Genomic DNA, 141,823 nt, shown 5'->3' on the forward strand with positions numbered 1-141,823 from the left:
CTCTTTGGCTCAGGCTTGGCAGGAGAACGAAGTTGTCGTGGGGGAAGAGAAACTTGTGTGGGAAGTTGGGCCTCGAGTTCCAGTGGAGTATACACTTGTCCTTGCACACAGAGAGCTACACCAGGTCACACTCAGCCACAATTTTAGCCACAGAATTTGAGCCATCAATAGGCCGTCAATAGGCCTTGGCTCTCCCCCTTACCTCTCTGCTTCTTCTGCTGTCTCCCTCCATCTCCAGCTTGGCGCCCCTGGGTAATGCCTCCCCCCCACCCCCATAGTTTCCAGATGGGGACAGGGATTTTGGACACATTGCCATAAGATAATGAAACAAGTGGGTTAATTTGCACCACAATATATTTTTAATTCATACAAGTAGGTGTCATGTATGAGCATCCGTTTCCTCATCCACAAAAAGGGAATAGTAATAGTAATCCTTTCCTGCCTTCCTCACTGGGCATTGAGAGATTCAAAAGAGGGGCACCTGGGTGGCACAGTTGGTTCAGCGTCTGACTCTGACCTTGGCTCAGATCATGATCTCACAGTTCGTGAGTTCGAGCCCCGCATCGGGCTCTGTGCTGACAGTGTGGAGCTTGCTTTGGATTCTGTCTCTCCTTCTCTCTGCCCCATCCCCTCTTGTGCATTCTCTCTCTCTCTCTCTCTCTCTCTCTCTCATAAATAAATAAATTAAAAAAAAAAAGAGACTCAAAAGAGAACATGCTCTACAATCTCTTGGTACCGTCGACGCCCGGGGCCCTGGAGCCAGACTCACATCTACTTGAAGAAAAGAAACAACTCTAGTTGCTCTTGGGCAAGGACATAAGTAGGGAAGGTGAATCACAAGGATCTGAAGGACCATTGCTGGCAGTTAGATGTCCATTCCTTTTCACCACGGAAGAGGACACAGGAGGTCTTTGCAGATGTGTCTGGACTGTAGGGACCACTTGGGCAGGCCCCAGGGAGGTGTGATAGAGCATTCTTGGCATGAGTCCACCACGGGTGCAAACATAGGATTCAGAGTTCTCTGTGTGCATTGAGATGTTTAAGTCCTGCACTCTGGAGTTAGAATACCCAGGTAAAGATCCCAGCTCTATCACTTCCTGGCCAATGTAACTCTGGGCAGCTTAATTAACCTCTCTGTCTCAGCTTCCTCATCTATATAATGGGGTAGTAACGACCTCCAAGGGACACACCATGAGGACCAGAATTAATAAACATGTGGCCCAAAAGCCATAGCTGGCCTTCAGCTCGGTTTGCTCTGCCTATCCTGTAAATAGGTAATTGATGCAGTTACTGCAAAAGCCAAAATATACTGAACAGCATCTAGGGAAAAAGTCTTCGTATCATCCCTGCCCGGTTCCTTGAGGCAACTACTATTTCCAATTTTTTGTATATCTTTTTAGGACTTGTCCATACAGGTACAAACGTGTGCGTACGTGTATGTGTGTGTCTCTTCTTCTCTCAATAAATGGTCCCTTATGCATTGTTCCATGCCTAACTTTTTCACTCACTTCCCCTTGGAGATCTTTCCATATCTTTATATATAAAGATTCACTTCATTCTTGGTCAAGGCTGTCTAATATTCCATTGAATAGATGTGTCGTAAGTCATTTAACTAGGCTTCTAATAGTGAACGTTTAGGTAACTTCTAATCTGCAAACAAACCTGCAATGACTGACTATCTTTACACATTGGTCATTTGCCTTATACACCATCTGCCTGCTTAGGTTTTGTGAGTTTGCTTTGTTTTTTCAATTTTTGATAGTTTTCATAGGCGCCTGGGTGGCTCAGTCAGTTAAGCATCCAACTTCAGCTCAGGTCCTGATCTTGCGGTCTGTGAGTTCGACCCCTGCGTCGGGCTCTGTGCGGACAGCTCGGAGCCTGGAGCCTGCTTCGGATTCTGTGTCTCCCTCTCCCTGCTCCTCCCCTGCTCGCGCTCTGTCTCTCTCTCTCTCCCTCTCTCAAAAATAAATAAACATTGGGGCGCCTGGGTGGCGCAGTCGGTTAAGCGTCCGACTTCAGCCAGGTCACGATCTCGCGGTCCGGGAGTTCGAGCCCCACGTCAGGCTCTGGGCTGATGGCTCAGAGCCTGGAGCCTGTTTCCGATTCTGTGTCTCCCTCTCTCTCTGTCCCTCCCCCGTTCATGCTCTGTCTCTCTCTGTCCCAAAAATAAATAAAACGTTGAAAAAAAAATTTAAAAAAAAATAAATAAACATTAAATTTTAAATTTTGGATAGTTTTCAATGAATTTCAAATAAAAACTAAGACTCATGGGTATTCTTAAAAAATCAGACCATTGACATCACCGGCCCCCACTTCTGCATGACAGTCACATCCATTAGAGAGGCCTTGCCCTCTCCAGCTGCCCCAGAACCCCCCACCCCTATTGGTCTTTCCAACCATTTCTGCCCTCACCGGCATTTGTGTTTAAGAACCCCAAGTAAGACTTAGGAGACATTGGATGTAAATAGTGTTTTGTCTAGTAGCCAAGGAGTCCTAGTGTTACTCTTTCATAAAGAGGGGGACCACTCATCTACAGTCTTTGGAATGGGCTTGTTTTAGGGGCACAGGTTCTTATAAAATGTAGTGGTCCTAGCCGTCCACACAGGAAGAGGAGCTATGCTCAGAGACCCCCCCTGCTGACACAGGCTTCCCACACTCTGGAAGGAGGAAGGGATTCCCTCCCACACATCCTGCCCCATTTAATGAGATGAAGACTAACCCACCAAGAGACCCGTGCTGGTCAATACAGTAGCCATCCGCTGCAAGTAAGCGGAATAATTAAATCAAATTTGATTAAATTTAACTTTAAATAAATAAAAGAAAAAATCAGTTCCTCTGTCACATCTGCCACTCTCTGAGTGCTCAATTGCCACATGTGGCTAGTGGTCACCAGATTGAACAGCGCAGATATAAAACCTTTGCACGATCACAGATAGTTCTATGGGATAGCACTGCTCTAGACTGAACCTACATGGAGGCAGGACTGGGTATCTCTCGTCCGCCACTGGAATCCCCATGCCAAGCGCAGAGCTGACACAGAGGAGGCATGCAGCTGTGGTTGTTGAATTAGTGACTGAGGAATGAATGAATCGACCAACCAACCGCCCACGGGACACACAACCACAGGCTCCCCCACAGTGACCAACTGAGGCAGGCTTTTGATGGGAGACTGAGGATGGGCTAGGTCAGAGGGAACTCAATATAACGCTGGAGGCTGGCTGCCTCCAGGAAGCCCAGCAGGGTCCCCCCAGGGCGGAGGCCTAGAAAGCAAACAGTCACCCACAGATGGTTGTTGGAGTCAGAAACCTGTGTTCTGAACATTGCTGCTGTCACTTGTTGTGAGGTCTCCCTCCTTAGAATCTGAATAAAGGCCTCTTTTAAAATATCCCAGTGTCTGTGAATCAGAACTAGGGAAACCTCACTGACCCCTGGGGGTCAGGGCAGAGCAAGTGGGGCTCTTCCAGTAGATAGATGGAGCGCCTGAGATCTTGCTGGTGACAGGGGAACTCCTCTACCAAGGCAGAAGTTGTCCCAGGGGCTGTGGCCACCTGTTCCTGCCTCAAGCGTGTGTACATGCTGAGAGAGAGAGGAGAGAGATGAGGGGGCTGAGAATCTGGGTAAGAGGGCATGAGAGGGCGCTGCATATCTGCACACCTGTGTGTTTGAAAGATGTGTGCCCCTGAATCTTCTGTGCATCTGTATGCATTGGGGTGCATGTGTATATATTGGGGATATGTATTGGGGGGTATGTGTATGCATTGGGGGACTGTGCAGTATGAGGGGAAATATGTGTATGGAGAGATTGGCTACATGAGTGTGGTTGGGGTCAGTGTTGGGGAGTGTATTGAGGGTTGTGTGTGTTGGGGGCTGTGTGGGGTACATGTGGCATAGGGCTGTGAGTGTGTGTGTGTGTGTGTGTGTGTGTGTGTGTAGTGTGTAGCAGACTAGTGTGTGGCCCTGCTTCATTTCCTTAGACTTCCTGGATATGGGCCAGAGTTGGCCCCTGAATCGATCTGGGGAAGCCCTCCTCTGTCAGGGAGGGGAGGCTCAAGCTGTTCTGTTAGGGACTGCCCGGCTTGCTTCTGGGATGGGGATGCTGGCTGGGGAGAAAGCAAAGGCCCAAAGACACAGAGAGAAAGAGATGAAAAAGAGGAGAGACCTGATGGGGCACTGGAGACCAGGTGAGGGGTTGGGGGTGAAGAGGGAAAGTGAGAGCCAGTGGGAGCAAGCTAGTAGGGAGGGAAAGAGACCCAGTAGATCAGAGGCCAGAGGGAGAGCTGAGAAGAGGGAAGAGAGTGGGAGAGACCGGAGAGAAAGAGAGATTAATGGGGAGTGGGGAGAAAAGAGAGAGCGGTGGGAGCAAGTGGAGGCAGCGGATCAAAGGCCAGAGTCGGGGACCACGTCCCGGGCCGGGGTGGGGTGGTGGGGTGGGGAGGGCGGTTGGGGAAGGAGAGGCGAGGGGAGGGGGCCGGCGGGGGAATTGCCAGGCGGGCGCTCGGGCGCTCCGAGCCGCGCGGCTCCCCGGGGAGACGGCAGACACTTTGCGGAGATGTTACTCCGGAGTTGGAGACGATGATAAATATGATAATTTGTATAAAATCTGAATGGGTCTTGTTTTCAGGGAGAATGCCTCGGATGATGAATGGGCCCGGCTCTCAGATAGATGGCTGATAAAAAGTGTATTGGATTGTTGAGAGCGATTTTAATTCTCATTCTGTACCTGCAGATGCCGCGGCCGCCGCGCCCGGCCTCCTCCTCCCTCCTGCCCACGGCGCAGGGCGGCCGGCGGCCCGGCCGGCCTCGGCGGCTCAGGAGGCTTCTGAAATGACTCTAATTACAGAGTTATTAATTTTAAGAGGAGGGTGAGCGGGGGGTTTATGATTATTAATCGAGCGCCGGCGCGCGGCGGGCGGGGCCGGGCGGGCGAGCGCTCGGAGCGCGGAGGACGCACCAGGCCCCGGGGCAGCTCTAAGCCCCGCAGGCTCCTCGGCCACCGCCGCCCGGCGGGCTTCGGACACGGGCCGGGAGAGGCCGAGTCCTCCCGTGCGCGCTCCGCACCCCTCACCCCTAGCCTTGATCCGACCGGGCGGTCCAACCTCTCGGCCTGGCCGGCTCCCCTCTGCGCACCCGAGGGTCTGGCTCTGCGCCACGGAGACCGGTGGGCCCGCAGCCCCGGGCCGAGAGGCGCGGCTCTGCCCGAGGAGGCTCACCTCCCAGCTCTCAGCGTCCACAGGTGCGGAGCAGTCACCATGAACCCCGAACCTGTGACCCAGGCAGTTCGGGTTCCTTCAAAGACATATGACAATGACATTGAAGGGTGGTCCCTGTGTGTGTGCCAGAAGCCAAGTCAGCGCTCCAGTGTGTGCAGAAGGGATGAGCCTTCCCACTTCTCAGATGAGGAAACTAAAACTTGGAGACTAACTTGTCCTTGGGAAAGGATGTATTTACTTCAGGGATGCTGAGGGCAGAGCCTCCCCCCTCCCCCCTCCTTTCAGCCCCCACCCCCAGCCCCCATGCCACCAAGCACACAACAACTTTACCTGAAGAAGACCTGGGGTAGGGGACAGGAAGGGAGCAGCGGGAGAGAGTCCTCTCTCATTTACATCCATCCAGTCACCCTCGCTAAGTGCTGGTTCTGAGCGATTGGACTCTTGCCTAACACCCTGTCGGTCTTGGAGGAAGGTTCTCAAGAGACAAGGCTGCAAACTGGAAAGCAGACACCTATAAGTCCATAAAGGGTTGTGTTCTGTGGGCCTGGCACTTTGGGACTAATATCTTCCTGGCTACAGTGACCATTTTTAAAGAACTCACAGGTAAGGAATTGGTTAAATTCCCATTAAAAAAAAAAAAAAAGAAGAAGAAGAAGAAGAAGAACCTCTCCAATGTAGGCCCAGACCTCTCCTCTCATACTCGCACACACACTCATTTCTGCCTCACTCTTCCTGGATGGGTTAAGAGTGTAAATAGTTTCCACAGGCTTGGAAAATTCCAGAACTTCAACTTCTATCTTTTGGCGGACATAACTCCTGCTCACAGCAGGGAAAAGAACGACCTCTGTGGGCCTAGAGGCGGGAGGAACTGTAGGTAGTTGCAGCACATAGCGGGAAAGGCAGCTCTCTGGCCACAGGGAAGTCAGTTCTGAGGACAGCCACAGTGCCTGGTATGTGAACCCAGAGGAGCCAGTGGAGAGGATGGGCCCCTGAGTGGGGTCCTCTGTGCTTCCCTGCAGTTCCCAAGGGCACGGTGGTCAAACTCCTGGGGATCTGTGTGGGACAACCCAGGTCAGGCCTGGGAGGGGCAGGCATTGAGATCAATCCAGGCAACTCTTGGCTGTGGCTGCTGTTGAGGCTCAGGATCCACCCAGGTCTGATCAAAGCCTGAGTCCAGCCAGAGAGGAGCTGCAGGTCTGGAAGCTGGAAAAGCCTGAGGGCTCTTAGAGAGGGACAAGGCCAGGCTAGAGAAGTCAGAGTCTCCCAATACACGGGACAGCTCTTAGGGTAGGGCTCCCAGCTCCCTGAAGGGCTAAGCTGAGCGAGGGCTTGGTGGCCCTGCAGTTTCACAGACTTGTCTGGCCTGGTCCCAGGAGCCAGCTCTGAGTTTTGGATTCAGAGGCGCTAGGCAGAGATGAGAAAAGAGCATGGAGGTGGTGAAAGGGGACTGGCGTGAGAATCTGCAAGAAAGAGGGAAGAAGGACTCTTGAGTCCCACCAAATGGATGCCCTGAAGAAATCCTCTCAGACCCATTCAACCCCTGAGCCACAGCCAGTGTCCCTCCTCCCCCTGACTTCTCTCTGGGCATTAAGAATATCTACTACAGCACATGCTTAAGAACGTAGGTCATGGAAGCAACATCTGGGTACAGATCCTACTTTTGCTACCTCCTTGCTCTGTGATTGTGGACACGTTACTAATATGCTCTGTGCCTCCGTTTCCACATCGTTAAAGTGGGGTTCATAATAATGGATGTGGATGAACAGAATTAATATGTGTAAAGCACTTAAAATGATGCCTGACATACAGTAAGCCTTCAGGCATGTTAGTTGTTTTTACTGTCATTATTAACTTTGCTCTAGTGGGGCACCTGGCCTTCCCTCTGGATTGACATCTTCTCCGGAGTGTCTCTATCTCACTGCTCTTTGTACCCCCTGACACTTCGTGCCTGCACAGGAGAAAATGCGCAATCAGTGCCTGCAGAGGTCTAGGTCTGGGATGGGCATGGGGAATGACCTAATGTGGTCAGACATTATTGTTGGGGCTTAATATACACCCCTTATTTAATACCACCCAACAATTCCACAAGGCAAATACCCTCACTCCCCTTTTACAGATGTGGACACATAGGCACAATGAGTTCAAGGTCACATAACTGGCCTGTTTTAGAACTGAGAAAGAGGAGATCTACCTCAGGACTGCCTGGCCCCATTTTTCACTCTTGGATGCCACCCTCTCTGTCTTGGGGTTAGTGAGAAGTTACCTTCTTCTGTAGGGCACCTTGTTCTATGAGGCTGCCTGGTAAGGTCATGAGATGAGGAGACAAGTGTTGCCTCCAGACAAGATGCCTGGATTTTGGCTTCTGTAACAATTACAGGGGGGGGGGGGGGAAGCTTTATGAGAGGAAGGGGATGGTGAGTGAGGGGAGGGGTCAGAGTTGAGACTGAAGTTATCCAGAGACTTAGACAGATCTTAATTTATCATCTCACCCCACAACACACACACACACACACACACACACACACACACACACATACACACACACACACACACACACACACACACACACACACAATCTGTGCCCAAGTACTCACCACTCTGCTTCCATTTCTCACCTCTCTTCTCTGTCTCCCTCAGACTATTTTGTTTTGAGGCCTTCCATCTTCTTTTGCTGAGAAGACTGTTTGTCCAGTCTCTGCCGCTCCCTGTCTACCTCCCGCCCACACCTGCACAGTGGTCTTTCCTCCCAAATCAGATCTTTTTCCTTCCCTGCTTAAAATCCTTCAATGGCATCCCATGGCCCAAAGGAGAGGAAAAAAAAAAAAAAACTCCTTAGCAAAAGTGTTCCTTGATCTAGACCCCCTCTACCTCCCAGTCTTATTTCCCTAGCCTTACCTTTGACCCCAGTATTGGCTTCCCAGAACCCTTCGCCAGGCCCCAGCTAGGTGGGTTTTTGCCCTCTCTCCGTGCCTTTGCCCCGATATCTTTCTGCTTGGGAATATTCCAACCAGCTATGACCTACATCTTGTAGACACCTAATCATCTTGCAAGACCCCATCCCCGTTATGAGGCATTCTCTGACATCCTCTGTGTCTTAGTCACCCTTCTGCCCCTCATCTCGACACTTTCTGGAGTTTCTTGGCAAAGCTCTCTCTTTGCCACCAGATAATGTCCTCCTTGAAAATGGGGGCTGTGTCCAATTTACCTCTGTAGTCCTGGCGTCCATCACTGAGCAGACCAAAGTGGACTGACCAACTGACTGATGCCCTCTGAGCTGGTTTTGCTTGGTCACTGCCTCCCGACTTACCTAGCCCAAAGGGTTCTGATCTAGGTTTTGTCCTGTCTCCATACAAAAGTAGGAATGGACTGAACTGTCAATCTTCTTCCTGAAGGTCTTTTCATCCAACTCCTCTCTAGTCCAGCTCTATAGCTGCACCGGGCCTGCCAGAGAAGGCAGGAGAAAGGGGCAGGAGCGGGGAGGAGGAGTGGACTGGACTGGACCACATCTACCCGGAAATCCCAGGGGTTGGAAAATTTCCGGGCGCTAGTCACTCCAGGGGCGAAGCCTTCCTCGCCTCACCCTGGGTCCCACAGGCACAGAGGCCACCGGCGGCCCTGTCGGGGTCTCAGTCTCTAGCCCGACGTCCCGGGGGAGCCATAGCACAGGTCTCACTCGCAATGAGTGAGACCGGGGAGGGAGCGCCTTTTGTCCGTGCAGTGACCTCGTCAGACCGGAGGGGAGACGCCCCCTAACCTCCTTGCTCCTTCCTTTCCCTCCGGCCCACATTTCCACTTTTCATCCCTCGCTGCTTCTCTTCTGCACCTCTCCCCACCCTTCCCCACTTCTTCCTCCTCTTCTTTCCTCTCCCCCTCCCCACTCTCTGCCCCGGGAGGATCGGTGCGGGGCCTGGCCCCTAGAGCGAGAGGAATCTGCGCGGCGCCTCTCGGTCGCCGCGGGGAGGCGGTTCGGGAAATGCGCCCTCCACTGGCGCCGGGGCGCGGTTCTCGCCACGTTACTTTTTTCCTCCAAGCAGAGCAGGGTGCGCGGGCCTGGGAGCGAGGGCTCTGCGAGAGGGGGCGGGGGTGGCGAGTTCTCCGAGGCTCTGCCCAAGAACGGGCCCCGGGGGTCCTAGCTGCGGGGACGCCCAGGGGTCTGAGCTAAGCGACCGAAGCCAGCCCGCCCCGCGTCCCCGTCTCCTTTGCACCAGGGCAGGAAGTCCTAGGCGTCCCACGCGCGCCCAAGAGAGCGTTGTGCCTTTTCATCTCCCCATCCCCTCCTCCGCCACGGATCTGGGGTGACGTCCCCACACACAAACACCATGCCTTCCGGGAGCAGATGCTCCTGAGTGCCCAGAGCCCTGGAACTTCAACTTGGAGTCCGATTCTGCACGCGACCCAGTCTAGAGCCCCGAGTGCGAAGGCTGCGCTGCCCACCGGGGCCTCTGGGGTCTGCGGCCCTGGCGCGAAATTCCTGGCCGCCGCGAGGCGCGTTCTCACTGCCTAGCCTCTCGCAGGGGAGTTTTTGTAGATAAAAGCGTTTGCTCTTTTGGGTTTCTTTTATTTTATTCTTTTGTCCCCATCTTCTTAATCTCCCCCCCCCCCGCCCTCCTTTCTTCTTTAACTTCTCTTTCCCCTCGTTTCCCCATTCTTTTCGTTCGCCTTTATTTCTGCCTCTCTCTGTCCGTCTTTCTCTGTATCTCCCTTGTTTATTTTGGCCCCTTCTCTGCCTCTGGGTCCCTGACTTTCTTTGGGTCTCCCTTCCCGGACCCTTCTGTGTCCCTACGCTAGGGTCGCGCCATCTCTCTGCCTCTTTTTTTCTTTTTCTTTTCTTTTTTTTCCCCCTGACTCCGCTCCTCTTTCTCACTTTTTCGTTCTCCCGGCGGCCCCAGTCTGGTGAGCTCGGGTCCGGCTCCCCCGCCGCCGCCGCCGCCGCCGCCGCCACCGCCGCCTCCGCAGTGATTTATTCGCCTCACCCGGCGGAATCAGGTGCTGAACCGAGCCCCGGAAAGAGGGAACAGATTTCTCCCAGGAAGGGTTTTGTGAACTAAACGATGCTAATTACGGGGTGGGGGACGCGCTGCCGGAGGTGGGGAGGCGCGCCAGGCCGAGCGCGCAGGGCGGAGGGGAGAGGCCAGGGCCGGGACCAGGCCCTCCCAGGCCGCCTCCCCGGCCTCCTCCCCTGCGGCTCTCGCCCTGGCTTTCGCCTTTCCCTGGGAACTTTCCTGTCTGAGTTAACTATTAACTGTTGGCGAGAGGCAATTTTCTTCGGAATTCAGCGATTTCCTTTCCGCGGTGGAGGCAGATTAACATGCAAATGGGAGATGCTCGGCTTGAGTCTGCGCGCGGGCGAGGATGCCTCTGTCCCTCCAAACGGTGTCCTTCGCGACCGCGGAAAACTACAGCCCGCCCCCCGCCCCGTGCCGACGCACGAAGCCGTGACCAAGCCGGCGCCCGGCCGGTGCCCGGAGCGAAGGTGGAAAAAGCCGAACGCTCGTGCTTGGGGGCGGGGTTGAGAGGGCAGCTTTACCTGGGCAAGCCCGGGGCACCTCCGAGGAGCCCGCGACCGACACAGCCTGCTCCCTACTCGGAGCCCCGGAATGCGGGGACGCTCGTGGAGGCGTTGGCAAACTTTCCCTCCTCCAGAACCCTAGCACTGTGCCTCACTTCCTCCCCCTTCGCCACTGCCGAGCACCCCAACACACACGCTCACACACCCTGCTCGGGCTCGTGACCGCCGCAAACTTTGTCAAACTTGAGCCACCGGGCACAAACTCCTCGCCTTTTCCTCCTTTCCTCTTTTGCCCCGGCCGCTCTTCCTGGTGCAGGCCGGGAGGGGTTCCCGGCTTCCAGACAGGGAGGGATGGCCGTGCTGTGAGGGTGGTGGCCTGGCCTCGCCGGCTTGTTAGCCCCTGCCACCCTCCAGGCCGCCGGACCCCCAACGCGTTCCACCGCGGAAGGCGCTGTTGGGTGCCGCGGGAAGGCTCGGCAGGGCCCTGGCCGCCAGCCCCGCCGCCTTCGGGCCGGGCCTTCCCGGGGCGCCCGGCCGGCCCCCCACTACCGCATCGGGCGGCGCTGGGGCGCGGAGCCCCGGTTCAGGGCGGCCAGGCCCTCGCCGGCCGCCCCCACCCCTGCGTTCCCAGTCCCCGCAGGTCGTTTCCCCACAGCCCACGCCCGGGGTTAGCTCTCTCCCGCCCGACTCGCCAGCTCCGTCTCAGGCGGGGCTGCCTCTGTCTCTCTGTCTCTCCCTGTCTCTCTGTCTCTGTCTCTCTTGTTTGTTTCAACGCGCGGACACTGATTGCGCCTTATGAAGTTCTAACTGGTTTTGTGTCAGGAAGATCTTTCTCGCTGCTACCCAGCCTGGCGTGACGGATTAAACATCAACTAGTTAAATAAAAATTAATATCAACTGCCTCCTAACTTCTAATGTCATGTTGTTTATAACTAATGAACTGATTAGGGGATAAACACATCACGAAGACATTCGGCTCTCCTGCCTGGGCTCCGCCGCCGCCCGGTGCCCACTCCCCAGTGCAGCCTGCAGGTTACCAGGCCAGAAGGAGGGCGGGGGCCGGAGGGGCTGCGAGTTCCCCGGGGGCTCGCTCCTCTGACTGCCTTGGTCTTCTTTCCCGCTCTTTCTCTGTGTCTTTCTCTTTCCCTTCCTCTGCACGGTTCCTTTTCTCAGTCTCTCCTCTTTTCCTTTTCTTGCCTTCTTTCTTCCGTCTTCCTCCCTTTCATTCTTCTCTGTCTTCCGCTTCTGAACTGCAAAGACCAGTGCATCAGACTGCCCCGGTTGTGTCTGTCTGTCTGTCTCTGACTGTCTGGGCCCCCAACCTCCCTTTCTCTGTGGGAATCTCTACCTCTCTCTTCCTCCCGGCTCCCCCTTCATTTGGATTCATTTCTCTCCCAGCACAGAGTGTAATGATTAAAAGCGTCCTTGTGACCGCCCTGCTACAAAGCTGGAGGCTTCAAGCTCTCCTTTAGTGCCTGGTGAGACACTGACAACCCCTCCTCAGCTATTTAGGGGAAAGAGGAGAGAGCCAGAATAGGTGGGGTCTGGTTTTTTTTTTTTTTTTCTCCTCTATTTAATCTGGAATGGGAGGGAGAAAAAGAAATGTGATTTTTAAAACTTTTACCTTTCTTCTCGTCCCAGAAGCAATTACTACAGGTTCGAGTGCTAAATTTAATTTTCGAGGAAAGAAAAACTGCTCTGGTCTTCTTCCAAGGCCTTCAGAGCCCTCTCCACGCACACCCATCTCACCAGCCAGACCCAGCCTGATCTGAACAGCCTCCTGCAGGGCCCTTTCCCTAAAGCTACTTAAACCAGATCACAATTGTCATCATGACAACAATAAGTCAGGAGAGCAAGTAATCACAGACCTGGCCTCAGTGGTTTTTTTTTTTTTTTTTTCCTAAGAAGCCACAACGTTTAAACTTGGTTTGCCCTGGACCGCGGGGTCGGACAAGACAATAACAACAGAAAAAGCTTTTAAAACCAATTTAGCACACGTGAAAATGTAATTCTAATGAAGAATCAATAGACTGGTGGTTCATTTTTCCTGGGACTCCTTGGAGGACCTGAGAGAGACTTTCAATCAATGGGGCGGGCAATGAGCAAAAGGGCCCAAGAGACGGTGTGGGACAGGGGTGAGGGCTGGAAGACAAAGGGAAGCAGAGCCTGAGGGAGGAGGCTGGAAGGAGGCTGAGGTACAAAAGCTGGGCCCTTTGACTGGCATCACTTTGCAGGCTTCCGGAGTCCCCAAGGCTCCCAGAGTATCAGAGCCAAGAACTAAGAAAGCTCTTTCCTCCTCTTGGCCCTCTGGTCTGCGACAGGCTACTTAGCACAATGGCCTCTGCTGCCTTCCCCTGGGCTTAGGCCCCAGCCCTGGCACTGTCCCAACCCTGGGCCCTGTGTTCAGGTAACTGTGACGAGCTGGCTCCGGAGCAGGCAGGGACACCGATCCAAGTGTGTTCTCCCCAGTTCAAAACACCCGGTTCCCCAGTGGGTGCCTCCCTGTTATGTGTGTATCTGGAACGCTGGGCTCTGTATTCCTGTCTCTGATAATGCAGAAGCAAGAGAAACAAATGTGTGTGTGGTCGCGCCTACATTTTATAAATCACTTCCACCCAAGTTATCTCTTGAGAGCCCTGGGAGAAGTGCAAGGGTTATTAGCACTGTTTTAAAGAGGCAACAAAGGCACAAAGAACTATGCAGGGAAGGTGTGACTCAGCAGGCCGTGGCCCTTGTGTATGACTGGGTGCGGCTCTGAGTAGGTGACTGGGTAAGAGGCTGTGTGTGTGAATATCTCATGTGTGTGTAAAAGAGTGACCACATGAGTGTGATTGGTGTATGTGTGACACTAGGGTTTCATCTATGCATATTGCTCTCCCATCCTTGCTCTTGGTAATGTTGTTCTGTGTATAACAACAAAAACAAAAAGCAAAACAACAAAAAAAAAGTGGGTTTTTTTTGCATCCAGTTTTTGTGCTCTCAGCTAATCACTGTTTTAATCTTTTAAAAAGAAGACAGAGAAGACACACTGGCAAAGTCTGATGTTTAAAATCACAAACGTTGGCCAGGATAATTTGGCCATGACTTTCCTAAAAAGGGTAGACATTCTTGTTCCTGTAGGAAGATTTTTAAAAGTGGAGGAGCCATGATACAGGTTTGCCTCTGCCCCACCCCCCAGCTTCCTGTCCCTGGTTGCACAATCTGTCTGGAGAAACTTTTGTTGAAGTGGAAGGGACTTACAGAGGAGAATTCCAGTTCCTAACCTAAGCGGGCTAGTCGGCCTTATGGACCTGAGCCCTGCCCTTTGCCTTGGTGCCCTGCTGCCCCGGGGCCTGGAGGTGTGTGTACAGGAGATGAGGCCAGCCGGAGACCCCTGCCTGCACACAGGGGCTTACCCAGCACTTTCCCTGTCAGCCTCTCGGGCGTTACTCAGCACATAGGAGCAAGGCTGAGTGAGAGTGGGAGGCCCAAGGTGGGCAAGTTTCTGGGCACATAAAACAGGGTAAATAAGAAAGGGGTACATGGGGGTAGAAAGAGGAACAGACTGCTTGAGAGGTGTGTAATCGTGTAATAAGTATAAGAGAGTGCATATGTGAAAAGTGGTGGAGGAGGGGTCTGAATGAGAATTTGTGATAACGTGTGAGGTGTAAACTCCAGATGTGGGAGGGTATGATGTGGACAAAGCTAAAGTGAGCCTTTGATCATGGCTGAAAGCATGGGTGCTTAGAGATGGTGTCAACCTGAGGGTCCAAGAGACTTGGGGTAAGAGGACCAGAATATTTTGGAATGGTGTGGCTCAAGTCGGTGGCTATTTGAGTGTGGCAGGAGTTTGGGAGGGCTCTGGTCATTCTCCCTTCCTCCCTTTCCTGAGACCCTGATCACCTCCTTAAGGGCACAGAAGCCAAGACGTTTTCCTTTTATTCTAAGTTAAAGGAAGGAGGAGGAGGAGGAAGAAGGGGAAAAGAGGAAGGAAGAGGAGGGGGAGGAGAGGGAAGAAGAGGAGGAGGGGGGAGGAAGGGAAAGGGATGGAGAGAGAGAGGAAGGGGAGGACTAAGAGGAGGAGAGGGAGGAAGAAGAGGAGAGGGAAGAAGAGGAGAACTAGGAGGAGGAAGAAGAGGAAGAGGAGGGGGAGGAAAAGGACAAGGAGGAGGAGGGGGAGGAAGAGGAGGAGGGGAATTAGGAGGAGGAGGAAAATGAAGAGGAAGAGGAAGGAGGAGGAGGAGGAGAAGGAGGGAGGAGGAAGAGGAGGAAAATGAAGAGGAAGAGGAAGAAGGAGGAGGAGGAGGAGGAGGAGGAGGAGGAACAGGAGAGCTTGTGAGGAATTTAGTGAGCAGTTCCATAATATACGGATGACAGGGACCTTCAGGGAGCAACTATGTGTTCCGACAAAGTTGGGATGCCTTCGTAGGGATCTTGGAAACCGAGGCTGAGACAGGGGTGGGGGGTGGGCGGCAGGCTGTGGAGCCCAGTGGTCGGGGAAGCAGGATGGGGCGAGGCTGAGAGTTGAGGGGAGGGAGCCGCACGAAGTTGGGGAGTGCACGAGTGAGGACGCCCCCGCGTGCGAGGCCGCGCGGCTGCCGGGGAGAGTGTGACAGTGAAGAAGAGGGGGTGGGGTGAGAGGGTGTGCCGGCGGCTAGGCTGGTGGGGATTCGGTCTCCGGGCGCCCGCGGCGGCGCGGGCGGCGGCTTGCGGACGGCTGGCTCCGGGCCTGGGCGCGTGTGCGCGCGTGTGCGCGGGGCGGAGAGCCGGGGGCTCCTCCGCGCGGGGCTGTGCCTCGGCGCGGCCGGCTGTGTGAACGCGGGCGCCGGCGGACTCACCGCCCAGGCGGCGGGCAGCCTGGGTTATCTGAGCCGCTCGGTCTTGGGTGGCTGCGCCCAGATCTCGGGGAGGCGGCGGCACGGGCGAGACGCGCTGTCGGGGCCGCGGCGCCGCGGAGGAGCGAGACCCGGGCCCGGACGGCAGCGGCGGCGCGCAGAGCATGGACCAGCGCACGGGCCGGGCAGGTAAGAGCCAGGAGGAGCGGCCCGTCTGCGCCACAGGCGAGGGGCGGGGGTGGGGGCGGCGGCGTGAGAAAGATGGGGCGGCCCAGCCCAGCCGAGGACGAACCCCACTCTTATTTTCTGTGCTTGCGGGGGGGGGGCACCGTAATCGCTGGGGACTGGGGCTCTGCGACCTCTCCCCACCCGTGGGACCTCCTGGGTACCTCCCTCCGGGTGTCCTCTAAATCTGCTAAAAACTTTCCATCCAGAAAACGTGAGTTTTACAACTTCTCTTGGTCTCTTTACAGAACCGGGCTTTTCCATTCTGTTGTGCCCTTATGACTTTATCTTTCCACTTTCCAGTGTATAAATATTTTGCATAACTTCCTCCAAGTTGGGTGCACAAGGAAGGTCTTAGTTTCTAGTGGGAATGGAGCCTGGGTGTGTGTACATATGTGTTAGTGGATGGGGACATGCTGTGTGCACATGTCTCTGTGCACGTGTGTGAGGGTCCTGTGTCTTTGAATATAAACCAAAGTGTAAGCTCTGGTGTAGACGTGCCCAACATTTGGAAAGAAGACTCTGCACCCCCCCCCCCCCCAAATAAACAACTCAAGGGAGGCCTGGGGCAAGGGAAGGAATGGCAGCCCCCCCCACACACACACAGGTGGGGATTAAAATCTGACCCAAAGGGCTAAGGGAGTGGAGAGCTGTTCCTTTTTTTTTTTTTCCTTCACCCCCCCCCCAGGTCTGCCAGCTCAGTTCTGTCTGCCCACCAGGGGCCCTAGAATAGTGTGGGTGTGGAAGCCAGGGACCCAGATTTAGTCTTGGATTGGTGGGGAGGGAGAAGGTTGGATCAGTTTCCAAGAGTTTTCCAAATAATTCCACAGAGGTCAAGGACCAACCAACTCCAGCCCCTCTTCCCTCCCCTCACTCCTTATCTTTCCCAAATCTCTCCCCCTTGAACCAGCCCCCACCAGCTCAGGTTCTAGCTTTTTCAGCTGATAATCCAGTTTCCTCCCTCAGCACTGGTCCTCATCTAAGCTTCTTGGCCCAGTCCCTGGACTGCCTCCATTCCCCCTTAGGAGCCTGGTACCCACTGGGGGACCTGGGCCCCCAGGAGGGTCAACTGTGGTCTCCTGGGCTTTGAGGGCCCTGGGCCACCCCTCCGCACCAGAGGTTTAAGTAGGGAGATCAATAGCAAACAGTTGTAATGATCTAATTAATTATGGCAAAATTAAAAGCAAGTACAAAATCAATCTCTGATGGTGTTGAAGATGGAATTCAATTGAGAACCCATCTGTGCATCCCCTCGACCGTATAAATATGCAGCCCAAGGACAGACCTAATGGCTGGGCCTTACTGGAAACCTCTCTCCCCCTTTCTTCCTCCCCAGTATGGGGCTTCTCCCTCACCCACTGCCTCTATTTTGCCTCCTACCACCTCCTGCCCCGACCCCTCCTTCTTTCCCAGCCTTTGCTCAGGCTACCGACACTCCCACTTTTCCATTTTCCTGCTCCAAAGGAGGCTCTCCCTGCCTTGCAGGCCGGAGGTGCGTGGATCTGGTTCCTGGCCCCAGCAAGTCTTCCCGCGGGTTCAGACAGGCCCTCTCCACGGCGCCTCGGAAAAGAAAAGGCAGAGCGGTGGTGTGGGGGGGGGGCATCCTTGAGCGCCTGGCCAGGCCATCACCCCAAGTTTCTGGGCGCGTGGGACACTCCAGAACGGACCAGGGCGCTTACCCTGGGGCGCCTGCGCCTACCTGCGCCAGGCCTGGTAGCCGCTCTCCTGGCACGGGTGGCAGAGGGGCCGGGCAGACCAGCTGTGCACTGCACTCCCTTTCCCTTCCCTCCTTTGCCCCGCTTTGGCCGGTGCAGGGGGTTGCACTGCCGCCGGCCAAGGCTTGGGGAAGGGTGGGGAGGAGCTGTGGAGCTGGGCAGGAGGTAGGGCTGTATTTGAGAGAAGGAACCCCCCTTTCCCCTTGAGGTGGCCCCACGGAGCCTCGGAGTCTTCCACCCACGGAGCCGCTTTCTCTCTCTCTTTCTCTTTTCACCGCCCCCTCCCGTTCCTCTGCCTTAATTTCTTCCTTAGGCACGCCTGGCCGACAGGGCTCCCTGGGGGCTCCGCGTCCCCCAGACGGCCCTGGCGCCCTCTTTGGCCTCATCCAGCTAGTTCAAAATGACAATGACACAGGCGCGCACGAGCGAGCGTGCCTGGTTGCCGCCCTGGCGCAACCGCCGCAGCCGGGTGTGCGAAGGATGCGGGTTTTATTTAGTCTCGCTGAGCCAGATCCCCAACAGCGAAAACCACCAGGAAAAGGCGAGGTATGGGGAAAGGAGAGATAATCAGTAACAAGGTTAATTGTGGTCTTTGGCCATCGTCGCCTATACCCCTAGAATCATAAAAATAAGACGTTTATTTGATATCCGCTGGCCTGTCCTAGCTGGTCCTCTGCCTCTCCCTCCTGGGGCTCTGAGCCCGCTCCCTGGCCCACACTGAGTTCCCAGGTTTCTTTCTGCCCTCCGGGACCCCTCCCGCTCCCTGGCCCTGCCGCAGGGGCCTCAGAGCCTGGGGGAGACACAGCCCGATGCCTCCCCGCCCTCTTTTGCCAGGCCTCCTCACCCCGTTATTAATTGCTGTGTTGACCTGCAGGATTGATTGGCGGCCCCGCAGGAAGAGGCTGAGAAGGCCTTGGCCTCCGAGCAGCCTCGGCTGAGGGCAGAGAGAGGAGGGGGAGGTGTTGGATATGGGTCCTAAGCTCCTATCTCGGCCCCGCCTGGGACACAGCTGTTTGCCCAGACACCCTTCTCCACCCCCTCACACACACACACCTTCCACGCACCCTCACAACACACACGCTCACACGATCCCCTCACCAAGAGATGCTCAGCCCCCAAGGAGACCCATCAGAAATTCTCCTTAATTGATTTAGAAATGGAAAGAGGCTCCCTCCCTCCATTAGTCAGTTTCTTCAATATGTTCGTTAGCCGCGGGTCTAGACCTCACGGCCGGTCCAGACATGGCGGAGCGAACTACTGGGACCCGGGCTTTTTTCTGTCCAAGATTTACTTTGCATCTTTTTTTTTTTTTCTTCCCTAGGAACAGTTACAGAAAGTTAAATAATCCTGGATGCCGTGACCCTTAGTGTCTCAAACCAAAGCACTTTTTCCAGAAAGAGCCCTTGTCCTGGCTCCTGAGGGATTCTGTGCAGCCCTTTTGTTTCAAGTTCGGGGAGTGGACGGCTCTGGACCTCGGAGGGTGGAGGGCGCAGGCTTGCAGCCGCCTGGGGTGGGGGGGTCTAACCCTGCAGCAGCGGAGACCCTCCCTCCCCACCCCCACCCCACCCCACCCCACCCCACCCCTGCCTACCTAAACCTCTGTGCGCGCGCGCGCGCGCGCACACACACACACACACACACACACGCGCGCGCACGCGCACACACATACACACACACACTCTTCCACGCCCCCCCCCCTCAGCCACAGCAACACCCCTCGCCCCGAACCCAGGCCACAGGCCCGCGGGCCAGGCACCCAAGCGGGAGTGAGCCCCCGGACGTCCCGGCTCTGGGCTGGGGTGGGCGGAGGCGGCAGGAGTAGACAAACCTCAGCCCGTCCCCAGAGATAGCCCTGTGTCTGGGTTCTCTCCCTGTCTCAGCCAGCCCCTCTCTCCCCGGTTTTCCCCTCTCCCCTCCGCTCCGATCCTTTGTCTCCAGCCACTCCGCGGCGCCAAGCAGCTTGTCCCCCGTCTTGGCGGCCCTGCCCTTCGCTTCCCTGTTTCGTTGGCGGGTCTCCCCCTGCCTTACCCGCTCCCGGCTCTGGCGCGTTCTCCGCCTGCTCCTCACATCCACACCGCTTGCTGGGAGAGGAGGAAGGGAGGGCGGGCGCGCCGCGGATGGATCCGGCAGAGTAGATTTGGTGCTTGCTCGCAACTCCGGGAAAACTCAGCCCGCCGGGGTGCTCCCGCCCCTCTCCAACTATTCCTCAACGCTGCGGAGCCGTGCGCCCTCGCCTGCGTTTGGCCCCTTCCTTTCCTCGTGCATTGGCTGTGGCTCTTTCGCTCCCCCTGGCCTGCCCAGCATCTGCAGTTGCGCTCCCCCACCCTGCCCTGCACTGCGCTCCCTTTCGGCTGCCCCCGGCTACCGCCTGCCCCCTCTCTCCGCAGCCCTCTACGTCGCGGTGGCGGTGGCGGGTAGCGCCGGAGCGGTCCGCGGGCCCGCAGGCACTGTCTCCCTCCACCCCAGCCAGGTCAAGCTGCAGGCTCAGGGCCTGGCTCAGAAGAGGGTTAATCATTACTTCGCTACCGACACAGCCTTCACTCGCACTCTCTCACCCGGGCTTGGGGAGGAAGGGAAGAGATAGTTGGCCGGATGGGGACCTCGGCTTCGCCCAAACCAGCCTCTTCGGGCCTTCCAGAGACAGGTGTCTTCTCTGTGCCCTCAGCACCCGTTTCATGTCCATTTCCTTCCCCTCCTCTCTCCCCGCCTTCCACGCCTCCCCTTCATCAGGCCTCTCCCCCACCGTCTCATCTCCGCTCTGGCTTTGGCAGGTTGACTGAAGGTCCAGAGAGGACCAACTTTCTTTGTTTGGAACCGGACTGGACGGGATTTCCTTTCCCAGGTCTCTGAGAACGGGCCAGCCTCCTCCCAACCATTTTGGCAGACTGGCCCGAAGGGGACTGCGCCTGAGGCCACAATTAACCTGGCTGTTGGGGGAGGGGGTAAGAATTTAATGGACCCTCTAGCATCTGCGCTGACGCAGTGGGGGAGGGGGCGGTGAGGGTGCAGGAAGAAGTAGGAATGGAGTAGCAGGAAAGAGCAGAGTGATCAACATGGACAGGGTGTGGTATAGTCAATGGAAGGGAAACAAATCCTGAATGGAAGGAACACAGGAAGCCAGGCAGCAAGGAATCCTCTTGTTACCTTTATAGGATAGAAGTTGGGTGGAAAGCACCACCCCTTGCCCTGTCTAAGCAGCCCAGCTCCCCCCTCCTTCCCTCTTTGTGGAGGGGTAAGTGTTCCGGGAAGCTGGGCACTTATCCCTTAATCTACCACAGAAATGTTGGGTTTTCAAAGTGCTTTTCTATTGGCTAGCTCCAGGTAGTAGGCAAGACAGGTAATCGTCCCTATTTTACAGGTGAGAAAACTGAGGAGGCTCAAGAGGCAAAGGGACTGTGAATGTGGTGGCTGCTGCTCCTTCTCATGGGCTGTGGGGTCAGCAGCCCCTTTAGCTGTGCAGAGGTCTGTGAGTGTCTGGGGACAGGCTCTGTGCAGGTCTGAGCCGAGAGTACCCCGGCCTCTGTGGGGCCTCTTGCCCCCCACCCTCCAGCTTGTTTTCTGTTACACAGGGCCCTCTGCTCCTACCCTGCAGACCTACTGGCCCAGTTTCTCCTGTTTGACTATTTTTTTCAGCTCCCCGGTCGGGTGGGCCACCGGCGGCAGCCACCTGGCAGGCCCGTGCCGCTAAGAGGCCGCTTTGGTGGCCAAGTGGCTTGCATTGTCGTTTTCCCTCAAAGGGCCGGGCAGGTCGCTGGGACCTCTGGCGAGGAGCAGCCGGGTTAAAGGGGGAGGGGCCGGCGAGGATAAAGGCGCAGCACGTGCGCCCGGCCTCCACAGGACCAACAGACCGAGCGGGCGGGGCCGGCCGGGAGGCGGCCCCCCCCCGGGCTTCACGCGGGGAGCCCAAATATTGGGAACAAAAGCGGGAAAAGAAGAGTGAGAGCAGGAGGGAGGGAGGGAGCCAGGGAGGGAGCGAGGAAGCAGAAATTAGGGGGTCTTAGATGAAAAAAAAAAAAAAGAAAGAAAGTAGCTTTAGGGGGAATGTGCTGTGGAGTGTGAAATTGCAGCCCATGGTGCTCCATATTGTACCAGAAGCTCTTCCAAAAAAAAAAAAAACCATCCTCCAACGTGACCAGAGGGCTAGGAAGGGGGAGGGGCGGGGAGAGAATGGGGAGGAGGAAGGGAGAGGGCCGAGCCGGAGCTGGGCCGGCCGAGCTGGAGAGGGGGCCGGGTGCGTGCGCCGGCGGCCCGGGATCTGGTGGTGGAGAGCTGGCGCCCCAGGGTGCGCCGGGACCCAGAGGGCGAGTGGGCCGCGGCCGTACCGCACTTGGATTGTCAGCGAACTTTTTTCCTCTTTGCTTTTTTCTTTTTTGGTGGTGGTAGTGGTGGGACTTCCCCAACTGGGACTAATTCAGGAAAGGAGCTCGGCTGCGAAGCTACCTTCCTTTCTTCCCTCCTATGTTTCTGCTCTTCCCTTCGGACTAGTTTCCCCCCTTGGTTCTAAACAGCTTTTTCCCCCTGAACTTTAATGCGTTTAATTTGGTCCGCGCTGTGGGGAGCATTTCCTAGGGAGATACATTTAATTTCGGAATTTCTAATCCCCTCCCTCAGAGGCCCGGCCCTGGCTCCCTTTGCCGCTCCCCAGGAGGTGAAAGGAGTCGTTGGAGGAAGAGGAGCCCAGGCCAAGGGGGAGGGGCGCGGCTGGGAAGCTCCTTCGAAGCCCCCAGGCCCTCACGGCCCAGCTGCCTTTCCAAACTGCCTGAGGTCCGGGGCCTGGGCTCTGGGTCAGGGCCCTGCCTGCGGAGGAGAGGCAGCCACGCCTCTGCCTACCCACACCGGGACAGAAAGCGCAGAGCCAGGGACCGGGAAACCGGAAAAGGAGGCGAAGGGTGGAGAAGAGAGGGGGTGCAAGTGGGAGCAGCAGACAGGGTGTATATGAGCACTTCACTCCGTGCACAATCTACCCAGAAACGCATTTCGTAGCTCAGAGTGCTAGTCGTGCTTAGCTTGGCTTGGGATGCCTGTGCGCGTGTACACTTGGGGTGCAGGGTGGGGGTGGGGGAAGAACTCAACGTATCCCACACGTATCCGAGTATCCCACACCTACCCCGTCCCCCCCACCCCCCCACCCCGGGGCCTGCTCTGCCCGGGACAGTGGGAGAGTCAGGCCAGCTGCAGCTCAGCAGTCGGGAAGGAGGCAAGGGCTGGGGCACCCCGAGAGCCAGGCCGGGAAGGGAGCGGAGAAGAAGGAACGGAGATCCACAAGGAAGATTTATTGGGCAGATCAGATGCACAGAGGCGGCTAATGAAGCAAATCCCGAGATGGGTATCAGAGCAACTCCCCAAAAGTTTATTTGCCTTTAAATTTCCGCAGGGAGGCGGGCGCCTTGTTTGAAGTGTAAATGCCCCTAGGTTGGGGGGTGGAAAGGCCGCTTTGAAAACACCAGAGAGAAAAGGTTCATTTAGAGGCAGACGGGAAAAGCAACCAACCCTGACAGGTCGGAGCCCGGGTTGTGTTTGGGGTTGGGTTGTTTTCTTTTTTTCTCTTTCTTTTCCTCTTTCCTCTACTTTCTTCTTCCCTTTTCCCCTTTCTTGCTTTTTTCTCCTCTACTAGACTCTATAGAAGAAAGGGAAGAACAGGAAAGGGAGCATCAGAGGGAGAGGCGAGTGCCTGGAGAGAAATCTGTAGTCCAGCCCCGGAGCAATAGAAGAAGGCAGAGTCTTGGCTAAAAGGGTTTCTAACCATCAGGGATCGTTGCTCTTTAACTTTCTAGACCCAGGAATGGGCCGGAGCTGAGGAAGAAGCTGCCAGGGGCTGGCTTGGTGGGAGGGTGAGTGTCGAGCTGGTGTAGTGCTGTGGAAAGGGTCCCAGGAACTGGGGGTGGGGTGGGGTGGGGTGGGAGTGATTCTGGAGCCTCAGAGGCTACCTGGGAATTGGACTATCATGGAAGGGTCTTTACTCCTCAGGGGGCAGTTGGGAAAGATAGATGTGTGACTATAGCTTCCTGCACGCTTTGTGCATTAAGTCCTTGTAAGTCTCCTTTCACAAAACGTAAAATCCCTCTTGCCCAATACGTGAAAATGCCTGTTGTCTGCATCCACACTTCTTCATAGTGTGTGTAACATAGGGATATGTCTAGCTGGTTCTAGAAAAATCTGTGTGTCTTTGTGCCTAGTGTGTGTGTGGGGGGGGGGGAGGCGGGGTTCTGCCCACAGTTTTATTCCTGCAATAGTTCAGACTCCCCGGGACTTAACTTCCTGAACCAACGTAAGGAGACCTGGGGCAAAAGGTTCCCTTAGTTGTCAACTCCCCTCAGCAAGGATCCTTCCTCTGTGCCTCTCCCTACACCCCAATTCTTGGTTAATTACCTTCCTGCAGGAAGCCCAAGGCTGTACCAGGTAATACCACCTGAGAGCCCCTTTCTTCCAGGCCTGGGAGCCCTTTCCTTTAGGCTGCCCGAACTCTGTTTTCCTTTTTTCGCTCCCCACACGAAGTTAGCGCGTGTACGTGGGGTTGTGAGGCCAAAGCAAACCCGGGAGCGCCATCTGCAGGTCTCGAGAGGAAGAGACTGACCTTCGGGGCTGGACTCTGCGCCTGCAACCTCCAGCGGAAGGGAACCAGCCCCGCCGACCAAGGGGAGAGGGAGTGAGGGCTGGGAGGGAGAGGGTTGGTGGGGCGGATTTTTTTTTTCCTCCCAGGAGTTACTCCGCAGGTGGATTAAGCGGATCAGGCTCAGGAGGATCCAGGAAGGGGGGCAAATGTCAGAATTCCAAAGACTCAGCCTCTTAAGGAGTGGGAGGTTCCGAATCCTGTGGGACTGAGCCTGGCTGGATCCCGGCCCGAGGATTAAGGGCCCTGGAAAACCCGGGTGTAAGAGGCCCAGGAGGAGTCTCCTCCTGGCTGAGTGGGGCAGGTGCGGCACCCAGCCTAGCTGCCGCCTGGGCTCCAGCCAGCGGGACAGCGGCGCGAGTCTGCGGCTCTTTCGCCGGCGCCAGGGTCTGCAGTCAGGGGCCAGAGGCACCTCAAGACCGGGCAGCGGGAGCGGAGCGCGGGCTTCCCCGAGCCGCCCTTTCGCAGACCCAGGGAAGCGGGGGGAGGGAGCGAAGGAGGGAGAGAGAGTTAAAACATCAGCTGAAGTGCCAAGATGATTTATGAGACGAGGGAAAATATTTCATAAAGATCTCCCGGATATTCTGTACTTAACCAGTTAGGAGACAAAGGGCTTCTCCTGCCTGGTGCGTACGAGCGGACCGAGCGGGTGCGGACGAAGGCTGCGGAGGCCGGGCCAGAGGCTCTGGCAGGAGCGGGCCCGGGCCGAGCGCTAGCTCGGGAGCCGCCAAGCTGGCGGCGGGCGGCGCTCAGCCTCGTTCGCAGCCTCTTCTCCCCAGCCGGGGACAGCAAGCCTCGTCTCCCGCGTCCTCTGCCGCCAGCGACCGGTCGCTCTGCACTGTCTCCCTCCCCAAGCCTTTCTCCCAGGCCACCCGAGGGTCCAGAAGCCAAGTCCCGGGGCTGTCCCACCGTCCGCTGGGTCCCACTGAGGCAGGTGGGTCCTCGCCGGAGGTCTCCAGCTCCATCGGAAACGGAGCCTTCTGGGCTGCCCAGACCCCAATGGGCAGGGGGACGAGGGGAGCCCTCCGCGCAGCCGCGCGTGGGATGCAAGAGGACAAACTGCCGGGCACTTTGCCCCGGAATGAGATTGGGGGGTGCGTGGGTGGGGAGGTACCTCAGGAGGGAAAGGCGAGAGGGAAGGACCAGAGAGAGGAAGGAAGAATCAGGAAGGAACGGAAGGGAACTCAGAGCGGAGAGGAGGGGGGTTAAGACTAGGGATGCGGACCGGGCTCGGGGCCGCGTAGCCCACGCGGGCACTGGCCGGTGGATGGCAGGGCTGGGTGAGTTGGGACTGTGAGCCCGGCTGCCGAGAGCGGCGCGCTCCGCGGCACTCTGTCGTTGCCTGAATATTCATTAGACCGGCCGCTCTTTCTCCTTATCTAACGTTTATCTTATCGGCGAGTTTCGTTGCTCAGTGTAGTTTTAATCCCGGGCTCCCCTTTCCCCTCCCCCTGGCCCGCTCCCCTCCCTCTCCCTTCCTTCGCCTGCTGCTCCCTCCCTCCCTCCCTGCCGTTTCCCCCTCCCCTCCCCTCCCCTCGCCGGCACCGGAGTGACAGGCGCGGGGCCCTCCTCGCCGAAGCTCGGGGCTCCGGCGCTGGCGAATCACAGAGTGGTGGAATCTATTGCCTTTGTCTGACAAGTCATCCATCTCCCAGCGCGGGGAGGGGGAGGGGGTCTGGAGGGGGCTTTGCAGCTTTTAGAGAGACACACACCGGGAGCCGAGGCTCCAGTCTCCGGCCGAGCCTTCTCGCAGCCGCAGCCCACCTGGGGCCAGCCCGGTGCGGCCGGCGCTGCTCAGCTCCCTCCCTCCTTCCCGGCCCTTCGGCCGCGGCGGCGCGCGCCTGCCTTTTCTGGGGGCGGGGGCCCGGCTCGCGCTCTCCCCTCTCCGAGGCGCCCGCTCGGACATCCCGAGGATTGCTACTTCTCTGCCAACTTCGCCAACTCACCCGCACTTGGAGCGGCCCGGCTCCCCGCCCGGCGCCCTCGGGCCGCCCCCCCCTCGGCTCCTCGCCCTCTCCGACCGCCGCCTCTCGGATGACCGGGTTCCAGGGGAGCTGAGCGAGCCGCCTCCCCCGCCCAGCCTCAGCCCTGGCCTCAGCGGCCGCGCGCGCCATGCGCCCCCAGATCCCCCCGGCCCGGCCCGCCGCCCCGGGGCCGCTCTGCTGACCGCCCGGCCCCGCGCCCCGACGGTGGGAAGTTGCGGTCGCTGCGGTTGCCAGCTCCGACCCGCCCGGGAAGCGTCCCCGCGGGGAGCGCAGCGCGGCGCCCCCCGCCCGCCCCGCCGCTGCCGGGCGCCCGCTCACCTCCCCCACCCCCGCCTCCCCAACGTCCCTCCCTTTTCTCCTCAAGTCCTGAAGTTGAGTTTGAGAGGCGACACGGCGGCGGCGGCCGCGCTGCTCCCGCTCCTCTGCCTCCCCATGGATATGCACTGCAAAGCAGACCCCTTCTCCGCGATGCACCGTGAGTACCCGCGCCCGGCTCCTGTCCCGGCTCGGGGCTTCCCGTCCTAACCCTATCCTGTCCCGCCCCGCGTGGCCCTGGCCCCCTGCGCTCAGGTCCCACCTTGGGGACCACGCTGGCTTCTCTAGCCCTCCCCCCTTCGTTCTTCCTTTTCCCCCCATTTTCCAGTGTTTTCAAAGCCTCCAGTTTCTCTCTTCTGCCTTATGTTCCTGGTACTTCTCCCTCTACCAGCCTTCCTACCTTCCCTGGTGCCCATCACCTGTCTTCCTTCCTTCCACCTGCTTCTTCTTAGGTCATCGATCCACAGCCCCTGGTCCTGGCTCCAGCCATCCTACTCCCTGGTCACCCTCTTGCCCTGGGCTGGGAGACTAATTGGCAGGCAGTTTTGAGGGGTTTGTGTTGTGGTGTTCTCTCTCTCTCTGTCTCTCTCTCTCTCTCTACCTCCCCCTCCCTCCATTCATCTCTACCTTTCTCAAACTTAGAGTGTGATTGTCCAGGAGGAGACTCCTAACATGGGCAGCTTCAGTGTCAGGACAATCAGGCAGAAGAGTGTGGGGGTGGGGTGCCCCCATCTGACCCTCAGCTCCTAGCACCTCCAGGCCGTGCCAGCCCCGGCAGGGCTTCTTGTGGTTTGTAATACTTCCTTCTTCTCCTTTTCTTTCCCACCTCCTTCCCTTCTCCTTCCCCTTCTCTTCTCCTTGAGTTGGGAGTCTGAGATTGGCAGGATGCGATGGTCATCTTTCTCCGCCTCTCCCTGGGAGATGCTCTAAAAACAAAGAGGGGTTCCAAGGAGAAATCCAAGTCAGCAAGAGATGGGAGTAGAGGAGCCTGCCAGGCGGCCCCTGGGCACAGCCAAGCTCCGCTTGCAGTTCTGGAGGCTCCTTGCCGGCCTCCCACTCCCTGGTGAAAATGCTCCAGCCAGTGACCTGGCCAGTGGGTAGTCAAAGAGAGAGAAAACGAGGGGGAAAAAACAAAAGGAAGGCAAGCAAATGCCAAAGCTGGGGAGAAAGGAAAGAGGAAAAAAAAAAAAACAAACAAACAGGGGGAAGGAAATAAAAGAAAGAAAACAGAAAGGCTGTTCCAGAAGAAAGAGAAGGGGAGAAAAATGAAAAAAAAAATAGAAAAAGAGGGAATTATTTTAATGAAATCTGAATTTATCTAATTCATGTCCTATATCTTTAGCTTGGAGAAGAATTCGGAGATTGTTTTTTGCAGGCTTTTTTTTTTTCTCTCCCAGATAAATGAATTCTAAATAGAAAACTTCTCCCCCTCTGTAGATTAATAATTAAGGATGGTTTGTAACTTTTCACAGGGAAACTTTTTTAGACCTGGCTTGGATCGGTGCTCTGGACAAGAGAGCCGAGGAGGAAGAGTTGTGTTTTTCTATAAGCATATAACTAGCGTTACAGGGGGAGCTTTAAAAAATACTCCTGGGATAAAATATATTTTCCTAAAGAATTTCTAAGCACAGCTAATCCAAGTCAGGGCCCTCTGGCCGCGGCGGATCTCCGTGAGCTGAGCCAGAAATCCTGTCTCCTTTTCGGAGTGAGTGGAACCAGGTCGACCCGCCGTCTTCGCCCAGCCCGCCGGCCTCCCTGCTCCGCCGCCTCTGCTCTCGCCCTTCTCTCTGGCTGATTCCGCGGGGGAATCTGCCGAGTCCCGGCCGCCCACTGGGTGTCACTTGGAAACCCAAAGGGGAGCAAGGCGAGCTGAAGGCGGTCGGAGGAAGGAAGAGACCGCGGAGCGAGCGAGCAAGCGGGCGGGCGGGCCAGCAAGCAGCCGGAGCCCGTGTCCGCGCCGGCGGCAGTGGCGCATTCCAGGCCCGACTCATCGGCGGCTCCTGGCCCCCTGGCCTGGACTCCTGCCGTGCCCCCTTCCCATCCCCTTCCCTTAGATTGGGGACGAGGGGCCGGGCCCGGAGCCCGGGGAGGCTGAATTATTCATCTTTAATCTGCCCGCAGCTGCCGCCTTTTCATACCGGTAACGCGAGTTCTCCCGGGGCCTAAATTATTGATGGTCGAGGTTTGGAGGGAGGGGAGGGGTGAGGAGTGGGGCCAGAGGTAGGGAGAGTCAGGGATGAGGGGCAAAAATAAGAGGTTGTGGCCTCCCCCAGCCTCCAGATCAGAAGCCTCTCCCCAGGGGTTTCGCCGGCCCTTGCTCTCAGCACCCCCAGAAGGGGACGCGAAAGAAACGAGCGGAACACAGATGTCCCCGCTTTCTCCGAAAGTCGCCTGAGGCTAGCAGGGCAGGGGCTGTAGGTTGCCGGTCAGGTCAGGCTGGCCGCTAGAACTCTGCGCTTGGATTGCTCAGGAACTGCGGCTGCGGGTTGATGGCTCTGGGTGCAGGATTTCTAGACTGCTGTAGGCCAGGGAGAACGGGGCGCCGCGCAGCGTCCTCAGGTCTGGCGTCTGGTGACCACTTGGGCTCTGAGGTTGAGGGCCCGCGCTGGAGTCGGGTTGGAGACCCTGCGCCCTTGTCCTGGGCGGGAGAGCAAACGCCCTTGCTTCGCGGTGTCCTGGGAGGCTGCCGAGGTCTAAGAGGTCAGAGGGACAGGAGCTGGCTCCGGCTGGCAGCACGGGGTGCCCCGGTGAGCCCTCAGCCTGTCTGGGCCACCTGAGCCATGTTACCTAGGCAAGGCAATGGGTCCCAAGCCTGGCACAAGGCGGCAGGCAGACAAGCCCCTGCAGCCTGCGTTCTCTGGCTGTTACCGAGCAGAGCGCCCGGCCGCTCTCCGCTGCCTCCCAGTCTCTGAGCGCAGCAGGCTCTGGGCCCCTGCCTCTTCAGCCTTCCCTCCTCCACCTGGCGTTCTTTGAACTTTAGACACTAGGGAGACCAGTGGGAAATATGGCCCCCAAATATATAAATACAGAAAACATAAAGGAAAGGGAAAATACCGGTCAAAAACCAAAATAAAATAAAAACAAAAACACAAGGAAAGAGGTAGGAAAACTCCAACTCTGATTAAAAATAGATACAAGAGGTAGGGAGCAAAAGGAGAGGGGCAGGGACTTAGCCCCTTTCTGTGCTTAGAACCCTTTTGTACTGAGTCCACCGGTCCCAGACACCCCCCCCCCCAATCATCTGCCTCCAAGCCCTAGCACGCACCAACGACTCCCCCTTGCTTGCGGCTCAGGCGGGATCCCGCTTCGCGCTGCTTCTGTTCTCTGCTCGGCCCTTCCTTTCCTCTCCTACATTCTTTCCTTCCTGCATTAATTCCCCCTCTTCCCTCTTTCCTCTCACCCTGCTTCTCCATTCCTTCCCTCACTTTCTCCCTTGCGAGGTACTGGCCTTCGAGACGCGTTCTTCCCAGCCCTCTGCCCAGCGTCGCGCTCCCGCATCTCTAACGCCCCGTGGGTTTCAATCCCCAATCCGCCGCGTGGTGTTGACCGGACCACTGTTCTTCCGGGAGTCCGGGATCATGCCCCTGCGCCCTGCCTGCTCCCTTTGCACGTCCTGGGCCGCGGACCCTGACTAATGGCCGGTCCCTGCTGTCTGTGGGGTGTTGTGTTTTTTTCTTGTCTCTCCCCAGCAGGGCACGGGGGTGTGAACCAGCTCGGGGGGGTGTTTGTGAACGGCCGGCCCCTGCCCGACGTGGTGAGGCAGCGCATCGTGGAGCTGGCCCACCAGGGTGTGCGGCCCTGCGACATATCCCGGCAGCTGCGGGTCAGCCACGGCTGTGTCAGCAAAATCCTGGGCAGGTGAGGGCCTCAGAGTTGCCCCTGGGAGACACCTTGCCTCCTTATCCCTCCGCCCTGGGTCTCCAGACCAAGGACTTGGCTAAAAGTCAAGGACGCCAGTGGGAGAGGGGCTATCCAGATACTCAGAGGTATCTAGAAAGCTGCTCCTTTCGGTGAGGGCGCTCAGGTGGTGGCCGCAGCCCCAGGAGCCAGGGCGGAGCAGGGTCACTCAAATTCCGCCCAGCTTCGGGGGTTCTTGAGGCTGCCAATTTCCAGCCTTCAGTAAGGGAAGGACTCCTCTTCTAGGAGAGTTAACGCAGACTGGGGAGGGGGGTTGGAGGAACAGGGTGGGGAACGGAAATGGGTCCCCAAGAGAAGAAAAAAATCAGCACTGGGTAGGGGAAAGGAGGGTCCTGGTTCTCAGGGGGCTCTGTGCTCAGTAGGAAAGGGCTGGAGGTGGTGCCTCCGCCAGGGTGGGCCTGGAGGCCTGGAATCGTGCTGTTCCTCCAGTTCCTTCTAAATGAAAGTCTGGGCTTTCAGACTCCCAGGGGCGCCTATTCCCGCTGGTGTGCTCACAGCCCCCCTCCCCCGTGACTGCCTTCCTGGAGGGAGTGTCCCTCTCGTCCTCCCCTTCATCCTCCAGGCTATCCCTCGCCCTAGCCATGCGCCCTCTGGAAGCTGGCTCAGCCATGCTGAGTCTTTTCCCTCCACGCTGTTGCCTCGGGTGGGAGAGTGGCTCGGCCGCTCTGGAGCCTGCAGCCTTCCTGCCCCCGCCGTACGTAGCCTGCTTCTCGCTGACCCCGCCGGCCTTCCCGGCGCAGGTACTATGAAACCGGCAGCATCAAGCCCGGAGTGATCGGAGGCTCCAAGCCCAAAGTGGCGACCCCCAAAGTGGTGGACAAGATTGCTGAATACAAGCGACAGAACCCAACTATGTTCGCCTGGGAGATCCGAGACCGGCTCCTGGCCGAGGGCATCTGCGACAATGACACGGTGCCCAGCGTCTCCTCCATCAACAGGTGAGCAAAGCCGCCCGGGGCTACGGGCTATGGGGCGGGACTCCAGCTCCCAGCTCTCGCCTACGAGCGCGTCTCCCAGCTTGCGGTCTCTGTTCTTTCTCCAGCCTCTGCCCTTGCTCCAGGATCTCAGCCCCAACGTCCTTTGGGCAGGGAGAGGGGACCTGGGAGGCAGAGAGCTAGACAGACAGACAGAGCTGTCTCCAGCTCAGGGCTGGGTATTCCCTGCCAGGCTTCTCCCGCCGGCGTCCTGGAAATGAATCCAAGTGTTTGTGGTAATTAAGACTCCAAGATTACGTGCCTCGGTATCTAGAGACAATCACAGCCCACAGCCGAAGCCTTTAAAATGACCAGTGTCTATTCATCGCTTCCAAACAGACTTCCCTTTCTAAAGGCATGCTCCCTTTCTCCAGGGGCAGCCTCCTGTTCTGGCTTCCCCACCCTCCCTGCCAACTCCCACAAAGCTTGCCTCCCAGGAGCCCAGGCCATGCTAGCCAGCTCCGCACAAATTTCCGGCCTACGAGCACCGAGTATCCAGGCCTGCAGAGCAAACGCTAACCACCAGCCAGCAGTTGGCAGGGAGTAGAGAAGCCGGACAAGGAGTGGGGCACCAGGCGAGAAGGGAGAGCTCTGGACCCCGAGGCTCAACTTTAGGGTGCTTAGGGCCAGGACTCAGTCTGCACCAGATGATAGGCTCAGGCACATGGGGACGACATAGGCGGGAGTCAGCCGCACATATAGCTGCACAAGGCAGTCTCCCAATCCCCAAGCTACTCTAGCACGCTCTCTGGCAGAACGCACGTGCACACCCCATGTACACACACCCCCGCCAGTGTGCAAACAGGCCTGTGCTGGGTACAGCACATGCAAACAGCAGTTGGATGCAAGAGCCCAGGATGGCTCCGACATCACGGAGCTGTGCAATCTGACATCAACAGAGACCCTGTACAAGTTCCAGATTGCTTGGCCGGCCTTTCAACCCCTGCCTCCCCCCCTCCCCATTTTAAGGCAGATTCCCAAATTAGAAGAGGATTTCCTACCCTTGTTATTCTTTGCACTTTTCACGGGCTCATTATCAGGACAACTAATAATTCAGATGGTGCCTTTTCCTGAAACTGGCATCACGTATTAAGGTTTTTTTTTTTAATATTTTGCAAATGATATGGAATTATCCCAAATCATCCTGAAAACAGCAGGTAAAATTAGCTGGTAGAATGTACCTTGGCTAAAGAAGATTCCCTCTGCCACACTCGTGCTGTAACGTACTGCGAGGCGACCCCAGAAATTATCCCAGTGTGTGCCATCTGTATTAAAATGGTTATTCAGTTATGAACAGGGTAACATAATACTGATCAGCTAATTATACACCCTCCGAAAACCCTCCAGCTCCCTGGGCCTGGCTCACTAGGTGTTGAAAGCATAGCGGTTTGACATTCAGACACCTTCGGAAGAAGCCCGAGAAAGACTGTGGGTGGTTTGGGAGGGGAATGTGTCTTTTGCATTTAAAAGCCAGAGGAGGCTGGGGAAGCTTTGGGGCCGGGGCAGGATTGGCGGTTAGGGAAGGGCAGGGGACAAAGCATTGTTTTCTGAGCCATCTGGAGACAGCCTCTTGGCTGTCTGCTGGTCCTGGGAGTGAGTTGGAACTGAGATCTTGCGAGGAGAGCAGCCTGCTGAAGAGCAGTGTTGTTGGGACTGGGCGCTGGTGTTCTGGGGGACGTTCCAGAGAAATGCTTGTTGTCAGTGATAGGATTTGCAAGCCTTTGGAGGAACCCAAGACACGCACAGTTAAGGCAATTTGCTTTTCTTGATGGGCACAGGGTCAGAGCTATCAAGGCAGTTATGATGGCAGCCTCCCTTGTCTACCACCCCGTCCGGCACCCACCCCTGCCTCTCCTCCAACATATACCCTTTCAGGCTGAGATGTTTTGGGAAGCTGGCTCATGCACGAGTTGGGGAATGCCCTCATCTTGAAAAGCCACAGAAGACGGGGAACGGGTGACCCCAGGATCAAGCTCAGGAGCCTTGGGGTACTCCACCAGAATTGGGGGGAGGTAAAGGAGTGAGGAGTAGAGAGCGGGTTGAGAGTGGGAAGAGAACAGCCTCAGCTTGACAGCTCTGACCGTGGCCCCGTCTGCTCAGCGTGGCGCCCCACCACCTAAGGGGCACAGAGGCTTCCTCGGGTGTGTAGAAATAGCCATCTGTGGGCAGGTGTTGCTGGAGATGGAGAGAGAGTGGGAGGAGAGGAACGGGGAAGCCACGGGCAGCATGGGCAACCAGCCCTGGGCCTGTGGTTAGACCTCCTGGCTTGCTCTGTCAACCAGGAGCAGTCAGGGTATTCTGGATTTCACTGTGGGACAGAGTCCTACCATGGTTCAAATTTCGGAGGAAGATTCTGAGGGCTTCCCAGTGTGCTGCTGAGTTGGGGCTGGAGGGATGCGTCTGGGCCCCCGTGCCCTTAACTTCATCCTTGTAGGCGCTATGCTTTAAAGAAGGAAAGGTTTATTCTGAGATTTGTTGGTCCACCCTGAAACCGGATAAAGCGGGATGTTTCTGCCAGCGTTGGTGATGTCGGGAACTTTGTGAATTCTCATCCTCTATAGGAAGAGCCTGGAGACTTTCCTCCGTGCAGAAAGTGCACTGGGGAAAGGGTGGCTCTTGAGTTTAGAGTCTTACTGTTGGTGAGGTGCCCACTCGTCTTAGGTACGTGTAACCATTGTCAGAGTGTGCCTGTGCCGGTGGTTGGCAAGAAAGGAAGTCCACACATGCTCACCCACCTGAGCCAAATTGTGAGATTTTTTTTCATTTTCTCCTCCCCAAAACAGATGCTGTCGCCGCACTTGAAATATGCTGTTATGGTTACAAACTCAATTGCTTTTCGTGCCTCTAAAATTGGTTTTGGCTTTCTCTGATCCTGTCGCGATAAAGGCTTGGACATTCAATCCGTACACTCCACTGGCAAATCCTCAGAGAAATACCTCTCTGAGTCAATGGAGTAGGTCAGGGAGGCCTCCCAAAGCCACTCCTGCCCCCGGAGACCACTGTCAAACACCCAGAGGGTTGACTGGATTGCTTAGCATGTGGAACTTTTGTGACTCATTCTTGATGCTGGGTTACTGATTGCTGACCACGGAGTTGCCAGTTCTTCAGCTCGCACGCGGCCACTGTAGAGGGTGGGTGTTTACGAACAGGTGACTTGAGGTTGAAGCCTGGTGTGGGAGATGGCCTATAGATGGGGGAAGTGATGCTACCGAAGGAGGAAGTCACCCAATTATATCGCTGAGCAATTGACGAGGCAGGAAGGATGCTCCTGATTATGTGCCAGAGTCTCCTGGTTTGGCTGTTGCTCTGGGCAGAGAGTACTGCTCCTTTGAAAGAATAGGCGCAAACTCCAGGTAGAGTCTAGGGTTACGGAGGATCCCCTGAGGGTGCCCCCTTGGAACAAGTCGATAAAAAGGCCGTTGCCCTCTTAACTTTTTCAGCCTGCCCTACACTCTTGGGATCAGGGCCTTCCCTGCTCCTAGATCTTTGGACTGGACTCTTCCAGAGTCAGTTTCTCGCTGATCACCTGCTACCCACACTCTCTCTCAGCCTGTTTGGCTCTAAGTGAGCACGTTCATTTTCCCAGCAGTGGCAACAGTGGCTTCAAGGCTGCAGTCCCAGTGCTGTTCAAGAATTCCATCCTGTGTCATTCACAGGCCTCATCAGAGGTCTGGCAGTGGGGTGACAGTCGTGGGCCAGCTGTTCATTCAAAGACTATCCAAACAAGCCAGGAGCCACTCATCCTAGCTGAGGGAATGCTGAAGACACGTAGACATGTTCAGGGCCAGAGCCTGTGTCTGTCTCTCTGAAACTTGGGTTCTACGACGTTGCACTTTTGACTCTTAGACCTGACTTGGCCAGAAGGGCAGCTTCACCTGCCCCATCTCCATAGTCGTGGAGCTGTTTCGTGGTCAGGGCTGGTGGTCTCACACCAAAGAGCTAAGGCAAGTTGGTGAGCTAAGAGGAAGACTTCTTTCCTCAGAAGAATGGGAAAAATAAGGACAGAGAACTTGCCTTCTGTGGCCTGGGACCTACCAGCCACAAAGAGCCCCAAATAGTGAACGAATATGACAGTTTCTGTCTGAGAAGCCTTGCTCACCTGTCATTCCCCGGGGAGGGCTCTCCCGCTGCTAAGGCCCCCCCGTCATTAGACAAACATGTGTAATAGGCGGCACTGCTGATCCTATTTCTTAAAACGACCTGGAGTTGTCCCCCCGAAGGGTCATTTTTGTTCCCTTAGTTATGTTAGACTTCTCGGCCAGTGGTTGTATTGGTCTGACTGTTTCTCTCGTTGGCTGGCTCAGAGTGGGCCCTCAGGCCACCAGATGGCTTCAGGTGAGAGCAGTGGCTGGTGGCCCTGAGCTCTTACCTTAGCTGGCAGCTCTGGAGAAGAGGAAGACAGGAGGGCTTGTTCCTAGTGAGAACTCCAGGTAGGTTTTGGAAGGCGATGCAAGGAAGAAAAGAGAGGGAAACTCCTAACTAACTAGCTAAATAGTGTCCCAACTATTTTGAGAACTCAATAAAACAATCACATCAAATATGAAGAGGCATAAATCTTGTGTCTGCACAGGTAACCTACTCAATTGCTTTTATTATCGCTCAGGCTGCCTCCATTTATTACCGTCCACAGCCTGGGCAAAGGAGGTTGCATAGAGGGTGGTCTCCAGTGCAATCCTACACCCTGAGAGGCAACAATCAGCCCATAGAGCCAGGGATTTCGATGGGAGCTCGGGAAGGGCCCATCTGTCTGCATGAAAACCAATCAATAACTCTGTAACCAGAGCCCTTGTCACAGGGAAATGGACAACACAACAGTTCAATACAGGGGCCACAGGGGGAATTAGCCAGTGGAGATGGGGGCCAGGCAGGAGCAGACCCTGGAGAAGGGAAACAGGGTGCCTGGAGAAGGGAAGGTTGGGGAGGGAGTGGGCTGTGGCAGGGGAGAGCAGCGGCTTTGTGTGCATATTGGCAGAATGGGTGAATTATTGTGTAGAGTAGATCCAGGGACGGAGAGGCACTGTTCGAAGTCGGTTTGGGAGGGAACAGTTGGGCTTATTCTGGCGCACGGGAGATAGTGTGGTTGTATATGTGATGGTATGTGCTTATAGACTAGAACATTACAGATTCCAGAGAAGGAGTGGCAATGGTAGTAACTGGTGCAGAAGAGGAATCGCCACCCCCGACCCCTGCCACCAAGAGCCTGCACCACGAAGAGGGGCTTGGTATGAGCCGAAATGGGATAGGGGTCCTGCTTCCCCATCTTGTGAGCAGGACTGATAAAGGAATACTGTGTGCCAGGGGCTCCACCATATGCCCCTAGCTTTGGAGATCTCTGGCTGTAGCTACTTGGCAACTTCCCCTCTTAGTTTCAGGTTTGTCCTTAGTCCCCCTTTGTTGCTACCTGGAGCTGGAGGTCCTCACAAGCAAGAGGAAACGACGTATATGTATTTCCTTTTCACTTCTGGTCCTTTAAAAGAGTGCACTACATGGGGCGCCTGGGTGGCGCAGTCGGTGAAGCGTCCGACTTCAGCCAGGTCACGATCTCGCGGTCCGTGAGTTCGAGCCCCGCGTCAGGCTCTGGGCTGATGGCTCGGAGCCTGGAGCCTGTTTCCGATTCTGTGTCTCCCTCTCTCTCTGCCCCTCCCCCGTTCGTGCTCTGTCTCTCTCTGTCCCAAAAATAAATAAACGTTGAAAAAAAAAATAAAAAAAAATAAAAGAGTGCACTACAGTGTTCTAACCTGGGCCACCACTTCTCTGAATTCCCTGCTGTTTCCCCCCACTCCCCAAGCCAGTTGTCCAGTGTTCAGACCCTTGCAAAGGAAGCAGTTACAGGTACAGCTTTGGTCAGTGCAGCTCACCAGCCATGCGGGTGAGTCTAGAAAAGAGAGAAGGGCCCGTGACAGATCTGGGGCGTGGGAAACAGTATCTCACGACAATGCCCAAGTAACAAGTGAAACAGATGGGAAATTAAATCACATTGGGTTTATCTATCTACCAGGAAGCCACGGGGTTGAATGGTTTCCTCCTGTTGAGCCTGTTGTTTTGGTGCTATCAAGGTCCAGCTTGCACATATTCACGATGGTTTCTAGGCATAGAGGTTGACATCTTCAGTGCATGTGGATTTGTATATGTATGTGTGTGCCATCCCGTGTCTGCTCTTTGGTAAAAGGGCGAGGAGGCCAAGAACAAAGGGAGGAAGGCCCACAGGACGCGACCTACAATCACTGACAGAGGCTGGACACCTTGTCTCTGGCCCAACAGGTTAACCAGTGATGCAGTCATGGGGCCATTGGCTGATAATAGGACTCAGCTGAAGATTCTTTGTTTTGTAATTTGGGCAAACCCAGGTCAAATTTTCCTTCGATCTTTATTTGCACTGTAACACTCCATGGTCCAGTTAGCCCCCCAAAAGAGGGCCCTGGCTACAGTGATGTCACCTGTGTAGTGGAGAGCTGAATGGTCAGCGGTCCATCTTCTCTTAGATACCTGACTCCCAGCCCAGTTGGCAGGACTAGTTAGGGGCCAACTGCACAAGCAGCCGAAAAGATGCTCTTCCCAGTGGGTCTCCTTCCTATAGACTTGTGTCACAGAGACCCACCAAGGAATGCGGGTCCCTCCAGCAGGAGGCATGGCAGCAACACTGGGGCATGGTCATTGGCAGAGCTCTCCCAAGGACCAGGCCCTGGGCCCAGCTTCCGAGTCCTTCCCCAGTAACCCAGATGCCAGGAAAAGAAGGGAGAGGCTATGTGTGAGAACCACGTAAATGGGAACTGGAGTGGGCTTGGAGACCAGGAAGGCCATGAAGGCACAGGCAGATGCCTGGGGGCTCCAGAGAGGGCTGGGCCTCAGGGAGCTGTTGGGAGTGGGAAATAAGAGAAGAGCGACCGAGCACTGGAGGAGAAGGGGCAAGGCCTTGTGCAGGTCCCTGTGGGAACTCCTGGGTGGGAGAAGAAGGTATGTCGAGGGGAGGTACGGAGAGGGGAGAGGCTGTAGAGCCACGTTCCTCTTGTAGCCCATCCTCAACAACCACACACACACACACACACACACACACACACACACACACTGGACTCTGTCTTTTGGTTTCTGGGGGATAATATATATGATAAGGAAGTATTTTGTGTTTTTCACATAACAGTGAGAGAAAATGAGACTTGCTGACCTTCTAGAGAGGTCAGGTTTACCGTAGGGATGTGGATGGAGGAGGGTAGGGCTGCAGGAGATGGTATGGAGCTGGTGAGAGCTGGACGAAAAAGGGCCTGGAATATGCAGGCCCAGCCCGGAGGCAGGAAGATTTGGGGTTTAAAAACTCTGTGCTGGGCAAAGAAAACACCATTTCTGGCCTGATTCAGTCCATGGGCCCTGGTCTGCAGCTCCAGGGCTGTGTAACAAGACATAGCTTCTCTTCTCTGCTTCAGACCAGAGGGGTAGCAGGGCAGGTGCAGGGGTGCAGGTGGTACTTCCTGAGCCCCTTGGTCCAGGAGCCCCTGAGGGAGGGAGGTGGAGGGGACGTCCACTCTCTACCGTGAGGGCAGGAGAGGGTGAGGCGGGAGTGGGAGAGGAGGACAGAAGTCAGAAGGAAGGCTGAAGAGTGAGGAGGGAGGTGGGGAGGCTGAGGGGCAAAAGGGAGAGGCCTCTGAGCTGGCTTGGCCTGAGGAGAATGGAGTGAATGGCGGGAGTACAAAGCAAGGAGCTCCAGAAGCTTGAAAATTGGGCTGGATCCCGTGCATCTCAGCCAAAGGCCTCTAGTAGAGCTTGGAGGCAGTTGGAGGGACCCTCAGCTCTGGACAGCTGGTAGACCAGGCTAAGAGTGGGGGGGGGGGGTGCTTAGAAGCTTAGAAGGAAGCTTAGAAGCTTCTAAGGAAGCTTAGAAGGTGGGAAAGGAGAAAAGGGAGGCCATCCAGGAGAGGGAGAGGTGTCAGAGTGAAGGAGGTGGCACGGGAGGTCAAGTGGCGGGAGCCGGGGTTCACGGCCGCCCGCACCAGGCAGCACACAGCACCAGGCGGGCTGGCGGCCGCTGCGAAGCTGCTGCAGGTGTAGCTGCTGCAGCCTGGTCCCCGCAGAAGGGAGAGTGGGAGGGAAGCCAAGAGGAAGGGAGGGAGGTCCTCACTTCCTAGGTGTTCCAGAGTGGAGCCCCTTCCACCTGGGAGCCTCTGGCCGCTTTGCTCAGGGCTTCCTCTTCTGCCTGCCTTCAGCCCTGCCCGAACTTCTCTGCAGTGAGCTCCCTCTGCAGCCATTCAGGAACAGAGGAAGCCAGAGGACGCCAGGAGCAGCTCCTGGCAGGAGTGGCGGAGAGGCTGTAGGACAGGGCAGCAGGCTGGAAGGGGGACTGTCCCCACCTTGTAGGCACAGTAAGGTCACAAAGTCAGAGAGGAAGGGCTCAGAGGACTGCGGGAGGAGAAAGGAGGGCAGGAAGGGAGAGCAGTGGCGGCCCCAGAGCTTGAGCAAATGGGAACAAGCGTTCCCTGCCCCGATGCTCCCTCTTGGCGCCAGGGTCTTTGCTGGGCTGGTGGAGGAAGCTTCAGGAAACCGGGAGCCTCGTGGGCAGTGTCTGGCTCGGCAGGCCCCAGGGATGGTCAGGGAGGAGACCTTCATCCTGCCCCTTATGTTGTGACTTTCCATCCTGATTGTCGAGGGCGAGGTGGCACCTGCCATGTGCATCATACCAAGAAAAGTTGGTGACGGTGTGTTGAGGGCCTCTGTGTGGCTCTGTCGTGGGGAGAGTCTGGGAACTTTGGGAAGAGTGTGTGGGTCCAGCTGAGCGTAGCATTCGCGCCCTGGGAAGCTGTCTACCTGGTGCTGGTATTCCAAGGAGCTCTTAGAAGGAGTCGGGCTTATCAAACGGGGAGCTGGTGGCTTGCTACTCAGAGGGTTTGCGGCTGAAGGGATCGTTTGGCCTCAGAATGAAAGTCTCTGCCGTCGCTTGGACGACCTGCCCGTTTGGGACGTTAGCAAGCGTTACCTGGCAAGCGTGAGTTGAATGGACGGTAGAGCTCCCGCTAGGCTGAGGAGTAGGGTTTCCGGTCAGGTCCGCAGGGTCCCGACACACTCAGTCTGAACGCGGGCACATGTGCGTGTTCTCTGCTAGACGTGAGGGTGTGGAGCGGTGTGTGAGGGCCAGGTCGCTACCGGGAGCACGGTCGCGGTGCGTGGTTTGCGTCTGTTGAGATCCTCGAGGCGGGTGTGCATCTAGGTAAGGACACAGGTCAAGCGATTTATCTCCTTTTTTCATCTGCAGAGAGGAGACCTCCCCTCCCTCCCCCTATCCCTTACCTTTTTCCTTCCTCTCTCTCCTTCTCCTCGGGTTAGCTGGTTTGGGTTAGGAGGCCAATCTCAGTAGACTCTAATTGAAGAGGGAAGAGAATGTGATAAGATAAGGAAGGCCATCCATGCTCTGGGGACCAAGAGAGGTTTCATGTTCCCCCACTCCGCTCGGCTTCTCTAGGGAGCTGACACCAGGGCAGGCGGCCTTCCCACAGACTGTGACTGTCTGGCCTCTGGCAGAGCCAGAGAAAATGAAGTATCCCTTCGGGTCAAGACTCAGGTTCCTTTCCCAGTCACCATGGGTCTGGGCGGGGGAGGCCCTGACCAAAGAGGAAAAAGGGGTAGAAGAGAGACGGCCTAAGACAGGAGCAGTGAGAAGCGGAGGTGACCGACACCGGTCAGCTCCAACTAAAGCCTGGTTTGGGGGCCACAGAAATGGACTGAGTATGTGTGTTGGGAAGGGAGGTCATTTTTTTTTTTTTTTATTGGAAAAGAGGCGCTGAAGCCTTTCGGCCGGTCTGCTGGGCTGAGCACTCAGCTCTTTTCAGAGGTAACAGGCCTGGTTTGGTCCAGGTCCTCCTAGAAATAGTGTCCAGCCCTCACTCTTATGCCCCCTGCCCTCCAGCCCCAGCACATATGCATTCGCCTCTTCCCCCTCCCAACCCTTCCCTTAACTTAGCTCTGAGGATGAGGTAGTTCCTGGACCCAGGGAGGCAGCCTGGAGATTCCTTAGGAGATGACCTCCCAGGGTGGGTACAAAAAAAGTTGAGAGAAATTCATTTCATGGCCAGTGGCTGCTTAGAAAAGGCGATTCCAGCATACGAATGTGATAAATGTTAACTGAGCATTAATCGCATTAAAGAGGGCCCTATAAACTTTTCATTTCTAATTAAATTCGTCCAGTGATGCTGCCCAAGCGAGTACTCTGGGCCTTTGTTTATGTGGAAAATTAAAATGCAAATACAATGGGATTTATTTCCAGGAGTGGAGTGATGGGCTGGCCCCTCTGGCTACTGGTCTCCAGGCCTGTCCGGCCAGGTAACTGCTTCTTTGGAAGTGCTGTCCCCCTTGGGACGCATTCTGGTGTGAAGGGAGAGGACAGAGTTCAAGGTCAAATAGAATTAGCCATGAGGAAGTGTGGAAAGATTTGAAGAGAGGGAGAAAAAGGCAACAGATGACCCAGAAATATAGGAAGGCATTGCCCTGGTTCCCCCCCACCCCCACCCCCACCACTTTGAACTCACACCTCTACGAGAAGAGATCCCGAAAATCTTGCTTGGGAATAATGTCATCACAAGCCTCTTCTGCAGCTCTGGGATGAAGGGTGTACGTGGGAGGGAGAATTTGGAGGAATCAGTCCTGCCAGGCATATGTGGGCCTCCTCCTAAAAGAACTGAGTGGTCATCAGCAGGGAAGGCCCTGGGCCTGGATTTATCTGCAGCACCTTGAGGGTGGGCTGCTGTCCACATCGCGGTTTCACTGATCTCTTCCTGCCGGTGCCAAACGGCATTGACACAGGGCAGTGGAGCATAGAACCGAGGACGCTGTGCAGGCACGCCCGCCCGCACGCAGCCTTGTGGTGTGTAGGGAGAGCCGGTCGCTCATAAGCATAAACAAATGTCCCTTGCAGGGAGTCCTTTAGTGCCACGATGCCTTTGATAAAAAGCAGTAACCCTAAATACTGTTGAATGGAGCGATCTAAAGTTCCTATTTACTAAAACATAAATTAAGTCAAGTGGAGAGAAAACACGGGTAAGGAAAATCGTGTGGGTAGATCAGTAGCGACACTGAAGGATCGCTGTGCTGCTCCATGGATAAGGAAGTTGTAAACGGCATTAAAAAGTAGAGAGGGAAAGAAAATGGAAGTAGAGAGATGATAAAAGGCAGAGCACTAAATCACAAGTAGGGGTACGTGCACAAAGTCACAAACCAGATTTACACCAAGCGTTGCAAAATCTACAGCTTGGACTGACAACACACGCAGATACTCTGCACCCGGGCATGCAGGCATCCAGAGAGTGGATGGGGCCATGTCAGCACCAAGAGGCTGGATGTGGCCGCAACGTGGTCTCTCCCTGCCGGACAAGGGGACTGATTCATTAGCTCCGCCGTGCAGGGATCTGACTGGTCCGGTTCTGCAGACGGTCCAGGATACAGCCTTAGGACTTTTTTAAAGGTCTCTGAGTACATGAGGCTCTTGTGAACTGGATCCACGTTCTAACGGATCTCCAAGACGGAGTCTGATTGACTAGTTTTGTTAAATAGCTTGCTACCCCTGTTCTCTTTAGTCTGTTTTATTCTGGGTTGTTCTTGTCCTTTTTGGTGTTCACTTATGTCTCTTAGAAACGTATGAGCACTTGCTGACAAACAGGCAAATGTGACAACTCCCAAACATCTGAACGAAAATCAAAGCTTTAGTCAATCGTCTATAAGGGTTGTCAATAGGATGCCAAATATCTGGTGATTTAGAGACATCATTGATCAAATTTCTTAGTTTTTATCCAGGCGCAGCATCAACACTTGTTTTCATTCCGCTGGTGTTGCATTTCACTGGAAAACACCTGTTTCCAGAGGGAAGTATTGTAGGCGACAAAGCGTTGTGGTTAGAAAGCATCTTTGATGCATTTGGGTCTGGCTTCTGGTTTAAAAAGAGGCTGGTCTTGACCCGAAAGTCAGGTGGAGAGCTGGTACTTAGAGCGCTTAGTATCTGGACAAGTACAGCTGATGGACCCGGAAGGTTGGTTGGGAGGGCAAATCGCTTTGTCCAAATAAGGGTAAACTGTCGGGTAGGTCTGGCTTCCATAAGGGGATCCTTTTTGCCACCTTAAAGGGGAGTATCGGGTGCTTAGTAGACATGGCCTTTCATTCATTTATACTTTCATTTGTCCATCCGGAAAACCTTTGCTAAGCACCTGCCATATACCAAGCAATGCACACAAACCTTTGTAACCCAGAAAAAGTAAGAGAATGGGCTCTAGGAGAGATTTCTGGAGTTTGAAGCAAGCTTCCCTGCTCCCTGGCTGCGTGGTTACAGGTCAATCTCATCTCCTCCCTGGACCTCAGCCTCTCCACCCCTCTAGCACGGAGATAACCACACAGTTCTGTCATAGGTGCTTGTGAGGGTTATGTGAGTTCATCCACATAAACCTGCTTAGCATTGCACCTGGCACGAAGCAAATGCTCAATAAATGTTAGTTATTATTGTGGCAGTCGTAGCCATCGAGTGTACATTTCTTGCGATGTGTCTGTGTCAATGTGTGTGAGTTCTGGCCTGTGTGTGCACAAACAGTGAACTCTTTTAAATAAAAAGCTCGAGTTGGAAGGATATTCTGTGAACAGAAATGTGTATCATGAATGCCGGTGAGAATTATGGTGCTCTCTGGGCCCAGCCGGATTGAGGAAAGGGCCTGTTCTATGTGTGTGCAGGGAAAAAGCGCTCTGAGTCACTTATCTGAGCACTGAACAGAATTAGTCAGATAATTGCCCCCTTTGTCCACGTTGTTGGAGAGCCCAGCCTGTGTGTGTGCGTGCGTGTGTGTGTGTGTGTGTGTGTGTGTGTGTGTGTGTGTGTAAACTTCGTATGCCTGCACACTCCTTCTCTGGAATGAGCTTACTATTGCTTGAGGAGTTGAAGGTTGGCATTTTCTGGGCTTCATGGCATTTTCATGGGTTGTGGTGCTTTGCATTTTATAGGGTTTTTTTTTTAAGATAAAATGAAACGGTAGTGGAAAAAAAATCCTTATTTGATGGGTTTGAAGGGTTCCTCTGATTCTTAAATGTCATAGAGGGAAGAGAAGGGAGGTAAACAGGAAGAGGAAGGAAAGAGAGAAGAGAAAGTAGAGACAAGATAAAGGATAAAGAGAGAGGTGAGGGGGAAGTAAGCAAATATTTGACAAGTTCAAACTGATCTGTCTACTGTTGTCCCACGTATCTGGATGTTCCAGGGAACCATAGGAGGTTGATAATCACTGCAGTTATTTTCACTGCTAAGGGCTAAAAGATTTTAAGCAGCAAATTTACGAGAAAATTTTACTTTGGGCTCGATGTATGAACACATTGAGCAATGGCTCCAAGTAACGACAACTACAGATTCTTTTTACCCTACACTCAATAAGAACAAAGGTGAAAACCAAAGTTCTCCAAACCCCCGATGATGTGTTCTGTCTCCCCACCTCTATGGAAAGGCCCGTGGAATGAGGCCAAGGCCCAATCCCATTCTTGCCTGTAGTTTTCCCGGCCCCTTTGGTCTGGGTGGGTAACCAAGTTCAGCTCAATGGACTTTCATAAGATCCCCACGCAACTGCCTTAATATTCACTGATCTGATTTCCTTCTTACCCCTTCCTTATTTCCCAATTTGACACCTGGATTTCACTATCCCTTATTTATACCTATTGGCTGGCAAAGGTTCTGACTTTTAAAATTAGAAAGCAAATATTTTAAATGAGCTAAATTTGAACCCTGAGGACTCAATTATCCTTGAATTTTTTTCATAAGTGTAAAATGCCTAAGGGCCACCACCTTCCTTTCTGCCTATTCATCCTTGCGGGGCTGGATGCAGCCCTCTGTATGGAGACAGGCAGTGGCGAAATCTGTCATCGCCCAGCCCCTGCCGCTGTCCAAAGGGACCGGAAGGCCGAGGAGGGAGCTACCCCCTGCCTCCACACTACCTGACTGAAGTTTTTACACTTCTCCACTTCGATCACACACAGCTTTACTCATCTTGGGGTTTTAGGTATGTTAGCACACGTGTGTACACGCTTGTACACATGCAGAGGCCAATCTATGGCCGCTTTACTTGGTAAGCCCTTGTGTTCATAATAATAGTAGCTAACAAGTGCTTACTGTAGTAGAAATCATTATAAGCATGTTGCATGTATTAATTGATTTAAGCCTCGTAAACAACCCCATAGGGCTTTACAGGATTGTTTATAGATGAGGTAACTGGAGTTTAGTGACGTTAAGTAAGTTACTCAGGTCACAAGGCTAAGCAGCAGAACTAGGATTTGAACCCAGGCGGTCCTGGCTCTAAAACCTATGTGTTCATCCAGCACTCCACCCTTCAGATCGCCTTCGCCGTCAGAGGAAGGGCAGGTGTCTGCAGTCTCTTGCAGGGCTCTGTATATCTCACAGCCTCACACCCAGCGATGTAGTTACACATTTCCTGACAAGCTCAGAACAAAGACCCTGAACCCTAGTAGAAAGTTATGCCTAGTAGGTGTTGCTGTACTCTTCCATGGTATGTGTATGTGTGTGTGTGTGTGTGTGTGCACGCGACCGCGGCCTGGTGAGTGCAGGCCGCTGCTGAGCCACATCATCTGGGGATGCTGGGAAGGAAGAAGGTGCTGATGGCCAGAATCCCAGAGAGGAGTGGACTGGGGAACTAGAATTGCTGTTGGACTTGGGTTCATGTTCCTTGGAATCGGGGAGTTTACTCCCATCTATCCCCCTCTACACAGGCTTGGAGGCTTAACTTTCCACATGAGGTAGATGTAGGGAGGGTGGCCCCAGGACCTTTGTCAGTGTGGTCAGGTCAGAAGTGTCCCATGGATCAGGGGCAATGTGCTTCCAACAGAACAGAGCCGTGCTTCTGGTCATCAAGAAGAGATCTGTCCCTCATCTCTAGCATCTTCCTTCTGGAAAGCAGCAGTGTAAATGACCAGGTCGAAGTAAGCTAAAAAAGCTAAAGGATGGGCCCTCTCGCCCGCCTCCCGCCACCACACCGAGAAAGCAATTACCGAATCATACAGCACCACCCAGATCCAACATCATTACTCAACCCACATCACCAAGGAGACACCCATTAACCTAATCTCTGAGACGTACATTACAAAAAAAAAAAAAAAAAAAAAAAAAAAAAAAAAAAAAAAAAAAAAAAGATGCTGATATGATCAACGAACACAATAATTCAAAGCTGAGACGCAGACATTGCTGCTAAACAATACTCAAATTCCTCCGGCTCAGTGTTACACAAAGTGCAGTCACCTCAATGTCGTATCACAAAACACCAAGTAACAAACCTCACGCCGGCTGCAGGAATGCGTCCGGCCACAATGCGTTACAACGTACACCCAACACAATTCAAACCCTGCATCCCACAGGCGCACCCACACACAAAGGCTGAAACCATGCGGCCACCAGAGCAATAGTAAACGCGACTCAGACAGACACAGCAGTGGACCGGGAAGCACAGCACCCGGCCCTTCTGCACACCCAGCAGAAACTGGTCCCCGCCGCAGCCTCCCCAAGCTCAGCGTGCTCTTGACCCCCAAGCTCAGCGCAGCCTGCCAGAAAGCAGCAGCACCATCCGGTTTCTCCATCACCTTCAATAAGGCCTCCGGGCCCTGGTTGCTAGTAAGAGAATAAACTGTCCCCTGAGCCTGCTTCCTGAGACAGGACGAACCCCGCTCTGTCCTGGTTGGGGTTTAATAAGACTTTGCTGTTACTAAGAACGACAGAGCTCCGGGGAGGGAGGGAAAGGTGGGGGAGGCCTGGGAGGGGGCTCACCAGGCTGGGTGCGGGATTCCCCTTCCTCCACCAAGCCCTGCCTTCCGTGGCCATTCCAGAGCCGAAGCCCTCTTGCTGGGTGTTCACTGAGTATCGATTCAGTCTGCAAGCAATTTTAATATTTCTTCAGGGACTTTCCAGCAACAGCACAAGTCATTAATTCACCCTCCCAAATTGCTTATTCAATAGCAGGAACATGGCTCCTGAATAAAGTCCCAGAATTTATGTGACTCGCACGAGTCAGGAGGTCAAACAACTGTTATGGAGCGAAGTTAAAAATCCAAATAAAATATTGACACTTTTTTGGGGAGGGGTGGGGGGGGACGTAAAGGTATTTAAAATAGGTTTTTGTTGCAATGCCCCCAGGATAAAGAATGGAAGGAGACTGAAGACAAGTTGGAGTTTATAAAATCAATGGAATTTATTGCACATCTACTTGGCATTTAATAATTCTCTCATTTCCACATCCCCTGCACCCCATCCTAGCCATAGACAGAAAGATACACAGGTGTACAAGTGCACATTTATGCACATCAATACTGGTTCACGGACCAATATAAAAACACAGTTGTGATGTGAGAATCTAGACACCCTGAGAAGGGACCAGTGATAAGTGTGACTGCGGCTTACATGTTTGACAGAAATAGGCATAACTGGGGCAGAAATTCATGAAGTAGGTTTTGATAAATATATCCAGGATTATAAATCTTGGATCAATGCATCAGAGCAGACATGAATAGAAAGATACACTAATCATGGAAGTAGTTTCTAGAAACATAGAAACCGAGAAACACTTCTGTATGCGGTTTCGCCACGCGATCATGTACATGATTTGAAAACTCGAGAGACAGATAAAGAGATGGATGCAGAGAATTTGGAAACTCTACACCCAAACCTACCAGTGCATATAAAATACTGAGACCATAGCCACTTAACCTAAAATTGTGGTTCGTTTGTTACACGGACGTGCTGCTCATCAAATACAGGGGAGAGGTTAAGCATGTTTGGAATCACTGCTGTATGCAATTTCTGTTTATTGTCTCCACATACATTTGCTCAGTTGTCCAGATCGCAGAGGCGAGAAGACTGTAGGGGAAATTTGTTCATGCCCAAATAGTTAATAAACACAGATAGCTATTAATGTAGAAGCTTCCAGGAGAGGTAAGATGGTTCAGCCTATACACACTGGAGTCCCAGGCCTGTACCCAAAGTCTGGCTCCAGTGCTGTTCAGCACGTGACCTTAGGCGAATTGCTCAGCCTCCTTGTTGTCGCGTTGGTGTAAGAGACAACATGCGTATTTGACAGAGTTGTAGTTCAGATTTGAGTGAGAAAATGCACTTGTCACAATGCCTGTCAGTTAGTGAATATGAAATAAATTTTAGTTATTTCTTTTGCCATTATTATATGCAGCTCTTCTATTGGGCCAGCCTCTCACAGATTCTACTATCTGTTCTTGATATGAGTTATTCTACCCAGCGGTTGGCAGCGTGGGTTCTGGAGTCAAGCTCCCGGGTCTAAATCCTGGCTCTGCTACTTACCAGCTGTGTGCGCTTGGGCAAGTGACTTAACTTCTCTGAGCCTCAGCTTCCACGTCTGTAAAATAGGGATAATAATCTTTGTAAGAAGTTGTAATAAATAAATTAAATAATCCACCTAAGGTGCTTAGCACAGTGCCTGGTACATAGTGAGCATATATTAGCTCACTATATCCCTTAAGGTGTCATCCTTGTTATTAATAATAACATTCAGTTGTTTTTCAGCAAATAATTTTTTTCTTCAAAAAATTTTTTAAATTCTGCAAATAGTTTTGAAATACTGACATCATGGGGGCGCCCTGGGTGGCTCAGTCAGTTAAGCTTCAGACTTCGGCTCAGGTCATGATTTCATGGTTCATGAGTTCGAGCCCCAAGTCGGGCTCTGTGCTAACCGCTCCGAGCCTGGAGCCTGCTTCAGATTCTGTGTCTCCCCCTCTCTCTGCCCCGCCCCAACTTGCACTCTCTCTCTCTCTCTCAAAAATAAATAAACATTGAAAAAAGCTTACAAAAATATATGTAAATACTGACATCATGCCAGGCCCTGTTACTAGGTGCTGAAAATACAATAGTGAGAAAAATGGGCATGACATCTGTTCTTGTGGAGTTCAGAGTCCAGGGGAGGACTCAGGGTGAACTGAGTAAGCAAGAAAACAAGCTTTCAGCTCTGTGCTAGACCCTGAGGGGAAGAGGGGTACAGGGCAGAATAGATTGGAAAGCCAGGGTGGAGCCAAACTGGGAACGATTTTGAAGGCCAGGCTAAGGAATTTTGAATGAATTCCGTTGGTAACGGAACGCAGTTGCGGGGCTTAGCCACATCCCATTCTTTCAGCAGGCAGACTAATGGGTTGTTTTTGAATAGTGAAGTAACTAGGTAAGAGGTAGAGGGGCTAGGGGCACAGAGGTCAGGTCCCACCTCTGCTGCCACTCAGGGCACTTCCTCCAGGCTTCCTTCCGCTCACCCAGGGAGGTGGGCATGCCAGGGAGGGACACGAAGGTTGGACGGGCAGGACTTGGTCCCAGCAGTGAGTCTACACAGCACCCCTTCCACCATCCAATCAGGATACGAGGCAGTCTTCTAGCCTCTGGACCTTCCCGAGCAGGACCGCGGGCTGGACAGCTGGTGGACCCCAGTTCTAGCCCAGAAGCCCTGACAGATGAGGGCAGGCCGGTGGCGAGAGGAGCTAGTCTGGTCACGCTCTGGGCTTGGCATGCACTGCAGACTGGTTTCCAAATGGTTAGTTAAACACATTGCCCCTTAATTTTTAAACCTATGCATATCTTGAAGTTAAATCAATCCATATGCTTACCATCCATCATATAAACCATCACTATTGCCCCCTTGGGCCAGCCCCATGGCCCATCTAGCCTGGTAAATTGTATCTGGCCTGGGCTCCCAGGGACACGTGGTGGAAGGATTATCGCCCTTAGTGCCAGTCTTAGAAGGCTAAGGTGATGCAGAATACCTAAAGAAATAATAGCTAAGGTGATATCTAAGGAACCCAGTGGGAATCTATCGTCCTGGAATGCACAAAAAACTATCTGCAAATTATTTTTATTTTTAACCTGTAGTTCAGTTTCCACAGAGGAACCGGTAGCTTCTTGAATTTTGGTTACTGGGTCAGTAGAAGTCAGGATCAGCAGATGGAGAGAAATGTCAATTGATAGAAATGAGTAAGGAACCTTCTGAGCCATAAGACTTTCTCTCAACCCTCTCAAGGCTCCCCTCTATAACCACAAGGATGGTTTCTTCCCCCTCTGGCTTAAGCTAGTCCTCTCAAATACTATAGAGTTTAAGAGTGGTCTAGAGAATTTGCTTAAATCCAGATTCCTGGGCCCTACCACCATCAGAAACTCTAATCAGGAGGCGTGGGGTGGTCCTCAGGGATCACATTTTAGCACGAGTCCAGGGGATTCTAAATGCAGGTCGTTCAAGGACACTGGTTTGAGGAAACTCTTCTGCAAACTTTTCATTTATTGGAGCTCAGTCGTGACTTCTGAGAAGCAACCAAAGAGGCAGAAGCTCTTGACACATGTAGGGGAACCCCTGTTAACCTCGGAAGCTGTGCATTCCAGCTCCGCCCATGCTATGGCCAGAATGGAAGGTCCTGCCCATACCTTCCCCTCACCAGCGGCCGTTCTCCTGCACAGACCCTGCCTGACCTATGGTTAGTTGTCCAAACCCAAACCTGTAGGGCATGTGAGTGGGCGCGGGCAGGCAACTCTAAGCTGCACAAATTGCAAAGTTGGAACCTGGGACGACAGAGTTCACACAAAGAAAGCGCTTCCGGGCTGCCAGTGGGGAGGGAAGATTGGATGGATGCTGTGTCCTCTGCGAGGAGGAAGTGGTAAATTTAGGGTTTTAGTTCCTGGGATGCACAGAGGGGAAATTCTAGTTCTTTACTCCCCCGGAGTGGGGGGAGGTAGGAGCCATTTTTAGGAGAGGTGAAATCTTCCTGGAGAATCTGTGATCCCTAACTCGAGGTTCTGCTGTGAAAAGTCTCCAGCTGTTTGCACTGGTCCAGTTTGACTCAGGGCTGAGCCAGGGACACGTACCTGATAGAGGCTTTCTCAAGGGTCTGTGTTGAAGCGATTACGTGCAATCACTGGGCAAAATATCCTTTGCTGAAGCAAAAATCATTGTGTCCTTTGGAGTGACCTGGCCTGCCATAGCCAGGCAGCCCAAAGCTCTGGCAGGGGCCCCTCCCACCGCTCGCCTGGCTCAGTGGGCCGTGGGGTCAGCTAGTCTGAGACATTCCCTGGAGTTCCCTTGGTTTACCAAATCAGGAAAGACTTTCCCTCTGTGAAGAGTGAAGTATTTTCTGCAAAAACTGTGAAGTGAGCAGTCTACCATCCTAGGGCAATTTCAACTGATTTTTACATGTATATGGCACGTGTGTGTGGGTACCTAGGACTTCTTGCGCTAAAAAACCATTTCAGCAAACCAGTAATATGACCAGGCCTGGGGCCAGGCTGAAGGCCAGAAGGCCATTCTACTAGGAAGTAATTCCAGTGTAGGGAAAGCAGTCTGTTCTAGGCAGCTGGACGGGACGTGATGGGGACAGGCTTGCAGATCATGTGTATATATCACATTGTCAGCAGCCGCTTCTGGTAGGTGTTACTACTCCCGTTTTAGAGCAGGGAATACTGAAGCTCAGGGAGCCCCTTACCCTTGGTTTCTCAGAACACAACAGCAGAGACTGGATAGAATCCAGGAGTTTGGACTCTGGGCTTTAGGGTCTCTCTTTTCTGGAGGCAGGAGAGTTTGGTGGTTATGGGTATGGGCCCTGCATTTAGTCTACTTGAGTTCAGTCCCCAGACTTGCCACTAAGTAAACGGGTGACCTTGGGTAAATGATAACAATGCCACATCTACAAAATGGGCTATTGTGAGGATTAGGTAAACTATTTGTTTGGGGCACACAGAACACTGCCTAACACATAGTAAACCCTCAATAGACAATGGCTTGCATTACTGGAGCTCCTGCTAAGGGAGCACTGCTCCTAGAAATCCTGACCGGCCCAGTCCCGGAAATGCCGCCACCTGTCTCTCCAAGGTGAGCTGTCTGAGGTCACCCCAATGCTAATAGGACCTCTTCTTGTCTCCACCTCAGGGGGAGTTTTTGCACACCATTTATTATCATATAATACAATGCAATATAATATCATACATAACATAACATAATATGATGGGTAGGTTAACTTGGAAACCCTGAGGCGGACCGTGGATGGATGGATAGATGAATAGATACATTTGTACTAAGTATACATACATTATATCATTCTATTGATTTGTAAAAAGTTCCCGGTCTGCCTGGCTGTAATGAGATTTTTGAACTTTGCGTGGCGATCAATGAGTGGAATATTATTGGCCTGGAGAATTGATATACCTGCTCTCAGTGGCTTGTTCTGCTCCCAGGCTGCCCCGGCCCCCCAGGTGTACGATTTCAGCAGACACTTAACCTTTTTTACAGTGTCATCAGGCTAAAAGGAATCTAATAGTGACACAGGACTTGTGCTCAGCACTCTGCCACTATTGCTTTCCTGTCACAAATAATTTATAGCCTTCTATTTCCATCCCTGAGCCTGCACCCCAGCCCTGCCTCCCGCTTTCCCCCAGCTCCCGGGAATCAATAAACTCACACAGCCACAGTGGGACTACAGGGTGCCCAGAGACAGACAGACGGACAAAGAGAAGGGAGAGCAACAGAGGGGCAGAGAAAGACAGAGAACGAAACACAGAGGCAGGAATGCGAGGTGGAGGAAGAAGTGAGAGAGGGAGGAGAGCCAGCGGAGGGGTAAGAGTGTCCCCGGCGCTTTCTTGGAATGTTGAGAGCTCCTCGGTTTCTTCGTGAGTTTAACAAACTGTTAATGGGAGTCTCATTACATGCTCTCCTTCTGACTCACAGAGCTGATGAAACTGTCTTGATCTCCAGCTCGGTGGGAGGTGGAGGCTTCCTGGGAATTTAACCGAAGAAAGAGTGGTTTCGCCCCCCCCCCCTTGTCGTCTATACCCCGAAGCGCCACCACAGCTCCCTGGCATCTACCGGGTCCCGAAGAAGCTACTGCTCATACTGTCTGTGGACCCTTCCTGGGGCCCCCAGGCAGAGGACCCTAATGTATCTTCCTGAGAGTGTCTCTGATTCACCTCTTTTTGGGTCAGGCTGTGACACCTGCCACTGGTGTTTCCTGTCTTCTCAGTGCCCTTTCCAGGGCCGCCATAGCAGCTACACTGGCCAGGCTGGACCGTGCTGGGCTGAGAGGCCTCCTGCCCGCACCTGGCTCAGTCCCTAAAGAGAAAGCAGCCAGTCCTGGCGGTCACTCATAGGAGTAATGCTACTACTAGTCGTGATTATTGTTATTAGCAACATTAGCATGTATTGAGCCCAGCATCATACAAATCATCTTACATGCGTTATCCTGTTTAATCCTCACCACGATCCTAGGAGGTGGGTAGTATTATTACCTTATTTTACAGATGAGGGAGTAAGAGACTGCCAAGGGTTTCACAGGCAGTTAAGTAACAGAGCCGAGCCTGACCCAGAGCCCAGAGCCCATCCCCTTCTTCCCTTTGCCCTAGTCGCACCCTTGCTAAGTGCCTAAAGTCCCCATGCTGGGCTCAGGCAAAGCCAGAAAGGTGGAGGAGGAAGGGCATCCCTGTGAAGGAGAACATGCTAGAAAGGGAAGTGATGAGCAGGCGTCCTGACGTGTTCCCATGGCAACAGGAAACAGCGCTTCTCGGCTCCCCTGAGTAGAGCTATGGCCTCCAGCACCCCCACTGCACCCTCCGAAGACCCCTACCTGCAGACTTGACTTGAAGGCCAAGCCTGCCCGGGGCCATGGAGGCCAGGATGTGTCTGGCTGTCTCGCCGTGCCAAGAATGAAAAAGATCGGAAGAGAAGGAAGATCAACAGGGGGAAATAGTACCAGACAATCACCCAAAGCAGTGCTTTACTTTATCCTTTTAAGCTGTGGTGATATTCCCACGAGTTGTTGGGTTGTGTACAGGATGCAGGGGGGCAATGGATGACTACCAGGGACCCGCGATCTCAGTTCTTAAATTTCCCGAGAGCAGCTCTGGGGGCTAGCAAGTGCCCACTGCCTGGGGGGGGCACGGATGGACGCCAGGAGCATTAGTAACTCACGGCAGGCATCCCGCCCAGCTCCTGTCCCATGCACCACCAAGCCCCCGTCAGGGAGTAGTGATTTTCTATCACTTGCTGCCTCAGCTAAATCTGCACTGGTGCCTCAGGGGTCAGAGGCCCTGGGTAACAAAGATAGAGACCCCACAAGGCCATCTCGTTACCTGTCTCAACCAGCCCCAGCCCTGGGGCTCCCTTAGTCCAGGGCTCATCAGCCCGCAAGCCAGAGCCACCCACAGCAGGACCAGTGAGATCCCAGCAGCTGTTGCTGCAGTGAATTAGGAGCGGCTGCTCTGAGCTGTGTACACAGCCTCCTTCTAGACTTTTCCGGTACACCCGTCTACATCGCCCCTAGCCACTGTCCCATCTTTCCCATTGTGATCCCGCTCCAAACATGCCCCCAACTCTTGGGAGATGACCTTCCCTTCTGCTTCGCTGAGAGATAAAGACTGTAAGAGCTCCTTCTCGAGGCTTTTGGCCACCTCAAAATGCACCATCTCTCACCAACTCCCCCTGGCGCCTCTCCTTGTTCTGTCTCGCTTTCTCCATCATCCACATCCTGTCAGGCAACTTCAGCTCTTCTCTGGTTCTCCCTCCTCAGCCTGCAAGTGTACCCAAGTCTTCCCTCCCCCAACCAGCCTTCCCTCCGCTCAGCTGTCAGTTCCATCCACCGGCTTCCACATTTTTCTCTCTTCCTTTCTACGAACTCCCGAAGGCAGGAATCTGCTTTCGCTGCCTCCCTCTCCTCCTGTTCAATCCCTAACCTTTCTGTCTGGCTCCTGTTCCAGTTGCTTTGTTGACACCTCTGTCCCCCAGATCCCCAAACCTGTGCCTCTTCTTATTCCCAGTTCCCTCCAACCTTCGCATTGTCACCGATGCCGCGAATTATCTTCTCCTTCCGGAAACGTTTTTCTCCGTCGACTTAGGTGAAACTGCCCAATCCTTGCTCTGCCATTTCCAGTGTAACCAATTCTGACCCCTCTGCAAGGTCAGGTTCTTTCCCCCAGCCTGTGAAAGCCAGTGCCCTCCAACATGCACTCCTTCAGCCTCTTGTCCCGATCAACGCTCTTTTTCCTTGATGGTTTCTTAAATCCACATGTGCTGTGCCAGCTGGACACCCCCCCCTCCCACCTCAAACACTGCGTGTCTGAGACAAAACCCGCCACCTCCCTGCGTCTCTCCTCCTGACAGTGGTACAAACCACCAGCCTTCCAGGTACACAGAATTAGGTTCTTAGAGCCATGCTGGACTCCTGTTAGGTGCCCAGTCGGCCATTCTGCCTTCATGACGTCTTGCAGACTCTTTCCTTTCTTTCCTGTGACTTGCGCCTGTATATTGCTTTCCCAGGATCTGTTTGCAAGTGTCCCCTCTAGTTTAGAAATCACTCATGGCTTGAGATTCTCTAAACCTGGTTGCTGTATGTTGGGAGAAGTATGACAAAGTACCAGAAAAAGCCCACGTTCTAGAGACTGAGTTCTGACTCTGCCCTGACAGTGTGATTTTTTTTTTAATTTTTTTTTCAACGTTTATTTATTTTTGGGACAGAGAGAGACAGAGCATGAACGAGGGAGGGGCAGAGAGAGAGGGAGACACAGAATCGGAAGCAGGCTCCAGGCTCCGAGCCATCAGCCCAGAGCCCGACGCGGGGCTCGAACTCACGGACTACGAGATCGTGACCTGGCTGAAGTCGGACGCTTCACCGACTGCGCCACCCAGGCGCCCCTGACAGTGTGATTTTGACTAAGCTACTTAACCTCTGTTAGCTTTGGTTTTCCATCTGAAAAACGAGGATAACAGTATCTACTTTGGAGGTTGTTGGGAGAATGAACAGTAGCATATATAAGTAATATAAATTGCATATAGTGTTGGCGCATGATAGATGACCAGCAAATGGAAAAATCACGATCATCGTCGTCACTTCCAAGTTTTCAGCCTTATTTCCTCTTGCTTCTTTCTGTACCTCCACTGCTCCTGGCTGGCTGGTCTGGGCTTTACCCCTAAAGCTCATTCGGCTCCCATGCTTTGCTTCTGTCTTCCTCCATTACCTACTTTTTTTTTTTTTTTTTCAACGTTTATTTATTTTTGGGACAGAGAGAGACAGAGCATGAACGGGGGAGGGGCAGAGAGAGAGGGAGACACAGAATCGGAAACAGGCTCCAGGCTCCGAGCCATCAGCCCAGAGCCCGACGTGGGGCTCGAACTCACGGACCGCGAGATCGTGACCTGGCTGAAGTCGGACGCTTCACCGACTGCGCCACCCAGGCGCCCCCAGTACCTACTTTTAATGGTCCCTACCCATCCCCTCTGCCACGGCTTCTCTGTTCACCTTAGAACCATGTTATTTTTTTCACTGCAGAGGAGACCTTAGAGATCCTGTAGTCCAACCTTTTTCTACTTTACAACTGAAAAGTAAAGGTCCAGAAACGTAGAGTGATGTACCTCTGAGGCCCAGAGAAGTAGAATGATGAGCCCAAAGCTATGGTGGCCGATTAATGGCAGAGTCAGAAGCAGGACTCAGGGTCCCGGCCATGCACCCCGGTGCCCTTATCACTCTCCTCCGTGCCTTGGGCCCCTTCGTCTGTTCAGCCCTGTCCTGCTTTGAAGGTCTACACGAAGCTCTGCCTCCTCAGTGACTTCTTTCCCAGTCCCCACCTGCAAGGTGGCTGGATTCCTCCCTTGCCTCCCTCTAGCGCTTATGGCCTGGCCCCTCGGGGCTCCTTTGTGTTCTCTGGGTGTGTGTCCTCCCTCCCCAACTTCATCTCCAGCACTGTGAGGCAGGTGCCTTACCTCTCTTGCCTGTGGGTGCTCGGTTAAACCTGGTTACAGTGGAGTCTGCTCATGGTTTGTGACTCACCCGGTCAGTGTGGGTGAACTTGACTCACACGCCACTCTGCAGGGAGGAGCAATGCCATCGGAGAAATTGCCTCAAGGGTACCTATTTTGACTAGCGGATGGAGGGGAGCATTCCTTGGTCTTGGCCCCAGCATTGGTCTTTTGCACGTCTGAGCCCCGGGCTTCTCAGACCACTGACAAGCAGGCATATCCCCAGTCCTGGGACGTTTGATCCAGCCCTCTACCCCTAAAGCGCACAGGGTGGGTGTGAGGCTTTTCAACTAGGCTGGAAAAGAAGCTGTGGTCCAAGTAAGACCCCAGAAAAGCAGGCCTTTGGGCCAGCAAGCTGGGCAGAGATAGGACAGTAAGTGGGCTCAGGAAGAAGTTGTTCAGGGCCTGACATCTGGCAAAGGGACCATGTGCTATGCTGGATTCCCTGGGACAAAAAAGGTCATCTGTGACCCAGCCCTTTCCGGGCTATTTCTTTTTAGCCCAAGAAATAGGAAAATCTCACTTTCCCCCCCAACTCTAGAAGACTCATACAGTCCCAATAGGAAAAGCAGCTCCAAAATGATCTCTAGCTAGACAAGGGAGTCTTGTTCCCAGGAGGAGGTTTGCGTGTGGTTGAGGAGGGAAGGGGGGACAGCAAGCCATCAGGGCAGCCCCCACCCCCAGAAAGGGGAAGGATGCTGTGCTCCACTCACTCTGCTGCCCCGATCCTTGCTACCAAAAATCAAGCTGCAATTCAGATGATGCACACCACAGGAGAGAATACAGACTCCCTCTGTCTAGCTGCACTAGGTTGGGTCTGCAGAGCCAGTGGGAGGGAAAGTGCGTGCCTTGCAGCAGTCAGTGAGGGCAGGGGTGCAGGGAACAGATACATGAGGAAGGAGCTGGGGAGCTTGGGCGAGCCCCTCTGGGCTGGGCTGGAGCTGGTGCAGGCAGGAGAAGGCACGTGATGTGTGATGCTGTCGTGATGCTGTTGCAGGATCATCAGGACCAAAGTTCAGCAGCCTTTCCACCCAACGCCGGATGGGGCTGGGACGGGAGTGACTGCCCCTGGCCACACCATTGGTAAGAGGGCTCAGGGAAGGGAGGAAGCGGGGGTCCACCCAGGAGAGCCAGGACGCCACCCCCATTCCCTTCAAAATGGCATGCCTGCTGAGGCCCCAGGACCCCTTCCCCAGCCCACGCTCTCCCTGAGCTCCTAGAGGTGGGGATCTCCCCAGGAGACTAGCTCACCAGGACTGTTTTTGCTTCTTGCGCACAACACCTTGTAGCTGCCTTGTCTGTCTTTCTGTCTCTGTCTCCTTCTAAATCAAGCTTTTCCTTTGGCTTTTCTTCTCTCCCTGCCTTCCCCTTCCTCATCTTTTGTTTTTATCTGATTCTGTCTCCACTTGCCCCTTTTTCTTTCCTATCTACCCTCTTACTGCCTTTTTAAAATTTTTTAAATCCTTTCTCTCTCCTCCCCTCCTCTCCCTTCTCTCTCTCCTTTCCTCTCTCTGCCTCTCCCTTTCTCTTTTCTCCTCTCCGTATGTGTGGCTCTGGATCTGTTCGCATCTCTCTGCTTCGCTCTTCACAGCTTCTCTCCTCTTAGCCTGTCTCTTCTTGATCTGTCTCTCCTTCCTCCCCTCTGTAACTCTCTGCTGCTCCAGCCTCCTTGTTTACCGATCCTTGGCCATGGCCTCTCAGAGACACAACCCAGGCCTACCAGAGCACCGGATAAAACCCCCTCCCATATTGTCTTCCCTTTGACCCAAGGGTGCTTGGTGGTGCTGCAGCCATAGATGAAGCCTGGAGTTTAAGGGGCTGAAATGTGATTATACTTTTGTTGCTGCCCCTCTTGGAAGCTGTCCCCTTATCTCTTGACCAGCAGGAAATAGAATGGCTGGTCCCAGGCCTCCTGAAGTTGGCAGGAGCCACTGTTCGTGAGGCCGTGTCACAACGTGCGCCGGGAGGGAGGATCGGGCCGGGCTGTACCTGAGCAGAGTGAATGGTTTCCCTGGTCGGTGCCCTGAGGGAGAAATTGGGAACTTCTCAAGTGATTTCAAGACCAGAAGCAACTGGGAGAGAGGAGCTGTGCCCTCCTGGGGAATATCGTGGCCATTCTTGTGTCTCCTAGAGAGAGACAGATCTTAGAAAGCCACGGCGTCTGAAAGGAGATAAGTAAAGGCCAGCCCAGGAGACCAGAGGCAGCGAGCTGGGGTTTGTTTAGAGGGCGGAGGAGAACATGGGCTTGCCATCCCTCTTAATCCTCTGCTTCTCTCTGCCCCCAGCCTCGGGGCTTTGGTCTGTGATCACAACTGTTATCCTGATGGCATTTCCTCCTTATTCTCGTCCAGTTCCCAGTACGGCCTCCCCTCCTGTTTCCAGCGCCTCCAATGATCCAGTGGGATCCTACTCTATCAACGGGATCCTGGGGATCCCTCGCTCCAATGGTGAGAAGAGGAAACGTGATGAAGGTAGGGAGGAGGGAAGAGGCTTGGCTTCCCTGTGCATGCTTTGTCCTTGGACTCAGGGCTCCGGTTTCGGCCCGGCCTCGCAGCTGCTCTGCTGGGAGATCAGTTTTAGTAGCAAAGCCCAGGTCCCCCTACTGCCCTGCTGGCTCCTGGAGAGGGAGGCAGGCTGCTGGTGGGGCCATCAGCTTCACCATCTGCTCAGCAGTCTTGGTGGCCTCACCTTCCACCGGGACTGCCCCTAATATCCCAGTGGGGTGCCAGGGGAGAAGCACAAACCAGGTACCTTGGGAGGGTTCAGGAAGTTGGGGGACAGCTGGTCTTTGACCCAAGGATGAGAGGCCGATCTGCCTTATTCTTACCTGATCCAACCCCTCAAAAGATGGGGGCGTGATGTCACGTGCAGCTGACCCCAGTGTCCTTTCTCTGTGACACATGGATTCTGCCCCCCATTGAGCTGGACACGGGCCCTCTGTACTCTTCTTCCCTATGGGAGGAGACACCACTCAGGCTCCTCTCTGTCCCTTCCCTTCCGTTCCCTATAATGTCTCAAGTGCCGCCAGCTGTTAGGCAGGGAGTTCAGGCGAGGGAGGAATGAAGAGGAGGAAGAGAGGCGAAAGGATACAGGAAGAGGGAGTGGTGGCCATGGGCCTGGGAGAAGGTGTTTTACAAATGTTGGGAGGTGAGGGGTCCCTTGGTGACCATCCGGTGCTCTTCTCACGCATGAGCCCAGGGCGCAGGGCTGACCAGCCCAGACAAACGGAGACACCGGTGTCTCAAGCCTGCTTCCTGCCCCAGTCTCATGGTCCCTGCTGGGGAAGCAGTAACTTTCTGGTCTAGGGAGGTCTAGAGAATCTCCCATGAAATAGAATCCTCTAGAGATGAGCATACAGGGGGACCGCATACCCCTTTAGCCTGGACAGTCCCAATTTATGCCCTTTGTCTCTGCATCTTGGCCAGTCAGCATCTCCTTTTTCTCTCAAAAATGTCCTGTTTGGGCAATAAATCATGTGGCCGTCCCAAGCATAGACAAGCCCTTGATTGGGGCGGCTTTAGAGGGTAAGGAACAGAGAAAAGGAACAAAACTGAGCTTCCCTGGGCCCAGGCTGAGGGGAAAGAGAGTGTGAAAGCCCTGGCCTCCAGCGGAAGGGACAGGACAGGCCTAGGTCTGGCAAGACAGTGATGACCTGGTGCTGGCCTCCTTCCAGAAGCCCTAATGGCCTCGTTTCACAGGGAAACAGCTTGTCTGGCTCTATTTCTCCTTCTTCCAAAATATCCAAACCCATTTGGCTGCCACGGCCTTTGCCACTCACTAAATTTCATTGTGGTTGTTTTGGCGGCCACCCTCGATGGGCAGGGGGAGGCCTCGCGAAAGGCCCTAAGTCCTAATTCTCCCTGGGGGCTGACCATACTCCAGCCTTAGCCAGGTGCCCTGGCACCCCGAGTGGTTGGGAAGATTCTGCCTCAGGCCCCAAGGGTTTCTCCTTTAACCACTGGCCCCTGCATTTTTTAGAGTGTGAGATGTCCAGCAGGCAGGGCGGGGGAGGCCACAGGACCCCCTGTGTGCTCTCCCCTGTTGGTTCCCAGTTGGGGCCAAGCATGCCCTCTGCTTCCCGGGCTCCCGTGGGCCATGAGAGGAGGCCAAGAGTAGGGAGGCGCTGGCATGAGGCTGTGGCCACCCAGGGTCAGGCCCCACTGGCCCAGAACAGACTGCTCTCCTCCCTGCAATTGATTACATTCATTGTTTCAAGTCAATTCAATTCAGTGAACCTTTTCCTGTGCATCAGCTGCAAGAAAGGCTTGGTGCCACAGGATCCCAAAGCAGAACAAGATATGATTCTTGTCCTTAAGGAGCTTCCAGTCTAGCGGGGCGTGTAAAACACGTGACCCCAGAAAGCAGAAAGCTCCATCAGATATCTGTGTCGTGATGGGAGGCCTGGGCCGCAGGCCATGGGAACTCAGAGTCAGGAGGGAGTAACCTGGCAGAAAGGGCCGCATTTTGAGGAGGAACCTGAACGATGGGTGAGGGGCATGTGCACGGACGATGCAGGGTGAAATTCTGTCTGGTGGGGGAGCCTTAGGACCAGAGGGTGCTCTGGCAGGGTTGCGAGGGCACTAGGGAAGGGCTGGGAGGGAAGCTCAGTAGATGGGTTAGGGCCACAGGGGACTAGGCCAAGACCGGACCAATTATAAGGAGTCTAGACTTTTTCCTGCAAGCATGAGTAGCCACTGAAAGTGTCTGAGCAGGAAGAGAGAAGAGCAGGGCCGGGTTTGGGAAGACCATCCTCCAGCAGAGTGACCGTGATGGCAGTGGGGAGACATCTCAGGAAGCAGTCAGTATCTCCTAGGTGAAGGATAACGGGGACTCTTAGGTTCCTCTTCCTGCTTAAACACTTCTCTCCTGGGCCTAGCCAGGGTACAAGGAGGATCAGAGGCCCTACTTTTTTTTTTTTTTTTTTTTTTTTTTTTTGGGTTGGGGGACGGTTCTTTGGCCTTGACTCCAGCTTCTCTTGACCAACCCCAAACCAGATGGAGCTGCCCTTTCCCTGGTGGAGGCCAGCACCTTTGAGGGAGGCTAGGTCTCCCTGACCTTCCCCCCCCCCCCCCAGGCCACGGTGCACACTTGACCTGTCAGATCCAGGTGGAAGGGAGAAGAAGGAAAGGAGAGAGCAAAGGCAGACCTTTCGCAGCCCTGCCCCCTCCCCCACCCTGGGTGCCTCCAAGCAGCCAGGCCCAGTTTGCATTAGGGAGCAGCTCAGATGATTAAGAATAGGAGAGATAATTATGTGTCAAGATGATGTAGCCCAAGTCTGCAGTCAGGCCAAGGTAGCACAGCAGCTGGCAGGCCGGTAGCAGGAGGCAGCCTCAGGCGTGGGCTGCAGACACCCAGGTATGTCCTTCAGCTACTGGGCCAGCACCGAGGGCTAAGAGAAAACCGACTTGGGGCACTGAGGGGTGTTGGGATGAGGACGGGGATCCATGTCAAGGGACTAGACCTTGGGGGAGCGGAGGGGCATATCTTCCTCCCGGAGGACCCCACTCTCCCTGCCAGGCTGGCTCTCCTTGGGCCCCACACACTGTGGCATCTTTCTAGAAGTGCCATATCCCGAGGGCGAGCCGTGAGCCTGTCTGTCCTCAAGGAAACCACTCCCGCTCCCGCCTCTGGGTACGGTCCGGCCTATTCTTCAGCTCTAACAATGTCACGGTGGTGGGCATTAGCGAGGACAATCACTGTGGCGTGTGCTGGCATTATTGGAGACAATCTCAGCAGTAGTTATTGGTGTTCACAGTGATAATACCCAGAGCGTTATTGGCATTGGCACTCGGAATATGGACAGCGTTATTAGTATCTGCAGCAATCATATCTGTGGGGATATTAGTAAAGGGCCGATCAGCTGTGACTCTGGGGAGAAAGGAAACCCACAGTGGCTGTCAGCCTGCTTGAGACGCCTTCTCACACCCTGGCCATTGGAAGTACGGAAAAATTCCGGGGCTTTCCTTTGAGAAATGTGCTAGTCAGGAAACTTTGACACTCCCCACCTACCTGAGTCCAGGAGCCCCCAGAATGGGACAGGTAGATGGGCCCGGGTAGATGAGGAAGCTGTGTCATGAAGTACCCAGAAGACAGGCTGTCCATCAGTCTGAGAAGGTAGGTCCCCTAGTCCCCTGCTAAAATCTCTGCCTCTTTTTGGCTACAATTCGGGGGGAGTATATTAGGGTCCTTGGGAGGGACCCTGTTTCCATGACTGTTGCATTCCCTGATTTACGTGGCTGGAAGATACAGCCTTTCGATGTTTTCAGGCTGGGAAACCAAAGACCTTTGCCTTTACCCAGTTGCTCTCGGCCGTAGCCCAAAACATGGCTGTCCATCCGTGTTGTTGAAGCACGGAGCAGTTACGTAACTTGTCCAAAAATCCAAATGAAGTCATATGGTATGAGTCTGTTGATCTGTGTGCGGGGAGGTGTGTTAGTATCATCCTTTGATGTGTGGGATTGCAGGGGGCCGTGATTTTGCATTCCATTAATTAGGTGCACAATGAATTGTGCAGTTGAGTGGAGCCAAACCGGTGCAGTTGTGCGTTTGCAGACAGGACGGGTTTGCACGGCCACTAACGGCTCAGTCCTGTCACTGCCTTTAATAGCTCCCTTCTGCTTTGGATGAAGCTATAACTGGAAAAAAGAGGCTTATTTCCTTAGTTAGTTTCCCTTCTCGAAGTCCCCGAGTGCGTTGCTCAGGTTGGACTTGGGGCAAATGAGGGGATTAGGCTGCGAACATGAGCAGCACCTGCCCTGTCCAGGAGCCCCGGCCTCGGGCAAGAGGAGGCTGTAAGACCCCCAGCGAGAAGGAGGATGCCAGGGGGAGGCCAGCAGGAAGTCCCCGGAGTGGCGTGGATGGGCAGCGTGGCTCGGTGGGGAGGGGTGTGGGCTCTGGAATGAGGCACACCCAGGGTTGAATCCTAGGGCCTTGGCGCAAGTCACTAACCCTTCATCAGCTCGGTCTCCTCCGTAGAATGGAGATGGTAACAGCACTTATGTCACGGGGCTGTGGAGCGGGCTACACAAAATCACGGAGGTAGTGTTGAGTCAACTCCATCTTGGAAGATGGGTCGTTGGGGGTCTCTGGGGGAAGACCTAAATGGCAGGTTTATGTTTTGAGGGGAAATAAAGTCATGACAGAAGGAAACATTCGGGCACAGGCTCCCTCATCTTGGTGCGGGGAAAGCTAATGCTGGGATGAGCCAACCTGGATGGGACCAGGGCAGTGGGGGAGAGATGTCAGCCTCGCCTGTGTGACTTGGGAGGACCTTTGTGTAGCTCTGCTCAGTCATTTGCTCTGTGGTTATCCAGGGGGGCCGCGTGGCATCTCGTAGCGTCCGCAGGCATTTTAGATGTGTCTAAATAAATCTAGGACCCCCTTCTTTTCTAACGTGGAGGCACCCCTCCCTCCATCCATTGCTGTGCATTTCTGCTTCCACACGTAACTTTCTTTATCTAGGGAAACATGTGTTTGTTGTTTTATGGACCCCATGTAATTTCTTACGTGGTTTATGCAGACGTGGGTGTGTTTTCTACCATGCTGAGATCTTTGGGTGAAAAGGGGTGTGGAACGCCATGCCCTGGGCAGGCGTGCCATCTTCCGGGTGATGATGGAGAGATGGAGAGATGATTGGAGAGATGACCAGATGCGAGCGGGTGCGTTTCCACCAGTACTCGTGAGCGGGGAGAGCTCGAAGCTAGGCCTGAGTGTGTTAAGGGTCCACAGTACTAAGACACAGGTGTGCATATAGAGTTTTGCCCAAAGGGCCCCGTAGGCATCACCTTGCGTTCTGTTGGCAAATGGATGGGCTGTCCTGAGCCTGCCTCCGGGTTTGCTCGGGGCCGAAGGCTGGGGAGACTGAGGCTGGGAACCCTGACACCCTCAGGCTGTGTGGGAGTCGTCTCTCAGAAACCTCACAGCCCCTCCCTTGAAGAGGAGCCTGGTCTCCCAGTCTCAGGGTCTCGGTCTTCCACCTGCCTGTCTTTCGGGATCTCTCAGTGTCTGTCTGTCTCTTATTTGCTCTAGTCGAGGTATACACTGATCCTGCCCACATTAGAGGAGGTGGAGGTTTGCATCTGGTCTGGACTTTAAGAGGTATGGGGGCCAGAGGGAACCTGGTGTGGGGGTCAGGGGAAAGAGCCGGGGGGGGTGGCGGTTAGAGACTCTTCAGAGAGTGGGCTCCTGAGAGCCAAGGAGCAGAGAAGGAGGAGGTGGGTCAGGCTTCCACTGGGAAACCAAGAGGCTAACAGAGTCTCGGGGCCTGGATCACTTCCGCCATGGGCCACCGCTGGGCTCGGGGGCGGAGGCCCCGGTGGCCTGGAGGGTCAGGCGCTCAGTGGATGGGGGGTACTTTTCCCAGCCCTTGGAAAAACAAAGAGCGGATCGGGTAGTAAAACAAAAGCAAAGGAGACCTGGAAGCACCTGACAGCCCTAATTCATCACGGCCCAAGTTTTTTCCTGTGTTCCCATTATATTTGTTTGTAAAAGTGGAAATCAATTTTGAAGGTAATTTTCTGGAAAGAATGGAAGGGAGGTGGGAGGGCCGGATAAGGCAGAGATGGTAAAAGGAAAAATTTAGGCCAGGCACAGCCCAGGGGCAGCTCTTGGCAAGGTGAAAGAAAATTGCATATTCAATCTCCATCCATGAATCTCCCTCACTGCTGCCCGCCTCCTGCTTGAAAACAATGAAGGCTTTTTCCCAACGCTGGGCAGGGCCTCGGTATCAGCCCCACTTTAACTTCAGGGTCATTAATTCCCTGATTATTGAAGGAGAAGAGAGGGTTGCAGCACCTTCAATTCCAAAGGCACACCCCCCCCCCATGTGATCAAGCCCGGGCTGGGGTGGGGCGGGGGGCAGCCCGGGTGAGGTGAGGTGGTGTTGCAGAAGACCAGAGGGGTGGGGAGGGAGGAAATGGGGAGCCAACTGGACTGGGGGGAAGGAAGCCAGGAGGAGGGTGGAAGAAGGCAGTCATTACTGCATACCTCTGTTGTGTTGTTATTGCAAATTAAAAGTAGCATGTTCCACTCCACAGCTATCTTTGGGGAGGGAGGGGCACCGAGGGAGGTGGGGGATCTTATCATTGCTTCTTCAGCAGACCAGCCGTGGTGTCACCGTGTGAGGTGACATTTGAATTTACAATTCCGCTGAGAAAAGCCATTAATTCACAAATTAACATTTCTCCCTCTCCCTCTCTCTTTAACACTCTCTCCCTCTCTCACATGGATGTGCAAGCAATTGAAAAGACAAAGGAAATAGCCTTAAGGAAGAGACTTTACTGCTAGTCTGTCTGTGCCGAGATTGCTCCCCCTGCTTCCAGATAGATAAACCAATTACCTGAGCAGCCCTGCTCCTGGCCGCCCGCGATCGCCTCCTTTTGTGGGCTGCCTCCATGGCTGGATCACACTCGGTGTATCTCATTAATGTAAACCAGGCATGCCCTGGCCACCGGTCTCTCTTCCCCACTCTTTCTGGAGGGGCAGTGGGAGGAGTGCCAGTGTCAGAAAAGCCAGACGAGGAGGACCCCGGGGAAGAGGAGAGGCTGCACTGCCCGGCTGCCAGGCCCTGGGACTTGGGGTGCGCCCACAGTCCCGGAGGAGGTGATGGGGGAAGCCTGCAGGTGAGCATTCCTTGGTAGGCTGGCGTGGGCGGACGCTTAGAGGCAGAGGCAGGGGCCAGAGCCTGACTCGCCCAGGCCCGCAGGGCCGTTTTCTGTGGCCTTTTGGTCCAGATGCAGAGGACTGGCAGAAGCAGAGAGGGACCCACGCACTCCTTGCACGGGAAGAGCTTAGGGAAGTTTTGTTGAGTATACACCATGTCAGCGGGCCAGGAGTCGGCCCGAAGGAGCTGGTAGGGGTGCCGAGGAGGGTCTAGAAGACTCCTCGAGGCTGTACCTTGTTGCAGATTCCTTAACCTAAACCCAGGACTGGGGCACAGTTATGTCTGTTTGCCACCTAACCCTTACACCTGTACCGAGCCGTCCGCTTCCCTTCTCAGAGAACACTCACCCAGCAGGGTGGCCTGGGTGGCAGTGTGCTCTCAGAACTCTGGCGTGAGTTTACATCGCGGGCAACGGAATCGCAGAACCTCTTTTGGCTTTTACTCTCCTCCAGGCCCTGGCCAGGGACTGTAAGAAAACATTATATTGGCAGAGGGAAGCTGAGCAGAGTTTGAGGTTCTCAGAGGAGACGAGGACGTACTCTGTGGATTATTGCTGGGATTATATGATTCCACATGCACGATAGTACTTAGCCCGGGTCACGGATTCTGCGCCTCATGGGGCAGGTCCTATGAGAGTCCAGAAACCAAATGCACATGAAGGTAGTCATTTGTCTAGACAAGCGCCCGAGTTTAACTGCATCAACACAACTCAACCTATGTTCATTTTCCAACAAAGATTCAAAACCTGGCTACTGTCCACGCCAGTCCAAGAAAGAGCTAAGCTTCAAAGGTCAGCATTCACTAAGCCACCAAAAAAAAAAAAAAAAAAAAAAATCCACTCATGAACACACGTTCATTGTTATGATTATATCTTCCTAGTAACCTGGGAAATTAGACCGTTCATACCTGAGGGGGAAGTTTTTCTATCTTAGTTGGATCACATATTTTAGCCAAACTTTCTGGGTAATGTTGGCCATGAGCCTGTTGAACACCGACCATGTTGTTATGCAGAGGTAGGGGTAGGTCATGCTGATATTTTCTTAAGACCTTTTTCCTTGTCATCTGTGCTTACGTGGACTTACGTGTGTCTGTGGGGAAGCCCTAGGACTTAGCCATGGCAGTGGACATAGGCATGTGCAGTGGACATAGGTGTCTGAATTGCTACATAAGTCTCTGCGTTTACACCAGAGACTGGCAGCCAAATCATTAACCAGCGCAGTCTCCCGGCCAGTTCGTGCTGCTGTGGATAAAGAGTTGAGTTTGGTTGTTTGAGGAAGTATGTTGAGGTTTAGCACGAAAGAGAATTTTTTTCATAAGGTGCCAAAAGGTCGGAATAGGTAGGTGGACTCTCCCCCCACCCCCCCACCCCCCGCACCCCCACGCCCCAGGAGAGAAGGTACAGATTTGCAGTCGAGGGGCCTGTATGTGTCCCTCCGCCACTGGAACTTGTGCTGGGGGAACACAGCATCGCAACTTTTCCAGCAAGGGCCGCCTCCTGCCCCCACCCCTGCCTCTGTGCACTCCTGCGCACCGCGCATGCGCGCCCGTCTTGTCAGACTAGGTCTTCGCCTCCGCCTCCGAGTCTTCCATTCGGTGACTACCTTCCAGCCCTGCCGGTAGGCATCGTTCTCCTTCCTCCACCGGCAAGGGCACCAAGCGAGAAATCCGCTGCCTCAGCTCTGCCCTTCTCCCCCAAGTGCAGGCTAGGGATGCAGGAGGGAGGAGCCGGGCCCTGCTGCTCTCGGGCTCACCTTCCCAGGCGCCTCCTCCTCTGCAGGCCGGGGAGGGGGCAGCTGGGAAGCGCAGGGGCATGGGGGACACTTCAGAGAAAGGGTCCGGAAGGCAGGTAGGCTGGGGAGACCCCGAGTGCTGCTGCCGGAGGGGTGGATCCGAGCAGCCTCCGGACCTTGGCTGGCTGCCCGCGGAGGAGCCCTGAGCTCAGAGCGGGACCCCTTCCCTGCCTGCCATCGCCAGGGTCATGGTGGCCACAGGACTCTCCCGGACCCTCCCCATTCTGCCCTGTGTGTGTGTGGGGGGGGGGGGGTGAAAAGGCAAGGAGGCTTGGGGGAGGGCCGGACCTGGCTCTGGGGCTGGGAGACAGATCACGAGCCTCAGAGCCGAGTTGCAGCAGCGCCAGTAATTCAAACCATCCTGACCCTTCGGTGAACCCGAACCTGCTGACCTTGACAACACCAGACAAGGGAGGCCTCACAAACCTCAACCTGCACGAAGGCCTCGCCTTCTCTCCCTCCTGTACTTGGAGCCCTGTGGCCCAGCCTCCAGGTGGCTCCTAATTTGGCTGTCCCCACCAAATGTCAGCATCTCTGCCTCCCTGAAGTACCCGCCCGCCTGCCTGCCTCAAAGCACCCTCTGTGCTTGGCTCCACTGGAGACAGTACATGGGCATCTCACGGGGTGGGGCGGGGGGGGGGGGCTGCAGGGCCAGGGCCAGGAATTCTCCTTTAAATAGGGCTTTTTAAAAAAGGTTTATTTATTTTTGAGAGAGAGTGAGAGAGAGAGAGACACAGAGAACACAAGCAGGGGAGCGGCAGAGAGAGAGGGAGAGAGAGAATCCCAAGCAGGCTCCCAGCTGTTAGCGCAGAGCCCAACTCGGGGCTCGATCCCAGGAACGCAAGATCATGACCTGAGCGGAAATCGAGAGCCGAATGCTTAACTGACTGAGCCACCCAGGCGCCCGTAAATTAGGCTTTTACGCCTTGCCCGTTCTCCTCCTGCCTGAGGCTTCATCTTTTCTAGAAACATGGCGTGTGTGTGTGTGTGTGTGTGTGTGTGTGTGTGTGCACGCGCACGCGTGCGCGGTCTGAGTGCACACAGGGGCAGGGATAAAATGTGATGGAGACAGAGCGGACAGAGGAGGGAAGAAAAGCCGGAGGAAAGCAGCCACAGGAACCTGCATTAAAGTAAATGCAGTTTATGAAGTTTATGCTTTCCTCCTAGGGAGAGCTGGATTCCATCCAACAGCCTCTCAGAGCCTGGCAAACAGCTCCTGAAGCAGAAAGTGCGGGCAGGAGCTCAAGCAAGCCAGTGACAGAGGGAGAGATGCGTGGACACATGCACTCTTTCTCTCTCTCCTCCCCGTCCCCCCCACCTCTTCCGCCAGGTCTCCCTAGGCCACTGCAAAGTCTGGGACGGCAGGGTGGGGGTGGGGGTTGGTGTGTTTGGTAGGAGTGACTCCAGGACCTTCACTTTCTTTCCCTCTCACTTCCCCAGCCCCCCACCGCATCTCCTTGGGTGGCGTGGCCAACCCAGACACACGGGCGACGTGGACACCTGGGTGGACTGGTGGTGTGGCAAGCTGGGCCGAGGGTAATGTGGGCAGTGTGGACCCTGGGGCAGCCGGCTGGTGGAAGCTGCCGCGGGTGAGGGACAGCGCAGTGAGGATGGTCTTGGGGTGGTAGGCGTGAGGCCTAAGTAGTAGAAAGGACCAGAACGTGGTCTCCCAGGGAGCTGCCTTTTTTTTCTGAGGCTGGGATTCATTTTCTCCGGTACCTTGGTCTAGGCCAACTGGGTACCTTGCAGCTACTGAAGACAGCTGCTGGAGTCTCTTAAGCAGAAACGATTAGCAACCGTATTTTTTCTGGGAATTCAGAGGAAACAAATGGTTGACAAGGTTAGGATACCAGCGTTCTCAGAGGGACTTAGAAGCAAGGTGGGATAGCTGCCCTTCTAGACCTTTCTTCGTGTGCACAGGCACGCAGGTTCGTGTGTGCGTACGCTAATAATATGTAAGTGGGCCTTGACTTTAGAGGAAAGGGGAGTGTCCGGTAAGGCTGTCACTCGGCCCAGGTGGGGGCATGGCGCTCCCTTGCCCCTGTGCCTCATCTGGGGATGGGAAGTGGGGAGAAGTCTGGCTCCCGCCTCTTCCTGGGAACTCTGTGTCCCTGTTCAAGTTCTGCCAGGAGCTGGGACAGAGGAGGACAGCAGAGGTAGAGTCATCCGAAGGTAGGGCGTCCAGAGAAGAGTCAGAGGGAAAGTGTAGGGTGGGCAGAAATTGCTGATTGCGGAGGACGCTCTGGAAGCCAGGAGATGCCAGGCATGGAGGGAGGCAGAAACTGGCCAAGGATGGCTCTCGCCCTTTCTCTCCCCTTCTCTCCCCTTTCCCCTCCCTCCTTCCCTTATCCCTCCCCTCTTCCCGCCACACATCTTTATTGGTTCCGGTAATAGCGTTGATTTGCATGTCAGGCAAAGCCTTGCTACGCACACAAAAAGAAAACCCCAGCCGTGGCGGTGTGGCAGTGTCAGCTCTCGCTGTTGTTCGACAGTGTAAAATTAAATTAATAAAGCCCCCAACACAGGAAAACATAACAGGAAATTAATGGCCTTTACTGTCGCTCTGATGCAGTCATTTGCAACCCTGCTTTCCGCACCAAAGACTTCATAAATGCAAGCAGTTTCTCTAAACAAGCATACTTAGGGCGGCCTGGTATGTAATTTTTCGCCTTGCTTGTGTCCTTTGAGCTAACAAAGCCCCCTTCCCTCCCAGCTCCAGAGAGGTTTCTAACTGGTTCTGGCCCCAGCTGGAACCCAGCACCAGGCAGGAGGCCCCAGCCCCTCCCTGAGAGCTCACGTAGGGCTGAAGGAGGACACAGGTCCCACACAGACAGACCCTCTGCCAGCCCCCCTTCCCCACTGGCGGCCGGGGAGCCTGGAGTCCCAGCCTCGGCCAGCAAAAAGACACAGTACGTGCAGGAAAGCAGGAAAGCTGATCACTCTGGGGAAGTCACCCAATTCCACCCAGTACTCACCCCTCCCCTTTCTCCGTGCATTTCAGTTTTCTCTCCACTACCTGTTTGCTCCCCTCCCATCACTGGCTCTGGCCTTCCCTTCCCTCCAGCTTCATCTCTACCTGCTTACCCTCCTTCTACTTCGTATATGAGTCGCACACACTCACGCTGGCTGTGCGTTGGCCGTGGGTGCCAACGCCCTTCTTTGCTACAGGTAACCCGGGGCTTCTGGGAGGAGCGAAGAGACCTCTTACTCAGAAGGGGGAAAGTAACCAAACTGGCATAAATTCTCCTTATCTCCCTCTTATCTACTGTTTGGTTACAAAATATGAGGGCCCTAAGTGATCATTCAGGCCATCCCTCTGTCCTTGGGCAAATTTCCTATAAACCATTTCAGAGGGCTGAGAGCCTATGGTTTTGCTTTGGTGTGTAAATAGTGGAATATTGACAAAACTTACACTTACTTCTTTGGGGAGCTGTGTATCAATGCGGGCCCAGGTGCCCACTGTGTTGGGATGTATGAGAGGAACACGTAACGAGGACTTGGGTCTCCAGGAACGTACAATCTGCTGGGGGAGGCAAGGCTATCACACATCAGACAATAAGCTCTTAATTAAATGCTAAACCATGTGGCTGAGCATCCAATAGGAATCCGAGGAAGTGGCTAGAAGGGCAAGCAGGAGATGGGACTTGGGCCTGGGAGTGGCCAAGATGCAGACAGACTGTCTCCAGAGACCCCCTCCCGTGTGGAGGGGGGCCCAGTGGCTGTGCTGAGGGTGGTGACAAGGCAAAGCCTCAGATTCTTGAAGGTCATCTGGTCTTATCTGCCACTCACATAGGACTCTCCCTTCCAGCAGTTCTGCATGACAGGCCACTGCCCCTGCCTGGACGTAGGACATAGATGGACGGTTGTCATTGTTAGCACCACTGCCTTTATACTGAGTCCCGGTAGTGTTGAGGGAAACACCTTGGAATCCGAATGTCTGGATGTGGGGTCTGTCTTTACTCCTTGCTTGCTGTGGGACCTTTGGCTATTTACATAATCTCTCTGAATCTGTTTCCTCATCTTTAAAATAGCGACGACAATATTAACCCCTTATTAGAGTGGTGGCAAAGATCTCCCTTTGACACTCTCTCTTCTCTCCCTCCCTCCCACCCTTCCTTCCATTCGTTCCACCTGATTTGCTGAGTGCCTGGAAAAACACTGGGCTGAGCCCTGGGTGGATTTTAGTTTCCTGCACTTGAGGAAGGTTTTTCACCATCCTGGTTACCCACCTCTGAATTCATTCTTGACAGTCAAAGTCCCTCCTACGTGAACACTGAGCTCTACAGACAGTCTAGCCAATGCCAAGATCAGTAGAACCATTGCCGCTCTCCATCTGGAGAGTCTGCGTCCATACGGTAGCCTAAGATTACATTCGATTTTTTTAGCAGCTCTGTCACACTCAAGATCATATTGAGTTCGTGGTCAACTAAAACCTCGAGATCTTTTTCACATCAATTGCTATCAAGCCAGGTCTACCCCATGCTGCACTTGTATAATTGATTTTTTTAACCTAAACATAGGGCATTCCATTTATCCCTGTTGAATTTCATCTCATTGGTTTGGGCTCTTAATTCCACCTGATTAAGTAAGATCACAAGGATGTCTTCTGCAGCATCATCCTAGTAGGGTTTTTTTTACAAGAAGTATTGGCCTTTAAAATAAAGGAGAGGGTTAAGCAGCTGACTTGATGAGATCGAGCCCCGCATTGGGCTCCCCGCTGGGTGTGGCACCTGCTTAAGATTCTCTCTCTCCTAGTCTCTCTGCCTCTCTCTCTCTCTCCCTCAAAATAAATAAATAAACGTCAAAATATAAAATAAAGGAGAGACAATGCCCCACCAGCGAAAACCTCCCTTCTGGTTGCAATAAACGAATGCTTTAGGTACGATTGAGCCCAGCAGCCATCAACCATTTCACTTTTCTTCATCTTGTCCATAAAATTAGGAAGGAGATTCTTTGTGAAATGTTTACATGCACAACATCCACAGCATTTTCTTAATCGATTAAAGAATGCAATTTAAGTTGGTGAACAGATCTATATATAAAACAGGGCAGGACTGGGGCACCTGGGTGGCTCAGTCGGTTAAGTGTCCGACTTCGGCCCAGGTCATGATCTCACAGTTCATGAGTTCGAGCCCTGCATCAGGCTCTGTGCTGACAGCTTCGACCCTGGAGCCTGCTTCGGATTCTGTGTCTCCCTCTCTCTCTCTGCACCTCCCCAGCTCATGCTCGCACTCTGTCTCTGTCAAAAATAAATAGACTTAAAAAAAATTTTTTTAAACAGGGCAGGACGATTTACAAAAGTAAATAGAGTGCGGTTCTTGACTGCAGAAAGCTTCTAATCCAGTAGGGAGATTAAGTGTGTACATCACAATACAAGCAGAATGTGATAGGGGCTATGATCAAGGTATAAAGCACTACGATGAATTGTTTCTTTAAAAAAGAAAGAGCGGTTGCTTCCAACCAGGGCAGTTCAGGAGGTTCTAGTGGGGTTTGCATTTGATATCTAATCATTGATATCTAATTAATGTGCCACAACTTCTCAGTGAGCGCATACAGGTCCCAGGGCATCCACGTTCCTTCCTGGTGCCCACAGGTTAACTGTATAATAATTTCTCCTATAAGATTTCCGCACCCTGGCATTAAACTTATCAAAGCGTTATTTGCAGACGCGTACCTTTCCCCCTTTTGCAGGGCAGATGGCATTGAGTTTTGTCACTGCTACGTCCTTCCATTATGACTTCTCAAGGATTATCAACAAAACATTTAGGATCCTACCTACTTCCCCCCCCCAGGGTCCTGGTGCATGAATTATCTGGGTCTGGGAAAGTTAAGTCCATTGAAATTATTAGGAGTGACCTGCCGGGCCCCCTCCTGACCTGGGCAACTCCTGCTGGTCCTGTTTGGAAGATTCTTTCTTTGAGGGAGAAGGCCAAGGCAAGCTGAGGGTCGAGAAGTTCTGCCTTGTCTCCCCCCCGCCTTTTTTTTCCTCAGTATTACCTCCCCTTCCCAAGTACTGAGCCCTAAACCTGCCTTCCTTTTTGTTCTTTCTTCAAACATAGCTATTGAAGGCCTTTTTTGTTGTCTCAGCTTGTTCTGAGCTTTTGTCTTCCTGACAGGTTCATGCTACTCTCCTATCCATCCTTGGTTATGGTCCCCTCCTCCCATCTGTTGTGTGTCCTTTTTAAGAGGGGAAAAAAATAACTTTTGTCTGATGATCAGTGCAATACATGCTCATTGTAAAATATTTGGAAGATAAAGTAAATTTTTACAAAATCACCCATAATCTCATCTCTGAGAGAGAACCGCTCTTAAATTTGGTATAATCTTTATAGTCTTTTTTTTCTTCTGTGCATATATAATTTTTTATCAAAATTGGAATGATACTGTATATACAGCTTGTGTCTTGCTATTTGCACTTAACATTCCATAGGACCATTTTCACATATCATTAAATATTCTTTGAAAACATGATTTTTTAATGGCTGCATAATCTTCCACTGTTCGGTGTACATGTCCTTTTAAAATCTAGGCTCATCATATTTTAAAGCTTATCCGTGTGCAACAACAATGACTTTCCTTAAAGGTCCTTCTCTTTCAAGCCCTCCCCCACTCCAACCCCCTTTGTTTTGTCGGGTTGATTATTTGAGCTTGTAGAGGCGGAATTTCATTTTTAGAGCGCCCTGTCTTTATGGAATCATATTCCCTCGTAGAATCTCTTGCCACGGGATCGCACGACCATTCTTTCCCTCCACGTGTAACAGTTTGCCTTCCTCAAGTTGGATTCTGTCCGATGCCTCCTTCCTTTGCTACCGTCAAATCCAGACATGGTTGCTTTCTCCCCAGATCCCCATCACATCCTTTTGATCAGTTTTTGTTTCTTGGTCAGAATTAAGCGGCTTGGAATAGTGAAACTGAGAACCTCAGTCCCCATCCTAACAATGACTAGCTGTGTGACATGGGAAAATTACTCAATCTTTCTGAGCCTTTTTTTTTTTTTTTTGGCTTTAAGAAGGAATCATATTCAATGATCTCCATAATAATTTACAGCTGTAAAATGCAATGACACCGAATCCAGAGCGGCAATTTCCTTTGTTGCTTCTTTCTTCTTCTAAAAGGTAAACTGTTGAGCGAGGCAAGCTAAGAATTTACCAGCCTTTACTTCTGGAATTCGGTTAGATGAATCAGTCAACCTTTTTTTTTATCACCCCGGGCCCTATGCTAGGTTTACAAAGATTAAAAAGATGGGTTTCTGCCTTTCAAACAGTCACAGTTTAGTGAGGAAAAAACCCAAACCAAACAAATAACCATGATAGGGCACCTGGGTGGCTCAGTCAGTTGAACATCCAACTTTCGCTCAGGCCATTCAGGATCTCATACTTCGTGAGTTCGAGCACCACGTCGGGCTCACTGCTGTCCATGCAGAGCCCGCTTCAGGTCCTCTGTCCCCCTCTCTCTCTGCCCCTCCACCACTCGTGCTCTGTCTCTCTCAAAAACAAAGAAGCATTGAGAAAAATAACCATAATATAGATTCCGAATTTGGCTCTGCCACTAACTGGCCATAGTAGGTAATTTGGGGCAAGTTACCTTTCTATCCCTTGGTTTCTCCACATTACGAGCTCAGCTGCCACAGGCTCATTGCCTGGGTTTGCTTCTGCCTCTTCCATCACTTGTTAGCTTCATAGCCTTAGGAAAATTCTGGAACCTGTGCACGTCCATTTCGTCACCTACAAAATGGGGATGATAGTAGAAGCTTCCTGCTTAAGTTCTGGTGCAAATTAAATGAGTTAATATATGTACGGTTATTAGATGAGCACCTAATATATAGTAAGCACTTAATGTTAGTTGCTGTTAGTGTAAGGATTAAATCAGCGTATATATGTTACGCATCCTGTCTGCTACTGTAATAGAAACTGGATAGATTTCAGTTATTATTATTATTATTTCTACAATAGAGGTTTGGATAGATGGCTATTGGAACACAGGGGAAGAAGAAATTAATACTGCGGAGGGAGGAGCTAGCCACCCTGGTGTAATTTTAAGGAAGCTCAGTCCAGAAAAGCTCATGGGACTTGGACAAGGCCACGTAGCAGTGAGCGACAAAACCAGGATTTCAAACCAGATGTTACCCCTAGTCCAGCGTTATGTTAGGATGTCTAATGCAGGTTAGTGTCCCTAGGGGCACGCGGGCGCGAATGGGCACAGCAAGACTGAGGTTAGGCAGACCAGCCGGCCACCCCCACGTTCCCCCAGCCATGAACTCACTGAGCGTTTAGAGGCTGAGCTTGGTCAAGGATAGCAGGTGGTTTGCCAGGACTAGAATGCTAGGCAGAAGCTAGTCTTGCTCCGAGCCTAAGCTTTGAGCCGTGTTCCCAAGGGCTTCTTCGTGCTCTCTTCTTGAGCTTGGCTTGGCCAGGGCAGACCCACAGATTGTCCAGCTTCAGGATGGGAGGCAACGGGGCACGTCACCCCACATCTCCTTGGACACTGCTCCCGCCGGCACACTCTCCAAGCCTGGCCCTTGCAGCCCTTCCCAGTACAGGGCAGCCCTGTTCCTGCCAATTTCTCCTTTCCTCCAAGCTTCCCCTCTTCCTTCCATCTCCCCCACCTCTTCCCCCCTCCACTCCCCTTTCCTCCCCTTCCCTCTTCACTCCCTCACACTTTTCCCTCTCTTTCCCCCTATCCTCTGCCCTCCCCGTGGGTGGCACGAATCCCGGCTCTTTCCCTGGATGAAAGCGGCCCACTCCTCGCTGGGAACGGGCTGCCCCGCTGCATCCGCTGCATCCGTGGGAGGGCCCGGCGCCGCGTGGGGGTGGGGCCGGGGCCGCACCGGCGGCTGCCCTGAATGACAAGCGGGGATATTGATCGCATTCTGAACTCAGCCCAGCCGATAGAAGGTAATTAATGACTCCATTTGCCTCAGTACCGAGGAGAACAATTGAGTTTGAAACTGCAACAACTGGCAGCTGGGGGTGAACCCCTCAGAGGGGGAAGGTAGTGTTAGAGGAGCCAGGGAGGGGCGCAGAAGCCACCTTCGGGGGCGTTAGCCCAGAACCCCCACCCCAACCACCGCTAGCCCCTGCTCCTCCCTTGCGCCCAGCCCCTAGGGGCCGAGGCCCATCACCCACCTTCCCACGTCCATGCCTTTCTCTTTTCTTCCTGTATCACTTTTCCCCCCGCTCATTTTCTGTCTTGGGATGAAACAAGACTTCCTTTCCCCCAGATTGCTTCCTGTCAGCTGTATGATCTCGCACATCTCCCTCAGCTTGCTCCCTCATTTGTAAAACTGAACTAATGGTCTCTCTTTGGCAAGTGTTCTGTGGAAATTGGAGATAACGTGAGTAAAGCAGTGGAGCCTGCCCAGTACATAGTTAGTGTCCGTAAATGATGGTGATGCTGATCTTTGACAAAGAAGGGAACTTTGGTGGCGTAGAACTTTGGGGTTAGACATCCCCGAGTTCAAATCCAGGATAATGTTGAACAAATAAGTTTGCCTCTCATCTGAAGAATGAGAAGAAGAGGAAGTATGTTGTGAAGTTGGGTGGATTTAATGAGTGTATGTGAAAGCCCTAATATTGTCAGTTTCCCCACAGACAGGTAGATACGTGTATTTGGGCTCACAAAACTGCGGTTAGTATAGCTCTTTGCTAGACTTTAAAAGAATTCCTCTCAAAGGCCTGATTCCTACTTCTTGGGATTTGGGAGGTGACACTTGTTCGTCCCCCCTTAATTCTGTAGATTTGGTGAGCCTTGGGGCTTTCTGACCAAGGAAATGGCATGATTTCATTCTGTCTCTAATCATCACCCCACCCACCTTTTGGTCAGTGCACAAGAACTTCTCCTGTCCCTTGCGGTGACTACTTTGAGGACTCAGGTAGCATGTCTTCACACAAGGAGCACAGAACACTTCTGTTCCTAGCCCTGCTCCCTGCGACATGGTGTTCCCTGGCCTCCCTCCTGCCCAAGCTGCTGGGACCTCACTGGACAACACTATTCATGATTGGCCTAGCCTGGGGTCAGAGAGGTGGAAGGTAGGGCTCTGCCCTCAGGAAGCCCACAGTGGATGGGGAGTGACAAGGCTAAGTGAGCGAGATCAGATCTTTTGCTGAAGAGTAAAAGGCATTTTTATTAAGGATTCCAGAAGTGGTGCACGCTTGTTATACAAAGACCGGACGATATCGAAAAACTTAGGTGAAAAGAAGATAATTTGCTCCTGATCAGACGGTAACCATTGTTAACCATGTCAGCGGCTCTCCCTTCAGTCAAGATGACCTTTGGTTTTACAGTTGTCTTCATCCATGTGGGGACTGGGACGCCGTTGCTGGAGCCCATGCTCTGGATGCTGCAGCCCATTGCTGCCCCGTCCACACTGTGCTCGGAGCCCCTTCCCTGTGCCAGGCTCCCTGGTGGATATGCCCTTGAGCTAGCCACTTACCCTTATAGAAGCTATTCTTTGTTTACTCTGAGCCTGTTTCCTCACCAGTAAGGAAAAAAAAAAAAGAAAAAAAAAAAAAAAAAAAAGGGACCATAATCCCTACCTGCCTTAGAGAGTAGTTAGGAAGCCCGGATAACCCAAGGTCTATGAAAGCTTTTTGTTAACTGCTCAGCAAATAGGAAGCAGTCAGAGGAGAAGACAATATGAGCCTTTGTTCCCCCGAAAGAATAATATACATCGGAGTTTTAGCTCAGCGGTTTGTTTAATTTAATTAATTAATTTATATCCGGCCTCGTTTCCAAAAGGACTTGTAGTAGCTTACTCTCCTTGACAACGCTCATGCTGTAGTGGACAAAACGCCCGGAATGGGCTCCAGTCCTGAGAGTCCTACTACCCAGTTGTGTGATCTGGGACTGGTCACCTGCCCCATGTCACCTCTCACCCCTTCTAGTTTTCCTTTCTGTAAAATGAGAATTTGGACCAAGTGTCCCCCTAATCATTCTGAAGTAGTCTGTGCTCAGCCAGCTCTGCCAGCTCACTGAAGGCCATGCCTTCGGTGTAGGGAGGGTGCAAGGCAGAGAAGGCTGGGGCGGGGGGGGGGGGGTTGGCTAAGATCATGTCCCAGATGGAGTCAAGTGGTCCCCAGCCGAGCCCCTGGGTTTGGAACCTGGCCTGCGGAGTGAAATGACGTAATGGGTAGGCTCTGGGCCAAGCAGACCTGAATTCAAATCCCAACTGTCATTTACCAGCGGTATAGCCTTGGATAAGCTGCTTAACCTCTCCACCTCAGTTTCCCTCTCTGTCACATAGGTATCATGGTACTCCCCTCACAGGGTTGTTGGGAGGATTAAATGGCATGTAATAAGTTCTGAGTGTTGTGAGCAGCTAATGGATGGTGGCTGGGTAGGGGGACAGCTGGAGAACAGGGCTGACTCCTCCACACGTGGAGACTGACTAGCACACGGTCCCTCCCTTGCTCTGGCAGGGTGCGGGGGGAGGTCTTACTAAACGTACAGCAACCACATTTTCCAACCTTAACCTAAAAAAATGGACTGGTGGTGGGAAAGAATCCTAAAACTCAGAATTGCTCCACAAAGCCCAGGACGTGTGGCCACTATACTCCAGCCCTCTTCTCGGAGCCCTGATACCAGGTTGGCTTTTGTCTTCAAGATAAAAGCTGAGAGCCTCCTCCCTTCATTTAGGGAAAGACTTCCCTGGAACCAATAGCCACCGTGGGCCGATAGACCCATTTTATCCCAACCTTGCTTTCTGTGACAGGGCCTTGGTGTGGGATGTCCAATTGAGAGGCTGTCTCTGAGCCCTGTTCTCAAGCGAATTCCACTGCCTTCTTTGGATGGCAGTTCTGTAGCTCCGAGGTTAAGTTCGACTCTTAACTGGGAACACAGTGTTCTCTGTCCCTTGGCACTTAGGCGGGCAGGTGGTTTGCTGAGGGTGGTGCTCACCAGAGTGGGGATGAGTGACGGAGGGACATAAGTCTACCCTGGGGCCTGCTGTGGATCTTCCCACATCCGTCTGATCGCTAGAGATACGCGGGACTTCCCTGATAGGTGACTGGGTGTTCTGAAGCGCCAAGCCAGTCCGATGGCCAGTCCAGACACCTCCGGCCAGGGCTTTGGCTTTGAATGTTACCCAGGGGAGCCTCGGTCATTCATTCAGTCACTCATCAACACCTACTCTGTGCCCACCTCTGTGCCTGGTGCCAGACCAACAGAGATGCATCAGGCATGTTCTCTGCCCACAGGGAACTCATAGCCTGGCACCTTGGCACAGGGGAGCAGTCGGTGTTGGGTCAGGAGTCTTCTTGGGGAAGAGTGCTATCTAATTACTCACATATTTTCCCTCCCCACTCACTCGGAAACCTAGATCAAGACCCGCTTCTGCCTCCTCCTCTACTTTGGCCCAGCTCTGCCACAGAGCCCTGAATGTCCCGGCCTAGCACTGGTGTCATAGCACGGTTCCAGCCTCTCCTTGCTGTCACCTCTGAGAATCCACCCTTGGGAAGTTCCACCCTTGGGAAGCCCCACCCTGAGCGCTCTCTCCATCATCCTGAGGAGGTCCCTGCCAGCGGTCAACACTGACCCTGGTCAACGCTTCATTTTTCCATTCCTTTTCTGTTCTCCCCTGTTCTCTTTTCATGCCTGCTCCTCTTCCTCTCCTCTCTTCTCTTTTCCCCTTCCTCACCCTACTGTCCGAACCCGCCTCCATCCAGGCCCTCCCTTAGCTGGATACCCAAGTGTACCATTCATGTGCCCTCCCCCAGCCAGCATTTCCCTAGGCTTCTGGCATGGGGAACTTCTGCCCTTTTTCCTCTCCCTCTGTCTGCCCTTGCTCCGCCTCTGGGTTTCCTCCTTCCTGAGCTCTTCCTTCTTGGACCTCTGACCCCAGGCTTCTCCCCCACCACCTTTCCTCACTTCCTTCCCACACTTTCTCCTTGCTTCGTCCCTCCCTTCCTTCTCCAGCTGAAGCAAGGGTGCCACCCCCCCCCCCTCTGGAGAGAGCCTGTGAGAGCTCCCTGTCCCCACCAAGGATGCCACTGCCCTCTCCCCGTCCGCAAGCCCCAACCCCCCACCTCCCAGAACTTTCTCTGCGCTCCTGCAGCATTCATGATTACAGCCGCCTTTCCTGACTCTTCAGGATCTTCCTTCTCCTCTGGGGCGTTTCCTCAAGCTTCCTGCAGCCTCTCTTGGGGTTGCTTCTCTGCAGGCTTTCATCATACCACCTTGCCTCCCTGATCCTCCAGCACCTTCTTTCTCTTCTTCCCCCACGCCCTTCCTCCTCTTGTTCTTCCCTTTGCCCGCCTCCCACTGCCACCTCTTCCAGTAGCAGGCTTCCCTTTGCCTCTCCTTCTTCCCTCCCCCTTCCATCGCTGCCTCTGTAACCTGTCTTATCACCAGGGCCTGAGTATACAAAAAAATAAATAAATAAAAAGGTCAGTGAGTGGAGGGAGCAGCAATAACCCCTAAAACAGTACTATCAGTGGAACATGATTGATCAATTGAATTCCATAGCGGCTGAAAAATGTGGGATTAAGTAGTGTATTATACGCACAATGAGTTGAGGCATGATGTTCATTTCAAGTTCATTTCGCCGGCCTCTGCCACCAGATCAGGCAATCAATAGGGGCAGCAGATATCATATATCACCTCTCTGCGGGCTGGGGAGAGAGCACCATAATCTCTCGCAAATTTAGAGTGACAGATTTGTCAAGATCTGAAGGGCCCCTGAATAAATGAAGGAAAAGAGACTCCTCCAGCCAGTGACCTGAGGACAAAGCCTCAGTTCAGCCCCTACACACACACGCGTGCGCGCGCGCACACACACACACACACACACACAAGGTTGAGCCAAGCCACACACAGGCATATACACAAATCCACACAGAGGCACGATATGAGTCTTCCCACACATATGCACACACTCATGCACATCATGTGTGAGCACATGCTCGCAGACAAATGCACACTTTCCTTCCCAGGACCCATTTGGTGACACCGCAATAACCACACACAAAGACACCCGCTGCCTCCCTCGGCCCTGACAACAGGGCTTCCCAGAAAGGTAGGAGGGCTCCAGCAAGAGAGAACTGGACACAATGGAACATGCAAATAGCTACGAGGGGGTGGAATTGGGATGATAGCACCTCCTCAAAAGAAAAACAGGCAGAGAAGAAACATGGGGCACATGAGCTCATGCTCCCCATGCAATCACACACACACACACACACACACACACACACACACACACACATCCTTTGATAACGGTTCTTGCTCTGTCACTTACAAAGACACCGACACATATTTATCTGGATGTTTATACATGTACAAGTACATATACACAGGGAATGCCCACACAAAAGGAAAAAATAAACATGCCACACCCTACCTCATATAAGAGAGACACACACGCTCTCCAAGACAGAACATCATTCCAGAGGCTTACACGGTAAAAAACACAACCACCAAGTTTTGTGTCCATAGGAATGTGGAGACATCGAAATACCGTGAAAGCTGTCCCTGTCTGTCCACCTCAGACTTGGTCCTGGTCTTCATTTCTCTCCCTTTCTTACACACACACACACACACACACACACACTTTCTTTGCTTTCCCACCTCCTGAGGAATAGAGTGGAGGAAAGGCAGCAGGTCCCATTTGGAAAGCAGACCCCCATGCTCCGTCTGGGAGGCCAGAAGAGAGGATGGCTGCAGGTGGAGGTTAATCAATATGTAATATTTTCTGTGGTCTCCTGAATGATACTGTACGGTGTTACTGTATATAATGCAATATTGATTATATCATATCATATAATCACCTATAAACTGATATATATAACAGTCCCAGAGGAACACCCTGAGGCCTACAGCATGGGCTGGCCCCAGGCCCAAGGCTCCCCAGCAGGTCTTGGGCGGAGGGAAGCTGAGAAGTGGCCCTGCTGTGCCTGGGGGGGGGGGGGGACCCAGCTTTGGGCTGGGGGGTTGCTGGGTAGAGGTTCAGAGAGAGACAGAGAGCAGGCACTTAGCTCACTGCGTGCTCCGAAAACCCTAACAGACCTGATGCAAGGAGGCAGGGAGGGGTAGAAAGCCCCCACACGTAGAAGAAAGCCCGGGCAGAGCAGGACATAGACAGAATTGGCCTGCAGCCCCAGGACGGGCACTAGCGTGGCACCACCATGGCCTTTTCTTCACTGAGTGAGTCTCAGCTCTCTGTGAGACCCGCAGGAGGAACTGGAGGGCAGAGGAAGGCCTCTGATGTGGGCCTACTCAGAGTCCGGGTCAGGGACAGAGGCTGAGGCAGGCAGCCTGGGCACAAGAGCATCCGCAAAGACCCTGTCTTTAGTCTCTGCCCAAGGCAGTGTGCCACTGCTCACGTGCCAGCCGCTGTCCTCCTGCTCTGGTCTGAGTCCTGGCCCAATGCAAGCAGAATGCCTCAGCTTGACTTTCAGAGCCCCTCCTCCCTCGGTGGTGAAGTTAATTACTTCACCCAGTCTCCATGTTACACTCAGCCTCGGAGATTTGATGATTTTCCACCCCTGGAGTCAGTGGAACTGAAATTCATCTCAGAGCCGAGTTCAATTCTCCACAGGCTCGGTGATGCTGGTCTGAGACACCCAGCTCCTCCCTCAGGCTGACCCAGGCCTGGGGACAGAAGGGGCTCAAGGGAGACATCCCCTAAGGAGACAATTCCTAGCAGCCCCCTGGCTCTACTTCTGCCCAGTTTTTCCCTCACGCAACCCCCCCCCCCCAACCAAACACACTGGGACAACTTCCCTTTCTCTTCCCAGGTCCTTCAGAGGCTCTGGCTTCCTCAGCCAGATCTCAGAGGCATGGCCAGCCCCTGGGTCAGCTGCTGCAGCCTAGAAGCTGGGAGTAAGGGGTCCCAGCAGGGGTACAAAGCTCTGGGGGCCGAGCCAAGTGCTGGCCCCCCCGGGCCCACTGTACCTCCGCTGGCCTGTGCTGATGCCCCCAGTGTCCATGTGTCCTGCAGATGTGTCCGAGGGCTCAGTCCCCAATGGAGACTCCCAGAGTGGCGTGGACAGTTTGCGGAAGCACTTGCGAGCCGACACCTTCACCCAGCAGCAGCTGGAAGCTTTGGATCGGGTCTTTGAGCGTCCTTCCTACCCTGACGTCTTCCAGGCATCAGAGCACATCAAATCAGAACAGGTGAGGAATGGGGCGCCTGGGTGGCGCAGTCGGTGAAGCGTCCGACTTCAGCCAGGTCACGATCTCGCGGTCCGTGAGTTCGAGCCCCGCGTCGGGCTCTGGGCTGATGGCTCAGAGCCTGGAGCCTGTTTCCGATTCTGTGTCTCCCTCTCTCTCTGCCCCTCCCCCGTTCATGCTCTGTCTCTCTCTGTCCCAAAAATAAATAAACGTTGAAAAAAAAAAAATTAAAAAAAAAAAAAAAAAAGAACAGGTGAGGAAGGCGTTTTCTGCTTGCAGAAGCGCAAAGGAACAGGGCAGGACAAGGCCTCTGGACAGTGTGCGTCGCCAGCATCGCACGTGCTACATGTGTGTGCACCACGTGTGTGCTGTGTGAACACACACGAGGACGTAATGGTCGAGTTAAGAAAAACCATTCTGGTATAGGGCGGTTAGAAATGATGAGCTCTGGGTGCTAGGATGGTCTTGGGTAAGTCTTGCCCCCTTCAGAGCCTCAGTTTCCCCATCTGTAGAATGAAGGACTTGGGTAAGGTCTAATAGGTCCCTTCCAGCCCCGCTGTTCCATGAGTCTGGCATAGAATACCCAGAAAATGTCCCCATGCCCCTGCCGTGTCCCTCGCCTAAATGGCCCAAAGGTCTTACAGAAAGTTTGTGCAAGCCTGGGGTGCTCTTCTCGCCCAGCGTCACGAAGAGAGCCCTCGGTGCCTGCCTCCTACTCCCCAGTGCAGCTGTCTGCTGTGACCCCAGATAAGCCAACGGCCCTCACACCCAGTACTCCCTCCAGATGCAGAACAGCCCAGCGTGGCTGCAGCCCGCAAGACAGCGGCACGATGCACAACGCGGACAGACGTCTCTGATTCCTCCCATGTACTCATGTGCACGTGTTCACCCACCACCACGGGCCCCTGCTCACTGTACTCAAAGCACGGCCCCGAGAGCCGGAAGGGGCGCCTTTCCCAGGCCACAGCTCAGCACACCTCCCGCACCTGCCTCCACCCACACATCCCTGTGGGCCCCCCGGTGCACGCACGCAAAGATAGGAGCACACACCCATTCCTCCCACACCTACGGCCCAGGCCAGGCCCACAACCGCAGCCCAACACGGTCAGCCGGGCTTGCACGCGCACCCGCGCGGTGGCACAGCAGCGCCGCCCCGCGCGGCTCAGTTCCTCCCTCGGACTCCGGCAGCTCCCAGCCACTCGCCTTTCTCTCCGCCCGTCCTTTTATCCCATAAGCTGTTTGTCTTCATAAAACAAAAATCAAAAGTCTTTTTAAGGTGCCCTGAGCCATAAACCAACAAAGGAGGAGCCGGCCGAGGCGGGCGGCTCGGTGCACCCTCCACGAGTCCCCGGCTGTATTACAATGAATAACCTTTATTTACTTTCATTAGACTATTAAACACCAGCACAGTCATTTTTCCCCCTGAAACTCGGAGCAGGGCCCATAAAGCAAATCCGAAGCCTAATTGAGTTCATTTTAATTTCTCTCCGATCACAGCGAATTACTCTGGTGATAAATCAGGGGGCAGCTTCACCCCCAGTAGAAGGCCTAATTTGCAGCTAATTACAAAACTGATTTCTACAGGAAGATCAATACGAGAAGGAATTGGAAATGACGAGGCAATCCCGTCCAGCCAGGGAGGGGAGGGGGCCCTCTGGGGGGGCCAGGAAGCGGAAGGGAAAAAAACGGACCCGAAAGAGCAGAAAATCAGTTTTAATTTAACGTAATATTAATCAGAGCAACTTTTCCTGCTTTGTGCAGGCTCCTGGGCTGCCCAGCTCTGGGGTCTGGCTTAGCGGTGGCTGCAATAAAAAGGCAATTACCCGAGTGTTTCGGGCAGGACACCCTTTCAGAGTCAATGACTGGCCCCCTCCCACCCTTCTGTTAGCCATGTGGACTCTCCCCCTCCCCAATTTCATACCCCAGTGCACAGGCAGAGAGCGAGGGGCCCGTGGGGCTGTCTTTGTTTGTTTTTTAAAAAGGGGGCGCCAGCACCCGAGCAGCTAGCCCAGCGGCGCCAGGCCAGAGGCCCCACTAGGCCCTTCCCCCAGCCCCTGCCTCTGCCATCACTGCACGGTTCGCCCTCCTCCCCAGGACTCCAGGGGGAACCTGAAAGCACCCCTTGCCTCGCAGCAGGGGGAACCCAACTGCTACACTCCGCCCTTGGGGCTTCTTAGGCAGGGGACGCTGTGGCAATTGGAAGGATGCTGGGATAACCGCCAACAGCGTATACCTCCAGCTACGCCGGGTCCGGTCTCCCCCCCCCCCACCCACACAAAACTCTCCATCATCCGCCGAGCCCGCCCCTCCCTCTCTCCCCTCCCTCTGCCCGGCCATCTCCTTCCACCCCATCTGGGAAGGCTCCCTGTTCCTCCTCCCCATCTGCACACTGAGCCCTTTCTCCGCATGTGCGCATCAATAGAGAGCTGTCGCTTTTCTCTCTTCTCCCAGGGGAACGAGTACTCCCTCCCAGCCCTGACCCCTGGGCTTGATGAAGTCAAGTCGAGTCTATCTGCATCCACCAACCCCGAGCTGGGCAGCAACGTGTCAGGCACGCAGACATACCCCGTGGTGACCGGTAAGGAGGCTTCCGGGAGGGTGGGGGCGCTGCTTGCAGTGGGGGCACCTCAGCCGGTGCCATCTGGGCCCAGTGTGACAAGGGGCCCCCTGGCATGATATCTGCAGAGAGAGCGAGCCTCCGAAAACCAGGGTGCTTCGTGAACAGATGTGTGCAGATGTGGCGAGACAGAGTTGTGGTCAGGGTCTCTGCCTGGAAAGGTCGAAGCGAGGAGGGGGCTACTGCTGGTCCCTTCTGCCCGTCCTCCTGCCTCTCCTTTTGCCTTTTTCTCTGGCCTCCACCGAGGCGCCCAGAGTTATTAGCCTCTTGCTAGGACATGTGCAGAAGAACGCGGAGGCCTGGCTGGGGAGAATGGAGCATGAGGCCCAGGGTCCAGCCTCCATATTCCCATGCCTCCAAGCGTGCCTTCCTCTACCCCCTGGGAAGCCGGGTTAGCTGTGTGGCTTTGGGCTTCGTGGCATATGGCATCCAGCTCTGTGGTTACAGATAAGCACGATTCTTCCAGCCCTCCGTCCGCTTCCCGGAGAAATCACAGAGACTGAGGCTTGATTTCAAGGCAGGGTCAGGCCTGTCGCACAGTCAAACGCAGGGGGAGAGGGCATTTGTCCAGCCGCTCTCGTGGGTTAGGAGCGGCAGAGGCAGCTCGCGGGAAGAAGGCCGGGGTGTGGCGCCGCGCAGGGCCAGCCGATGCCGCTCTAGGCCGCCGGGCTGCGGGCTGTGGAAGGCGCCTGGCACTGTGGAAGGCTTTCCGGGCCAGGGAAGTGCCCAAGTGGGAGAAACACACATTGAGGTGTTATTAAAATTCACCTAATTATTCTGGAGACACTAAAGCCAATGTGCCGTTTGTTCCTTGGGAGACAGAATGATTGAGAAGGGTCTCGGTGGGGATTGGGAGACACTGAGGCGTTACCTGCCGAGCGAGGCGGGCGGAGGCGGCCCGGGGACCTGGCAGCCAGCGTCACAGCCAGCGGCAAAGACAGGGAACAGGCCCTGTTCTGACTTGGAGCCCGTCTGAGCAGGGCTCAGGCCTGAGATGGGCTGTGAGTGGCCAACGGAGGCCACTAGTGGCCCTAGTGGCCTCCAACTAGGGGCTGGGGAGGGCCCTGCTGTGAGCTCTCACAGCTTCTCCTCCAGAGGTGTCCTGCTACAACTGTTTCTGGCCCGGACAGGGTGGAGCTCTTTGGCTAGGCAATCAGAGACTGTTCTGGAAGTGTCAGAGAACTGGATGGGGCTTTCGGGAGTGACAGGTGGGTGGGTCAGGACACTGCCTGTTATCAACTGGGCCTCGACTCGAGCCCTCCTTAGCCAACGTGGAAGCCCTCTGAGCCGCTGGGGGTTCTGACCCAAGGCAGAGCAATGGTGCAGGCTGGGCCACCTTTCCGGTCTGCTGAGAGTTTCAGTGGCCACTTCCCTAAGGGGGTCCACCCCAGGCAGCTGACAAAAGAGAGTCCAAGAGACTCGTCTCTAATCCCAGCTGTGCTTCTCTGTGCCTGGGGCCACAGTCCAGAAGGCAGAGGCTCCCTGGGGTGGAGAGATGGACCTTCGGGTAGGGTTCCTGCTGCAGGAGAACTCAGGCTGGTGCAGAGAAGTGCCTCCACCTTGAGCATCCCCCGCCCGCCTTCCCGCCCGCCCCCCCCCATGGCCCTGGAACGGTCCCAGCTCAGCCTGGGAACATCTCCGGCTGATCCATCTGGATCCAAGTGTGAGAAAAGTTCATTTCAGACCCAGCTTGACATTCCCAGGTGGCAAGTTAGCACTAACATCTCAATCTGTATGCGACATTTCAATCAAGCGAGGAGTAACAAAAGCAGAACCATTAACATTCGGAGCTGTTCACCAGTGGTAATGACGGGAAACTCGCTCAGAAACTGGAAATTACCAAAAAGAGGGAAGTGTGTGGAGAGGTGGGGGAGGGGAGGTGGGAGGAGGTGGGGGCAGGGAATGATTTTTCCAGACTTAGGCCAAGATCCAGCGTTTGGATTAATGGTGCCATTACCCGAGAAAGGGCTTCAGATTATGCTCATTCTTAAAATGTTTTTGCTGGCAATTAAACGGCTGCAGTTATTGATCTTTGTTGATTTTATGTCCTCCTAATTTGCATAATCTATTAAAGATGAATGATTCACGATGTGTTTATTATGGGGACAAACAGAAATTGCTAGAGGTACTACCAAGGTGAGAAGCGGGGCAGTGCCCAGAGACTTCATGCGCCGGCTCAGGAGCGGGTCCAGCATGGTGGCCTTTGGGCCAGGACTTTGTGGGGAGCAGTGAGCAGCGATGCAAGGAGAACAGACACGAGAGAGGTGGACTTGGGCTGTGTTCTTCTAGAAGGATCTTGGCATCTGTGACAACTTCAAGCCCAGCTGGGATACGGGAGAGGCTTTTGGCGTATTTGTGGAAATTCCCCTCGGAGAGTCTTAAAAAGCTTATTTGGTTGGAGAATATGAAGGGCTTTGGTGGAGAAAGAAAAGGGGAGGCTCGTTCTGGCCAGGCGTGTGCTCAAGGGGAGGGAGCAGGGAGGTCATCCGTGCCCACAGCCTGGCTTGGGCGTGCTAAGGTGTTCAAGGAACCCTCTTCATCCCCGCCGTGCCTCAGGCACCCAGCTCGCCTTCCTCCCCGGGGGACAGGCAGCTGAGGCTATAAACCTTCAGGTGTGAGCCCTGAGGAAACCAGCCCAGCAAGGCCCTAGCCCAACCTGAAGAGCCGACCTTATTGATATTCCTGCCACCTCCTGGCACTGGAGGCTGATTTCAAACTTCACCAGCCACTTGATACAGCTGTTCCGCAAGGTCAGGACTGAGAGGAGAGAGGAGCCTTGGCTATTGTGTGGAGGGGAGAGTGGGGCCCAGTGGGCCAGGACACAGCTAATCACATTGCAAGCAAGGGTGGCTGCCAGCGACTGGGGCCTGGCCTGATCGCCTCCCCTCCCCACCTTCCATCTTGGAACCAAGGAGAGAGACCGATTTTTCTGGGTAGTGTTTGCAAGTTCTGCCGAGATTTTAATTTCACTGCATCACAACTCAGCAAGCTGCCAAGTCAAGCTGGTTATTTAAATTTATCACCCACTTTCCCTTCCGCCGCTGGGCTGCTCTAGCTCAGCGGCGTCTCTTCTCTCCAGCCCACTGCTCTAGGCTGCTGGTCTGGAACGGAGCCGAGCGTCTCCGAAGTGATAAGGAAAAAGGGACCAGCTAGATGAGAGAGTGGGTTGGGGGTACTCTGGCCCCAGGCTTCCTCAGGTTGGCTGGCTGATGGCTGGTGCCTTCTATCACTTCTCACCCTTCCAAAGGACTCCATAGGGGGCCGCCGTCGACCCCTCAGTAGTCCCAGGGACCTCTAGGTCAGGACTTCAGTGAGGACTCTGGCTCCAACCGTGTGCCTGCCGATGCCTTCACATCTCCCACCACTGGTAGGAAACAGCCCTTCTTCCCCCGCTAGCCCCACCCCAACCTCTCCCTTCCTGTGTCTGTCCAGGTCTCTAGCCATAGAGGAGCATGAGGGGACACTGGCAACAATGTTGATCTGAGAGAAGATGAGTACTAGTTTCGGGATTCCCCGAGTCCCTTGGAGACGCGCCTGAGCATTGAGAGAGTCCCTTGACCTGGTGAAAGTCCACCCTGAAGGGGAGAGCAGGTTCCCCACCCTGGAGGCCAAACGGAGCGAGTCAGGGATGGTTCGGCGGCTCTCCGTGCTTACCCTGGCATCCCAGGAACCCAGCGGCCCCTGGACTTGATGCACAAGTGGGCTTCACTGGCCTCTAGTGGGCATCAGCACCAAGCACCAGGAGAGATGCACGCGAGCGTAATCCTTGCCGCCCTCCTTTTAGTCCCAGAGAGGTAATGGGGGAATGAGGCCAATGTCCAGAAACCAGGCAGGCTGCACTCACCAAAACACCGCCGGGTAAAATGTAACAACAAGAATTGTTAATACACAGACAAGTCTCACTCTGTGACACCAGACGTAGAGGGAAACTCAAAGCCCGGGCGATCTGTGAGGGACTGAGGGTATCGCACTGGAGGTGGACCCTAACTGGGGGACGTTGGGGTTGTAACACACCAGAGAGGAGCCATGACCTTGGGTCCAAAAGAAGCAGGAAGCTAGAACTGAGTATTACCCCGCATAAAGCCAGGGACAGAGCAGGACAACACTGTCCGTGAAAGGGAGACACATAAACGTATCCCAGTGGGTCCAGGGAAGCAAGCAAGGGGGAAAAATGGTCTCCATGAAAAATGGCGCCCCGAAGCCTGACCCTGGTTCAAGAGTTCAAGTTTATACGGGAGAGTGTGACAGGAACTCCCCAGCCAATAGCTGGCATAAAAATGTGTCTAGAATAGTGACCCACTCAGAAACCCCAGCAGGGACAAGGGCAGACCTTCTCTGTAGGGGCAGTCCCCAACCTCGGGCCCCTGGGACTCCGCCACTGAAGATGAGCTTGCTACAAAAAAAAAAAAAAAAAAAAAAAAAAAAAAAACTACATACTTCATGTGAATACAAGCTATCGTGAGGGAGAGTTAGCAGAAGCAATCAAAAGGACGATTGCTCTCCCCAAGAACGGGACACAGTAGAGCAGTCCAAAAGCATCTATAAAATAAACATGTTTTAGTCTTAAAAAGATAAAAGTTAAGTATCAGTTTTGTGTTTGTTACAGATCTAGATATCACATCCCCCTCCCCGCCACTGCTCAGCCAATCGTCAGGTAATAAAAATCAGAAAGGACAAAGGCTGGAGACCGCACCTAGAGCGCATGGTTTTGAGGTCCAGGCGCCATGGAAAGAGCTGAGCCTCAGGCCTGTACCCTGAGAGTACAGCCTGTCCCCTGCTTCTCCAAACTCCCAGATCAAAGGGTCAGCAGAGAATCTTCCCTTTTCTTGGGAAAAAATGTCTGAACTTTGGAAAGCTAGGGATGAGGAAAATACATCCTCCTCAGTGAGAAGAGCCTTGTTCGCTTCCCTACCCTGGCAGTGGGGGGAGAAGGGGGTGTTGTTCCAAGAGTTTGGGAGAAACTTCTCGTGATGCCTTAAGACTGCAGCTCTGAAGGAATCTATAGCTAAGACCCAGGAGGAGATGTGGATGCTGCTCAAGGCAGGGGAGAGAGGGAGCAGAAGATTCTCCTGGAAGCTGGTAAATTTGAGCAGAGGTGGGGGGAGGTCAATAAGGCAGAGGTCAAAGCTGGAAAGCAGGGCTGACCCCCCCAGGTCCTGGAGGCCTGTGTGGACAGTGCACGCTCAGCTTCTGAAAAAGGGTTGTGGGCTCTCAGAAGCTCAGACCCCCTGCCCACATCTGGGATGGTGAGCGAAGCGGCTTTTTAGCCGATAGAAGTGCGGGTCCTGGGAAACCCTCCTCCTCCTACCGGGGAGTCCTGAGGACCTCAGAAACTGCCTCTTTCCTGTAGTTAACAACCCCCTTCCAATGCAACTGCACTTCCCTCCATAAAACAAACAGCTTAGCTCTTGGCCAGCCCCTCCGGGGGAGGAGAGGGCAATAAAGGCTGAGAAATGTTTCTAAAGGAGGCTGGGAGTCTCCTAGCCTTGTCTGTCAGCTCAAAGACCCTGATTAGCTAGAGGAATTTAGGGCACAGACATCAGAGTTCCTCTCCAACCTTGAAAGAAGGGCGCTAGGGCAACTTCTGACCTACAGCAAGTCAGAGCCCTTTGCTGAGGAGGCCAAACCAGACCAGAGGGCTTCTGCACAGCACCCACGGGCCCTGGACTCTTCATTTAGGCTGAGAAGGCCCAACAGTATGAAGCTAGCCTCCTCCAGACATCCCTGAGGCCTCCGGCTACATCCCCAAGGACCTCCAGGCCTTAGACCTCAGCTCTGATTTAATTATGGGGGCATTTCCATAGCAATGAGACATTGACAGATAATGCGGGTGCCCTAGGCCTGCAGCTTAGGGAGTCATTGAATCAGGGCTCTGCCCCTTCCTCCTTTATCCAGTTCACCTCTAAAGGGAAAGGATACTGAAAAGAAGGGGCATCAATCCACTCTAGGACTGGGAGAGTGAGATCAAATTGGAGCAGAATAAAAGCTGTACCACCCCAATTTCCATCCTCAATCCACATCCCATGTCTGTGCCTACCAGCCATCCCGGTGGCGATGGGCTGCCCATCCCAGCAGGGTGCCTTGGACAGAAGCACAGCGGGGTGCGGGGTGGGCTGCTAATGGAGTTGCAGAGGGGAGGAGAGTCATGGGGAATATGAAGACAGTATGAAAGGCTCCAGGGTATTTTAACAAAGATGCAGTACTGTGGTCATACCTTGGGCCTTCCTCTTGACTTCTCCCTTCGTCTCTTCCTTCCATCCAAGAGACCCAAAGGCTGAGCACCCCAGATGGATTGTGCTTCATCCTCCACAGCAAGGGCTCGCTGACCCATGTAGAGACCAGGGAGAGGGGCCAGGTTTTTTTTTTTTTAATGTTTTTATTTATTTTTGATAGAGAGACAGAGTACTAGCAGAGGAGGGGCAGAGAGAGAGAGAGAGAGAGAGGGAGACACAGAATCCAGAGCAGGCTCCAGGCTCTGAGCTGTCAGCACAGAGCCCGACGCGGGGCTCGAGCTCCCAGACCTTGAGATCATGACCTGAGCCGAAGTCCGACGCTTAACCGACTGAGCCACCCAGGCACCCCAGGAGGGGCCAGTTTTAATATGAATTCAAATTATTTTTAAGAAATCAATGATCTTTATTCCACGTGCATACAGTAGCCAACTCAGGCTAACAACGAGTTGCCTAATAGAAAGCACTGGGCACTATCTTCATGATTAGCTGGGTTAGAGAGGACCTTTCAGCTGTCATAGATGTTTAGAGATGCATGGGGGGGGGGGTCCCAAAGGACAATTCCCCAAAAGGGGGCTCCCCTGCCACTGAGCTTGTTCATTATTTGGCCCTTTCTAAGAAGAAAAGTTTGGCTAAGTAAAAGTAAAACTTTTCTGAATAACCAGAAATTCTAAATGGTGGTATCCTGATGAATATTCCAGGTATGCTTTGGGACCAAGGGCTCAGAAATGTCCTGGTGGGCTCAAAGCCACCTAGGTAAGACCTGAAAGCCTGTTTCCCCCAGAGAGCCAGCCACCCCCCAAGGTGACAGGAAACACCCCCCCTTATCCCCCCCCCCCCCCCCCGCCCGCCACACACACTCACACACCTGGCCCAGGGTGATCAGAATCTTTCCTTCCCCCACTATTAGCCTCAGGACAAACAAGCCAGTACTTTTTCACCCCTGAGCTTTGGGAGGCAAGCCTTGCCACTATTGTTACTTCTGAGAGGGCTTTGCTCCCTTCAGCCTGGAATCCTCTCCTCTCCTCCCCCGTGGCGGCTGGGCTGCTGGGCAGGGAGGGAGGAAGTCTGCGGCCGGCTCCAAGAGCAGCCTAATGCTCCAGCAGCTTAAGTGGCCGTTTTCCTTGGGATTAGGGTTTCACTTACACAGAGCGCCTGAAAAACGCTGCGCTTTCGGAAGGATTAGAGCTGACAATTCAGTGGTCTCAGAGAACAAAATAAAGCCGGAGAGGAACTGGGAGACCTGGAGTATCGGGAGACTGTGCAAACAGGCTTAACCTCTGCCCACCCAGCACGAGGGTCTCTCGTGCTCTTGAGCCCAGCAGTGAGCCTGGGCCCGCCTCCGGGGGGGTGGGGGGCGGCGGTGCGCCAGCACCTGCCCAGCTCCTGGTCTCCACTTGGGATTTGCTAAAGGAGCCAGAGAAGGCAGCTTGGGGAAGTGAGGGAGGAGAGGGCTGGGATGTCTTCCCCTCTCTCTGAGCCTCAGTTTCCTTCTCTGTAAGGTAAGGGGGTTGGACTAGGAGATAGCCAGATTCTCTTTCAGGCCTTTGAAAATGTGATTCTCCCCAACACTCCCTAGCCTTATCCCAGGATCCTGAGGCTGTAGCTCCATCCATGGTCCAGCTGAGTTAAAGGGAAGCCACCTCTTGGGGGGCTCAGATGAGGGCAGTGAGTGTGCTGGAAGGGGAAGGGGTGGGGACGGCATGGCTGGTGTATCCAGCTGGTTGGCTGTCTGGGCGCAGACCCCCCCTGAGCCCACACAGATCTGGGCGGCGTCCCTGCCCAGGACACCGCAGGGACTAAAGGTCCAGCTGTCAGTGGGAAGCAAGATCAGCTAGGAGAGCAGCCACCTGAGCTGCGGGCACAGCCCCCTCTGCTGGAACCCAGAGTAGGCAGGGCTCAGGATGAAGAGCTCTGGGGCCAGCACGGTGCCCGGGGCTGGCGGCCGTCGCGCAGGCACCTCTGCCCTCAAGGAAGAACCTTTGGGAGGATTTGGAAACCTTGGAAATAAGAAACAGCACGAACTAAGTGGGAAACTCCTTAAAAAGCCGCTTTTACGGATGTGAAGTTTGTTACTTTAGCATATTATTTAAACTTGGATCGGTCATTAAGTGATTATAACCGGTACACCAGTGTAAATGTGCAGTGTATTTAGGCGGTAATTACAAATTTAATAACTGCGCATTCTTGGAAGTATTACGGATGCTTGTGTCAAACGCGGGCACAGACCGCCAACCTCGGAGCAATCTAATGTCTTCATCTTCAGTACCTTATGAGAAGCAGACAAAACTTGAGACTAGGATAGTAAAACAAGAGTTATGTTTTCTGGCCTTAGGCTCCTCCACAGTGTCGAGCGGATGGCAGAAGTGCTCATTTTCAGAGAACGATGCTGCGGAAAAGCACCCCTCCACTCACCGACTGGAACTTTGGCTGTATAAATCTGTGTCTAATAAGTCTGGTGGTCTGAGTCATCCCTGAGCCCGAGCACCTCCGCCACTCGGGCAGCTGCCTTTTTATTGTTTCCTGGGTCTTCGGGATGCTGACGTTTCCCCTACTTGAGATAAGACTCTCCGCTCCCTCACATATTCTCCTGCTGTCCTCTGTAGGATCTCGTCTACTGGTACGATTGAAGTGCTTTCGAACAAATCGGTGTCTTTCTTAGGCCAAAGAAAGGAGGTTCGTTTGGTGTGTTATAAATAGTGTTTCTCAATCTCTGAGTCAGGCATACTTTTGCGAATATGATAAAGGCCATCTAGATGTTATATATGTGTACTCATAACATCTGATGTATAGCTTTACATGGACCCTGTGAAGCGTATCTATGGAGTCCCTGCAGGATCAGTGAACTCCAGTTTAAAACCCTTGCTGTAGAAAATGAAAGAATCTGAACCATGCAAGAAACAAGAAACCACGAGACGTTGCTTTAGGAAGGATTCATTTAGCATCATCCCAGGTTACCTTCCTGGACCAAATACCTATTTTCTGGGTCTATGATACTCAAGAATGTCATTCTAGAATCAGTTCCTATGTTCCTGCTTATTCTGTCATCCAGATGCAACCATCTACTCTCTGTGACATCTTGAACATAATACGTCGCCCCTCTGAGTTTCAGTTTTTCATCTGTACAACGGGGATTACAAGCAGATCGACATCATTGGTGGATATGAGGATTAAAAGAGAGAAGACACAGAAAATGTTTCGGACAGTGCCTAGCTGTCGTCGGTGTTCGATGAATGCGAGCTAGACTAGATCAAGTAGAAACACAACTCTGCCCTTGAATCTTAGAGCTGACAAGATAGCATAAATTCTCTGGTGACTGAAATTTTCCAATTTCTTAATAAAGTCATTCGCCTTGCTTTTCTCTGTGCTTTGTAAGAGGAACTGCACTTAGATTCTCCAAAACAGTTGATTTGATCTGGCCCATTTGGTAAGGAATGTCTGACGAAAGTGCATCGTCTGATTCAGATGTAGTGATTGCTGTAGAAATTGGCTGTAGACTCTTCAGGGACTTCTGCAGTTGAACTGAGAAGACATCCTCATCAAGTACAGTGCTGCTAACACTTCTGGGTACTTTAAGATTCTCGACTACTACTGTTTCTTAAAGAGCCTCTTTGTTTTTTAGAAAACTCTCCAAGGAGATTAATACTCCACCCCATGGAGTTTTACTACAGACTTTTGGTGTCAGTATTTTATTCTTTATGTCCTGTTTTTTCTTGCCTCATCTTAATGACAACGGCGACAGTATGAGCTTTTGCCTGTTGGATGACTTCTTTTCCTTTCCTGTGGCTCTTTTGGGAATTATCTGGCTTCACGTTATCACTAAAAGGCGGTGTGGGACAGACACAGCTTCAAACTCTGGCTCTCTCCTTTACTAGCTCTAGACCCATTAGGAAATCTTGACGCCTCTCCGCGCCTCCATTTTTCTCAACTTTGAAACAAGGACGTTAGATCATCTCGAAGGCTCTTCCATCTTTAAAACGTTGTCCTCTTAGGAAGCAAGGATCCAACACGAAATGCCCCTTCCCCTGGTCATATGTGGGTTCTTATCCGTTTGTGATTCCTGGTGCTGTTGTCCCATGACTGGCACTGTGGGTGAGCAAAACACTCTTGCCTCTCCCTGTCCTCTGTTGGGTAACACGTACTTAATAACCTATGTATTTCGCCACGTGGCTGTTTTCTCCTTCTGTGCTTTCGTTCCTTTGTTTTTAGGGGTTGGTTGTGCTTCCAGTTCTCCAGTCTCTCTCTGCTCCCATGTGTCCATCCGTCTGCAGTGCTCTGCTGATTCTTCCTTGCACACATTCCATTACCCATTCATATCTCTCGCTAAAAGAGGCTTGCTCAAAGAATGCTGCTGGGCAAATGGTATGATGGTCTTAGTAATTTGAAAACTTCCTGCGGTACGTGTTTTCCATTATTGACAACGGGGTTCCAGAAGGATATATGGCTCTGGCAAGAGTTTGGTCAATTTTTTCCTCCTCTTCTGGTGTCACCTGTGTACTAATGAAGCCATTGAGCGTGCTTTGTATGCGGCGGCTTGCACCTCTGTTGGCTCAGGGGTCCTGATGGGCACCTCTTTGTGGTGATGCTGATGTTTCAGAATCTGCAGTGGCAGCAGCTTCGCAGCTGTATGCAGAACACCAGGAAGCTTGTGAGCCTCTTCCTCGTCCTGGGCATCTTCTCTCACATTTTAAAAATGTCTGAAAAGCACTTCCCGGGTTCAGCTCTTTAACTAGAATTTGGGAATGTGTCTTTCAATGAACAGTTCCGCGGGTGACTTCCAGCATGCAGAAGTTTCTGTGTGCCGGAAGTTAGCCTGACTGTTTTGCAAGAGCAAAAGCCAGTGGAACTAAACAGTGCAATGGGGATAACTCCAGGCTAGCTGGAGACACCTTTCCAGGCATCCAGCCTCTCTTCCTTTCTCCGAAGCTAGGTAGGGAATTGTATGACACAACCTCAGATGACAAGGAATTCATGTGTGGCAGGCTGTAGGAACCAGGCAGCTGAAAATCAGAATTCGGGCGCATTTAGATTCCTGTTTTTCACTTTTCTGGCTTCTTTCCAGGCATTAAGATCGCAGGACCAGGAGGAATTGGATTTCTATATCTTTCTCATTTCAAAACCTCTACATCTTCCCTAACTCTCCTGTGTCTTGGGGCTTTTTGACCAGCACATGCCATATTATTAGTCTCTCCAGGAGTTGATAAATATTGCCGTCCTTGTCCATTTCAGGCCCACTCCACTGAGAGATGGTCAGGAGGAGTGAAACTTTTTTGACAATAGAAGTCAATGAAAGAAAACCCACAACAAAGCAGGCACAGATACTTCCTTCTTCCTCTCTGGGAGTCCGAAGTGATCTCTTGTCTGATGGTTCTGCTCCGTTGTTTGTTCTTGAGTTTTAGGAAATATAAGACCTTACCTATATTAGACAGTAGAGAAGAGAACCATTCTATTGCTTGATGGGCTATAAGTCACAATACAAGTCACTGTCATCTCTCATCATGCCCTAAAAATTCATAATGGCCTGTACAAACTATTTTTAGACAAAAAGCAGATTTCAGCATTGACATTCTGCCCCAGCCTTTACCTCTTCAAAGGAGACCAGCATACATGAAACAGTCAGAAAACAATACAACCCGCCTGGCGTCGGCTGTAAGTGCAACAGAGTGATAGAGAATCAATCAGTAAATATTTATTGAGCATCCTTTATTGAGTTACCAACCATGCAAGGCAGAGCAGAAGACAGGGCCCTGCCCTCAGTTTGATTATGGTCTATTTGAGGAAGCAAGCCATAATATGAAACAACAGGTCTGATGCCTTATGAAATATAATGTCGTGGTCAGCCATGCAGCACAGACACTGTAGAAATTTGGAAGGAAGAAACTTCCCTGATGGGTAGAATGGTAGGCATTTTAAGGCTCGAGCTGGGAGGAGAGGGTAGCTATGCGGAAGACAAAACGATACGGCAAAAGCACAGAGGTTCCACAGCGCACCGCCCATGAAAGCAGTCCAACTAAACCAGGTGGAGTGAGAATCAGAGCTGAGAAAGTCAGGTGGGGAGAGTACCCAGGAGGCTTTGAAAGCCTTGGCAGAGTGTGGATTGCAACTGTGGACCGCAGAGAATCTATGGTGGTCCTCGCAAGGGAAGTGATAGGTTGAAAGCAACGTTTCATGAGGACTAGCCAGGCAGCCACCCTTGGGATAGATGGGAGAGGCAAGAACGTGGAGGCAGGGAATACAAGGAAAAACACTGTTGTGGCTGACCAGGGGCGGGTGCTCAGGAGCTGCGCTATGGAGGTGGGAGAGGCAATGGAGACGGGACTGACGTTACAGACATTGCTAAGGGGAATTGATAACACTTGCTGACTGACTTCGTCTAAAGGGGAAGGACAAAGGCTATACATCCAGAAGGATTCTAAAGTGTTTGGTCTGGCGGTCTTCAAGAGGGTCAGGAGACCTGATTGGGAGGAAGATGAGTCTGTGTTTATTCCTGCTCAGTTTTAGGTGACAGTGGGACAGCTAATGAAAATGTTCAGCAGGCAGCTGGAAATGCAAAAGCCTGAGCTGTAGCCCTGTGTACTTTGGGAGAATTGAATCACTCAGATGTGTTGAGGGAGAAGTGAGGAAACTCACACGGGTCAGAAAAGTAGGAGATGAGGTGAAATTCACAGAGAGAGTGGCCAGGAGAGCCATGGGCACTTTGGAATAGCCATAGGGAGGATGAAAGCTGCGGGTGGGTGGGGTGAGCTGAGGAAAAGGAAACGCACTGGGCCAGATGTGCAGAGTTCTGTGACTCCCTGCATCTTGCCACACCTTGCCTTCTCAGGGTCAGACAGAGGCACCAGAGTGGGACAGTGGACAGGCTGAAGAGGAGGATAAGGGGAATCTGGAGAGGATAAATGGGACCCAGGAGAGCATCACATTGTCTCTAGGGCATGGCACTGAGGGAGAGGGAAGAGGGCACAGTGTTGGCACTAAAGATTGAGGCATAAAACGTAAGGGAGGTGGCGATCCCTTCATGGCGATGGAGGGGACAGGCAAGAAAGGGAGGCCACTCAGGTGTCGCTGAATCCCAGAGATGTCTGTGAACCATGGGTGGCTCCCTAATACTGGCTTGCTTTACCTTCACTCCAGGACACTGTGAAGGAAAGCCCTGCTTCCCACCCTCCAGACTCTAGCTAGTAGAAGTTTCCAGAGACTGAGGTCCGGCAGTTGGTGGGGGGAGAGGGGTTTGCTCGTTGGAACTTGATCTGATCCACTTGAACTGTTGGCTCAAAGCCCCTGATTCACTTCAGGGATGGTTTTTTTTTTATCATTTAAAATGTTTTAAATTCTTTATTCATTTTTGAGAGAGAGACAGCGACACCGAGTGTGAGCGGGGAAGGAACAGAGAGAGAGAGAGAGAGAGAGAGAGAGACAGAATCCGAAGTGGGATCCAGGCTCTGAGCTGTCAGCACAGAGCCTGAGGCGGGGCTTGAACTCATGAACCACAAGATCATGACCTGAGCCAAAGTCGGACGCTCAACCCACTGAGCCACCCAGGCGCCCCATATCATTTAAATGCCGTAAACACTAAGAGCAAAGTAACCCACTGGATGCCTCCCCCACCCCCACTCTCCACACCTGCCAGGCCCAGCACCTGCAGCTCCACTGAGAGAGGACAAGAAATGCCCATCGGGCCCAGAATGGGTGGCGGTGGGGGTACCCTCCAAGTCTGAAGGAAAGATGGGGTGTCAGAGAGGTGCAGGGTGAGCAAGATGATAGAGGTCCATTTGGCTACCGGAGAGACCACAGCTGAGTATCTTGCTGGGGAGGAGGAATAAAGCAGGTCACCGCCCCCCCCCCTTCTCCATCTGGGTTTGGGCAACAAAGGGACACAAGCAAAGGCGAACACGTAGACACACGAACGCACACGGAGACACGCAAAGTGCTGGAAACAGCAGAGGTGCATGGCCGATCATAGGACAGACGTTTAGCTAACGGGCTTCAATGCGTGTAAGGGCGCACGCGGACCTGCTCATTCAGCTCTTCTGCCACGTGTCTGCTCCCTCCTTGCCAAGAGCATCCTTCCCATGGAGTACCCTGGTGGGAGCAGAGGCAGGCCTCTCCCTTCCAGGCCTCACCCCTTCCCCTTTGTGTCTTTCTAGGTCGTGACATGGCGAGCACCACCCTGCCTGGTTACCCCCCTCACGTGCCCCCCACTGGCCAGGGAAGCTACCCCACCTCCACCCTGGCAGGAATGGTGCCTGGTAGGTGACAATGGTGCAGCTGCCTCGTTGAGATGGGGGTGACTACGCTGTGGGTGAGCTGCTGAGTCGGCTGTAGTCTGAGGCTGGGGGTGGGGGGAGACCCAACGTCCCCTCCCCCCAAGCCTTTTCTGTTCCATCCCTCTCTCTCCCTAGAGGCTGCAGTTGGTCCCTCGTCCTCCCTCAGGAGCAACCCAGGGAGGGAGTTGGCCGAAGGGGCTCTTGTGTGCACCCCACCGTATGCCAGGGCCCCTCCACGGTGCCCACCCAGCGGAGCCTGTGCCCCGACTCCTCTCTCCATGCCCCAGCCCACCCCAGCCAGCTGACACTGCTTGGAAGGGCCGGCCCTGGTTTCCATGGAAACTTGGAGCCCAGAACCATTTCCAGGGGCATTGTCAGTCACTCAGACAAAGCCACCCTGGTCCACACCAACCCGCAGGGAAAACCAGTGTGAACTGACCCCACCCCAGGGAGAGGAGGGAGCTAGTCCCTAAGGAAAGAGGAACAGAAGACAGGCTATGGCAGGATCCAGAGAGACTCTGGCTTCAGAGAGACAAGCTAGAGAACCACGTCTCCTCAGAGGTACCGGGCCCTCGTTGCTCCTGGGAGGAGTTGGGTCTGGACTGCGTGGATTGGAGAGGCAGAGGCCGGGTTTAGGGACTGAGGACTGTAGCTGGAGGTTGTGCTCTTTCCAACCTCCCATCCCAGATTGGGAGCCTGGCTTGAAGCCAGAGAGAGCTGAAGCCTCTGTTCGTATACACACCAAAAAACCCTCTTATCTTCAAGAGCGTGAGACTCGCTGGGCCTGCAGTCCACTCCTGCTGGTTGCCCTCTTGTGTGTCCCTTCCCTGACACACAACCCTCACGGTGGGGGAGGATAGAAGAGGGTGACTGGCCCCACTCCCGGATGTGCATCCAGGGGCAGCCCTGGGGAGGCAGAGCGTGGGGGGAAGGGCAGTGGCAAAGAGGAAGACTGCTGTACCCCCATAGGGGCTGAAGGGAGTTAGAGGCACTGGCTAAGGAAAGCTGGGAGGTGTAGGTGAGGGGATTCCTGCCCAGATCTGGAGGGGCGTGGGTAGGAGTGTTGGGGACAAGGAGATTCTTCTGGGAAAGTCCCAGCAGTGAGCAGGTGGAGGCTGGAGAAGGTCTTAGAGAGGTGGGGGTGAGGGAGGGGGGAAGCCTGCAAGGAGGTGGGGATGAGGGGAGCCGCAGAGAGCTCATGGTGGCAAGGGGGGAGTCGTTAAACAGAATCTAGTGCTGATGAGGAAATTACACTTGTTTCATTAGCGATGGGGAAGGAGATAGCTCAGTTCCTCTTGGTCACAGTTGAGCTCAGAAGCTCATTATCCTGCTGCACGCATGCTTTCCCTCCTCGTCAATAAACAGGCTTTCCAGTGGCTGCATCCCCCACCCCCACCCCAGCTCCCTCTCGGAGAGGGGCCCCTTCTCCTCTACTTAACCCGCGGTTAGGGATCACTGTAAACAGTCTGGGGTCATCACACAGGAGAAAGGGCGAGGGGGAAACCCGGAGGCCTGGCCTTTCTCCCGCGGAGGGAGGGAAGCAGCTTCCGTCCGCTCCCAGCCCACGGGGCCCTCCGCTAACCGCTCGCGGACCGGCGGGCTGTCCCCCCTGCTTCCCACCGCCTCCTTCTGCTGCGTGGCCCGCCTATCGAATCTCTCCAGGGAAAGGCGGGGGGGGGGTGGTGGGGGGGGCGGTGTTTCCCAGCAGAAACCCCCACCCCTTGCATTGGCACCGTGCTGAGATGCCATTCTCAGGACTTTCTGGGACAAAGTGTCCCGAGGGCCTTTCTTCGCCACCCTCCCCGGCTTCCATCCCGTGGGGGCTACGATTCCTAGAACCAGAGTATCCACTAAAAAGGCCCTAGACCCCAACGCAGCGGGGTAGGCGCGCCTGGACCCGGAACAAACCCTCCCTGGGTGACCCAGAGCGCCTCCGCGGCGGAGCCCGGAGCCCCCAGGCCCATGTGCGAGGCCGGTCGGTGCTTCTGCACCCGCTTCTGCACCCACCCCCACCCCCGCAACGGGCTCTCCCCACGCAGACCCAGTGGACTGCTCTGCCTCTGTCCTGCCCGCCGCACCTGCACCTCGGGCCCGGGGGAGGCCGCTGGCGGGGCACGTCGGGTCCGCCCGGGCGTTGCGCTGGTCTGATCCCCACTCCCCAACCCTCCCGCAGGGAGCGAGTTCTCCGGCAACCCGTACAGCCACCCCCAGTACACGGCCTACAACGAGGCTTGGAGATTCAGCAACCCCGCCTTACTAAGTGAGTACGCCACCTGGCTGGCCGGCGGCTCAGCGCGTCAGCCCGCGGGCAGGCTTGGCCGGGCTGCTTCCGGACGCCGGTCTCGCTCCCCTCGACCCGCCCTTCGGGTGCCGGGCGGGCAGGCTCTGTTAGTGCAGCACTGAGGCCCCGGGATCCCTAGAGGACGCCCGCGCCTCCCGTCCCTTCCCTCCCTTCCTCTCCCTTCCCGGGGGTTAGAAGGCTCTGCGCCGCCCCCACCCTCGGCCCCCCTGGAAAGTCCCCAGTCGGGCGGCGGCGGTCACCCATTGATCGGGCCCCTCTCCCATCGGTGAATGAAGCTCTCCTGGGGGCAACCGGCCCAGCAGCCCAGCCGAGGTCTCCCTTGCCCCCATCCCGCCAGACCCCAGCCCCGGGGAGGTCTTTGCTTTTCTTTCCTTTTTTGTTCTCCTGTTTGTCCTCTCACCCAGCCCATTCTTCTCCTGTGTTAACTTCCAGGTTCCCCTTATTATTATAGTGCCGCCCCCCGGGGCTCCGCCCCTGCCGCTGCTGCCGCTGCCTATGACCGCCACTAGTTACCGCGGGGACCACATCAAGCTTCAGGCCGACAGCTTCGGCCTCCACATCGTCCCCGTCTGACCGCCCACCCCGGAGGGAGGGAGGACCGACGCGACGCGATGCCTCCCGGCCACCGCCCCAGCCCCACCCCCACCCCAGGAACCCTGCAGCCCTTCACACCACCCCGTCGAAGGCCGGACAGGACGGGTGGAGCCGCGGGCGGGACCCTCAGGCCCGGGCCCGCCGCCCCCAACCCCGCCCGCCGCCCCTCCCCGCCTGCCTGGACTGCGCGGCGTCGAGAGGAGGGCGCGACCCAGCTCGCCCCGACTTGGCCCGAGCCGGCCCCGGAGCGGACCAGCCACACCGCGGGACCCTGGCCGGGCCCGCCGCCACGCGCGGGGGACACGTTTCTGTGACACACAATCAGCGCGGACTGCAGCGCGGCCCAGCCCGGAGCAGCCCGCCTCGGACGCTCCGGCGCCTGGAGGCTTCGCTGGAGGGACTGGGCGAAGGAAATTAAGAACAAAACGATTTTTCTGCAGAAGGAGGAAGAGCCCCCTGCCGAACCCTCGGGGAAAAGTCCTTACGCTCGCGCCAGCCGGACTGCCCCCACCTTCCGAGTGTGCCCTACCCCAGAAGGCGGAACGGAATGGGGGCGTGGGGTCCGGGCTCTTGGGACGGGGGTTGGGGGCATCAGGTCTTTCCGAAGTTGGGACCCAAGGCACGCAGGCCCCAGCAGCGCGCACCCACCGAGCCCCACTCTTGGCTCTACCCTATTCCACCTGAACTGCCTGGTTCCCCAGGGCACGCCTACTAGTGACCAGACTCTCGGCCCCATCTCGCCCCTACCTCAGCGTCTCTTCCATCTGCGGCCCTCCCATTCTTCCCCCCTGCCTGTCCTTTTCCCACCCCACGACTCTGCACCTCTCCTTCCTGACTCCTCGCCCCTGCGGAGGCTCTCCAGTGCCCGCTGCAGGACCAGTTTCCGTAGGCCGCGGGCACTGGTCTTCCCGGGCAGTTCCTGGACGTCCCCTCCCCCGACACAGACTCGCGATCTGCCGGTGGTAGGAGCCGGTTCTGAGCCGGCGTCTGAGCTGCGGCGGGGTGGGGGTGAGGGCCGCCAGCCCCATCCCCACCCCCCCACCCCCCGCCCCCACCCCCAGCCTCCTCCTCCGGCAGGAACTGAACAGAACCGCGAAAAGTCTACATTTAATATGATGGTCTTTCCAAAACGGAGAAGCAAAACAAAACAGAAACCCAACAGGCTGCTGCTTTGTAAAAAGACGGTGTGTGTCGTGTGAAGGCGAACCCCGATGTATATAAGCCCGCCCCTCCGCCCCGCCCCGCCCGGTAGAGTCCCCGCTGCCCGCCCGCCCTGCCTGTAGATACGCCCCTCTGTCTGTGCTGTGAGAGTCGCCGCTCGCTGGGGGGGAGGGGGGGACACAGCTACACGCCCACTAAAGCACAGCACGTCCCGGGGGAGGGGGGCATTTTTTATGTTACAAAAAAAAAAAAAAAATTACGAAAGAAAAGAAATCTCTATGCAAAACGACGAACATGGTCCTGTGGACTCCTCTCGCCTCTGTTTCGTTGGCTGTTTCTCTGTAATTCCGTGTTTTCGCTCTCCTCGTCTCTCTCCTCCGCATCTCTCCCCTCTCTCCATCTCTCTCGTCCCCGCCTCTCTCCCCCTCTGTCTCTGTCTCTGTCTCTGTCTCCGCCCCTCCCTTGGCCTCTCCCCCAGCCTCGGCCCGGCCGCCTAGCCCTCGGCGGCTAGCCCCGAGGTGGCCCCCCGACCCCAGCCCCGGGCTCGCCCCTCCGGCCGTGCCCCGCGCGCCCTGGGCCGCCCCGCCCCGTAGTTGCTCTCTCGGTAGCGGCGATGCGCCCTGCATGTCTCCTCACCCGTGGATCGTGACGACTCGAAATAACAGAAACAAAGTCAATAAAAGTGAAAATAAATAAATAAATAAAAATCCTTGAACAAATCCGAAAAGGCTTGGAGTCCTCGCCCAGATTATCTCTCTCCCCTTCGAGCCTTGTTATTTGAAAAGGAAAACGAGAAAAGAGAATAGTTGAAGGGAACTGCCGGCGCCCGGCCAGGCTCCAGTGGCCCGAGCGGGGCGGCGAGGGCGCTGAGGTTCAAACTCCGAGGCCCGGTCCTTCCCAGTCCTCGTGGAGCTGGCCTGGCCGGGCAGGGGCCCCAGACCCAGGACCCAGCCAAACCCTCGAGAGATCCCCGACAGCTCTGGTCTCCTTAGCCACTTTCAGCGCGTCGGTTCGTTTTGATTCTTTTCTTTTTCTTTCTTTTCTTTTCTTCTTTTTTTTTTTTTTGTGCACATGAGAAATAAATAATAATAATAAATAATAATAATAATAAATAATAATAATAATAATAAAATTTTGTATGGCACTCCCCATGGCTCCAGGTTTGTCTCTCCCTGTCTCTGGGACAGGCCTCCTCCCACACTGGTCGACCCCAAATACCTGACTCAGTGATCCTCCAACCGTGACCTCCCTGTCACCCCCTTTGCCAAGACCCTTTCGTGATGGCTGAAATCCGGCAAAGGCCCAGATGAGTCCTCCCTTCAGTAGCTATCCCCACCGCCCGCCCCACTCTGGGGGCAAGGAGTTGCGCTTTCCAACACTTAGGTAACTTCGAGTTAGGCGTCTATACCAGGCCTATTTGGTCACCCTGCCTTTCTCCCCGCATCCCGATTGAGGGTTCAGGGTCTCGGAACGCAACGTCCGTCCGAGGCGCTCTACCCGTGGGTGGGGGTTGCCTGCTGTGCCCGCTCCTTCCTCCGCTCATCCCTCGGCCGCATTTTTATCCCCTGAGTCCACACAGCGACCGCGGAGGCCGCAGACGCCTGCCACGAGTTTCCTCGCCGGTCATTTACTTCCAGGCCTGGACAGTGCCCAGACCCGCGGAGACTCAGGGAGAACTTGCCGCTCACCGGACCTCATGTGCCCTTGGCTTTGTCCCGGAGAGGGCGCTTCGGCGCTTCTGTCTGTGTGTCTGTCGGTGGCTTCTATTTATGTTTCCGTGGGTCTGTACGGCCCTGGGAGGGTCTGGTAGTGGAGAAGTAGGAGAACAGTTCGTTTTTTCGGACACTCGTACTGTTCTTGTGCCCGGGTGTCCGGGGAAGGATCTGTGCGTCCGTCCCGGTGTCTCTCTGTTCCTGCTTTGGGGAGGGATGGAGTGATTGTCCAGGATTGTCCAGGCTGCATCTGAGGTACTTGAAAGGGGTACCCCCTCTATCTCTCCAGCAACCTCCCAACTCCAGCCCTGCCACAAAGGCCACAACCTTCACCTGGTCTCTCTGCTCTCAGAGACTCTTTCTCGGCCGTTAGCCCCCAACTCTGCCTTTTCTCACTTGAAAGACTATTGAAACTCCGAGCTGCCAAGGATGGCAACCAAGGCCTGGAGGCAGACTAAGGAGTGACCTTCTCCCTTGGCTGGAATCTCCCGGACACCTCCTTCCCACCAGGATCCCAGAGGCCTTTCTTTCCCCAAGCCCATTTGCCCAGCTTCACCCACATCATGGGACTTCAGGAGGATATGAAGGATCCCCAACAAATCAGCAAGCCCCTAATCAAGGCTATCCCCTCTCTTCTCCCTCTCCACCTAGGTCTCCTCCCTATTCCCCATCTCAGCAAATGACAGTCCCGATTTTCCACCCTGCGCAGTGAGTCTCCTAGAAGAATGGTCTTCAGACTTCTTTGATCATACACATCTATCGGCAAAAAGAATTCTGAACGTGTACCCCCAATATAGGTATATTTCCTTATTTACAAATTCCGTAAATGTACTACCGGACTAATGTTATGAATTTCATAGCACGTAAAAAAAAGAAAAAGGGTGCGATTGGAATACATAGAAAGAGAAGTTCTAGTGTTCTCATCTCATGCCTAAATAGATTCTTTTGTACTCCCTGGAAAAGTTACACCCCACTTGGGAGATCCTGCTCGGAATCCATCAAGACCCAGGACATCCATCCAGCAGAACTCCTAGCTATTGCCTGATGCCCAGTGGGTGAGTTCCTGGAAATTCCTGAGTTGGCCCAGCCAACGCTGCTCTCATCATGTAGAAGGCTACCGGGCCCCCAGTACCTGGCTTTGCCTCCAGGTGCCCCTAGACTGGGAAACCTTCCCAGGGTTCATTAAATTAGAAGCCAGCCCTTACCTGGGTCCCACCAGAACCCCTTGCCTTCTGTTCTATTCTGGTCACCTTCAGACCAAGTTGGACAGTGAGGATCCCATTGTCTACAGAGACCATCTTTGCCCAGAAGCTTTCACGTTGTGCCCCTCCTGAGGTACTGATTTCCGCTTGGAAATCTGAGGGGCCCCCAAGCAGTTCTGCCCTCTTTGGCCAGTTTCCTGCTCTAACTGCTGCCGCATTTACCCACCCCAAACACCAAGAGGGCCCATTCTCTAGTTTCAGTATCCCCCAGAACTCACCTAATTTTGACTTGGCAGGTCCTGTCCCTGCCCCACCCCACAGAGTTCCCAGCTGAGGTACACCAAGTATGACAATTAGAAACAGATGAATAAAGGTGTCCTGGGTTGAAGGAACAGTGGGAGGAAAGACATAGAGGCATGGAAATATACCAGATAAAATGTGGCTGGAGAATCAGGTGCCTGGGGAGAGGGGGGGGGGGGGTGGAGGGAGATGGCGGGAGATGAAGCGTAAAAGTAGTTGAGAGCCAGGATACTGTGCTGGAAAATGTCAAAATGGTATCCATCACCTACACGGCCCCTTTAGGGAAGCTGCCCCACTCCCCGCCCCTCCTGCGCATGTAGACACCGTATTTGTACCAATGACTCTGCTACGTGAATTGGACTCTAGCACAAATCCAAGCCGAGCCAATCAGGACAGCACAAAGGATGCGGGAGACAATGAGGACATTCCCCGTGGGGAGGCCCTGAGGGGATTCCCCAGTCTTCCTCCTCTCCGTCTTGTCTCCGTGGAGGACAGCTCCATTCTACCACTCACTCAAGCCAAAGACTCACATCTTCCCTGACGCCCTCATCTTTCTCACTCCGCTTCTGATCCACTGGCGCAATCAGACAGCTCTACCTTTAAAACAGACATGGAATTGGACCGCTTCGGACCACCCGCACTGCACTTAGTCCAAGCCACTAAGATCGTTTACCTGGGTTTACAAAAGACCATTCTCATCAGTCTTTCTGCTTCCATCTTTGCCCCACCCACCCCAGTCTGTTCTCCCCCAGGCAGCCAGACTCATGCTCCAAAATGTAGAGCAGACCACGTCCCTCCTCTGCCCAGAGCCTTCCAGTGGCTCCCCTTCTCCTGCGGAGTCAAAGTCAGAATCCTAAAACTGACCTATAAGGCCCCCGCACATTCTGGCTCTCTCCCCGCCCCCACATCCCTTCCGCTGCTATAAGTCACCTCCCATTACCTCCTCTAGCTCACTGTGCTCTGAGCCTGCTGACCCCTGCACAATACTTTGGTTTCTCCAAGCATGAGCCTTCTCAAGACACTTGCACTTGATGTGCTTAATACCCCCTGACACTCGCCCCACTTCCTTAAGGACTCTGCTCCAATGTTACCTTATCAACAGGGCCTTCCCTGACCAACTGAAACATCCCTCTGCTTCTCCACGCTCTTTACCACCACCTGAAAGATTATGTTTTATTGGCTTCTGTCTTGCCCTCTCCCATTAGTATGTGAGCTCCGTGAGAGCAGATTTTTGTGTGCTCTGTTTGCTGCTGTATCGCCAATGCCTGGACAGTGCTTGGCACACAGATGCTCAACAAATGTGTGATGGACAAATAAATGAATGGGGTGATGAGAACAAGAAATTGTGAGTAGGCAGGGGGCTGAGGCAGGGGAGAGAAACAGTAAAGAGTGAGAGATGAGAGGAACCCTCAGTCACATAGAAGAGGAGGATGACCCCCAGAGAGCAGCCGAGTAGCTAAGAAAGAAGTGAGAAAGGGCAGAGGCTGTTCCTACTTCTCTCACAGCCCAGTGGTTTGATGTGATCACAGAACTCCTTGAACAACTTCCTCCGTTACCTAGGGTGACTCTTTCCCACCGTTGTCCCCATGGGGGCGTTGAGGATGCACCTCTTCATCCAGTGGGACACTGCCCCTCCACCATCCTGTACAGTGCTTATGGGGCTGTCGATCAGAGTGTCCTCGCAACCCCTGACCACAGCTGTGGGCCTGAGACCCACATCTGGCCAATGAGGACCTCATGTCCTTGTCCAAAGCACATAGTCCTCAAGTTAGGAACAGAGTCTTGTCAGAAGGCTCATTATTGGGAACTGGAAGAGAGAAGTTCTCTTCTCTTGGCCTATAAGCTCAAGTGATAAGGGCTTTGGACCCCTCAGGACTGCCACCCACCATGTGGAGAAAGCAGGCCCACTCAGAGTCAGGCAGGGACACAGAGCTGAGAAGTAGAGAGAGAGAAAGAGTTCTGCTGGTTTTATCCAAGCTCCTGGAGCTGGCTAGGCCTGAAACAAGACCACTTTTGGACTTCCAGGGTCGTAAGCCAGTGCTTTCTCCTTTCTTTCACTTAAGCAAATGTGTTGGATGTCTGTCAATTGCAGCTGAAAGGGTTCTGACTTAAACGGTTGTAGAGTGCACAAATGCCCTGTTAAGAACTTTGAATTTTTTTTTTTCTATAGGCGATGAGAGCCATGAAATTTTTTGAGCAAGAGAGAATGGCTTAATGGGTCTGTGTTTTTGGAAGAGCTCTCTGTCCATAATGTGAGGAGTAGGATATGAGAAGAGACATTGGGTACAGACAGGCCCATACTACAGTGGCCCAGGCAAGAGATAATGGCGGTCTACACTCAGGATTCGCTCAGGAAGGAACACTGGCATGGAAAAATGATGAGGTTATATTTTTAAGTAAAAAAGAAAAGAAATGTGTCGAGCAGTAGACACACTGTATAAGAAAAAGGAAAAACAGAAATCATTTGCTTCTATATACATAAACATTGGAAAGATAAACACCAATCTAATAAAAAGAGCTGTCCCTGCGTGGGGAACAGTGTAGATGCAGACCCAAAGGAGTAAGGTATCTCTGGGTGTATACCCTTTTAATGTAATTTTAACTTTATTGGAAAAAAAATGAAATTTAAATTAAAAAATGCAAAGAGACAATCAGGTCCTTGGCATGTATAGGCATAACTGTTTGATGAATAAACCAAATTTTGGTTTTTTGCTGTATGACTAAGGAAAAGGACATTGCATTTGGTGAATAGGGGATACGTGGTGACCAGAACGCTAGTGCTTTTTGAAGGTGGAGGGAGGACTGGGGTGGGGACGGGGGAGGGGATGTGGCCAAGACCCGAGGAAGCTGGAGACAGAGTGTAAACAATTCTTTTGAAAGCTTTGGAGAGGAAAAGGCTTGAGACGTTGTGATTGGTGAGTTCAAGGGTATGTTCTTTCAGGCTAAGGGCTGTGGATAAGCCTGCTGGCTGAGGCAGAGGGTGGAAGGCAGAGGTAGGGGGTGAAGAGAGGCTGTTCGAAGATGGATGTGAGACGCTTATGGAAGGAGGTCTGAAAGAATGGGGCAGAGGCATAGGGGTGAGGGGTGGGGAGGACCCAGAGAATTCTACTGGGAGAGGAAGGTCATAAGGGGAAGGGAACTGCCGGGGTTACTCAGAGGGAATTTAGGAGGCACAACTTCTGTCTGCTCAGAGTGTGGGGAGCAGGGCTGGGCCCAGCCTTGAGGAGGGTAGAGTTGTAGAAGAATCTCCTGGGGATTCAGAAGGATGTCTGACAGCAGGAGCGTGTTGCCAGCCAGCAGCAGAGAGAACACACATGGGTGGTAGATCTCTGGCTCCCCTTGGCCAGGCTGGTTCCATCTGTCAGGACAAAGCAACTAGATACCCCCTCCCAAGATTGCACTGCTCCTCCCTTTCTGATCTGATCCACATCCCCCTCCTCCATGTGGCCTCCCTACCTGAAAGAACCCCAGCAGCCACTCAGGCCCATTTTCATGATCTGATCTTTGTGACTGTCCATCCCCAAGTGACCAGGCATGACCTCAACTGCCTTATAGGAGAAAACAAGCATGTGTGCATGGAGGCATCTCTAAGCCAAGAGCAGAAGGGATGCAAAAGTTGGGTCTAAAAGGGCCAATAAGGCCCTTCCTCTCTCTGTGCCTCAGTTTCCTCATGTGTAAAACCCAGATGGCCTCTAGGACTCCTTCCCACTTTGACATTCTAGGCTTCTACAGTTATAAACTCTAGGTGCTCAGGCAATCTCTGTGAGCAGGAGAATTCAAGAAACCTCTGTGGAGGTCGAGTAGGTATATTCAGGTGGTGAAGGTGATGGAGGAGGGTTTTTTGAACTGTAGAAGGAGGAGGCATGGATTTATTTATTTGTTGCCATCTCTCCCATCTGGGAGTTAGTACTGCCTTTTCCTATCTCTCTTCCCAGTGTCTGCCCAGAGGTCTCTAGAGATAGGGGCTGCAAGCATTGAGACAGGAGAGTGGTGGGGCCCATTGAGGGTGCAAGGTAGGGGACTAAGGGAGGAAGACAAAGGAAGGAGCCATTTGGGGCCAACTACATTCTCTGCCTCCCCCCACACCCCCACCTGCCCAAAGCATCCCAATACCCTAATTAGCCAGTCCCTTAGGCCCCTGTTAGTCAGGCCGGCTGAGCGCCCAACTCCCTGGGGACCAGCCCCCTTACCCCCCAGACTAATCAGTCCTTTGCTCCTTCAGTGCATGAGCATGCGCGTGCATGTACACACACACACACACACACACACACACACACACACACACACCCTTATTCTCTCCCAGAGCCCCAGGCCTCATTCTTGCCTTCAGAGCGTTAATTTAGGGTAGTACTAAATTCTCCCAATGAAGACACCCCCATTTGATTGAAGATGATTGAAGAGTTGGGGAGAAGCCAGGGAAAGTTTGGGGGTGCTTTCCTATTGGAGTTTTCTCTCAAACTTATGGGACCAAGAATGTATAGCAAAGGATGAAGCCATGAGTGGGGGTGCCCTATGGCACCCCAAGCCCTTGGGATGGCACCTCTCAGGCCCCCATCTATGGTCAATATTCACCCCAATCCAGACCCCCTCCTCCCCTTCATCTCCCATTCGTCTCCCCACCCCCTTACCCCCCGACACCCGCACTGTCAGCCCAAACACATGATAAATTGCCCTGTCAACAGAATTCATTCAGGGACCAATTAATTCCACAGAAATGAACCAGGAGCCATCAGTTGCTGAAAAACTCAGAGTGCAGGGAGCGGAGGGAGGGGGTGCAGGCGGGGGGTGGGCGGCAGAGGAGGGGACAGGGAGGCTGGGGAAGTTAGTCTGACAGAAATTGGTCATTTAATGCTTAAGTGCACGCTAGACAGCCCTGTCATCGCCCGCGGCCCCCGCGCGGGATTAATTATCGGAGGAGGAGAGGGCAGCCCAGCCCAGCCCAGCCATCTGTCACCAACCAAGGCTGGAGTCACCCAGGACTTGGGCCACCCTGAGTCCACTTCCAAGTCTTCAGGCCTCTTGCTTCCTCGCTTCCACATCCTTCCACACCCCAATCCTATGTCCAACCTCATATTGTAGACCCTCAGGTGCATTTAGTCAGGTCTTGTCATCAGCTTAGGCCAACCAGGAAGCCTCTTTGACCTCTTGACTGGGTTAGGCCCCATAACTCCCTGTACTCCTCCATCATTACCCTCAGCCATCTTGGGTAACTCTTTGTGGGTAGCCCAAGATATGATTGTCCCACTTGATCCTGGTGTGAGGGAATGGCACCATCTTTCACACAACTGCTCAAGTCAGAATCCTACTGGTTGTCCTTGACTCTTTCCTCTCCCTTGTACCTCTCATCCAACCAGAATCCAAGTCCGGTTGGTTCAGCCTCCCATAAACATATGAAATCTGGGCCAGTTGCTTCTAGCTCCTGACCACCACCCAAGGCTGAGCCATCAGCAGCTCCACTTGAACTCCTGATTTAGGCTCTTGCTAACAACTAACAATTATCTTTAAAAATACAAGTAGTATCCTGTTGTGCCCCTCCACACAAACACACATACACATACACACTACCTTCCAGTTTGACACTCTTTGGTGGACCACCATGGACCCTCAGGGTGTCAAGGGCAAACTCTTGACTTGACTCTCAAGGCACAAAGTCCCAGCCTCACCTCCAGTATGCATCCCTTGCTTTCTCTACCGTCCTCCCTTTCTGAGTCCCACTGACCTCCCTTTCTGGTTTTTCTCCCAGCCTACAAACCTCCTTCTACCCTGTGACGCACCCCCCCCCCAACTAACTTTACTAACTCCTATTCATCTTTGAGATCTCAGATTAAATGTTACTCCTTCCAGAAAGCCTTCCCTGACCCCTTGATGTGCTTGTATAGCTCCCAAACTTCCATTCATCAACATGTCATCTTATTTATGCATTGTCTGTCTTTCCACCAAAATGTTAATTTCATGAGAATGGAGTCCATGTCCTTATCCTTCTAACCTGGCACTTAATGGATATCAGAAAACATTTGTTGAATAAATAAATTAATGAATAAAAGCCTAACCTTGTCTTGGCTCTATCCCTAGCCTGACTCTGGGGCCAAGCTCCTCAGAGTCAGATCTTTCCTGGAAGCCCAAGACATGCTGGCGTGACTGGGGAGATGAGAAACCCTCAGGATACTTGTGAGCCCCTGAGACTGACCCAAACCAGCTACGCTAGGTGGGTTCAGATGAGGCTGCTGAGAGCTGGAGGTTAGATTGGTCAAGAGAATGGCTGGAAGGACTTCCTAGAAGAGCAAAGCCCAGGGTCTGGAAGAAGCATGCTCTGTGCAGAGACATGGGTTGGCTGAAGCATGGGGCTGATCAGAGAAGGAAGGGGTAAAAAAGTTGGAAAGAGAACTTTCCAAATATGATTTTGCTATACTTCCCAAAGGTTGAACTGACAGGACTTGGATACTGATTAGATGAGAGGGATGAGGGAGACCAGTTTGTGAAGGGCAATGAATGCCAGGCTGAGTTTGGCCTTTCTCCTGTCATTGACTGCTTCGGACGATGGCCAGATGCAGAGTTTTATTTGCAAAGTTAATTCAGGCTGCCAAACAGGGTGATTAAAGGGAAAAGTTGAGGCAAAGAGATCATTAGGAAGCTGGTAGAGTTATGAGAGACAGAGAGAGAGAGAAGTTGACCTATGGAAAGAAGGTTTGTGATAGAGAAGTCTCCCATGACAAGCAGAGGGGGATGAGGTGAGCGGAGGGATCTTCTCTCCAAGAAGTTCAAGAAGGCCTGGTGGCAGCCTCACTGAGATAGCGTATCGGGACTTGGCTGCCAATTGTATCTGAAGGTGAGGGAGAGAGAGAGAACAAAAGATGATTTGCTCCAAGGTTTGTGTTCCAAGAGCCTGGATGGCTGATGAGGCCATCAGCAGTGTTAAGAGGCTGACTTGGTACTAGAAACAATGAGCATGACTTTGTCTACATGCCTGAGTTTGGCATGCTTGGGCATGATGTCCAATAGACAATTAAAGAGCAGTAGCTCAGGGGTGTGAATTGGCCTTGGGATGTAGAATTGGGAGCTATACCTTCCTACCTTTGCTTTCCCACCTATCCTCCAAATTTGCATATCAGTTTGGATAAGCCAGTGTAACTTTGTGACAAATTACAATAGTATAACGCTTAAGGTAATCCTACAATAATACATATAATGCAGTAAAGATATGTCATCAAATACAAGTGATAGTGTAATAATAATAATAATAATATGTAATAATGTAATCTAGAAATAAAATAACCATATGACAATTTACTAATATCAACCAGGAAATTATGAGTCAATATATTGGTTAACAGTATGGGCTGTATTTTGGTAATGAGGTAACCATGTAATCAGTGATTGCAGTGAATCAGTGTTGAAATGACTGTAACAAGGCATACAACCCAGCAATAAAATGACAACCTGACAGTGTAATCATGTTAACTTGGTAATGAGGTACTGATATAAGGATGCCATGACTCAATGGCAGAGTGGTGATGATGTCACACAGTAATAAAGCCTCGAGATCAGTGAAAAGAAAGAGGACAGAACTCTTAACATGAGCCCCAAGGCCCTGAGAACAGAGTGAGAGAGTCCTAAGTTTGAATAGAACCTTCCTCAGGATGCAGCAAAGGTCTGGAAGCAGCTTCTGGAGGGATGATATAGCCTGGGACAGGAAAGAACTGAGCCAAGAAGGAAAGTTGGCAAGGCAAAACAAACAAACAAAAATAGCATTGGCTTTGCAGGACAGGACACAGTGCTGTGGAGCTGGCCAGAATGGAGGGGCCTGGGCTGGGGTCAGAAGGAGGCAGTCTCTGATTGCCGAGTAGTATCTGAACAGCCCTAACAGCATTCAGTGTTCTGAGTGCTCATTTGGCCCAAGAGATGTCTGCTCCCTCAGGAGCTAGAAAGGACGGTAAATCATGTTCAGTACTGTACTTGTAAGATTCTTAGAACCATCAAGTTGACAAATATATAAAAGAAAACCCAGAGCTAATAATAATAACACAATTGAAAACAACTCACCTTTATCCAAACTTTAGCATGGACTAGGCACGGTAATCAGTACTTTCCCTGCATTATCCACAATAACCCTGTCAAGAAGGTTTTACTGTTCCTATTTTATAGATAAAAATAATGAGATTGGTTAATATATTTGCCCAGAGTCACAAGGCAAGTAAGGGGTAGAGCTGGAATTCAAACCCAGGCCCATTTCCCTTTAGAGCACATCCGTGCCCTTGCCATTGGGTATCTGCTTTAGCATGTGTCCCTAAGTAAGAAGCAAACCAGGGGGCAGGTTGAGCCACGACAAAAGTGTGTAACATATCCCTAAACACTAATTTTATTAAAAGACCAGTGTTAAGGTGGATAAAAATATGTATAATAAGCAACCACCTACCTCATAAAGAGGAATATGAACACATATACTTATTTACACACATTTTACAAAATGGAAATATGAACCAAAAGGCTTTTTAAAATGTTCATCTGTTGGGGCACCTGGGTGGCTTGGTCGATTAAGCGTCCGACTTCGGCTCAGGTCATGATCTCACGGTCCGTGAGTTCGAGCCCCGCGTCGGGCTCTGTGCTGACCGCTCAGAGCCTGGAGCCTGTTTTGGATTCTGTGTCTCCCTCTCTCTCTGCCCCTCTCCTGTTCATTCTCTGTGTCTCTCTGTCTCCAAAATAAATAAACGTTAAAAAAAATTAAAATGTTCATCTATTGAAGAGGGGAGGAAATAAACGACGAGGAACAGGGTAGAAAATAGACATAACTGACTATATCTTATTTTGTAGACTTGACTTTAGAACCATGCAAATATTTTATATAATAATACAACAAAAGTAAGTAAATTAATAAGGAATCTCTGCCCCCCCCAAAAAAAAAAACAAAAGCAAAATGAGACAAATGAACCTAACTATTCGTGGAGCTGGTGTCACAACCACATAGACAGAAACCATTTCAAGTAATTTAAAACCTAGTCATTGACTGTACATACATTCCCTAGTGGGACATACATTAATAGAGAAAATAAATAATGATATCAATATTCATGGAGGTTTTCAGTGTGAGAGAAACAAACAAACAAAACCAGATGGAAAATCAACAAAGATAAGTAAAAGCTCCATAGTCCTGGATTTAATTGGACGTATTAGTAATAACTCAATGCATTTTACCTTTTTTTTAAAAATTACTTTCCTGGATCTATCCATGGAAAAAGAAAAAGAAAATGACCAACTCAATACCAAGCACCCCAATCCCCAGATTGTGGTCTTTAAATACCACTTTGCACTAAAAGGAGCAAGTACTCTGGGAAAATGGTAGATTCCAAGTCTGAAATAGGAAATGTAAAAGATGATTCTGGAAATCTTGTCATATCAGAAAGCAAAAAATCTACTAAAGAATACTAGGGTCATATTAAAAGGACTTAGTTGCCAATTAGAGGCTCTCATTGGCCAATGACTGAGCATCAACGAGAATAACTGCAATTAATTAAAAATCATAAAATATATTTAAATTCATGAGTCCATAGTTAGGCTAAAAGAAAAGCCTTATTGATCTTCTTTGGAGGTTTCTAGGAAATCAACTAATTATTTGGGAAACTGATAAAGAGAAAAAAATCAAGTATACTTCTACTGTGTTTCTTATATGAACTGTACCTTAGGAGAATCAAATAGTAGGTGAGGGGAAGTTTCTCTTTATAGAAGTCTTCCAGCTAATAAATGAAGAAGACATGGATGGGACTAGAATATTATCATTTTGTAATCCCTAACGGAATAATAAATCTAGACAACAATCATTGATGGCTGTTAATTTCCCAAAAAAAGAAATAACAGAACATTATGTGCCTCTTGATGAAAATACAACAACAACAACAAAACCTATTAATTGGTATTTCCAAAAATATCAAACCTGAATCTGAACAAGTCACTGGATATAACTCGTATTTTATAGAAAATACTATGAACAGAGGAACCACAAGGATGCATTCTGATTTAGGTTCTTGTCCCCATCACCCATTTAGCCCATCTCCCCACCCACGACCCCTTCAGCAACTCTCAGTTTATTCTCTATAGTTAAGAGTCTCTTATGGCTTGCCTGTCTTTATTTTTCCCCTATGTTCATCTGTTTTGTTTCTCAAATTCCACATATGAGTGAAATCATATGGTATTTGTCTTTCTCTGACTGACTTATTTCGCTTAGCATGGTACTCTCTAGCTCCATCCACATCATTGCAAATGGCAAGATTTCATTCTTTTTTATGGCTGAGTAATATTCTGATATATATATATATATATATATATATATATATATATACACACACACACACCACATCTTCTTTATCCATTGATCAGTCAATGGACATTTGGTTTCTTTCCATAATTTGGCTATTGTTGATAATGCTGCTATAAACACTGGGGTGCATATGCCCTTACGAATCAGTTTGTATCCTTTGGATAATCGCCTAGTAGTGCAATTCCTGGATTGTAGGGTAATTCTATTTTTGACTTTTTGAGGAACTGCCTTACTCTTATCCAGAGTGGTTGTACCAGGTCGCATTCCCACTAGCAGTGTAAGAGGGTTCCCCTCTCCATCCTCACCAACACCTGTTGTTTCCTGTGTTGTTAATTTTAGCCGTTCTGACAGGTGTGAGGTGGTATCTCATTATAGTTTTGATTTGTAGTTCCCTGATGATGAGCGATGTTGAGCATCTTTTCATGTGTCTGTTAGCCATCTGGATGTCTTCTTTTGAAAAATTTCCATTCATGTCTTCTGCCCATTTCTTAACTGGACCATTTGTTTTTTGGGTGTTGAGTTTGAAAAGTTCTTTACAGATTTTGGATATTAACCCTTTATCAAATATGTAACCTGCAAATGCCTTCTCCCATTCCGTAGGTTGCCTTGAAAGACTGAAGCCTTTTATCTTGATGAAGTCCTAATAATTCATTTTTGCTTTTATTTCTCTTGCCTCAGGAGATGCGTCTAGTAAGAAGTTGCTATGGCCAAGGTCAAAGAGGTTGCTGCCTGTGTTCTCCTCTGGGATTTCGATGACATTTATGTCTTTCATCCATTCTGAATTTTTTTTTGTATGGTGTAAGAAAGTGGTCCAGTGTCATTTTTCTGCGTGTTGCTGTCAAGTTTTCCCAACACTATTTGTTGAAGAGACTGTCTTTTCTCCATTGGATATTCTTTCCTGCTTTGTTGAAGGTTAGTTCGCCATATAGTTGTGGGTCTATTTCTGGGTTCTCTGTTCTGTTCCATTTATCTATGTGTCTGTTTTTGCGCCAGGACCATACTGTCTTGATGACTAAAGCTTTGAAATATAGCTTGAAGTCCAGAATTGTGATGCCTCCAGCTTTGCTTTTCTTTTTCAAGATTGCTTTAGCTATTTGAGGTCTTTTGTGGTGCTGTACCAATTTTAGGATTATTTGTTCTAGTTCTGTGAAAAATGCTAGTGGTATTTTGATAGGGATTGCATTAAATGTGTATATTGTTTTGGGTAGCATGGACATTTTAACAATATTTGTTCTTCCAATCCATAAGCATAGGATGTTTTTCCATTTCTTTATGTCATCTTAAATTTTTTTCATCAGTGGTTTATAGTTTTCAGAGTACAGATCTTTTACCTTTTCGGTTAGGTTTATTCTTAGGTATCTTATGGGTTTTGGTGCCATTGCAAATGGGATCAATTCCTTGATTTCTCTTTCTGCTGCTTCATTACCGGTGTATAGAAATGCAACAGGTTTCTGTACATTGATTTTGAAACCTGAGGCTTTATTGAATTCTTGTATCAGTTCTAGCCATTTTTTGATGGAGTCTTTCAGATTTTCACACAGAATATCATATTGTCTGCAAACAGTGAAAGTTTGACTTCTTCCTTGCCAATTTGGATGCCTTTTATTTCTTTTTGCTGTCTGATTGCTGAGGCTAGGACTTCCAGTACTATGTTAAATAACAATGGTGAAAATGCACATCCCTGTCTTGTTCCTGACCATAGAGGAAAAGATCTTAGTTGTTCCCCATTGAGGATGATATTGGTTGTGGGTCTTTCATATATGGCCTTTATGATGTTGAGGTATGTTCCCTCTATCCCTACTTTATTGAGGGTTTTTATCAAGAATGGATGCTGTACTTTGTCAAATGTTTTTTTCTGCATCTATTGAGAAGATCGAATGGTTCTTATCCTTTCTTTTATTGATGTGGTATATCACATTGATTGATTTGCAAATATTGAACCCTCCCCCACCTTGCAGCCTAGGAATTAATCCCACTTGATCACGGTAAATAATTCTTTTAATGTAATTTTGGATTGGGTATCTTATTGAGAACGCTATGAAGTTTTTTAGATGTACTAGTGATATTATGATCATTTTTAGAAGGCATTTTATTTTAGAAACATAAGCCAAAATATTTACAGATTAAGTGATATAATGTCTGGGACTTGCTATAAAATAATTTGGGGGGTGGGGTACTTGGAGATTATATGGAACATGACCAGCTATAAATTGATCATTGTTGGAGCTGGATTTGTTATGTTATCCTCTCTATTTTTATATATGTTTAAATTTTCAGTAATAAACAATGTTAAAGCATTGTTATATTGAAACAAACTACTTAAATTTGGGGATAGCCATCTCACCCATCTTGATTTTTAGAAAGCTGACATCTGTCTTCGATTACTTATCTGTCCAAGTTAGAGATTCTGAAAAAACTGAGCAGCCCAAAAGAAAATGATTCTAGATTTTGGTAATTGGGGTCTCCCATAAAACATTTGAGTCCCCGCCTTACTACTTTTCAGTGAATCTACTAATCAACAAATCTCAAACATGCATATGGAGTTTCCAAGCAGTCTTTCATTGCCTTACTTTTGTGTATTGATGGACATGAATGGATGCTAATTGTTTTAATGTTTATTTTATTTTTGAGACAGAGTGCGTGTGGGGGGAGGGGCAGAGAGAGAGGGAAACACAGAACCCAAAGCAGACTCCAGGCTGTGCCGAGCCATCAGCACAGAACCCGTCACGGGGCTCCAACTCACGAACTCACGAACCGTGAGATCATGACCTGAGCTGAAGTTGGACGCTCAACCGACTGAGCCACCCAGGCGCCCCTGGATACTAATGGTTTTAAACGAGCTTCTAACATAAGAGATAAAGACCAGAATTGATTGCCACAGGAAAAATAACTTGAAGCAACCAAAGACAATTCAGGGAAAAGAAGAAAACTAAAATCAAACCAGAGAGAAAAAATCCATCTTTAATTAATAGCCTCAGAGAGGGAAAAGAAACTCACATCCATGAAACAAAAGAAGGGGATATTTTTAAGGTACATTTGGAGAACAATAATAATTTTAACCTCCTTGGAATTAACATATATGTATATGTACATATATGTATATTATATATGCATATATATATCAGAAGCAAAAAATATTAATAGAAGGTTTTCAAGGTAAAGCTGAGAAAATATCCAGAAAGTAGAATGAATAGCCGCAGAGATTAAGCCAGGAAAAAAAAAAAAAAAGAAAAAAGAAAAGTAGAGGATAAATACAGAACAAATAAACATCTGACTAATAGGAGTCGGAAAAAGGGGACGAAGAAAATGGAGGTGATAAAATTATTTTAAAATAATTCCATAAATTTTCCACAAGTGAAGGACATAAATTTCTAGATTGAAAAGACTTGCCAAACACCCAGAACAGCAGATTTACAAATTCCCACTTCAAAGCACATAATCATAAACTTATAAAAACACCAAGGGATAAAGAGACACCTCCAGAATGAGAGAATTAAGGGGGGTAAGGGTTTCATACAACCGTGTGGAAATAAGAATGGCAGAAAACTTCTCAACAGCAACCATGGAAACTATTAAGATAATGGAACAATATCTTCAAAATTCTTAGGAAAAATGTTTTCGAGTCTAGAATTCCCAGCTTAAACATCAGTGAGGTGTGAGACCAAAATAACATCTTTCTCCCGGTTCCAACGTCCCCCCCCCCCACATTCCTTTGCATCCTTGCTTCAATTATAGGAGGATGTTCTCCATCAAAAAGGAATGAATTAGAAAGAGGAATAATACTTGGGTCACAGTGAGCAAAAGATGTAACACAGGAAAGAGGTGAGTGGAATCCCTAAAGTGATGGAGAAGGAAAGTTTCATAATGACAGTTGGGAACATATCCATGGAACAATCGGTACAAATTAGGAACAGGAACAGGTACACACCACATACAGTTATACACGTTTTGCCTGACCAAAGGTGTCTGGCGTGGTGGCCATAGATGAGAGCCAAAATTCATCTCACACGGTGTTTGCCAAACCACATTCCTGATGAAGGATTGCATCAAACCTAGAGGCAGAAGATACTCTTACTAACTGGTCTTCCCTAAGAAAGCAGTAGTTAGTAACTTGTAATCCCAGGAAGCTCCTTTTCATAATCCATCATCCAGAGGGGATGCCTTTTAAGGAAATGGACTTGAAAGGGCCATTTGTGTTAGTGATGGCTCTGTATGGAAAAATTGGAGATCCAAAAAGGATGCCACCAATAAGAATATGGTACCAATAGATTGCAAAATATGCTTGACAAAAATAAAAAGTTTCATATTTCTGTTGGGAATTTGGATATGAATTAGTTAACTGACTAGAAAACGTAGCAAACAACAACAACAGCAAAAACGAAGGCAATTTTTGGGGCGCTTGGGTGGCGCAGTCGGTTAAGCGTCCGACTTCAGCCAGGTCATGATCTCGCGGTCCGTGAGTTCGAGCCCCGCATCGGGCTCTGGGCTGATGGCTCAGAGCCTGGAGCCTGTTTCCGATTCTGTGTCTCCCTCTCTCTCTGCCCCTCCCCCGTTCATGCTCTGTCTCTCTCTGTCCCAAAAATAAATAAAAACGTTGAAAAAAAATTTAAAAAAAAAAAAAAAAACGAAGGCAATTTTTAACTCCAGGGAAAAAACACAACAAGTAAATAACGTGGCTACCTCTGAGGCACATGACTGATATGTGAGGGATGGGAGTTAGTGGAAAAGGGAGAACTTTTTTTTCTTTTAAATAGTTTTATTTTGATTATTTATCTTACAAATTCTTTTTTTTAATTTTGTAAATGTTTCTTTATTTTGAGAGAGAGAGAGAGAGAGAGAGAGAGAGAGAGAGACAGAACATGAGCAGGGGAGGGGCAGGGAGAGAGGAAGACACAGACTTGGAAGCAGGCTCCAGGTTCTGAGCTGTCAGCACAGGGCCGGACGAGGGGCTCGAACCCACAAACCGCGAGATCATGACCCGAGCCAAAGTTGGACACTCAACCAACTGAGCTACCCAGGTGCCCCTATCTTACAAATTCTTATGCCATGTGCTATTCGAAACAATTTACACTCATTTAATCCTCATAACAATTCAAGTCGGACCATCCTCCTTGACAGAAGAGAGTTGGCTATCGTTTGAAGTTTTTTCAATGAGCAGGTGTTCCTTTTTAAGTAATAATTTTTAAAAATAATGAACCATAGAAATCTATTCTCCTTTTCATATGACAACCATTTGGTTATTTGAATTCTTTCTCCCCCCAGGTATATAAAGTCCTAGCTCTTCCAATGATGCCTCAAAGGTAGAATTATTATGCATTACCGTTATTAATAACACTTTCCCTTACTCTCAAATGTGTGCTGGTTTAGGTGATAAATTTTATGGTCATAGTGCTTGGTGTTTAAATCCTTTACCATGGGGGTTGCCCTTCCCTAGTCATCACTCTTTAGAAGGGTCCTCAGCCCTGAACCTAGCAAAATATGGAACCTAGGAACCATTGGCCTTTCTCATTCCAAGCCTTCTGCGTCTACCAAGGCAGCTTGGGAGTCTGGCAGTCATCCTCCCGACAGTGCCACATAACTGATGCACAATGAATTAAGTATCAAATACACTCAGTCTTCTTTGAGTGACTCATTCTTTTTTAAAGATTTTAAGTAATCTCTACACCCTACGTGGGGCTTGAACTTACAACCTGAGATCAAGGCTTCACATGCTCCACCAACGGAACAGGCCAGGCGCCTCTGAGTGACTCATTCTTCAAAGAGGGCTCCCAGTCCCATATTTGTACCTCTGATCTTTTTAACCTGCCTGCAGGATTCCATATTTGCCCTCCTCCAAGTGTCACTTGCTCATGGAAGATCATTGTTCCAGCCTGTCAAGATCATTTTGAATCTCAATTCCGTCATCCAACCTATTAGTGACCCTGTTCCTCTATGTGACATCTGGAAGTGTGACGAGCTGGACAGCTAGATCGTCATCTGAGCCACTTCTACAAACACTGCCTGACCAGGGCCTTCCACTGGCAAGACATAATCCCTATCATCATTGCACTTCTTTGGGTAGTGAGTCACCAGTTATGAATCCTCCAAGTGGGGCCATCACGCAGCCCACATTTCTTCATTGTATCCACAAGGATAATATGACAAACTGCTTCATGCCCTGTTGAGAGCAAAACAAAACAAAACAAAACACACACAAAAAAACCGGTATCTTCAGCATTCCCCTAACCTCCTCATCCAGGATACTTCCCAACAAAAGCAGCATGATATTCTGCCCTTTGACAATGTGTTCTTAGAGAACTCATGCTGGCTTCTGTCAAAAAGGAGACACATTTTCCTTGCTAAACATTGACCATATAAACATTACCATATGCATTATGGTATGTCATAATATATATACCATGCTACATATTACCATATATAATAGTCATTTCAAGAATTTTGTCAGGAATAACCTCAGTCTTGACAGTCTTTAATTTCCAAATCCGTTGTCTACAACGAATATAATGGCAACACTTGCCCATTACTCATAGCACCCCTCCCATCTGCCATGATTGCCCAAAGGTCACTGAGAGCAGATTCTTGATCACATGTGATCTTGACACCTATCTGGACCTGAACCCTTTGTCCATGATTTTTTTCCTACTATTTCTGATTTGAAGTCATTCTCCTCTGTACCCCGGAAAGAAGGGAGTAGGGGAAGATAGCAGCCCTTCTCTCCGTCTTTGGTCAACACCGTGACCTTCTACCCCAAACGTTGTCCTGGGTATTAAGCACATTTTATTCGTTTAATTAATTAATTAATTAATTAGTAAAATTCATTCATTCAGTCATTCATTCATTTTTAATCACACATATAATACACACTCATTAAAATGCAAATATTACAAATAAAGCTAGAGCTGTCATTGACCAGTCCTCCTAATTCTAGTCCATTCTTTATTACTGGCTTGGTGTATACTCTTCTATGCATTTACACACATATATGTACATTTAAAAAACATATGCTTTGAGCTTTTATTTAACTATGTTGGCATATCCTGTAGAACATATTCCCCCATTAACATTTTCCTGGCAGAACATCTCTAGGTTTTCGGCACTCAGACTTTATAGAACACATGTATCTCCCAATAATGTGTTTCAATTATTTATCTAGGAAACACATATACAGCATTTGCATCCCCAAAACTCAATATGGCATTCTGAACATAGTGACGTACAGGGAAAACCCTGAGTTCCTTTTCAAATGGAATTGGTAGGTAGGTGTCAGAATCATGTGTAGACTTTTTGAAAAGTGTCAACAAAGAGGATGTGAGTCCGGAGTGTGGCTGAAGCTGGGGGCCCTTATTATTGCTAACAAAGCGGCCATTTGTCACAACCATATTCATTGGTAACAGGAAGCAATGTTTGACCATTTTCCCTCCTAACAGAATAAATAATTTGTTATTTACATATAGGCATCTTACTGGGATTTGGTTATATTTTAGGAGATCAGTTAAGGGATTTGAGTTGGCATGTAACCTGTTATCATTTTTCCCATTTAAAATAATAGAAAACAGGCTCCCAGTTAGTGTTTACAAAAAGAGCACTTGATCTGAAGGAGTGGATTTCTGACATTAGGAGAGAAAATGCCTGCCCAGAGACAGATGACGAGATGAACAAAAATGTGGCATGCGCACACAACGAACTATCGCTCATAAAAAGGAATAAAGTTCTGACACAGGCTACAACATGGATGAATCTTGAAAGCATTATGCTCAGTGAAAGAAGCCAGACACAAAAAGACAAATGCTGTGGAGCGCCTGGGTGGCTCAGTTGGCTGAGCGTCCGACTTTAGCTCAGGTCATGATATCGCAGTCCGTGGGTTCGAGCCCTGCATCCGGCTCTGTGCTAGTAATGGTTTAATGGGTACAGAGCTTCTGTTTGGGATAATGAAGAAATTCTAGACATGGACAGTGGTGATGGCTGCACAACATTGTGAATATAGTTAATGCCCCCGAATTATATACTTTAAAATGGTTAAAATGGTGAATTTTATGTTATACATATTTTACCATAGCAAAAAAGGAAGTGTACCATGTATTTAAAAAAAAAAAAACACCTCTCTTTTTAGCCCTGAGATTCTTATTTACATCGAGTCCCACAGAGGTTAACCCACATACGGAGAAATTTCCAAGAGGATCTTGTTTTTACCTTATTAAACTGTTTATTTTGCTTGAAAAAAATAAGTCAGATGACAAATGCCTTGTTATGTAATTTGCTTTTCTCATTCAACAATATGATTGGAAAGCCCCCTGTGTTTTCCAATCCAGTATCTGGATTTTTTCAGAGTCCTGCATAGGGGAGATGTCTGTGTAGGGGAGATGTGCATACGGTCCATCTGCCCATTGCACCGCCAGGCGGTTTTTAGGAACCTCCACCTTTCAGGTGCTTCTCACAGTGTGTTGACGGTGTCCCTCTCCCTAATCATTCTTCCCTCCTCTCATGGTCTATGCAAGCCCTTGGCCGATCTGGCCTCATTAGCTACCTTCCCAGGCAGTCACATTGGTATTCTCCCATGCCTGTCTTGGGTTTAGAGATACATGCTCAGAGATGTTCCTTGCATTATCGTTTATCAAAGCAAAAGGCATCCGTGTCCATCAATAAGAGATTGATCACTCAATGACGTTAGCTTTACACTAGACTCCTATGCAAGCCTTAACAATGTTGGTATAGATCCTAGAGCCATATTTATTGACATAAAAAATTGCCCACAATTGTTAAGTTAAAAGAAAAATTTAAAAACACGTGTGATACAGTACCATTTTCATTAAAAAAAAAAATTCATTAGGTACATAAAAATAAAGTCTGGAAGGCTCTACACTGAAATGTGAACAGTGGCATCTGGGGGACAGGGTGATAAGTGATGTTTTATTTTGCACACCTGAATTGCTCAGTTTTTCTTCAATTAACATCCATAATTCCTGTAATGAGGGAAAAGAACTTTTTAAAAAATTTTTTTAAATGTTTACTTATGATTGAGAGACAGAGAGAGACAGAGTACGAGCAGGGGAGGGGCAGAGAGAGGAGGAGACACAGAATCCGAGGCAGGCTCCAGGCTCTGAGCTGTCAGCGCAGAGCCCGAGGCGGGGCTGGAACTCACAAACCAGGAGATCATGACCTGCGTTGAAGTCGGACGCTTAACCGACTGAGCCACCCAGGTGCCCCTAAAAGAACTTTAAAAAAAAAAAAAAAAAAGTCAAGCTTGATGTTCCTGACTCTGGTGATTGTAGGAAACTGTTTTAGAGCACAAACAGCATTTTTTTTTTAATTTTTTTTTTTAACTTTTATTTATTTTTGAGACAGAGAGAGAGAGAACACGAACAGGGAGGGTCAGAGAAAGAGGGAGACACAGAATCTGAAACAGGCTCCAGGCTCTGAGCTGTCACCACAGAGCCCGACGTGGGGCTCGAACCCACGGACCGCGAGATCATGACCTGAGCCGAAGTCGGACGCTTAACTGACTGAGCCACCCAGGCGCCCCACAAACAGCATTTTAAAAAAATGTTTATTTATGTTCGAGAAAGTGAGAGAGACAGTGCTTGAGCAGCAGAGGGGCAGAGAGAGACAGAAACTCAGAGCAAACTGCAGGCTTCGAGCTGTCAGCACAGAGCCTGACGCAGGGCTTGAACCCACGAGCCATGAGATCACGACCTGAGCTAAAGTCAGACGCTTAACTGACTGAGCCACCCAGGCACCCCTCCCAGATGGTATTTCTCACACTCTTCTCTCTTTCTCCCTGAGAGTTTCAGTCTCCACTCTAAGGTGGAGAGAGGGGAGGAGGTGGGAGGTGGGCCATCATTCGTAGGCACAGTACCGAGCTTTGGCCAGTGGCTGTGTCTCCATCCTTGCATTTAATCCCACAACAACGGAGAAGGGCTAGATATTATTAGGCCTCATTTTACTGATGAAAAAACTGAGACTCTGAAATGATAAATAACGGCGTTCAACCATGCAGCGCATAGCTAACTAAAGCAAAATTCAAAGCCAGGTCTGCTTGACCCCAAAGCCTTCCTCCTTTCATGGGTCCCTGTAGCATCCATTTTGCCAGATTTATCTGGACTTGGCTTTTCCTGACACCCAATCGTCAGCTTACAGTTTATAGCTCTTTTCATCGGGGCAGCGGCTTTTTTCCTGAAACTTCCCTGACCACCCTTGCACAGTCCTCCAAAAGCAAATCCTAGCTTTTAATCTTTAACACCATTTGTAAGCTCACCCTCACATCTCTCTTTCATCCTTCCCTACAGAAGCCTGAACTCCAAATACCAGAAGAAATGAAAAGTCATTCCCCACACATCCCAGCATACCCAGATTTCTTCAGTGTCGCTACCCAGGACTGCGAATTTCTGCAGATGGCCTTGGGAAGTTCCAACAGGTGGGGGGAGGGGGGGGCTGGTTCTGCCAGACTTCGGATGCAAACCACAGAAGGTCCTCCGGGATCGCTCTCAGGGACCTCGCAGGATGCCCTTCACCATCTACATCAGAGAAGTTTCCAAGATCCTTTCCACTTGGTTCCTTAACTTCCCTGCGTGAGACCACCTGGCCCTTCCTCTCCTAGCACCTGTGCAGTTCCGGTAGGGCAAGCTATTTCCTCTCTGTCAGCCACCTCACCCTGGCTTTGCCTCCCTGCCTCCCTTTTAGCATGTTTTCATTGCCAGATTTTTCCTTCCTGCCTTGTCTCGGGAAGATGGAGTGCAGCCAGACGGCCCTTTAGAGCTTTTACCTTCTCCTCTGATAGAGACACCAGTTTACGTTTCCAGCACCCAGAGCCAATGACAGCCTCCGTCAGGTAAACACAAGCTCTTTTCCTTCCCATTTCCCTTGTCTGGTGGCCACTTCTGCATCATGGTCCTGGAGGGAGGGGGGGGGGGGTCATTCCTAAGAAGCAGCCTAGAGCTTCCCAGTATTAAATCTCTTTTTGCTGAATTTTGGGAAGGGGGCCTGTTTCCTGCAACCGAACTCCTCATGATGCATAAATAATAACAATAACTCCTCCTTCCCATTCTCGCGGGCCTGACGCTATGTGAAAGGCTAAACCTCCACTGCCTCGTCTAATTTACATAGCAGTCGTGGGAATTAGATATTGGTTTCCCAATTTGCACGTGAAGGAACCAAGGATCAGAGAGGTTGCCCAAGCCCTTGCCCAGGAAGTTGCTGAGCCTTGGCTCAAAAACAGGTCTGCAAACCCCAGAGCGTGTGCTCCTCACCATATGCCATATGGCCTCTCACATGGTTCCGTGTGAGAGGGACACGGAACTACAGGATAGACAATATGCTCAACAGACTTTGTAGAAGATACAGAGCTGTTTTATAAACAAGAAGTTATAATGTATATAAGCATAACCATAAGTTGTAATGACTTTGCTCCAAGGATTCTGCTCGCTCTCTCCACTGTCTCCTCCCAACTCCACCCCTCCAAGCCTACACACTTTCCTTCCCTTGTCCCTGCCTCCCCCCAGGCCAGGACCCCACAGTCTCCCTTTCTGTCATCACCCCGCTTTCTAGAAGAGCACCTGTATTGCTACTTTTCTCCCCCACCCTCAGCCCTGTTCCCACTGTCACCTGGCTTCTGTCGCCACTACCCCAGGGAAACTCTTCCGGCCATGATTTTTATGTCCTCTCCTTGCAAATTCCGTGGCTGTCAGATTATCCCCACCTTCTTGAAGCTCTTTCCTCCCTTGGCTTCCTGACAACAGTCTCCCCTGATTTTCTTCCAGCTTTTCTGATGGTGACTCTCACCTTCATCACTGGCTCTCTAACGCTCTTGACCCTCAAATGCTGGTGTTTTCAGAGTTCTGCCCTCAGTCCTCTGCCCTCACCCCCTTCGTCAGGCACCGCGGTCCTTCCTAGAGCGGTAATGGCCACATATACCCATTGACAACTCCTAACCTGTTGTCTTCAGCTTAGATAACTCTCTCATACTTTAGGCTCATATTCCCATCTGCCTAACAGGCACCTCCAACTGGAAGTTCCCCTGGAAACCCCAATTCAATGTGTTTACAACTAAATAGTGCAACATGTTTCCCATAAGCGCATGCGCACACACTCACACAAAATTAATTATGGGTGGTAGGAGTCCATGTGATGTTTTATTTTGCATACCTGAATTTTCCAGTTTTTCTTCAATTAACATTCATAGCCCATATAATGAGGAAAAATATATTTTTTATAAAAATGTCAAGGTTGGGGCGCCTGGGGGCTTCAGTCGGTTGAGTGTCCGACTTCGGCCCAGGTCATGATCTCACGGGTCGTGAGTTCGAGCCCCGCGTCAGGCTCTGTGCTGACAGTTCAGAGCCTGCAGCCTGCTTCGGGTTCTGTGTCTCCCTCTCTCTCTGCCCCTAACCCACTTGCATTCTGTCTCTGTCTCTCTCAAAAATAAATAAACATTAAAAAAAAATTTTTTTTAATGTCAAGGTTGACTTGCAGACCCTGGTAATTGAACAGAGATATTTTGGACTTCAAGTAACATTCTTCACACTCCTCTCTTTCTCCCTAAGTTTCAGTCTCCACTCGAAGGAAAAGGGAGGGGAGAGAAGAAGGGAGGCAGCAGCCGCCATTTTTCTTATTTTTTTTTTAAATTTTTTAACATTTATTTATTATTAAAAGACAGAGTCAGAGCATGAGCAGGGAAGGGATAGAAAGAGAGGGAGACACAGAATCTGAAGCAGGCTCCAGGCTCTGAGCTGTCAGCACAGAGCCCGAGGCAGGGCTCGAACTCACGGACCACGAGATCATGACCTGAGCCGAAGTCGGACGCTTAACCTACTGAGCCCTCCAGGCGCCCCAGGAGCCACCATTTATGGGCACAGCCCCAAACCTTGGCCAGAGGCTTTGTCTCTATCGCTGCATTAATCCTCTCACAACAGCCGAAAAGAGTGGACATTATTAGGCCCGTTTTACAGATGAAAAAACCCGAGATTCTGAAATGATAAACAATTTTCCTCGATCTTACAGCTATAAACAGCTCAAGCAAAATTCAAAGTCAAGTCTGCATGACCCCGAAGCGCTCACTCACATGCACTCTCTCTCTCCCTCTCCCTCTCTCTCTCTCTCTCTCTCTCTCACACACACACACACTCACTCACTTTCTCCCTAGAAGCACCCAGAGTTTTTGCTTAAAATATGCCACAAAATCTCCCTCTCCTCTCCACCCCTTCATATCCAGCAGGGGCCGGAAGGGGGGTGCCTGGGGGCAGTAACACACTCTGATGTTCCTAAAATGTTGTGCATAGCGCCACAATAGTCCTACCCCAATACAGCTACCATCCACATTTCTGTTGGAGAAGTCATTTATTCTCTCATTGACTCTACACTCGACACCTGCTATGTCTCAGCCGGAAGGACAGGCCCTGGAGATTCAGCGATAAACAGGACAAAAGTGGTTCTTGCCCTCGTGCAGTTTATATTCGGGCTGGAAAAGCCACTGCTAACGACGTGTAGGCACTAAACAGAGAACATCCGGGCAGAGTAATAACCAGTGCGGGTTCACCCAGAACGCATAGTCAAATGGATAAAGGAAAGGAAAACGTAGATGGGTGTAAGCCCAAAAGGAAATTTTTAGAGCTTGGTCCTGTGACTTCATCCTCGGCCCTTCCTATTCTCCGTTTTGGTTCATGACCTCCAGGCTCATCAGATTATCAGGAGATATAAAACTTAAATGATAGAGGACAAAAGTAGCGCCCCCACAGACAACTGAGAATAAGGGGTCAAAATTAACATAATGTGAAGTTCTGAATTTGTGTTACAAATCAACTGCTCCTATGCACTTTGGGGCAAGTCCAGGTTAGTAGTCAGTGGCGAGTGGTGAGAAAAAGCAGGGAGATTTTTTTTTTTCTTGCGAGCTTACTGTGGGTCCACAAAGCTGACCTACTACTAAAAAGCTAGGGCGTGGGTGTGGGCAGCCCTGAAGGAGCCCAGCAGAGGCTGGAAAGCCAGGCGCCCCCGCTGTCCTCTAGGGCTGCCCTGAGAGGGCCCCCCGCCCCTACGGCCTTGGGGGGCAGGCTGCCAGCACCAAAGACATGCAGCCTCTCTGTGAGATCACATATCAGGGCCGACCACCTGCTCCGTCCCCTCATTTACAGAGTAGCCAACCAAGGTTCAGAAGAGGAAGGGGTGAGCCCAGCGAGCTCAGTAAGTTTGCGGCGATGCCAGGACAACTCTTGACTATTTTGAATGAACGAACGAATGAATGAATGAATGAATGCTGTTCACAGGGGAGGATAAAGGACCGAAAGGGGCAGTGGATGAGATTCGTAACATCCATTTCATCTTCTTCGAGGCATCAAAGAGGAATTCATCATAGTGACGTCTTCCCGCTGATTTATGCACAGGTTCTGTGTGCCGAGTATACGAGGTGTGCCCACACCACGCCCCCAAGCTTCTGCTGTCACCTCCCACGTGCTTTCCTCCACGCCCCCTGCTAGTGCTGGAGGCCATGGGGAGGACACTGTTCAGCCCTGGTCCAACTCCCTAGGTTTTCTTTCCTCTTTCCGAGGCCCCTCCTCCAGGAAGCCTTCCTGAATTAGGGAGGCAGTGGTGCTGGCCTCCCACCCAGCCAGAAACCCCCGCCACCTGCAGCAGTCCCTGCTCAAGGCAGTTATCCTAAACTATCCTAGTGGGGCAGGAGCCTAGAGAAAGCCCCTGTCTTGTGCCCTTGCACCCTCCGTCTCCCCGTCTGCTTCTGCGCCCCTGGCCCTCACCTACTCACCCTCGCCATGGCCCCATTCACAGACTCAAGTCTCCCTCAGACCCCAGGCCCCCAGTTCCCTTTCCCTCCTCCTGTACCCTCCCCCGAGAGTCTCTGTCATTATCTCTGGAAAGTGAGGCTTGTGCATCATCATTAATGGGCTAAACAGCAGGGTCAGCGAGGCAGGTAGCAGTAAACGCAGCAATTACGGCCGCGCCTTCATCCGAGCGCCTTCGCTCCCAATCCATCTCCCCTCATCACCGGGCGGTGCTGAGCCGGCCCTGCCTTCATTACATTAATCAGGTTAATTCCAAGTTAGAGTCCACATTCTAATCAAAAGGCAGTCAACAGGGGTGGGGTGCCAGGGGAAGTGGGAAGAGCTGTCCTCCCAAGGAATGGGGGTTGACAGGAGGCCCAGGCCTGGACACCTGACAGCCTGACCTCTGGGGTCCCATCTCTTCCAGGGTCTGCTTCTTACTGTGTCTGGACCTTGCTCCTGAGACCTCTCTTGCATCTGGATTCAAGCCAGGGCTGAGGCTCTGGATATGTTGTTAGAGGCAAGGGAGAGTCTCTTTCCTTCTCTCTCCAAACAGGCCAACCACGCCATCATGGATTGTCGGCAAGGCGATACACTGACAACTCTAGGAGAGCACCATATTCATATTGCAGTGTGCATAAGTCATGTCTTTAGAGTTGTGCAATGTACAACATGCACAACAGTCCAGAGCTACTCTGCAGTCCACCTCTGGAGAAGCTAATGGTCTAGGGAAGTAGAGGGACAGTGGAGGAGCAAGAGTAGAGGCCACAGAGCCAACACTGCCACTCAAAGAGCTCGTGAAGAGGAAACAGAGATCAACAGACCTCCACGGCCAGCGACAGCTCCATCAGCCCCAACACGCTGGCATGTCTCCAAGGTTCTGTCCTCGCCCTCTGCCAGGTGAGCTCATCTGCTCTTACAGCTTCAAATATCACCATGTTGATTAAGAACCTCTTCCCAAAAATCTTTCCCACCCTGGCTTCATATTCCATATGGGTAGCTCCGTGTGGAAGTCCCTCCAGCAGTATAAAGAACGTGGTTAAAATAGCTCAGAGAGCTCTCTTTCAAATTTACTTCTCTTTCCTTTCTCAGTAAATTCCTCTCTATCTGGCTCAAACTAGTAATCTTGCATGTCACTTGAGAGCCCTCTTTCTTGGACTCCTCATTGGTTTTCTTTTATTTCTGTAACAAATTACCATAAACTTAGTGGCTTAAGACCACACAGATTTATTATCTTTCAACTATGGAGGTCAGAAGTCTAAAAGGGGTCTCACTGAGTTCAAATCAAGGTGTCAGTAGGGCTACAGAGGCTCTAAGGGAGAATCTGTTTCCTTGCCTTTTTCAGCCGCTGGAGGCCACCTGCATTCCTTGGCTTGTGGCCCCTTTCTCCGTCTTCAACACCAATAGTATAGCATCTTCAAATCTTTCTCTGAGTCTGACCCTCCCACCTCCCCCTTTCACTTATAAAGGCCCTTGTGACTACTTTGGGCTGCCCAGATAATCCAGGAAAGTCTCCTGGACATGATTAGCAACGTTTAATTCCATGTGCAACCTTAATCCCCCCTTGCCATGTAACATAACATATATATAGGTTCTTGGGATTAGGATACAGACATTGAGGGGACATTATTTGGCCCACCGTGAACACAAATGCCCTGTTGATCTTCAAGTTCTATTAATTCTGTGCCTCCAAGATGATCTTTCTATTCCTTCCTACAGTCTTTGGCTTGGTTTTCCTGGACAGTTCAAATCCCCTCCAACTGGTATCTCTACCTCTAACCTCGCCCTTCCCAATCCATCTCCCAAGTAACTGTCGGAAGGTAGCAAGATGCCTTTATTGTCCCCAGCACCTCTTCCCCTCGCCCCCTACTGATTTCAGTGCAGCGAGCCTAAGAAAGGGGATGAATGGGCCAGGGAGCAACTGGAAACCAGTGGGAGACCTCAGTCAGTAGATAAATGCCCAGCTTCCTGTCCGTTAGAGGGACAATGCTGAGGTACATTCTACATGATTCTTGACAGGGTCTCCAAAGATTGAGCATCCTTTGCCCACCAGGACAACCAGCTTTCTTGTCTGTTTCCCTCTGTTTCCTCTCCCTCTCTCTCTCCACCTTCTGCTCCCTGGGATCACCTCCCAAATGAACTGCCTTCACCTGAATCTTTGTCTCAAGCTCTATGCCAAACTAAAACATAGAGTGGTACATCTAAAATGAAAATCTGATCCAGTCATCTTCCTTATTAAAAGATAGTCAATGGGGTGTCTGGCTGGCTCAGTCAGGAGAGCATGCAGCTCTTGATCTCAGGGTTGTGGGTTTGAGCCCCACGTTGGATGTAGAGATTACTTAAAAATAAAATGTTAAAAAAAAAAAAGACGGTCAAAAACTCCTGTCCTCAGACTAAAGTACCAACTTGCAGGTTGGTGTTCAAAACCGTATGTACTCCAACTCACTTCTCCAATCTCATTGTCTTCTCCATCCATCTATCCATTCTGCACACCAGCCACTGCGGATTCCCGGACACACTCCCACTCCCCCCAGCCCTCACTCATGCTGAAAGACTGGAATTCTAGATTCTGCCCTCCTGGACACCTCCACGTGAGCGTCTCCCAGCAAACCTCAAACTCAACATGTCTAGGACTGAACTCAACTTCTCATCAATGCACTCCTCTCTTTCCAAATTTTCTCTGTTTTCCTCTGTTTTGTCTCATTCTTTGTCCTCTTTCCCAGATTCTTATTCTTCCTCTGGGATGATCTACATGGGTAAGCTCCAGGCTTTTGCTCTCGACCCTCTTCTTTTCTTGATCTCAATGCTTTCCCTGGGTAGTCTTATCCATCCCCATGGCGTTACTTACTCCTACACGTGCTGATGATTCGTCTCTTTTTGTCTCTGGGCTGGGCCTCTCTGCTGAGCTCCAGATTCATGCCCAGCTGCCTGCTATCACAGATTCAACTCTACGTGTTCAAGACCCTCCCCTCCAACTTGCTCTTCCTCCAATATCTCCTTTTATAGAATCACCTATTACCTAGATGTTCATAAATCTTCAATATTTTCTATTCTATCCACCTCCCTCAAATTCTGCCCATTTTACCTCATCTGTTCTCTCTTTCCTCATCCCTCAAACCCTCACACTCTCTCCCCTGGAGTTTGCAATGGTTGTAACTAGCTTCCTTGCCCTTGGTCTTACCTTCTCTGATCCATCCTTTACACAAGAGTCAGAGAAGACTTTCTAATCCACAAATCTGGCTGGGTTACTTCCCACTCAGTAATACCCTCCAGGAAAGGTCCACATCTCTTAGTATGACCAAAGCCCTTTCCTGCTCTGTGGTCTGGCCCCTGAGCAGCCCCAGCTTCCCCTTAAGCTCTGCATACTGTTTCCTCTGGTTGCAATGTCCTTCCTGTATCATGACCCCATCGATCCCTTCTCTACTTGGAAACTTCCTATCTTTTAAGCCACCTCTTCCGAGACACTTTCCAGAGTGGTGCTCCCGGAGAAATTCATACAGCATAGTATTATAGCATTCATGTACTAGTCTGTCTCCTTTGTTAGACTATGAATCCTTGAGGGCATGGACCCTATCTTAGTTATCTCTGCCCCACAGCACAGTGGCTTTTAGCAGGAATTCATTCAGTGCTTGCTGAACAAATGAACTAATAGACATGCAGTTTCACACACGGAGAAATTCTTACCTACACAATGACACACACATAGTCACTGTATTCATGGTCACGCAGGCAGACACAGCCATCCTCATTCACACTGATGTTTCCACATACAAGGAGTCTTCGGCAGTCAATCACACACCTCTGCTGTCACTTACCTATAGCCAAATACCAACATTCACCCACACACCCACCCACATGTCAACCAAGTCTCTCACAGTCACACCCACACAAACATGCCTAGTCACAAACACTCCACAAGATTGTATACACAAATTCACACAGAGCCACACATACACAGCCACACACACAGCTCCAAACACCTCGAGGGCACACTTCATCTCCAATTGTGAGCAAATGCTGTTGGTTTTCATTAATCTGCAGACTCTGTGTTTGCCAGTCTCTCTGGCTCCCCCTCTCCCTCTTCCCCACTCTCTCTCTTTCTGCTCGGAGGCAGGTGAGCGCATCAATTTTCTCCTCGTCTGTGGCAGTTAAATTAAATGGAATCGGCCTGATTGCTGAAAATCAAAGGGAAGGCTGATAAAGCAATTAAATCCCTCTAATTCCTCGTCCTGAAAGGTGCAGCGGCTCTGAAGCTAATTAACTTCATAATGAAAATCCTTCTTCACCCTTTTAGGCTCTTCTCCCCGGGTCTCCTCTCCTCTTCTTCTCTCCTTCTGGGGAGAAGCTAGTAACTGAGGAAAAGCTGGATCAGCAGCATTAAGAGTCAGAACCCTGGAGAGGTCTTGGGGGCTCTCCATTATGCTCCCAAATCCAGCACCCTTCATCCCTTCCCCACTCACCTGCCCACCCTCGACACCCAGCCCCCTTTCTTCTACACCCAGTTGCCCGCCTACCTCTCAACGTTACGTTTCTAACACGCATCCCTACCCCAAACACCCAGTACGATGCCAACACCGTCCCAACCTCCAACACCTAGCTCCACCTCCAAAATCAGTGCTACTTCAGCACCTAGATCCACCTCAACAACCACCCCGTCCCCAGCACCCACCCATTCCACCTCTAACACCCAGTCTTACCTCCACACTTAGCCTTACCTCCCCAATGCCAGCTCTGTTTCTAATACCAGCCCTACCCTAACACTCAGCCCCACTTCCAATACTCAGCCCTGCCCCAAACCCAGCTCTAGCCATACAGCCAAACTTACCTCTTCACCAGCTCTACCCCAACACTGAACTCTACCTCAACACCCAGCCTCACCCTTACATCACCCTTCCCTAGTCTCTAATACTAGCCTGTCTCTAATACCAGCATAACCAACACCCAGCCCCACCTCCAACCCCAGCCCTATCTCACCACCAGGCTACCTCCAATGTACAACCTAAAATTTTGAGCTCCTAATATGTGTCCAGAACTACACTAGGCACTGGGGCTACAGTGATGGACAAAAAACAAACAAACAAACAAACAAACAAAAACAAGCCCTACCCTAAAGTATCTCCTGACCTAGAAATAGAGACAAACAAGCAAAAAGACAATCCCCATATGAGCTAATAAGACCTTCCTAAAGAGGAGTCTATGACAGGGGCCCCTCAGGGGCTCTGGCATACAGAGAAGGCTCCCAGATGGGAGATATTTGAGCTAGGTCATTAAGAGTTAGCTGGGCTGGCTGGATGGGAGAGGGAGGTGATATCAAGAAAAAGAGCATGTGCAAGGCTTGGAGGTAGAGAGGAGCAAGGGCTAGCCAGGGATTGGGATTGGAAAGATAGTCACTGGGGCATCTAGGAGGCTTGGCAGAGGTGAGGCTGAGTAACTGGGCAGGGATGAGTTCACGAAGGGCTTCGAAGACCGTAGCAAGGGGTCTTGGTTTCTCTAAAATAATGTCAGGAGTTGAAGGACTACATGGCTGATCAAATCAGAGTCTGTTGGACTTCCACCACCCCCCATGTGGAAGCAGGGCAGACACAGGGAGCCTGGCTGCCTCACATACGTATATGAGTGTCTAAGGGCACCTTGGCAGGGAGTAGGCCTAGAGAATGGGGACCACAGGAGACACCCAGTCAAAGATTTTCTGAGAAGGTAATGGAGCAAGGATAGTGGAGTGCCTTCCATGATTTGAGAGACAAGAGACCCTAGCTCTTTGGTTGCCCCTCTTCCAGCCTTGCAATGCTGGCACTCTAACACCTTCCTTTCTTCACCCACTGGCAAGATCATGCACTCTCATGGCTTCAGATATCACCTCTCCATTGAGCCCCATAAGGGAAGGGCATAGCCTGTCTCATTTACCATCACATCCCCAGCCTGATCTACCACAGATGCTCAATACATATTTGTCGACTAATACAGAGAAATGAACAATGACTTCCAAATTTGTAACCCCAAGCTCTAGACTCTTGTATTCCACTGTCAACTGAACATTTCCACCTGGATAATTCCATCTCACGCTCACAATATCCAAAACCAAAGTTAGCCCTTCTGCCACCCCCACCCCAATCCTGCTCCTCTTCTGAGCTCCCCATCTTAGTGAATGACACCACCAGACACACTAGTGACCAAGCCAAAGGCCTGGGCTTCATTCTTGGCTCCTCCCTCTCTTCCAGCCTTACTCCCACATCAAGCCAGTCCCCAGTCCTATTCATTCTGCCTTCTTAATGGTTTCCCTCTTTCCTCTCCCACTGTGACACCCCAGTTATCACCTCTCATCACCTCTCTCAGACTACTGCACTGATTTCCTAACTGGTCTCCCTGCTTCCTGTCTCGACCACTTCGAATCCATCCTCCAGAATAATTGTTCTAAAATGGAAAACAGGATCACACCATTCACCTGCCCATTACTCTCCAGGGTGGCTCCTAACTGCCTATAGAACAAGGGCCACAACACTCAGCCAGCCTCCAGAACCCCCAGGCTTCAGCCATAGCTATCAAACATCCCAAAATTTGCATCAGGGTGCCTTGAATCATGCCCCCACGCCTGCTGGGAATGCCCTTCTCCAGCACCCTCCCCCACACCTTCCTCACGATCACATCATTCACTTGGTAAAATTTCCACTCATTTCTTGACACTCCCTACAATTTTCTTTACAGATTCTATTTGGTTTCTGTTTTCCTTTGAGTTTTTCTGTGCCTTCTTGGCATTCGAGACTGAGCAAATATTATTTTTGTAAGTAGAAAACGAAAATGTTTTTTATGCAGCTGAGACACCCTCCCCCCTCCTATGTAGTTTCTCCCCAGTCTTCCACACTCCTACCCATAGAATTCAGCCTTCTTTGGGCCTCACTGGGCCTCTCTCTCCCACCATCTGAAACACCAGCATCCTTATCTGTTTGCACACCTGTCTCCCTAAAGGAAAGGAGGCCCTTGAGAGCAGGTTCTTGCTCATGCACAGTGCTTGGCAGATCAAATGATTGACATGATTATTGAATGAATGAATGAATGAATGGCCTGAGAAGGAGCTGAGGGTTTGATCCAAGCATTCCATGGAGAGTAAGGGTATTGGGGACACTTGATCTGGGAGATATGAAGAGTAGCTAGCATGCCCACCCCTGCCTTCGGGCCCCATTACAGACCCAAATACCCACCGCTGCCACCAGCCAGGAGGCTTGTCTCCTTGCCATGAGGGGGAAGGGTTGTAATAGAACTTCCAAATGGAGAAGACAACCCTACGGGCCTAGGTTCCAGCCTCAGCCCAGCCCTGATCTCCACCATCACAGACTCTCAGAGGAGTGGCCAGAGGCACAAAATGAGAAAAACAGTAGGCAGAGAGGAACAGGAATGTGGAAGAAAGGCAGACTGGGAGAGTGGCAGAGGGAAGGTGATACTCATGAAGACCAGACCAGACAGAGAGAGCAGCAAAGACACAGGAAGGGCAGATGGGCAGCAAGACCCCAGACACAACCCAGGAAGCCCAGAGCACAAACTCTCACTGAGGTTGGGGGACAGGGACCCAGGGAGGCGGGAATGACGAGCAGGTTCCCAATATCCCCGGCAGGTGCTCCTGGGCCCCGCCTCCCCACTGGATTCCAGAGCCGGCGGGCGGCACCCAGCAGGGGGCAGATGAGGCTGTGACGTGAGTGATGAGTGCTGATTTGGGCCCAGATTATCAGCTCTTGGGGGGCTGGCATAGCTCCGGGACCAGGAGGAGGGGTGGACTGGGCAT

At 52.0% G+C, this 141,823-nt stretch overlaps 1 protein-coding gene across 7 annotated transcripts; it reads left to right on the forward strand.

The window, feature by feature from the left end:
- The first annotated feature begins 15,647 nt into the window (after positions 1–15,647).
- On the forward strand, positions 15,648–106,464 carry PAX2 (paired box 2). 7 transcript variants are annotated; one of them, XM_045438596.1, is made up of 12 exons: positions 15,648–15,722; positions 26,433–26,543; positions 30,073–30,241; positions 31,042–31,239; positions 58,039–58,124; positions 59,393–59,512; positions 65,070–65,138; positions 84,427–84,602; positions 87,051–87,177; positions 101,591–101,692; positions 103,884–103,970; positions 104,464–106,464. In XM_045438596.1, exons 1-12 carry the CDS (start codon positions 15,698–15,700, stop codon positions 104,583–104,585), a joined length of 1,392 nt encoding a protein of 463 aa, XP_045294552.1. In that variant the 5' UTR covers positions 15,648–15,697; the 3' UTR covers positions 104,586–106,464. The 7 variants fall into 7 exon arrangements, with proteins under 7 accessions (XP_045294552.1, XP_045294553.1, XP_045294554.1 ...); XM_045438597.1 differs by having other exon boundaries at positions 30,076–30,241; XM_045438598.1 differs by having other exon boundaries at positions 15,650–15,722; positions 104,445–106,464.
- The last annotated feature ends 35,359 nt before the right edge of the window (positions 106,465–141,823 follow it).

The sequence above is a fragment of the Leopardus geoffroyi genome, chromosome D2 (genome assembly GCF_018350155.1).
Source record: "Leopardus geoffroyi isolate Oge1 chromosome D2, O.geoffroyi_Oge1_pat1.0, whole genome shotgun sequence".
NCBI lineage: Eukaryota > Metazoa > Chordata > Mammalia > Carnivora > Felidae > Leopardus > Leopardus geoffroyi.

Excerpts from the sequence above, each read along its gene's own strand:
- PAX2 (XM_045438596.1), top strand. The coding sequence starts at position 15,698 with ATGGACCAGCGCACGGGCCGGGCAG. Across the intron at positions 31,240-58,038 it reads AGCGTCTCCTCCATCAACAG|GATCATCAGGACCAAAGTTC; the intron begins GTGAGCAAAGCC and ends ATGCTGTTGCAG. Across the intron at positions 84,603-87,050 it reads AGCACATCAAATCAGAACAG|GGGAACGAGTACTCCCTCCC; the intron begins GTGAGGAATGGG and ends CTCTTCTCCCAG.